The 144,179-nt window shown below is 41.0% G+C and overlaps 1 protein-coding gene and 1 non-coding gene across 3 annotated transcripts; both read right to left on the bottom strand.

Annotated features, from left to right (window-relative positions):
• Window positions 1-15,474: 15,474 nt before the first annotated feature.
• ZNF516 (zinc finger protein 516) lies at window positions 15,475-118,284 on the bottom strand. 2 transcript variants are annotated; one of them, XM_050319065.1, is made up of 6 exons: window positions 118,168-118,284; window positions 73,997-76,019; window positions 30,954-32,423; window positions 25,997-26,101; window positions 25,038-25,105; window positions 18,319-18,514 (listed from the first exon to the last, which is right to left on the bottom strand). In XM_050319065.1, the coding sequence occupies exons 2-6, from the start codon at window positions 75,891-75,893 to the stop codon at window positions 18,455-18,457; spliced, it is 3,600 nt and encodes a 1,199-aa protein (XP_050175022.1). In that variant the 5' UTR covers window positions 75,894-76,019; window positions 118,168-118,284; the 3' UTR covers window positions 18,319-18,454. The 2 variants fall into 2 exon arrangements, with proteins under 2 accessions (XP_050175014.1, XP_050175022.1); XM_050319057.1 differs by lacking the exon at window positions 25,038-25,105 and having other exon boundaries at window positions 15,475-18,514.
• TRNAY-AUA (transfer RNA tyrosine (anticodon AUA)) lies at window positions 59,293-59,365 on the bottom strand. Its single transcript has one exon. It is a non-coding gene; the product is annotated as a tRNA-Tyr (tRNA).
• Window positions 118,285-144,179: the final 25,895 nt, after the last annotated feature.

The following is a 144,179-nucleotide window of genomic DNA, read 5'->3' on the forward strand; positions in this document are numbered from 1 at the left end:
AGGGCTTTTTGTTGTTGTTGTTGTTGTGTTTTGGAGGAGAGAGGTTGTTTTGGTGGGGGCTTTTTTTGCTATTTAAATTTTTTTTTTTTTTTTAATGGTCAAGAATGAAATATTTGTTGAAAATCAATTTCCTTTCGTCAAAGCAATTGCTAGCTGGGGATGATAATTTCTTTGTTCGTTGCAGATACAGAACTATTGTCTTGGCCTTCTAAATTGGTACGCCGCACCCCATGCTGTCTGCAAGTATCAGTATGGAGCCATGCACGGTAGATGCTAAATATACTGTATAACGGAGGTGTCCCTGTCTAACAAAAACTAACTCCTTTTTTTTTTTTTTTTATGGAATAGAAATAATAAGACAACCTCACAGCATTTTAGTCCACATTTCTCTATTTCCTTCCCATAAAAGGTCTCAAAGAAATGCAAAGCACCATTGAAGAGTTCAAAGACATACCTCAGAATGTGACTGCACATTCAAGGCACACTGACATATTCAAGACTGGATAGCTCTATTGGAGGGGGAAAAAAAAAAAAAAGAGAGAGAGAGAAAAGGAAGAAAAAGGCTCAGCATACAAAATACAATACACAATATCTACTTCTACTGTGTGAAACTCACTGCATTCATTTTGCTCACTGAGCAAACTAGGTCCCAGTGTATAACACACACAATAAATCTAGCCTTTTTTTTTTTTTTTTTCCATAGCAGCTGATTTTAGAGAAGGTAAAAATTAGTTGGTGTAAATGATGCAGAGGCTGATGCAGCTGAATTTATAAATTGGGTTGAAAAGTTTGACATGCTGAATTAGATTATACCGTATAATGCATCACTAAGTAATTGATATGTACATTATGTGCAAAGAAAGCCCCGCTAACTCATGTGTAACTTTTTTTTTTTTTTTTTTTGCATTATTGTGTAACTTGGCCATCAGCTCATTGTCAGCTGAACAAATTTTCAAAAAGAGATTTAGTCCTCTATAAGCTGAATAAAGTTTTGGTACATTCTGGTATTCTAAAATTAAAATACAGGATAAAGATGCATTTTTTAAAAAAGTAGAAAATCTGTAGGAATGCATCAGAGCATTTAAAGCTTTTTAGGGCTTTCCCCACCCCCCCATTTTTAAGCAAGTTTTCCTTACATTTGTTCAAGAAATGAAAAAGTACAGAGGAAAGATGTGCACTACCAGCACCAACTGGAGAGGTAATGGGGAATTGAAGGGAATGGGGAATATACAATTTCCTCAGCTAAAAGCAAACAACGTAACGCAGATTTCTGTCTTCTGGGAGTACGCTAGTTTTTTGTTGTGGTTTTTTTTTTTTGTAAATTGTACCAGAAAGAAATTTCAGTTTTATAGTAGCTGTTCAGTATATTTCCAGTCTTCCACTGACGATCTGCATTTATTTCAAGGAGATGAGAGCATTTCCCTCTGCAATTACTGGCATATCTGCTCTGATCCAATGCTGATTACAGCACAGGGTCTTAAATCTCTGTAATCTGTCTGAATGTTATTAAATATTAGATTTCAGTGTGATTTGTTTTCTTATCACTTTATTTGTAACTTTACTGCCATTCACTGCCAAGAGACCTTGAACTGGCAGCTATGACTTTAATCTCAATTTGTTATCCTAAAATGCAAAATTAAAGAAAGATGAAGAAAGTTGAATATTACCAAGGAATGTAATTGATAACATTGTGTCATTTTTGAGTTTTAATATTATAAACTGAATTTTATGATACTCTACCCTAATAGTGACATATTTAACATTTTAAGACTGGATATAATAATTTTATGGGACAAAATGGGTATAGTTAGAAGATTATACAGTAGTACTTTATCAAATCCTTGTATATTAAATACCAAAACACTATGATAAAATAATAGTAAGTTTTGCTTCTCCTTGGAGAAGAAAATCTGCCTTTAATGTCTCCTCTCTGGTTCAAGACCTCCTGGAGGTCTCTGGTTAGTTAGCAGTGTGGTGTGCAGCACATGCCACCATCCCTCTGTGCATATGGGTAATAGACAGACAGCATTTACAGAGTACTGGCAGCTTTAATTTGAAAACGCAAAATAGGGACATTTTTACATCCTGACAAGTTCTGCTTTGCTTCCAGGCAATTGCAATTTGGTAGGTGCCCAAAGGACATATACCAAAGGGAACAGGCATGAGCATGCTTTCAAACAGTACAGGAACAGCCAGGAATGGATAAATTTGACTTCCCTCCTGTGTTTGACCAGTTCCCAAAACAGAGGTTCTCTCTTCTGTATCACCACCCCGACTCAGACTTCCTTACATCCAGATCCCTCTAATGCACCTCTAGCATGCTGCTGGTAATTGTGCTTGTTTATTTGCGTCACATTTTCCAGTCTTCCCTTCCCCTGACCTCCACCTTCCTTTCTCTCAGGCCATCCTTAAACCGTGGAGAACTTGGGATACAAAGAAATAAGAAACGTGCAGAAATCTAAATCCATGTTTCAAGTGAGCTGCCTCACCGGAGTGAGGCAGGATATCACCATTTGTAACGTTGGTACACGTCTGTCATGGTAAAGGATGGTAACCTTCTGGATTGGGAAAAGGGAATCATTCCCTTGTTGCCAGGTGTCTGAAATTCAGATGCTGTCCCAATCCAAAATAAAAACAAATAAAAAAGTATATTGATAGAAATACTAGATGCTAGGAGTGCAGTCCAGCATATAAAAATGGTAGCAACTCTGGAAATGAGATATACTCATATGTGCAAGGTATAGATATTCAAAGAGGGAGGATAGCATAGGACTTGCAGCCATGGAAATCTCCAGAGCAGGATATGAACCCAGCAATTCCACTGTGCTTTTTCTGCCTGAATCACTATACACCATCATCCAAGCAATGTTTCTCCTTAACAGGCTATCCTTAAAGTGCATATAATAAAACGAGGCCACTGAGACTTGTACATGGCTGGCCCTCTCCACTGATTTTAATTTACTAAGTAGAAATGCTGCACAAGGCCCATTTATGTGGAAAAATCTGTATCAGCAGAGGCACGCATTAACCCTTCTTTCATAAGGAAATGATAGGATTTCAAACTGGTTTTTTTTTGTATAGATTGGGAAAGGTGTCTACAGAAAGCAATAGTGGATACTTTAGATATCACTATGAAAAGACAATCTAGCTACATTGGATGCTCATGAAGGGGTATTAACTTTAGAGTTGACTGCTCTAGGAAGTTCTGTCCAACAAGCTCAGGTGCCGCTAATGTGGAGCCCCAAGGACGACACTTTATTGTTTAAATTTGTCATCTCTTACTGGTGAGATTTAGGGACAGAGTTCTATTCCTAAGTCTTAGCCACTAAATACAGGTCAAAAAAGGTCTTGCTACATGGTGTATTTTCCTAGTTTGCCTTCAGATTCATATCCCAGATGAATATCCTAACACTTCCACTGTCTTTGTCCCTCTTCCTCCCTGCTTTTATGCATTTACACACAAAGCAAAATATTCTCCATTTTAGCCTGTGAGAGATACGCTTAATTTTTTAATTGTATTTTTTAATTCTACAGTATCACAGGATTGGGAAGAGTAAAATTTAGGGAAACTCAGGGATGCCTATCTGTAGCAAGAAAAAAACTACTAAAAACCTTCACAAATATAAAGGACAATATTCATCCAAAACAGAATCCAGCTAGATTCTCCCTCCGTCCATGGACAGTCCTGGAAAGAAAGGTCATGGTAATCTCCCTCTTGGAAGAGGATCACAAAATATTTTCTGAGATGTTAGTTTCAAACAGACATCAATCACCCTGCCTGCAACATTATCCCAGGGCTCAGTACAGAAGAGAAACATTTATTTAAACATGCCAGCTGTGTTCAAAGTGAAAGAGAATTTCCCTAAAAATACTTGCAAAATAGAAACAGGCATCCATTTAAAAATAAATAAATAAATAAAAATCAGCCCATATTTATGAAACAAGAAGAGAAATAAAACCTGTCTGATCACACTGCATAAGTAAGTGCACACTTTGTAGTACAAAGAAAGGAAGTGAAGTTAGCTAATTTTCTCTGAATTTTGCTTTTTTTTTCTCCTCAGAAAACAAAGACAAAAAAAAAAAGAAGGCAAAAAACAGGGGTGAAAATGTGAAAGGAGAAGGAAAGACTCGCTCTCAAGAAGGTTCTCTCTAATTCCACCTTTGGAGATCTCAGCAAACATAAAAAGCTGCGCCGGCAGCGGGACAAGTCGTTACAAATATTAGGAGCCACATATTTTGCACCAGGGTGAAGTCCCAGAGGAGCTGTAACCCCAACCAGGAACAGTTGGCAGCACCCCCAAGGCTTTTCTGCCCGGGGCCAGGAGGGCAGAGCGGGCTCTGGAAGGGGCTGGGGCCGGCACCAGGCTGGATTGACCATCTCGGCATCAGGGCACTGCAGCAAAAAGAAGAGGACTCTGTGTACTTGCTCACTGTGGGGTGCTGTTCTAAAAATGACTCTTCCTGACACATGATTGCTGTGATTTGGCTCGCTGCTCTATCAGAATAAAAAATTTTAAAAAAAACCCAACCAAACCACAAACAAAACTGAAACCAGACACACATACATAAAACAAAACAAAACAAAACAAAACCCCAAACAAACAACACAGCAACCCATTAAAGCCCAAACACCCAAGAGGTCCATCCCAGAGCCGTAGCACCCCAGCAATAATTAAAGGGAACATTTTTATAATTTGGCATAATACAGTCATGGTGTTTGTGCTTGTCAAAACAAACAAACCATACTCGGGGAAATCTGTGGCACAAAAGAGCTAAACAAATTATGGGGTAGAGGAAAACGTGGCCACACCATCAGTATTCAAGACCTGAAGAAAAGAGTGGAAACTTTCAGGGTCTGAATGCAGGAGTGGAAAAGCTAATTGAGCACAAATGAAAGGATCTATTACGGCTGAAAGAATAAGTGAGAGTACAGGCAGGACAATACTCTCATTTATGATTCAAATATCCATGGATAGTGCAGTACAGCTTTAAATACAATTTACAGCCTTGATTACAAATGACTATGTGCATCAACTTGGAAGGAATGCAAGGGCTATGAGCAAGAGAAAGAGCCTGCCTTGTCAGAAAGGAAGGAGAAGGGGATAAGTGACGGCAGAGCTGGGCTGGACACTCAGGAGCAATTGGAATGTGCAGAATTATGAAATAGGGCTTTTAAAAACCTGAAGATGAACTGATTAGTGGTCAAGAAGGCTCACATTTAAAATAACCGAATTGCCCAGTGATAAGATTATATGGGGAGATTTATGCTTGATAATCACAGTGAGATCAGGGGGAAGGGAGTATCATTCTGTCCCTGTGTCTTCCAAATGCAAAATATAAATATATGAACGTAGTAAAAATAATAAGTACTGGAAATGAAGAGCAAGGACAGGCTCTTACTTTTATGGAGAGCAGCAGCAGCTTTTTTTCTCAGCCTACAGGAGACCCAAAACTGACCTGAAACCACCCAAGTTGTGAATTACTTTCTACCCAAAACTGCCTGTATCCTCCCTACCTTTTTTTTTCCCCAAGCTGAGTTATGTTTTGTGAACCAAACATTACTTCTGTTAAATTTCCAAGACTTGGAAAATTCTAAAAATCTTATGAAAATCATGAAATGGTTTGGGCTGTATAGAATAAAATTAGCACTAACCTCTCCTGCATGGACACTGGCACAAAGACAGTGTTCCCTGTGGCTCCACAGGCTGTATGTTCTCATGTTTTCTATTCCTCACCCATTCTGTGATCCAGAGGACATTGCTTATCACAGCAGCTAACAATAGTCAGGAAAATGCCATCAATCCTCTACAGGTCTCAATTTCCCAGTTCTCCCAGAGCCTCTCTGAAGCCAGAAACTCAGTTAAAAGCAACTGGTGGAAGCTACACCTCAGTGATAAGGAGACAAGCACAAGCAGAGGCAAATAGCTGGATGAAGTTGTGACCTTCACACCTGAAGGACACCAGTACTTGAGAACTCAGCTCTGCTACACTTTTTACTGGTATTGGCTGAACAACAATACAGATGGGTTTACCTCTTTTTCTCTAGGTGGTGCCTATACATTGTTTCTTCCAAGCAGAAATCACTTACTTGAAGTGACCTGTGCATCCATGACCTTCAGCCTTAATTACTGGCAGTGCACCAGATGTTCAGGAGTGAACCCCAGATTTAAAAAGCCTTCATGCCTCGTGCAATATGCAGCAGTCTCTCAAGTAAATAAAATTAAGGAGCTGTACATAGATATCTGCAACATCCCAACCTGCTCCCACCAAACCCTTGTCAGAACCAGTTTTCAAAACCTGCAAGTAGGGAGAACAACCAAATGTCAGGAACTGCCCCTCTTCATAACCAGAAGCCGCAATCTCCGTGATTACGTTCATGGGAGTCTTTAACTGTATAACAAGGAAGAAGAAAACGAGAGATTTCCAATGGCCAATTCAAAACAATGGAGCCCTCGTCTATGAGCCCAAAGAGTAACTGCACAGAGGACAAACCCAAAGTCTCCTCTGTTTTCCTCATCATAACCATTCACTGCAGAGCACAATAATGCTGGGGCAAGCGTGTATATTTTTATTTCTTTTGTAAGGGTTCAGCTCACATCTTTCTTAAGCAAGGCAGTTAGCGTGAGTAGCCAAACATAGTACCGTTTCTCCACAGTTATTCATTTTTTAAGGTCATTGTTTTTGAAACGAAAGGAGAATGAAACTATATGGCATGTGCTCCCAATTTCAGATTGGGAGTGGAAGAAAATAATGGCCACACACTGCTATACAATTAGGTCTGTCTTGGAAAGGAATTATACTGATGTTTTTCTAAGCAATGCCAGGTGGTTTATTCACCAAATAATGAGACACTAAATAGATCTAAAGTTTCTTGGCAACTGGTAAATGCTTACCTTGGACTCCCTATTCCTCTCTTCAAGAAATGGTTTGATTTTCCCAAGAGTTTTCTTAAGTAGCTCCTCAGCTATGATTAAAAGCAAATAACAGTGGTCTGAAGGTTGGTTAACTTACACTTGCTTAATGATACAGCTCAGGGAACTGCAAGTGTATCTCAGATGCCTTATTGATTTAGTAAACAGCTTCAGCCATCAGAAGACCTTGTTTTCAAAGTCCATAATTCTCTTAAAAACAAACAAAAAACCCAATACAAGTGAGCAAATAAACAAACACAACCAAAAAGACCCTAAACCGTTGTAGTTAACTTCTCTCTACTTCATCGCTGCCCAATATCCTATTAGGAGAAAAAAAATATTAAATCTTAACTTCGTTATTAGCCAGAGCAACAAAAACATGGACTGTTTTTGCTGACGCTGCCGGTGGTGAGAAGCTCAGCAGCAGAGAAGCTCTGGGAGCAGGAGGTGACCACATGTGGGCAGCAGCACGGCGAGGGCAGGCGGTGGCCACAACCTGGAATGGCGGTGGCCACATCAGCCGTGAAGCAAATCTGCTTCACGTGGGTATGAAGAAAGACTTGAGCGAACCTGGCTCCAACATCTGCTCAAGCCCAAGTGCTATTCCTGGTAGGGCAGCCAAGGACCTCAAAGCCAATGTTACTGTCAGTGCAGTAACTCCCACCGTTATCCTGTGCCCCTGGGGCCAGAGAAGTACCAGTTAAATCATCCCACTGATCCCTGGGAAACACGGCATTTCAACAGCAGCTCTGTTCCATGACACATCCCCTTACACCGTGCTGCTCCATCTCTGAGAACTAGAAAGCGAGTGCTCCAGCTCCAAACAAAACTGACCTGGGGACAGTACACCTCCTATATATGTACAAAGCAACATAAATAAACCTGGGGCTGCTGAAGTCAGGCCTGTGTGGGGGCTTCTCACTTTCCCCTGCTGCTGCAGACAAGTACCCTGCACTGGCAGGGGTGGACATGGCCTGGTGGCCTGGGGTGGACAGCAAGATCAGGAGAAGCACTAGCACCTGGCAGGTAACAGCACTGGGATGTCACTCAGAGAAGAGGCTTTGAAGAAACAAAGCCATTTCAGAACTAGCAGCAGACAGCAAATAGAGTAGCCGATGGATTTTGCTTCCCTCTCTTTTTGTCAATTTAGGGAGCAAAGCACATTATAAAAACATTAATGATGAAAAAAAATGCTGTGAATAATTCTTTGCTTATGGTTTCTCCACCAAATATTTGGTATTTAGAATTAGTATTGCTTTGACCATCTCTGTCCTAAGATTGCTTCTATTTCAAAAGATGACTATTCCCAGCCAGTGATTCAAAATTTCATTTATGTGAATACAAATTGATATCTATGTAAAATCTTACATGTCAAGTACATCTGAAAAAAAGTAATTTTCTAGAATATTCCACAAAACTCAAAACATACTGAACACTGCAAGGCTTCCCAAGAAGAACTAATTACAATGTCCAAATTAATATTTGAAGAAAATCTTGAAGCAATGGCTCTGTTCTCATTTAAATATGTGACTACTCTCTTTATAATGTGCAAAGCATTATAACCATTTATATATGTTCCAAGTGATATATTACTGAGTTGAACCTAGTTTCCCCTTCTTTTGTTCTGGGTTCATAACCTTGCTGTATTATCTTCCATAACTCTATAGCTTGCTAATGCATAATTCAAGCCTCTCTTATTGACAAAAGGCGGCAGAAAGAAAGAATATTTCAATGCCACTTTCCCACGTAGATAGTATTGCTTTCACTTCAACTGGTATCATTTCCATACTAAAGCCAAATCTTTTAAAGTATATTAAGTATCATTTTCATTGCTTATTCGCAATTGATTCACTGGGACAACTACATCTGTTTACCTCCATCTTCTGAGACTACTTTATTGCAAGTTTTTTGTTGGGTTTTTTTTTTCCCTTTTTTTTTTTTTTTTTTTGGAACACAGGTTTCTTGCCAAAAGAAGAAACTTCAGTTAAAACATTATGAGCTCGTGCATGACATCAGCTCCACACTAATCTCTTGATTTAACTAGAGCTTGGCTTTAGGAGCAGTGTCACAGTCTCCCCAGGTGTGTGTAAGGAGCAGAACCATTTTGCCATCATCCTGCAAACCCTGTTCTAACCCCTTCCCTGCATAAAGTAACTGTACAAATAGGCATGTATCAAGTTCCCATGCATCACTGACCAGAGGTTAGTGAGCAGCTACTCTTCCTTTGTGTCAGCTCAGTGGAGAGACTGTCACCACACCCTCACTGTCCAGGGCTCAGCATACTGTACTTTGTGAGGAGCTGTGCGAGGTGAGGCTCCTCTGTAGCCTTCCTGCACACCTAGCATTTATCCGAGCTCTGAAACCCTGCTCTCATCTAACTTGTCCTGGTAGGCAGCCTGGGCTCAGTTTGAAGCCAAGTCTGAGTGCCCTCACATTGCATCTGCCCCTGTGGCAGACAACATCCACCGTGCAGCCAGCATTATTTGTTTCATATCTTGGCTGCAGTAAGAGCAGAGGTTCAGGCAGATTGACCAAAACCAGGAGTGCCAGGGCCCATACCCACAGCAGGTTATGCCTTTAGAGCACTGCATGTGTCCCCTTTGCACTGCATCTCACTTCTCAAAGCAGCAACTGGTTTACCTCACAGGCAGCTTAAAGGCATTCAAGCAGGTAAGTGAGGTGGGCAGAGGGTGAATTTGCCCTCGAGGCCAGCTCAGAGTCACTTCTGCATGGCAGCCCACATTCAGCTTTAGCATCAGGAAACGTCTCTTACCATACAGTGCCCAGCACAGACAGACACCTACCTAAGAGGCCCTTTATATAATGAAGGAAACTGCAATCTTACAAATTATTCTGCCAAAAGTGGCATAAAAAAAATTATCAGAGGAGGATCTACAAGGCACCTGGACTCCCTGGAGTCACATTTACCAAACCAGCCTCACTAATAACATGGTCACATTTAGCTAAGTTTACAGTTTTGGTGCTTCTTCCTGTGTCACCTGTTTCTTGCAAGTTCAGGTTCCAGAAGCATTATAATTCCAGCTACAGTCAAAATGATTTCTCTAAACTCATTTTCTGCAAAATACTCAGAAAACACAGCTTGAGAAGCAAAATTCAGGTGGGTTTAATGGGTGCCTCCAGCTGTGCCTCATTTTAAAGTCAACAGAATCAATGCAAAGGAGAATGAACTCAGTTACCAAATCCTTTAATGTCATGGTCTGAAAAAGTAGCAGTTTAGGACAGTACCACCGCTGCCACTTCAGCTATTCCCCTTCTACTTGCCTCACCCTAAAAGCAATGGAATTTCTCATATCATGTGCTGTTGGAAGAGACAAATTGAAAATAACTCACGTAACTTTGCAGGGGATTCCTTAGATGTTTCTACCCCTCAAAACACTAGAACTTTCACAGGCAACGTTGGAAATGGAGTAGCCCACAAACAAGAGTGTTGCGAAGTAAATCATCAGCCTTGCCAGCAGCAAGTGCAAGGCCTATGTCATTTCTGACACTTGCTCACTACGCAGCCTTCTCCCTACCCCCAACACTGTACCTGCCAAATTGCTTTGTCAAACACCACACACAACACTGAGCAAAGAACTAGATCTATAAAATCACCCGACAATTTCTGCAACCACAAAAGGTGAATTCACTGGAATTTCACTTGGTCTGCCTGGATTTAACCCTAGCACTTGCACTCAACCTAGCTCAGGAAGTTCCTGCAGTTCTCATTCTACCCACAGATGACTCTGTGCCAAATGCAAGGAAGCCCTTACTTGCAGAAGATGAACAGAGAGTCGTGGTGTACCTTTCCTGAAGTCCCTGCCCTCTCAGTTGTTCATCACACAGGGTCCCCCAGGGAGGCCTGAACACCTCCCCAGCTACAGAAGCACAGGGCTGCTGGATCCTGGGTTGCTCCCATTGCATGGCTGGTGCAAAACAAAAAACCCCAAAGCACAGCTGTGCCAAAGCAGAGCCACCCTCCTCCATGGCAGGGGTCAGACAAGCCCCAGTTGCCTTCACAGCTCTGTCCTGGTGGATGTGGTTCCCGGTGTGTGAGAGACCAGAGCTTCCCCCTGCTTGCTGGCTGTGAAGGGAAGGCAGGGAAGTGATCAGGTCAGGGAAAGGAGCCCAAGGAAGAGCCATGTACGTGTCACTGCTGCAGAAACAGCAAGTACATGTTCCCCTTCACCATCCCAGTGCCACTTCAGGGCCAGTGGCATCGGCAGGCCTTGTGCTCTCAAGGAACAGGGATGGTGACCAATCAGAGACTGAGCATTTGAGCAGATTTCCACGTAATTCCACCTTCCAGTAAGCAAATTTCCAAATGTCATTCCCTAGAACCTACCAGTAGACCTACCATTCCTGTTGGAATCAAAACTCAGCCATCAGCAGAAAAGGAATTGACAGGATTATGCAGCAAACCATGGGCAGCGGGGGCTGGGAGGAACTCCTTGCTCTGAGAGCCAAAACCTCACCACAGGAGATACCATGATAGACTGTACCTGTTAACATTTAACTATGTTTGATAGTTGTCTCCCTCAGCAAGATATGGAAAGGCTTTATAGCGATGTTGCAAGATGGTGAAGAAATCCTTTTGTTCCTCCCCCCACGTGGCCTCTCGCTATGGAGAAATACTAACCACCTTGCATCCCCTTAGCAGAGAACTGTTTAGTCATCCAGTTAACATAACCCATCCCCTTCATTAACATGTCCTGCCCACCAGACCTTTATATTGCGAAGCGTGTGTTTAATAATAATCTTCCGGTTTGTACCCCCTAAACCGGGATCGCACAGTATTTGACCACTCACACATTCCTACAGATATAAAATGTGCTTCACGTCACATCCGCACTAAGCTTCCTCCTGACTAACAATGCAGTCCAAGGATACTCCTTTACTCTACCAGTATTTGAAAAGAAAAATATTTGAAAAAAAAAAAAAAAACCCACCAAAAACAAAGTAACAAAACCCTTAGGAAAAATCAAGCATTCACATATCCTCAGCAGGCTTTTGCATGTTACCAGAAGCACGGCCGCACAAGTAATGGGACAATCAGGCAGGAAACCCCAGCAGAGGGAATGGGACTAGGCAAGCTCCTGACGGGAACTTCTCGCAGACAGAAAGCTCTTCCAAGCTGCCTGTTTCCACCACTGCTCTGCAAATGTTACCTCCCCTGTGGTGCAAACAACCACCTGCACCTGTGCTGTCTGAAGAAGGAGAGGAACACATGAGGAAGAGAAGTTTGGGAAAGCAGTACCCAGCAAACTAGTTACCATTTTAAGTTCATGGTCTTCTGTGGATGAGCTGACTGAAGTGACCTCCACTGCTGGCTCCCATGTGGAAGAACAGACCCAGTGTCCCTGCAGCATCAGCATGACTCTCATGAAAACTCATCGTAAAAGCAAGAAATGTTTTGCTTTATGACCAACCTTCCCTGAGGGAAATCCCTCACAGAAGCATGTTTATTGGAGCACTGCTCCAGCACCCTCTGGCAACTTGTAGGTCTCAGAAACCAACAGTGGCTTGTTAATTGTCCCAGGCAAAGCATGATGCTACCCTGTCCCAGAACAGTAAGTTGAATTCTGGGAGTGAGATGAACTGGATGGTCAGTGTCCCTTTTATTTTATGTCACACCGTTACAATGAATACTTAGAAGACAGAAAAACCATTTTTCTCTTCTAAAAAAAAAAACCTTCCAAGATTCCTGGGGTACTTGGGTTGGTTGATGATGATGAAAGATGACATGCACAGATTTTCACTTACAGAAAGGGAACATGGGTAACTCACATTTTCTAAACTCTTGACAAGTAACTCACCTGGTGACACAGGAACAAACAAATCAAGCCATTTGTACCAATCTCACATGAACCACAACTTAAATTTGAGATACAAAGGATTTCAAGAAGGAGAGAGCCAAGGGTCTGAAGCCATTTTAACATCAGACGTCTTTTCTTAACAGCTTTAAGCATCTCCAGCTCTTTTGTCCAACATACTACTAGGCATCTTAAAATACTCTGTATTAGTGAATGCTATCTGAATATACCCTCTAGCACCCTCAAAGGATTACTCCAGTTCAGCAACTGCTTAAAACACAATGCCTTCTTGTCTGCCTTGGTTTTTTTTCCTTTTTTTCTCATGCTGCTTGGGGCTAATCAGTCTGCTTGTTTCTCTAAAAGAGCAATATGCTTCTCCAAACCCCTTAGGTATTGAACAGACTCTTCAGTTCGGCCTCAACTACTGATAATTATAGTTCTACCTCTGGTTCACCCATCAGTCAAGAGAGTAAAGATCAAAAAAGGCATTCCCTTGTTTTCTGTCAGAACATCATTTAGGCTAAGAACATTTTTGCAGAGTAAGATCCTTCACTGAGTTTAAATTATGTGCTTATTTTCACAAGTTTCTAATCTGTCTCCCCAGAAGCTACCTGCATATCCCTCCTCCCTTTCAGGGAACAGAAGCTCTCTGCAATGGGCATACACCTCTTCTACCTAGGTTTTGCAGTTTCTGCTCCATTACCAGATCCTTTTGATCTCTCAGACTGTTGACTTTATCCTTTTTGGCAACTTTTTCACTCTCTGGTGGTTCTCCTCTGAACCTCTCGCTCTGCTCCCGGTTTCTTCTTGGTCTCGTCCTCAACTTTGACCTTTCTCAGACACTGCTTCCGATCTACTTCAATTTCAGAGGGCCAAAACTTAGCCCCTTACTGATCTTTCATGTACTTTTCTTCATCTCTCTTACTTATGGTCCTATGAGCAACATCCACCTCAGTATTCAGACCCACAGAAATGGGTCACGTTAATGCTTTCGATACCATTACCCAGGCCACAACAAAACCAACCCCTGGTCTGTGCCAGCCTCCTACTCACTACACATCCTTTTCTAACTACCAAAAGCATCCCTCACTTTGGCTAGTAACTTAGAAATACTTGCTTATATCCAACACATACGGATTTTTTTTCCTCCCATGTACCATCTGTTCTTTGATTACCAGCCTTGAATGAAAGGCAATTTTTTCCTGTGGTTTAGAGTTGGTTTTGGGTTTCTTTCTCCCAAAAGCAATAGTAATGAACCTGAAGGAAAAAATACAAGCAAAAATACCTTTGTAATACTACCATCTACCTTGAGCTAGCTAATGATGTCAACATGCAGTTACAGTCCTTCTCAAAAACGCCATCATCCACAGAGCTCTACAGAAAGCAGTCAATAGGGGAGCATGTCTATGGTTGACAATTATCTTCAACTGCTTTACACCACTCGCTGCTCCAGAAGCAAGTATTTCATAATTTATAATTAAAAAACTAAAGTGGAAGTTTTTATATATATTAATGTACTCCATTTCACTTGTGTTACCCTCTAAATACTGGGACCAAGCAGGTATTCCTTACCTACAAGCTCTCAGTGAATCCATATGAGCTTTGCCTCTAAACATTGGATCGCCCTGAAGCGTGGGGCTGTCCAACACAGTAAAAGAGAAAGGAGAGAGCATTAGTGAAGAAGACTCTGCAATTCAGTGCTTTGCACAGAAATGCTAGCTTAAAACAACTGGCTTGCAGGGACAGTGGGAAATTTGACTTTTCATAAAATGCAACCTTTCCCACTCTTAACCCAAAACATTTTATATAGTAAGAACCCAATAAAGATGTTACACCTCGCTTTGTTTCACATCTTTGTGACAGATCGGTGTTTGAAGGAGAAATCCCCACCTGTGTCAATGAATTCCAGCACTCCTGGTGGAGCTGCTGAGATACACTTGAGGTAACCCAGCACGGGAATACAGCAAGGAAGAACAAAACCAAACACAGGCCAGGTCACAAACCCTTTGGGCATGAAAATGAGTGAACAGCAGGGGGATGCACTACCACTCAAATAACACAATGTTGTAAAATGGCTCAAAACATCACGCACGTTCTGATGCATCGAGTAGGACAGATGAACACGTGCTCCCCACAACACACAGCATCCCAAAGTACAGAAGGCAGCAACATGTTTAGAGGGATTACTATGAAACATGCATGATGCCAACACCTGGAAATCCTTCTAGCAACAGATTTTTATCTTACAGTTAACAGCAGAACACTTTTTGCACCAACAAGCAGCAGCTATTTTCCAAAGGATAAAAACTACTTGCTTTCATTAAAGCCCAGTTTTTGATACGACAGAGGCAGAAACTTTATGCTAAGGTTTTCCACTAAGGAGACTAAGTGGTTTTAAAATGCAAACCTAAAAACCGTCTGGGCTTTCCAATTGGCTTTACGTTTTATAGAATGCACCGATTTATACACAGCATTTGTGACAGAAGGAATTTCAAGAATGCAAGCAGCACAATGTAGTAGCTGATTAGGTCTGTGGAAAAAGTTTCCCCAAGTTCAAGTTTTGGTCAGTGTACAATATTCAGGACGCAAAAATACTCTGGTGAAGGTGGTCTGTCTTTCACTTCAGCTATAATAAAAGAGATCTTCTACACTTTAGCTGTAATAATCCACACACACAAAAAAACCCCCCAAAAACAGAGAAAGGGGAGGGAGGGAAGGAGGAGAGAAAGATGGCAGATACACTGAGAATCTGCAGTGTAGATAATCAAACCCTTTATTGTCTAAGTTACATTAGACTTGCAACACCATAAAAACCTGTTAAGAAGAAGAAACAGTAAATTGGTAGAGGTAGTAGAAAGTCCCTGTAACAGTCATAAAAGGGCTTTACAGGAGTGTGTCATGCCAAAAAAACTTATCACATTGTTTAAAAGAGCTGATGGAAGCCCATTGACTAAATAAATAAGGAACACAACTCATTTTAAATACTATGGCCTAACTAAAATAACAAATCAATACGATGATATAGAAGAAAACAAAAATCATGGGATTCTCTTGAGAAAACAGATGGTCTTTAAGGTTGGTTTTTCCCCCACCCACTCTTGTTTCTTGTTTAATTAAGTGAAAATCTCATGTCTGTGCTATACACAGCATATAATTATTTAAACTGATTTTCCCTACTGTTGTTCTTCATGAAGCTAAATTATGATTGTAAACTTTGCTGATTAGTACCCTGGTAATGGCAGTGACAGCACTAGCTTCTCTGTCATGGATTCTGGAAGAAAAGTTCCAGAAAGAAGGTTTTGGCTCTAAATATTAACTCAGATTTTCTAGCTCAGCTTGCCAAAAAAATACAGTTTAAAAAAAAAGAGAGAGAAATTACAAATGTACACTACACTTTTGTGCCATTTTGGGTGTAGAAGAGTTTTTAATAACTAAACCACAAACAAATAGATTAGGCAACTAGCTTTTGTGCATTCCTGAACTGTCACCCTTACTTTCTTTCATGGAAAATATGACTGAGAAAAGCAACAAAACAAAACAAACAAACAAAACAAAACAAAAAAACCAAACAAAAAACCCCCACCCAAAAAACAAAAACAAACTGACAAACTGAGAAAGCTAGTGCAAACCCAAAATGATAATCATTAAGCAACACAGCAAAATATTCCCATTTTTTCATTTTTTCCTTTTCTTTTTTTCTTTTTTTTTTTGGTGTACAACGGAATGTGTCTATGCAACCTCCCTCAAAATAACTTCACAGAACAGTTAATTACAGTCACTTTTAAGCACTTGCACAGACATTCCTAACTACACCGAGACGTACAGAGGATTCTGGTATACATCTTGTGTAATAGCATAAGGAAATCTAATGTAAAAAAAATACATAAGGAAGTTAATTTGCATTGTTGCAAGTGTTGCAAAGTAACAAAACCTGTCAAGTAATTTAAAACCAGTAACAAGTAGTATCCAGACCAAATTACTCACTAGATTTTTTTAAAAAAGGAACCCCCCCGCCCAACAAAACTGTTAGAGTAGAAAGATCACGCTCTAAGGTTTTTTCTGCCTTTTTTTTTTTTTTTAAACAAATCTTTGTCAGAAGCCCATTTCTAAAAAAACAGCACTATTCCGTTACTGTATTAAGTAAACTGTGGTCTCACCTGTATTAAAGGTTAGCATAATTTCTGTACATGTAAAATTATTGCTTTTTTGAAAAATATATTTAGCATGCTAGGTTTTTTTTTTAACTCCATTTCCTGCCTTTACAAAATGTTACAATTTAAAAAAACAAACTAGTAAAGCTTTTGCAAAAATTTTCACAGAACATTTTCTTTCAAGGCAGCAGTAACTTTTGATAATGCATAAAATTATATGTGCAAAATCTGAAACTCTCAGAAATATTACCATCACACATAGTGTCACAGCAATAAGAAAAGAAAATATTTAAATTGGTGGAATACATTTTTAATTGCTTACACTGCATGGTTTAACAACCTGTTATGTGCCACAACCCCACCTTGAAAACTTGCAGTTAAAGAGTTACTGTAGAAGAGGTATATAAAGCTCTTTTTTTAACTTTTTTTTTCCTAACACCACCAGTGATCACCAAGTACAAGACATGACACATTTATATGAACATTAACCTGCCACCACAAAAGAAGTTTCCTCGTCTTTCCAGAACATCACTGGGCCCAAGGAGGAGCAAGTAGCTGGCCTACTGAACCAAACGAAAGAGCAGAGAGCACCTTACAGCCCCACGGCTGCCTGAATTCGTTCAGTGACACCTCTTCTCTTCTAAACAGAGACATCAGCGGCATTAGACAGCTGAATGTTTTATTATTTCCTTTTTTTTCTCTAAGTGAAGACTTCCTTTGTGATCAAGTTGGAGAAAGTAGCCCTGTTACAAAAAAAAAGGTCCTGAGAGTAAAACACAGAAGCCTGTTTTTTTTCTTAGTGTTCGACCAGCTTTTCTGTTCCAAAGCAGAATAGAAGCTTTTCTCTGGAAGTGTTTCAATTTCCATATTCACATACTATTAATGGTGCGCAGTCAAGAGCAAGAGCACTAGAAATGCAAGTGGTCCCCAAACTGTAATGAAACAAACCATTGCAGAATGACAGTCTTTCTCTTTAGTCCCTTTAATCCTTCATCAAGCGTTGCTTTCTCAGCACCGAATGCCACCTTTCCCCCCCCCGCAACCCCCATTCTTCCTCTCTCTGTTGGTTTTTTTTTTTTTTAATTTGCTTTTCAGCATAACAGGCAGTGGCAGTTTCATTAATTAATACTTCTCCAGCCCTCAAATCCACTGCTGTTTTTCAAATGCATCAAATAGTCATTGTGAGCATCAGGGAGGTTTTTGTTACAGTGCTTAACTTCTTCATGCTGTCCAAATCACATAAAGTTTAATTTTTCCAGTGTCTCAAACTTCTGTTGATTAATATAGATGCCACAGTGCTTGCCAACTCCACTGTTTATTATAAAGGAAATAAGGAACCATGGGACTGATTAGTACGTCAATTTATATATATCTTGTGTAGCATCTTCATTTATTTTAAAATGATTAACAGCGCAGAGGCACCCCCCTCCTGGCAGAGCGCTGGTTTCAGTCTCGCGCAGCAGCTCCGGGCGAGGCGATGGCTGCAGGGGGGCTGCTCTGCTCTGCTCGGTATGGGGGGCTGCCGGCGCTGCCCCTCGGGGCTGGGGGCTGCTGGCCTCAGGGCTCCTCCGCCAAGGCTCTAGGTTCCCTTCCGGAGATGCAGCGTGTGGGTGACCTCCGCACCGACGTGGTCTCTCCCCTGCAAGAAGAAGAAGACAGGGAAAAAGCTCAATCTCGCCTCTGCTCCCAGGCATGACCCTCCAGCAAGTCCTGCTGGTGTTTGTTACCCTTTATTAGCATCACGTACACTCATCTTGACCCACCACACGAGAAGTTTTTTGGTTTGTTTTGGGGTTTTTTTTAAAGCATCTCCACCAAGAGCAAAGTGTGTCAGGCCCATATAAAGTCCCTCCTTCAACTACAGCAGCGAGTCATAGCACCTGATGGAGCAGTTCAGAACAGGCTTCTGAGAACAAGGAGGGAGAGAAGAGGCCTCCAAAAAGTGGAATTTTTGTGCTGGCCAAAAAGGATTCATAACTAGATCAGTGCTTTAAAAAGGCTGAAGTTTGAGGTCACAGAGGCAGCTGAATGAAGTAAAACTGAATTCTTGGGCAGGTCTGTCAAATGCTAAGGCAGCTTTCCACACACCCCCCTTGTCATCTTCCTTTTATTTTCTTAGCCAATTTTCATGAATAATTACCATGTTGGAAAAAATAGCAGGGATATTCTAAAATCAAGTGAAATTAAAGATAACATCATGAATAAGTGGGAGCCTGCAGCTCCCAAGAAAAGCTTTAAAATGACATTTAGAACATCACTGTCGGAACAATGCAGTTTACAATCCTGATCCTAAAACAACATGGCAAGATTAATCTTACATAAATGCATTATCCTTAAGCTAAAGTCTTGATGAAGTGAAACAGACCATTTTAAATTAATGCAACATAAAATACGGCACCCATGTAAAATCCAAGCAAGTTTCAAGCTGTGCCTATGGCAGCCCTCGAAATAGCTAAAGAAAGCCCAGCTCTGGTTGACATAATGTATTAAGTGCATCTCTTTTGTTAATAGATTTAGAAAATTCCTAATTAAACCTGGCCTGAGATTCATGACATTTACCAGTCAAAGTTTGGTTTAAGTCGGAAAGATTTGTAACAAAATTAAAGAAAAAAAAAGCTGCTGTACAGACTGCAGTATATTTGAAATGTAGGAAACAGTAACTGAATGAGAGATGTGATAAAACTTCCTTAGTTGGATGCTGAATTTCCTGCAGTAAACTAAGAAAGATGCTTTACATTTTTGCACGGCTGCATCATGCCTGAGAGACACAGCCACAATTCCAGGAGGAGGCATTCATCATTAAAATGTCTCGTATCGAACCGCCTCTACACACACGGGGGAGCACAGCAGGGCTTCACCAGGATAGGGGAGGAGGGATGGAGAGAGGCGAGGGGATGGCAGGCACCTTGTCCCAGTTTCCCTGGGTAAGAACTGAAAAGAAGGGCTGTAATTTAGGGGTGCTCTCTTGGGATGGATAGCCTGCAGGGTGGTGAAAGCGTGCCATGGACCACATAGTACGGGGGATCTGTGAAAAGCATAATCCATCCTCCCCACATCTGCAAGGAGAGTGCAGAGGGGCTGGAGGTGGTGGGTGGCTGGCTGAAGCATATTTGTGCTGCCAGTTTCACTGAGAAACAGCACCTGAGATTCATGTGTGCCAAAACCCACCCGGCAGCTCAACCCCTTGTACTCCCCACAGGCCCAAGGATACAGTCAGATTTTCAACTGGCTGATACACACAGTTGGATAGAATTCATCCTAAGAGACATGTTTTCCCTTTTTAAAAGTAGCCTTTCTTCACTTTCAGTGAAAACCAGCAGATCTTTATGTGAAACCTAGAGCTTCCATGCCAAAGCTGCTTTCATACCAACTTCTAGGGCTTTTCACTGGTTAGCAGGTAAAGAATAGTTTGTGCACATGTTAATATACTGGAGGGCAGATCATTGCACAGCCCTGAAATAAACTGCAATGACCGGTCTGGAGCACAGATACCACTCCTATTTGCTGGCAATGGGAAAGTGTTGAGGCAAGAACTGCAGCTGCTAATCCTGTCTCTAATGCTCACAAAGTAACAGACATACAGTACATGCATATTACTCAGCTGCCAGTACAGCAGCCTCCATGGTTCCTTGATTGTTTGCATTATAATCTCCATATGTATGAACGAGACAAATTAGGTTGCCATTTATTTGTTCATTATCTATTATTTTGATTAATGGAATTCTTGTTCTCAGAATAACTATTTAAAAATAACATTTGCAATAATGAGGACTGAACTATTAATCATGATCTTTGGAAGAAACTCTGCAAGGAACCAGGGCAAGACATTTCATAAGAACAAATGTCATAAATAGGACTTTTAACAGACAGCACCAAAATTTTGAATGCAAGAGAACCAAAACCAGCCAAATTCAGAAACCAATAGTATACTAACTTTTTCATTTGGGTTGGGTTTTTTTGCCTCGTCCCCTTCTCTCAAAAGTTGCTTTAGGACAAGTACAGCTGTGCTATTTCTGGATTAAAAAAACATTACAGGTAACAGATGTCCCCAGCTTTTCCCCCTAGCTCCTTCACAATACACATACACACATATGCACCGTGTTTTCTTGATGGTTCTTTCCAATCTGTCTGTCCCCCAAATTCTGACTGTTCGCATTCATGCTATTTCAAGTACTGAACACTGCAAGAAATATTTTAAAATACTTCTAGTGGAGAAAATTAAGACTTATGGACCCCTTATGAAGGTGTTTTACCCCGTCACACAGGACCTACCGCACATTGCTCTTTTCAGCAAATGAGGCCCACAAACTGTGGTGCCCACTGCTGTTTCACAGAAAAGGACCATCACTGCCTTCTGGCATGGGGAAAGCTTCAACCAGAAGTATTCATGATTCCAGCAGTTCATTTTTTTTTTTTCCTGGGCTGTAGCTTCTAATAGATTTTCTGTGAATAAAAGGGTGTTTTTCTGTAGAGGACAAAGGTTGGGGTTTTGGGGGTTTTGCTTGTTTCACTTGAAGAGAAAGTGAAGAACTTGGTGTCTCTGGTTTCAGTGCTGCAAATATGCTTCACAGATATATGTAGATATATATTCTCAATTACACAGAACTCTTCCTCACTGATAACTAGTAAATCATGCCTTTTGAACACCCAATTACTTGTTCCTTAAAATTTTTAGAGCATATTGACTGACACTGATAGAGGATAGACTATATTGCTACAGTGGGCCAAGCTTTCATACGGCTTTAAAAATGCAGAAGCAGAAGATAAATGCACAGCATACAATTGAAACTGCTACCACTGCTGTCACCATTTTGCAAAAGCAAGCTCAAGACTGACTCCTGTGCCACTGGGAATTGGGCTTCTGGCTGCAACGCTGCAGCATCAGGCAGTGTCTCTGAAATGACCCCACGCTTTAGGAGAGCTTTGCTTTAAGATACACACAGTTGCTTTGAGACACGCGCTGTTGCAAGGCCCCTTCCGAAGGGTAGCCAGCTTTTGTCTTGCCATGTACATGCAATTGGAGTGTGCTCCCCCAATTCATGCCTACTAAATCATATCTTTAGAGGTTGCTTAGTGTATTCCAAATTAAGATACATATTCATTGTGGATAAGCAAGCCTAATTATGTATATATTGGGATATTTAGCATTTATAAAAATATTCAGAATATTCAGTATGTTTAATATGGCAGCATTTCAACAGAACCTACATGACTTTGCACAGATTGTATTGACTTGGGGTATGTAATGAGCATTTTTTGTCCTTTAGATAAAGAAGAGTAGGAAATATTCCACAGTTCATGGGAAATTCACTTTATGTAAAAATGTCCTTTTTTTTAAAGCATTCAGGTAGAAATAAGAAACCACAGTAAATAACATTATGAATGAACACCTTGTTTCCTACATTTTATTTGTATTTCATTGGTGCTGACAACAAAGCATGAAACACAGCCCAGTGCTCATAGTATTAAAACCATGTGTGTCCCATCTTTTTTACACACTCCAACAGGTGACCTCCTTTTCAGTGACACCGAACACCTGCATGTCCTGTTGGTGGTTCACTACCCTAATGCAGGGTTCTTATTTATACATCTAAATATAGATTTATCTGGATCATTTTTGAAAAAGCCTGGCTGTAGACCCTATTTTTAACATGCAGAATTAGAATTATTCTGTGATAAAACTGCCATATAATGAAGCACTGTTGTAAGCTACCATGCTGGGGGATTTTAAAAGCCCTACTAACATTCTTTCATAAAGGAAACCTTTGGAGATGATCTTCTGGTTGACTACAGAAGGGAATGGGGAACCATGAAATACTAATGTTAATATTTTTACTCTTTAGCAGACTACTCAGGGGAAGATACTTTACCTGTGAGGAGGAAACATTATGTAAAGTGGATCATTTCCACTTGACATTAAATAAAAAAAAAACCTTTCCTTCTGAAGCTACTGTACACGGTAACTATTGTTTCTTGCTCAGAGCATGTGCACGGCACTTCTGTAACTTGAACTGATTTTACACCATAAACTCTCATGAATAGATCTGTCCCCAATTAAGAAATGAAATGAAGACACGGAGTGACAACATTTTAAGTGGGAAATGGTAATGTTAACGGAATGCTGCAGGCACCGTTCTCAGTGCGAGCTCATTTCTGTGCTTCTAAAGGCCCCTACAGCTGCAGGTAGAAATGAGAGCATTCCCTCTGTAATGCCCAGGGACTGTGCAGGTGGAGTCTTCTGGGGGAGCACAATGCCTGCTTGCAGTGAGAACGAGTAAAACAGCAGACAACTGAATAATCCTACCCGACACAGATGCTGACAAACTGAGACAAAGGCTGATACTGAGGAGCAAACAAGACAAAAGAAAGGGAACTATCTCCTGGAGAAGTAATCATACTGCATCTTCTGTGGGAGCACTAGTGACTGGCAAGAGATGAAGTGACTCGTGAAGCTAACCCTACTCAGAACTCTGCTGTATTGAGAGATGCTGTAATTTAATCAAATGCTCTGAAGACAGATTGACAAGGACTGAGACTGTAAGAGCAAGCTACATTTGCCATGGAAGAAGTTAGTCAATAAATTATGGCATGACAGTAGTTTACAAAGACAAGATTACGAGTAAATTTATTGCACAGTAATATAACTCGGATCACAAAAAGAGTCCAGATGTGGTCTGAGCTGCCACATTTCCTTTTGGATAGATATGGCTATTTCAGAATTTTTTGGAAATGTATTTCCAACTTTGACCTTTTATTGTCTTCTAGAAGAAAGAAACTTAGATGCCCTCAGAATCCTGTCTCAACTACACATGAGAGAAAACCACATGCACAAAAAGATGAAAGATCATTTTAAAAGATGCTTAGGTTACTAAATCTACATTTCTAAACTGGTAAAAACCAAAGACTAGCTGAACTAGTTGGCAGAGCTGCAGTGTGTCACTGCCACATTTACCATGTCTGTGTCTCTGCCATTCACTCTGTCTCTGTTATTGAGAGACGCGTCCTTGCACAATTTTATGCTTATCCAGCATCACAGAATAACTTTGCCATTACTGTCCCAGTAACGCAAAGCAAAACAAACACTGCCCACAACAATGAAGTGCTATGCCATCTTGAAAACTTTATGAGAATTGCTGGCCACTCCTATGGCTTGATGTTAACAAGATGCTCCTGTGGCAGAGGCTGTGTTCCCCACACAGCGTTTGGGCCAGAAAGATGCAAGTGCGACTGAGAAGGTCCTAAAAGCCTCCATGAAGGGTGTAGTATAATGAAGCAGGTGATGTGGTGGTGCCCAGTGAGGATGTTTATTGAGCAAGGAGAAACCGCTTCCTAAACTTCATAAAGGAGAATGCAAGGAGGTGCCTTCTCTAAGCATGGCCAAAAACATCTGCAATAGTTTAGTAAGAGACAGGAGGATGGGGGCTGCTGGAATGAAAAGTAAAGCTAAAAACACGGATGAAAGGACAAGTGAGTGATGCTGGAGGCAGTTTCACAGTGAAAGAAAACCGCCCATGAAGGTGTGTCCTGAAACTCACCTGCCAAGCTACAGGATGGAGTGGAAAGGTTCAGGTTATGACACTAGTCTCCAAAGATGTAAGATACATGAAAAAAATTCAGTTTAATGATTTTCTCTGTAACAGCTTTGTCATGTATAATTCAGAGCACTGAGAAGTGTTTGTTAAGACAGGAAATTGTATGGTAGAAACAGGAAAGCACACCAACATACAGAGTCCACAGAAATTGGTGGATGAGAGCCTTTCAAAGGCCAGGTACTGAATATCAGGGTACAAATAATCTGAAAAATACAGACTAAACGTTAATTGCCTTGTGGCAGCAGAAAATGTGTTAGTTGTAAAAGCAAATTTCTGTCTCACCGTTACATGTCACTGCACATTACAGAGTTACCTATCCCACCCAGTCCCCAGTAAGCCAGTAACATGTTTATTTAAACACTAACTACCTGCTTTACAATTAACTGACTCTCTATATAACAGATTCTGTTAAAATGCTTAAAAAATTTAAAAGTTAAAAATTAAGCGATATCATCATTATTATTTATACATGTTATAAAACAGTCAGTACTTTAGTGATGAGTATCACTGTGCAACTTTCTCCCAGCTACCACATTAAAAACCAAACATCCAATTAATTGTAAAACATACTTGTTTTGGGGCATCTGCGGAGGTGGTGTGAACTTCAGTACCTCGGAGTCCATTAGACTCAAATACCACTGTGGGAACAAGGGGGCTTGTTAACAGATGAACATTCAAGCTTCGTTAGTGTGTGTACATTATTTGAGACCATTACAGATTAACCACGTTCAAAAAAAGACACCAGCTACTAGCCTGTGGCCGGAAAATACCAATTTACCGTAACACTTACTGTAAGAGAGTGTGCTAATGGCAGCCTAGGGCCACTGCCCTTTTTAATTCAGACTTCAGTGCTGAAGAAAGCAATCACTGACAACATTAATTATCAGTGTATGTGTAAAGGGACCCTCTTCTTGCATTACTTACCATTTGGCTTCTGTCATTTTGCATCAGACTGGCTTATGTATGCATCATTCACACTTTTGAGAAGGAACCTGCTAATCTCACTGTCTCATGCAATGCTCAGGAGGTCTCAAGGCACTGGTGGCTTTAGCCTCCTCCAGCCTCAACCACAGACTGTGTCAGGCTAAAAATGGCTGCTAGGGCTGACCAGTGTGAGGAAAAATCTTGTTTCCCACAAAAATGTTCCTGTCAACAGCAACGATGAGGCAAAACAAAGCCTTATGTTGTGCTGAGAGGGATACTTTGATTTCAATTTGTGCTGGTGGCAACAGAATTCATTAGCATATTCATTTCTGAGTACCCTACTCTCTAATTAAAATAAAACATTTGCAAACAGAGTTATCTTAAATGCATTGCAATTTTATGGAGTTCGGGCAGGGATCAGGTAGGCAATATCTGGAGAACAAGAGCAACAGTCGTAAAAATAAAAAACCTGTCTATAAGATTTAGGTACTGGAATTACCTAGGTTAACATGGGATGTGAAATGTAATTCTCGGTATTTTGTTAGCAGAATCTGAAAGCAGGCAAGTGGGAAAGGGAGAAAGAAAGAGCAAGTGTGAAAAGGTACCTGCATGGGACCTCTGATGAGTCCTGAGGTGACTGGGTTGGGTAAAGCATTTTCCACATTCTCTGCAGACACAGTCTCCTTGGCGTATTTGTGTCCTGAGCATCCCTGTAGTCAGGAGACAGGGGGAGAGAGGAAGAGGGGGGGCGGGGTGGGGGAGAGGAGAGAGGAAAGTTGAGAAGAAAACATTATGCCAGAAGAAAACATCATTAGTATGTCTAATGTGTCATTATGTGAGGCTACCTTCAGGCCCTGGATGACAACTGTCAGCCTTCATCTAGGCACTGGCTGACAGGCCAGGCACACACAGGACTGCAAGAATGCATAAATTACATTGAATTAAAAAATGCTCCCCATGATGTGCCCGCACCAGGACTGGCATGTCAGGTGTGCGCTTTTCAGAGCAGCTGGATCCACTTCTCAGCCATCACCCAGCTTTGTCAAGCAGTACATCAGGCAAATCAAAGTGACTCCAGCGTGGCGGAGACAAGTCACATGGATAATAGGAAGTGAGTAGGACCAGAGCCCGACTGTCCCCCCCAGGCGGCAATACCTCAGAGACAAATGCAGAGTGAGCGGAGCCATCGCAGACTGATCAAACCTTTCGCCCCTGCCTACCTGCCTGCCGGTGCTGCTTTGACCCTGGACCTCTGAGGCACAGACGAAAGACATCTGTGAATGAAAGTGTCATTCCGGACATTTTGAGCTGGTAGCAGCGCAGCAGCCTTCCCCCAGCCCTGGGTAAACATGTTTTCTAGGCCATTAGCATTTGTGGAAAACCGCTCAAACCTCTCCTTTTTCTCCAAAGGTCAGTTTACAGCATCTGACTTAAAGGGCTGGTCTTTGTCTTTTTGCTGCTGATCAAAAAAGACACATTTGACTTTTATTGGGCTTTTTTACTATTAAAAAAAATTATGTTTGAACATCATCTTTTCTATTTTGGTAAAACGCCCTCTTCAGAAGGAAAGAGTTGATGTTTCCAGTTGCCACTGGAATACTTTGGCTTTTAAAGAAATTCTGAGAGGGTTGTCAAGAGAACTGAAGTTTCAGCTTTTCTTTCATATTCCCCTCCCTATTACAGCACTTAAGAAGAATAAAATTATGAACAAAAAGTGGTAACAAAACCTCTCCACGCAACTGAAAAATCAACTGCAGGATGCCAGAGGATTCATCCAAAATATGGATGCTGTAACTAAAGATGAATGGTAAAGAAGACAGCTGCCATTTACTCTGCTGTTATGACACCAAGTGTCCTGTGATGGTTTTCACCACACCATATATTGGAAAGAAATGTCTGGCTGGAAAAAAGGAAAACAACAACAACAAAACCCCAAACAAATGCCAGCAAATGCCCCACTCACAAATTGTTCTCTCCTTTTATAATAGCACCTCCTGCAGATGGCAGCACAGTCTGTAAAATATACTTGAACACTCTATCTCCCAAAAATTAAGTTTCTGGGAATCAAATAGAAGACTGTGATTTTGGAGAAAATCCAGATCAGTTATACCCACACACAGAAACAAACAAAAACCTTAAAAAAAAAAAATCACATGTCAATGAGAGCCTTAATGTACTATAAGGAGATAGATTTGCCTTGTAAAGCAGCCAAGATCAAAGCAGTTTTCTGATCTGTTACTAGCATTTTCCTCACTGGTCAGAACTATAGCTGAAAACTTGAAAGCAAAAAGCCGAAGGAAGTGTGCTGAGGAACCAGCTGTGACCTTTGCTGGACAGCCCCATGCCAACTATTGGACAGGCAGGGACTCCCAGAGCAGCTCCTGTGAAGGCCAGGAGAGGTGGGTTCCTCAGGTCATCGTTCTGACACCTCTGGAGAGAGATTTAATCCCTCTACCCATGTCTCCCTTTGTGGAAGATGAATACACTTGTCTCAGCAACCATTACAGACCCAATCCAAAAGCCTTCATGGTAGCACTGCTGCCATCTGAGTCATGCATGCATGAGGGAAGGCTGAGGATGCTGTTGTAAGCCAACATACTCTGTATGAATGCCAAAGGTGAGTGGGTTAACACTTTCGGATATCTAACCCCTCCCCAGTTCTCACTTTATGGTAGGTATTCAAAAAGCAGGTGGAAAAAAATGCATCACTTCCAGGTATATTTGCCATTGTTGTATTTCCTAAGTAGCACCATAAGGCTTTTGATAGTTAAGAGCTTTGAGCCATGGGCATCACTGCCACAAGGCAATACCCCCATGAATCATCACTCAGGTTATCCTATACGTGGAAAAAAGAGGGTGGATGACTACAGGTCTTAGCAAATTACAGGTAAACAAATGGGAGTTCCTGAGAAATCGATGCTCAAAGCTGGTCTCAAAGGAGACTCAGAGAAAGAGTGCATCTGCTGCCATAACCCACCCTTTCCTAATATGGTGATTCATGTAAATGTCATTAACAAGATAAATAACCACTATTAAAGATAACAGTAAGATTCTCTCTATAAGCATTTGGGAAGATTGGGCAGTGTGAAACAAACTAACCTAAGTACAGCAAGCTTTGTGTTTGCAGCTGTATCACAACAGTACATACAACAACTCTCTTCCAAGGACACTGGAATAAACGGAAGAGAAACAAAGAATCCCAGAAATAAGAACACTGCACTGCCACACACTAAAGCATTCTAGTGTAATCCAAGATGACATCATATTAAAACAAACAAAAAAAAAAGTAATGTCTATTGGAAATACTCCACTGAGGGAAAAACATGACAAATAGTATACCTAAGTGGGATTTTTGGTTGTCCTTCATGTCATGATTGCCATATTCATATTATGAGATTAAGGCTAAATTTTATGATGCATACTGACTCACAGGGCTCAGCCTATCTAGGGCATATGTTATTTCAGACAAAGTTCAATTACTCTCCTCTGGTTTTTTTGGTAGGATCTCGTTCCTTTTGCCTGAAGCAGCTTTTTATTTGAGTGCTATGAAAAACAGCCATCATGCCAATTGGCTTGGAGAAACAACAACAACCCGGAAGTTGTATATAAAATGAAGACAAGCTACATTAAAAAAAAAGAAGCTTCAAATTCTGAAAACCTGACTGCTGTAAAACACTTGGAATGAAAGAAGAGGTTTCAAAGCAGAGGTGGGCACTAAATAACGTCCAGTTAAAGTGTCTCTGGAAATCACTGCACAGCAAAAACGTTTTGCCAATAAAATCCCTCTTTTAAAAAGCACGTAAATAGAGACCTCTTTGGAAACCCTGCCCCTATTTTACTTTGTTCCAACAGTCATCATGAATTTTCTGATGCCTGCATTCTCTAAGTCAGCTTCTAGTTCCTAGCTTTTACTGTTTTTTCTTTCTCTCTCCAAACACGGCTGGGAGCTCACTGGATCAGTAAGATTTCACTGAGCCGGTTGACACAATGTAATATTAAATAACATCAAGGTGGGCACCCATGTGAAGGTACCCCAAGTTGGTGGTGAATTCACTGGTACTTAGAGCGGGAAGTGAGCAGGGAGAAACTTAAGACAACATTCCTAGACACTGGGAAAAAATAAAAACCCCCAGTTTTAGAAACTGAGCATATCCTCCTCTGCTTCATTAACAAAAACCAGGAGCCTGGGGTAAGTTACAATCATCAGGTAGCCCCTAACCACCTGCAAAATGATCTGCTCAGTAAGTAACAGCTGCCCCTACACAGCATTACTTGTCAAATGATTGAGCAAAGCTGACAATGGAGTGGCTTAAAGGTGCAGCCCATGGACTATGTCAGACAGATCTTGCCTTCCTGTCTTCTCCAAAAGGTCCCTCCACCAAGACCCGGTCAAACATTATGGCTCCTTCCTTGCCTTACAGCTGCCAGAGTAGTCAACTTTCACACACCTTCTGGGCACAAGACCATAGCTGTCCTTAGGCTACCAGCTTCCAAATGTCCTGGATTTTGTGCCACTTGCAAACTAGGGTCACAAGCTCCATTTCACACACACTTTTGACAAAATAGAGGGCATTATGTCCAGTGAGGACACCAGAACACCGGTCTTGAGTATGTGCTGTTTTTATGTGGAGTTTATTTGCACAACTTCTACAAAGAGAAGAAGGGTATAAAAAACTGGGATGGTTTATAAATGGTGAGACCATGGCTCCCATTCTCCTCCCCTTCAGACACACCCCCACCTCATGTGTAGCCTATCAGTGTGATTTTCAGTTTCCACTGAGACAAACTAATTCTGGCAGATCATCAGAAGAGTATGGTTTCAAATGCAAATACATAGGTTTCTTCTTTTTTTTTCCCTTTAACATGGAAGTTGAAATTTTTTAGTCCCTGCACTTTTAAACTGGCTATTTGCACAACTGACTTTTCTGCTTATGTGAATTAGTAGGCATGTATTCAGCCCTACCTCTTTTTAATTACAAACATACAAACAGATCAAAAGACTCATTTAAAAAATACGGTTGCAATCTTTGACATGGACAAGGAAGATCTTAAGACTTTTGTCAAGGAAGACAAAGGACAATGACAAGTGATTATCCCTCTCTGTTGTTGGGAGACTTGTTTGCAGACAAAATTGAACAAAACCTCCAAAATAACATCACAGATAAGCCCCAGAGGATGTTTATTTTGCCTGAAGCAAAAAGACGATGATGTGTGCCAGCACCAGCGTATCAGGGAGATCTTCCTGTGACAGCACATCTGTGTAACTCTAGCCTGCTTGAAGCAAGAGGACAAAGGAACAGCAGTACTCCAGGTGGAACCAGATACATTTAACCTGTGACAGAAATGTCACACAGTGCACAAGGGGGGATGCTGCAGTGTTAAGAGAGCAGTAAACAAACCTATTCAAGCCTATCCAGCAATGATAAAAACAATGAACTTGTAATCCCAACTGTTAAAGGCAGAGAAGGGAAAAACTGGTGAAACAGTGTATCGTGGCTCTGAATGAAGCAGGAACAAGCAAGCCTATGTCCTCAGCTATAGAAGGGCCTATGAAAATCTTACCTGTGTGATCCAGGACAGGGCTGTTGGCACCACAGGTTTGGTACAATGAAGCAAGGTCCTTTGGAATGTATGTTTTAAAGATATTTAAAATGTCCAAATGTTTCTCGTGCACATCTGATCCCACATCCTGTTTGCTGGAGTGTAAAGCTGGAGAGACTCCCACGTTACTAGGCTGGGGCTGCAGTACCGGACTTGTTCGTGCTACCGCTGTGCAGTTTGCCAATGTCCTCATCTCATTCCCAGCCTTCATGTGAGACTCCCTCTGAGGCACTGGTGGCTCTTCGTGTTTAGTGTACTGCTCGCTTTTACACACAGGATGGTACTGCAGCGGTGGGTTGTATTTGGCCTTCATGGAGTCGGACGCACAGTGCTTACCTGGAGGGGAAAAACCGGTACTTCCTTGGGGCACCACGTACTTTTCCACTTGCTTACTGTTTGTGGGCTGTGTGCTAGGCCTGGATATGACTGTTTGTGTAGGCGTTATGCTTCTACTATAGGTTCCCATTTGCATAAGTTTGGAATTTGCTTCATATTTACTTTTCTGCTGTGCTGCTATGCTGTACTGCTCCTGGGAATGGTTTAACTTGGGCTGTCTGTACCCATCCAGACCCGATAAGCGTGGACCACAGTGGCTGAAGGCATGACTGTCCTTTGACTGATGCGTACTACCAGACTTCGCAGTCATCCCGACAGAAAGAGAGCTGGTTTTGGAACCTGGCAATGCACTTGGCACTTGAGTACGCGTAAATCTGGCAATGGGCAAAGGCTGGCATTCCTTACCACCGAGAACAGGAGGGGGGCCAGTGCGCCCATTCCTTGCCAGAAAGACCAGGTTGTTTTTAATGCTCTTGAATCCGTTCTGTTGAACCCAAGGGGGTACCATCGAGTTACAGCTGATTTTGTGCAAAATTCTTTTGTGCATCCACAGGACTTCAGGGTAGTAGGTCTTGTGACTGCAGAAAGGACATGGGTAGACAATTAAAGCAGTCTGGAAGGATGTATTCAGATATTTATTGCATGAATTATCCCTTGTTGATTTTTCACTCAAATCGAGTGGAGCTACCTCAAGAGCTTCAGCACCTTTTTCTATCAGAGGATGCCCCCTGTGCAAGTCTAGCAAAGTTTCTCTAGCACGACTAGCCTGCACTTCAAGTGATGTTTTCAAGTCCATTACCATGTCTGAAGATGTCTGGCCCACACCCGAAGCAAAGCTAGCAATGCGACTGGAGCAAAGAAGCCCTTGGCTGTGATGAAATGCTGGCATCTTCATGTCTGCAGAACCTTGGTATTTTGAAAAGGGTTCCTTGATGACACTCTCCAGTGCTGACATCAGGACAGGAATCTCTGGTTTAGATTCCCTGGCCTCATTTTCTCTGGCATTGCGGCTTCCCAGCTTTGGGAGTTCATCCAACTGAGATGTTATCATTGGGGTTTCTTCTTCAGGAAAGCTGCAGTGGTATGGCTTTTCATCTGAATGGGACAAAGAAAAAAACACCATTGTCATTTTACATAGAAAGGAACTCAAAAGACAGAGCAGAATTCAAGACTAGAATAAGACAGCAGGAGAAGAAGGAAATTTTGGTATTAGTTTTGTAATGACATGTTACAGACTAAATGTACTTTATAAGCAAGAAAGTCTTGAAATAAGACACAACAGTTCAATTTACTTTTAAAGATGACTGCAGAGTCTGGATAAACTCTCTAATGCTGCCCGTTCATGACATTTTGAAGAAAAAACAATTCAATAACATACCCATGTTAAAATTCTGGGGCTGCGAGAAAAATAAACAAATCTGCAACCATTTAATGCTTTAACAAAAGCAAAGATAATGGAGCCAGATAAAACTGACCTAGTTAAAGGTCTGTCAGCGCTTCCATTACAAGCCCCTATTTTCAAAGGGTTTATAACTCAGCAATAAGAATTGGCTCCACACAGAAACCAAGCACATAAGCAGGTACAGCATACAGAATAAACTCCTAACTTAAGAGGGACTTCTGCAGTGGCCAAGTGTAAAAGATGAGTTATGAAGGATGTAAATTTTGAATTTTCAGTCCTTCAGTTTAAAGCAAATATTTTTTTTCCTTGGTTTTTGGGGGTTTTTTTTGTAACTTATGTTTGAAACAAACGTTAGGAAAATCTTGTGACTGCTTGATCTACTGAAAGATAAGGAATTCAACATTTCAGCCATTTAGATTACAGAATTCAAAACAGACTTTCAATTCTTTTCATTTTCTTCTTCACTTCTCAGTTCTCCAGAGTAAATTTATCTAGCACATGTCCTGGAAAGGGAACATACTGGACAGTAATTAAAACTCTTTAGGGTGAAAGAGAAGAGCAGAATTTGGTTTTGCTGGGAGCATGACTATGTCTGCTTGCTTTCCTCATGCCGATCTCTCAGAGCCGCTGATGAAGCCAACGAATCCCTCCAAATCAGTTCACAAATCAATTCCACAGAGATTTTCATCACAGCAGTAATGCTTACTGCACTGAATCCATTTAACATGTAACTGAATTGAATCATCTGACAAACTTTCAGTTTCAATTAACATGCAGTTAATAAGCCACTACCAGGCAAGTGTAGGGAGACCGTGCTCCATCTAAAGCGTCACCAGTCCAAAGTGATCACTGCATCCGTAGGAGGGGTGAGAAGGGGAAAGGAGTGAACTGCTCCAGAGCTGCATATCCTCTCACATCAACTCATAAAAGCCAAGACTTCAGAAAATCAAGCGCCATTCGTTAGCACAGAGCACTGCCACAGGCATTATTCTGCACAGTGCAATGGAAGTAGCATGTTGTTGGCTAGAGCTGCTCTGCAAATAAAGCCTACTTAGCCCTCATCTTCAACTCAAGCAAAAAAATCTTTAAGCTTTTGTTTAATTCGAGGTAATTAGGTTAAAAATAACCCATAGGTTATTTTACCCATTCAGCCTTTCAGGGCTGAATGCTCACTCCGCAAAGATCATTTTCCTTTCAAACTCTCTAAGGGATGGTATGTTCAGGGGGGAAAAACCCTGACAACCCAGAAAGTTTTTTTTCCTGGGTTGCAGGGGACAAGGTTTTGGGAAAGCACATGCCCAGCACTATTAACCAAATTTACCAAAATTACAGTTTGAAACAAAGACACTGCATGCAGTGGTGAAATCTGACACTGCACATCTGTGTTGTTTTCAAACTGTATCTGTCAAAACCCCAAATATTTGTGCTCTTAAATAAGATTTTAAGGCTTCTCTTTATGATCACAAGGAGTGGCTCCTTTTATCACTGTACTAAATAATAAAGCAAAGCAAAACCCAATCCTTTGGTTATAGCAGTACTCAGCAGGGAGTGAACCGACCTGTTGGCTACACTGAGCAGAGCAGGCAGAGGAGGTAAGTGGGGAGGCCACTGCTAGAGCCCTGTTCCAGGGACTGCAGAGCTGGGAGGCTCCACCTACTCCTTGGTCCACCCGTGCAGCCAGGATGAAGGGGGGAATCAGTAGACACCTGCAACTCCCAGGTTGCTCTGCATACCTCAGACACTCCTTGATACTTTCTGACTCGGTCAAAATCTATGTGACTGCGCTGTTTCCACAAAGAGAGCAAAGAGGTCAAACAGATGGCGAGAGGTGGCATGTGTTAGGTCTGGGCTTGGTCTTTAAGTCTGGACTGTGAGGAGGGAGAAGGAGACAGCACAGAGAGAGACCACAGTCCTATGTGCCCAATTAAAGCTGGGATTGCGAATCTGAGGTGGCTACTATCCTTTTGGTCCTATTTGTTTAGTGCAGCCAACAGAGAAAAAGGGATTTTCCAAGTGGAAAAATGTAACAAAAAGCAGGAAAACAATAAAGGTATTTCTGAGGTGTATCTAGGCCTGCAGTTGCCACAATACTGAAGGCAGCTGTCAGTATATTATATGAAAATTTGTAAGGTTATTAAAAAACATAGCTTCTAACATCTCTTCATAATGTCTTGCTAGATTCAATTCCTCTGATGGCTCACAAGAGCAGTACTAAACATACTAGGAATAATTTTGAAACCTTAGATCAGGAGCCTCAATAGAAGTATTTGTGCTAATTGCTCAAGCTGCATTTCTTGCAAAAAAACCCAAAACCAAAACAGAAACAATTTTCACCTGCAGGCCAACTCAGACTTCTTCATCAGTGCAAAGCACAGCCTATGCTTTTCCCCTAACCCCATCCTGCTATCCACCAGGGACCTGATGCTACAGATACCAAAAACCAGACTGCCACATGCCATCCTTCCCATCATGGCAGGTAGTCCAGGCTGGGCAGTGAGCAGGTAGCAAAAGCCAGGTGGAAGAGGGGATGCAGGTAAGAGAAGAGAAGACAGTATGCAACCCAATAATATAGGTAAAGCCTTTTTAGAAAAATAGATTTCTGCCTGCTTCCAGCCAGTTGCCCCACTTGAAAAGGGGTATTAATGATCCTTTTAAATCACTGGTAAAAAGTACTGTTCTAACCAACGCAGTGCAGGCATTACTATCACCAGAAACTGTTGACATTTTATTATGGCCAGGTCAAAGCAAAAAGCCATGAATGAGATGCCTTCTGCTTGATCTCCACAGGCTATAACTCCCATTCCCCACTGAAAGAGTTCCTGGCTAAGCATGCTCTCACTTTTTAATCCTACAGTCCCGGTCATTTCCTCGTATTTGCCTCAATTCCTTTGTTTCTTACCCAGAACAGCTATTTATTATCTGTTGTACTTATGAGAGAGAAAGGTCCTTTTACCACAAGCCTGAAGTGTTATGGCCTTTCTGTGTCAGAGATACCTGGATAACAGCTAAAGCGGGGAACACTCCAAAGTGCCCAGCCAGGAGGTGGTGGCTGCTGATGTTATCTCACGTCTTGGCCACAGTTTCAAATATCAACAGCACTGCAGGCCATGGGAAAGAAAAGCAGGATAGTGCAAAGCACTTAACTATGTGAAAGCTGTGGTCTAGAAACACAGGAGCATTCAGGGATTTGAGAAGTTCTTCAGAAATATACGCAACTTTCATCACTTAGTGACTTTACCTAACACAGGCAGATGAAAGTTCCTCGCACACACATATCCCTCTTCTTTCTCCCCCTTACACTCATAAACTCTCCTTGTTTTCTTCCCAGCACTGTTTCTCCACAAAACCGAATTTCAGAATGGACTGCACAGCTGTTTTAATTCATGAGGCTTCCTATAAAGTAAACCAGGCTACAAGCCTGAAGACAATGAAACCGTGATTTCTATTCAGAAGAGTAGAACCGGCTAGAAATTGGCCCCTTTTCTGGCTAGTGTTACAGCACTAAGAATCTAAGGAAAAGGAGCAGATGTGATGTGTTTGAAATTTAGTAAACATTTGATAGTGATTTGCACTTCGAGATGAATGCTGTGGCTTGATTTGAAAACCGGCTGCAAATAAATCATGATAAAAGCAAAGGATAACACTGGAAGAAGGTGCAATATTGCTAAGACCTGTCTTGGGTTCTGTTTCACTTAGTACTTTAATGATCCAGAAGAGACTCTAATCAGCACGCTAACTTGAATCTCCAGGAAATATCACATTTGGAGAAGATGCAAAAATGGGGACAAGGAAATAATGCACAGGGACTCAGAAAGAATAGAAATGCAGTCTCAAAATAATCAAATGAGATTCACTCCAGGAAAAAAAGCAGGCTAAGACAAGTGAAGGGAAATGATCCAAAAAACCCCATGCAGTGGGAGGGAAAAATCTGGGAAACAGCAATGTTGAAGAAAACAGATGTTACGATAGATGGCAAGTTAAATATGGGTGTAGTAGACAAAGTTCTTCAACTTGGCTTTCACAAATAAAAGTATGCACTATAAAAATAAAAATAAAACTAGCCCTCTGAAGCAGACACGACAGCCTTGCCAGTCATGTTGTGTGTGTATATATACATACAAAAAATATCTATACAAAAAATATCTATATAAATATATGCACACCATAGCAATGGGTACTATGTAAAAGCGACAGTAAGCACAATACAATGGGAAACAGCAGAGGAAAAAAGGCAAAAAGCAGTTTCGCAGCAGAAAATCAGGTCTTTTATCCTGTGAAAGGAAGGTCCAACAAAAACAGTCTATGCCTCTAGAATATCTATGCAGATCTGCAATTACAGGTAAGTCAGAAGGAGTTTGGAGAACTGCCACAAAATAGTAACCCACCAGGAAACAAAGAAAAGGAGTTAAGTGTCCCTCACATGGCTGAGGGAAGATGGAAGAGTGACAGGCCAACGCCTGCAGCCTCCCCAGGAGTGCCAAGCTCCAGAAGAATTATGTCATCCTGAGCACTGGAGACTATCAACAACAATCAAATATACTTGCATTCAGAAAAACCCACGATGAACAGAAAAAAAAACCCAAACAAACAAAACCAACAGTCTGATTATATGTATTTGCTGCTTGCAGAATAAACGTCAAGGGAAGAGGTGAAACACCACTTAGACTGTAAAACCTATATGGACAAAACATGGATTACCAATGCATAAAAATCCCTCCTTTTCACAGGGAAGCACAAAACATGACTTACTCCTTCCCTTTGCTCTATCAGCACAGCAAAGCAAAACCCCTTATAGCCATAAGACATATGCCAAAACCAGCCTTCCTTTCATACTAATTTCCTAAGCGGTTAGCTTAGGAAAGGACTCCTGGAGCATTCAACAGTGAGCCCATGACTCTCCTTAGCAGTAGGTTTATCATCTTAGCACAGGTCAGGCTGTTCAAAGAGACCTGCTATCTGTTTTGCAGAGGATGTGTCTTACACAAGCCATGCCCCCTGTTCTAGCTGCCTGTGTGTCTAGTTTTTATACTCCACATGCTATCTGTCACCTCCCCTGCTTTCCGCTCCAGTTGCACCACTCAGCAGATCCCCAACGAGATGGCAAAGTGGGTGTGAGGTGAGAGACAACTCCTAAAAACCCTCTTAGGTTTTCTTACAGCACAAAGCCATGTGCCCCAGGGAGATACTGGGAAGAAAATGTTATGCTGTTTTGTTAGGAGATGCAGCTTCTCATCTGCAAAGCTCATCTTGCTTTACATGTTATTAGATGTCTTCAGAGGCTCCTACATCGGTTCCCCAGTAATTCAGAAAAAAACAGATGACCAAGGATTATACTGGAATACTCAGTACTGCAGGATGGTATAACTTAGCAGGTAGGAGGGTGATGTGGAAGGGTAGAAAGCACACAGTCAACTAATATTCCTGCTTTCTCTCAGACTAATTTTAGAATTGACAGTGAGTGGTTTTGGCTGAGGTTTGAGGTTTTTAACAGGGCAGAAACCCAACAGCGCTCTTGATGCTGGCTGATACAGACGGTTTATCAGTCAGCCAGCACACCCCACCCCACAGAGGTTTCCTTTCGGCTATGTGAGGGGGAAAGGGGAGTAACTCCATTCCACGCAGCACCCCTTTGGTACCGTTTGCATTCACGGTCTCTGTTCTCCATTCTTATATGTTCATATTCATAGTTCCTAAAATAACTTCTCATTGACTTTTGAATTTCATAGCCCATAATTTCAGGCCAAGGATGCATGATGGGAACGGTCTACTTTCAACTGTGTATTTCTTGGGAAAGGATACTGACTACGAAAAAGCACGATCTCACAAGATAAGAACTGCAGTTTTGTATCTATTTTTTGGGAGTGGGCCCAGGGTGAGAGAACTATTATCTGACCAAAAAAATTTCAATTGTTTGAGGCACTGTCCTGGTTTTGGTCTGGACAGGGTTAATTTTTTGCAATAGCCAGGAGGAGGCATGGACAGGACTCTAATGTTAATCATACCACCTCAAGTCATTGCCAGGGGTGGGGAAGGAGACTCTCTAGCTTGCCTTCCTTCTGGTGGAGAAACGTGGCAGGGTGGAACAGTCCAGTATTTGTTAACTGTCCAGTATTTGTTTACTGTCAGAGGTTTTCTGTGTAAATCATTTGTCTTATACCTGTTGTTATTAATATTGCCACTGTTACTGTTCCTTTTCTTATCCCATTGCTGTTTCCAGTAAATTGCTCTTATCTCAATCTGTGATCTTTGTCTTTTGCGCTTCTAACTGGAGGGGGGAAGGAGAGGCTGCAAGGTTTTAGTGGGAGTACTAAATTGGAGAATATCATTCCTAAACTCCAACAGGCACCTCAGAGTAACAAAATTTAGGTTTTTTACAATATTTTCTTCCCAAACAGTACTAGCACTGTTGGCACAATGATTACATAACTAATGCCTGGTGCCTTTAATTCAATTTCTTTTTACAACCATGCTATTTTTCAGCTTTTTTTCTTGCACCTTTTGTGTTTTTTTCCCCAGACTTCCCTTTATTCCTGGAACAACAATATACTGATTTATTCCAAAGTCCCATTTCCTTAATTTCACTAACTTACCCTCTGCAATTTCTAACTTTACCTGGAAGTTATTTTTTACCCTTGCTGTCAAATGCACCATACTGGCCATGCCTGGAGCATGTGAACAGCTGAAGGGCCCCATCTCCTTTCCTCTGCAGAACTGGGGGACACTGCAGGGGATGAAAGACGGACAGGCCAGCCGATGCTTCTAATGTGCCCCGGTCTCCATTTGACTAATCTCTGCAGCATTGTCCAGGAGGACACCTGCTGCTTATGAAAACAAAACCCACAGAGCTCTTACAATCCAGACAGCAAAAAAACATGAATAGACAACCATCAAACTAATTTAATAAAGTTTTTTCAGTTCTGGACTGCATATATTGGGGGTTTTTGACTTATTTTAGAATATTATTGTTATTATCATTAAAGATACTGCATTAGTTTTGCATTTCAGAAAGAATCTGAAATGTCACCAAAGTGACTGAACAAAGCACAAAATTTATAGTTGATTAAATTTGAAACTTAACCTTTTAAGATGAGTGAAATCTGAGTCTGAGAACAGTAATAGTATAGCATATAAAAGACCCCTTTCTACAAGGTATTCCTAGCTCAGTAAAATTACAAATTCCTTTGCACAGCAGAAATGCTTCAGAGTTATGTCACACTTAAAAGATTTTTTTTCCCCAAAAAGAAAAGGGAGGTCTGAAACCATCCCCCATCCACACAGCCACAGATGCAAATACCAGCAATGTTATTGGAATTTCAAGCACAATCAAGAGAATAGACACCAACAAAGTAACTAAGGAGCTAAGTTGGAAAGAGTGTCAGGTCCAAAATCTGTCAGACTGAAGTGCATGTTGTCAGGTACTGAAGAACCAGCCTGAAAGTTCACAGTGAACTTTTTCTCTTCGGCTACTTGCATACAATGTTTTCTTAAAAGAATATTTAGCTTTGTTGTTATCCAGGGTACTGATGCTACAAGCCTCCCAGTGACCAACCAGCTGAAAGAGCAGCTCTATGTACAAATTATTCCAATATCCCCTTGCATAGGATCTTTTCATCACCCTCAGCTTCACACCAGTGCACATCAAGTCCAAAAAGCTTTGTGCTGAAGCTGAAACACAAACCCTCTTCTAAGGCAGGTGCTTTGTGATCTGTCTCCCAGGTATCAGCCCTTCCAGAGTTAACAGACTTTCAGGTGACGGAAGGAAAGCATCCACAGCACAGCACGTAATGAAGTGAAAGTGCAAATGTGAGTAAAATGGCTACTGCTGGCAGCGTGCCACAGACATTTCAGTCAGTGGAGTGTTCACCATATCTCTCTGCACCTCCTCAGTGGTATTTTTTTTGGTAAGTCATTCTATACCTATGGTATACAGGAATTCTCGGCAGCGGCAGGGCTTGTAATGACTTAGCAATCCTTTCTCCTGTGTATTTCTCACAGAGGTCCATGAGGGTATTCTCTGCCCAGTAGCAGGAGAAAAGCCCCATGAAATAACATGTACTTACCTGCAGGTGAAGCTGTAGCTTCTATTATCACAGCATTTCCAAGTGCCATTTTTACCCTTCATCCATACTACACTGACCCAAGGGTAATGAAGAACTCAGTGGGGCTTTTTCTGTTTGAGAAGGTTTGAATTTTATCTAAAGAGCTGAAGGCAGGTGACCAGTCTGACAAGTCTCACAAAGCATGGCTGCAACCAACACATCTGATCCCCATGCTGATGCCACATGATGCTGGAGCTCACATCTCCAGCACAGACCCCTCTGGGACTTGGGACTGGACTTCCAAGACAGGCCCCACAGCCCCTCTTTGCCCTCTGAGCTTCAAGAGCATCCTGATGCCTTCCCGTCTCACATAGGGCTGCTCCACCTACAGCCTAGCAAACCACAGCAGCGAGACAATGGCACTTTTAGAAATAAAAGCAACTTTGCAACTTTGTCTCACAAAACTTCAAACCAGCTTTTCTTCCTTTAGGAAATGTAAAGCCCAAGCGTGTAAGGTGATGGACAAGAAAGGGTCTGTCACTCCCACTCATGGACTGAACCGGAGCAAAGGCACTACACTGGCTTAAAATGTACAGGTACCTTCACAATTCCACATCACTGGGTGCAGAAAAGTCTGGCTCTTGGAAAGCAGTGAGGGAATGGTAACTACTTATCTAAAAACTGTGGGTAAAACAAAGGGAGAGAGGAGTACATACACAGAACCAATACAAAACCACATTGCAGGGAGACGGCTTGCCAAAATGAAAACCATACAATTTGGCACTGCCTTAAATGCTGCTGCTTATAATATACTTGAAAAAAATTATGGGATATAAAACCCCTGGAATGCTCTACAAAATTAGGAAGCGATTAGGCCAGATGACACCAATTTGACCCAGCTTTGTTGTAATTCCACAGTTAATACAATATGAACTGGTCCAAAAGCTACGCAGAGTACCTCCAGTATGCTCTGTAGCTGCTAGACATTTCTCCATGTGTGGCCCTGCCTGTGAAGTTTGGTGCAGGTAGAAGGAGGAAAAAGAAAGGGTATAAGATCATTAACACAGTAGGATACATAATTAAATTTGAGAGGGTTGGATTTGGGTAGGGGCTGTTGTGTTTTTTTGGATATTGTTTTTTTTGTTGTTGTTGTTTAAGGCATAGAACGAGAAGTGCAATTGGTTTTGATGCATCAAAAATACTTGCAGAGAAGATGCAAAATTATGACTCAGGTTTTTTTAAGCAAGTGGCAGCCTGCCTGTATAGCCCCTCCAAACATATACCCAAATAGTTGTAAATCTTCCTGGAGATTTTCCCTTTCATTCCAACAGTCATATTTGCCACGATGTCTGCTCCACAGCGTCTTCTTGACCACCACCTGTTCCTCCTCCTTCAAGTGCACTAAGGAAAAAGGCTTTCCAGGCCAAGACTGTGGACTGGCAGCCGTCCCATACAGCTTAACATTCCTCATCCAATATTTCATTTCTCGTATCATTTGTTAAGCATGGGTAGCGTATTGCCATTCATCATAAAGTCCTTTACAACAGCTACTCGGTCTAAAAACAGAGGGTACAGCTGTGCTGTCAGCTAGCATTCCACAGAAATACCTAAGCTACAGCCGGCAAGCCCAGCGTGGTAACAGAGGGAACAGTTACGGAAATAAGGAGCTCTGCATGACCTAATTTACCTTGTTTCTCCTGCTGAAGGCCACGCTACCATGGCTGGTGGCTCTGTTAACAGAGTTAAGGCAGTCAAGAATCAATACTGTGCATGTCCGTCACATAAAATACAGAAGCACATGACAGAAAGGGAAACTTGGACTGTAAGTATTACACAAATTTTAAAATTCATTAGTTATACAGTACTCGGACAGAAAATCTGCTTTGTTGTGCAAATGTTTTTTCAGTCTTTCATTGGAAAGAGGACTTTGAATAGAGAACAGAAGAAAATAGGGTTGGAATAGGAAAAGAAGCAAATTATATCAAATCCAGGGCATAGGCTAGACAGACTGAACTATGATTACACGACCATCATCGGAAACTGGATACCCTTGGTAAGGGGGTGACACTGCTGCTATCATCATTAGCACTGTTAGATGGTGCTGCAAGGAAGCAGCAGGACAGATGAGGGGCTGAGCCCTGTAGGGTTTCCTCAAGGTAGCAGAAGGCTCTAAGCTACTGACAGATCAAAAGTTGATGTGAACAGCTCTGCTCTAGATGGACCAAAGGGAAGCGGAGCTCCTGAGAAAGATGTGACTGCAGGTACAAGGACAGCCTCTGGCCACTCGGCCAAGAACACCAAAGGCCCTGTACATGTGACACACAACCTGCAGTCCTGAGCCAAAGGCCCCAAAAGAAGAGGCTGGAGGTCCTTCCTGCCAGACATAGCTCCCCTGCAATCACCCTCTGGCTCATGACTGGCAGCATTTGCTCCTAATGACTGTGCAGGACAGGGGTATTGGCAAGTGGGTTAATTGCTAGGTAAGTAGCCTTTCCTTTCCCCTTCCTTTTCTTTCCAGTGTCCTCCCTTGAGGTAACAATAACTACAGAAGGCACTTCCAGCAAAGTAAACAGCCTTTCAGACCTGGCTTGAAACGACTCTGTGACAGCCTTATGCAGATCACTAAAGACATCAGCCATTTACCGGCAACTTCCATAATCCCCTTGAAGAGCTAATAGACAAAGCAAGCTGGAACACACTGCCACCAGCACAGCAGCAGAAAGGGCAGCTGTCTGCGGGCAAAATGCGCTCTAAAAGGGATCTGAAGCTTTAGCATTTTTCCTTACACTTTTCCTTTTATACCGAGAGGTAAATTTGAGAGCTTGAGAAACACCAAAATTCTGGGCTCGCTTAAATTCTTACTTTTTAAAGTCCTACTAATCTGAAAAATTAGTGTGTGTGGGGGGGAAGTAACTTTCAAGATGTCATTTAAAAGATAAAATAAATAAATATAGGTATCTATTAATCTCTGGTGAGACAGAGGAAGTCTTCTGTTTGGGAAGGAAGTCAGATGAGAATCATCCCAGGGTGCATGATGTAACTCAGAAAGGTCAGGAAACAAGGAGATGTCTCAAAGATGGTATGAAAAAGGAAAAACCAGTTGTAAATATGTTTTAATGAATCTTTCAAATAATAGAAACTTTGTTATGCTAAAGGAGGATGGGGAAGAGAAACCAAATCTATTTGAAAAATGGCAACAGAAACATGTCACGTTTAAAATAAGCTTCATAGACAATGAAACAGTAATTCTGCACCTGTCAGCCATGATTATTTATATCACCCACTCATTTTAATAACAGCTGTGTGAAAATGCTAAAACATTATTAAATCTGAAACTAACTACTGCATGTACTGCATAGGAAGCTTCTCCACTTTTCCAATTAGCACTGAGGCTTAAGATTTAAACGCAGCAGAAGCAAAAGAAATGCTGAAAAACACTGCCACAGGCTGGTTTAATTTGGAATTTCTCCTTTTCAAAAGGATTAAAAATAGAAAACCAAACAACCAAATACATACATCCAGAAAGGCTGGAAAGTACTTCTATTTCTTTTCCCTGGTACTCATTTTATTACATTCTTTACAAGTGAATAGGAAAGTAAATTAAGGGCAACCCAAACAAACTTCTACACATGTACCTGCAGCATCTTGCGAACACCACTTTGTACGAGAGGCTCTGTTAAACTCATGGATGTCTCTTGTCTCCATATTGAGAGCAAGCCCCTAGAAAGCAGCATGAAGGAACCCTGCAACTGCCACAGGATTAACGAGGGAAGGCTTTAAAATGTCAGTGATCAGTTATTTATGAGGTGTCCTTAAACAGAAAGGTGTCTGCCACTTCAGTGCAAAGCCTGTCTCCTCATATATGCAAACCTGACAGGATGGAAGAGCATCTCACTAGGAACAAGGAACAAGCTGCACTGGTTCTTGGGCAAGGGCTGTGGCTTGGTGTAATTTTGCAAGAAGCAGTACTGACACTTCTCCTCCTGAGGAGTTTAAGTGTTAATTATTCCCCAGTGTTCAGGACTTACAGGGGCCTGATTTTTTTGGAAACTCAGGAAGGCCATCTGCTTTCCCAGCAGTGCACGATGCTTCTGCTCAGAGCAACTCTACTGGGGAGTGGACACACTGGGGAGGGATGAGGGGAACTGAGGTAACCAAGTCACCCCCCACCCCACTGCCTGAGCCATGTATCAGTTGCTGGGGTCTGTTTTTACCCATATAAGACTCCACAGAGTGAGAGGAGAAAAAAAAAAAATCTTACATCACTTACTTGCCATTTATTCACACCCTCCTGTTACAAGGTAGGATACCCACCCCCCTATTCTAAGCACAGTTGGCTCCTTAAGGCTGCTTCCAGACAGAAATAAAACTTTCCTAAAAAAGAATGGGCTTGAGAAATTAATCTTGTTAATTCAGATTCTTAAAAAGTAAAAAACCAGATGTCTGCACAGATATTTAGAGAAAGACTGTGTGCGTGTGTGCATGTGTGCAACCCCAGTAGTGCCACACAAAGAACTACTTACTAATACAACTACTCTGACAAAGATACAGAGTAGGCCCACGTCATGAAAATAAAAGTGTTTTGAAAATCCTCCTCAAAGTCAGAGTCACTTTAAATCTATTCACTAAGAGGCATTTAATCCTTGACTTAATCCACTCGCACACCTGACTACACACAAGGTCCAGGTGATAACTAGTCCTTACGGCACAGACATCGCATCGAGCAGATTTCAGCTTTAGTTCTTTAATCAGAAGAAACACAGAGCTTCCAAAGGGACTTTAAGCCATTGCCAGGGAGGTTACGCAGCCAACAGAGCTACCCATCCCCGGGAATTCAGTCATGCGCTCTCAGCACTGCTGAGCTGCTCTGAGTTGCTCTTCACCTTGGCACCTTCACCTGCGCTCAGCTGAAGTCCCACCCCACGGGCTTATCATCACGGGCAGTACATTCGACCACTCCCCGCCACCAACACCTCACCGCAAGCCCCCAAAGAGCCCAGGTAAATCGGATTTGTACAGGACGTCGCCTACAAGCAAGCTCTGGTATTTTCACTGTCACTAAAGGCGCAGTTATTTTCCCTGGACGCCGATGTCAGGCTCTGGCTCCGCAGCAAGCTGGCACCGGGCAGCCGCGGAATGCTGAGCCGGGGAGCAGGCCGGGCAGTAGTAGTAGTAGGAGGAGGAGGAGGAGGAGAAGGAAGGGAAAGAGGAAGGGGAGGGGGGATGTCTCGGCGCCCGCCGCTCCTCCCATTGCCGCCAGGTGGCGCCGCCGCTCAGCGGATGAGCCCTGGAGCCGCTTCCCAACCCAGCGCCGCCGCCGGGGTGTGCTGGAGTTGGGCTAGTCCGGATGTCGCCCGGGTCTCACCGCCCCCAAACAAACAATAATAATAATAATAATAATAATAATAATAATAATAATAATAATAATAATAATAATAATAATAATAAAACAACCCCAACCCGAAAACAAACAAACAAAACCGAAACAAAAGAGCAAAAAAAATCCCCACTAAAAAAAAGCCCAGAGGTGACAGTGCCCCCCCACAGCTGCTGTTCAGGACCACCGGCTCCAAGCATCACTGACCCAGCACAGGCAGAAACCTCCCCTCCATGTCCATGCACTCCCCCTCGCCATCAGCACCTGTGGCCTCAGCTGAGTCCTCTGCTCTGGGGAACACCATCAAGTTGGGGAAAAAAACACAACAAAATATGCAAAAACCCAAAACATCACCAAACACGCACAAGATAAGAGGCTTTAATAAGAGGCTTTACCCCACAGAAGCGCTCCCAGGTGACAACAGTGCTACAGGGAACACAGTTCCCCATAAAGGCAACCTTCAGAGGGACTCCTCTCTGCTTCACCAACCCACTCAGGGCAGCCCCATCCCTGCACTGAATGCGAGCTCATTACACAGATTGTGCAGATGGAGTCACTGCCACAGGTGTGAGCCCCTACCATCACACTTCTGAGGGACGGAGGCAGAACCACCCTGCAGCTCCACAAGAGCCACGGGACTGGGAAAGGGCAGCCAGTATCCCACAGCTCTTACCGCTACCTCTTGCACCAGCTGTAAATTTGGGAAACGTGGTCCTCACTCTGAGTTCATCTCTCCCGACATGCATAACCAAATCCCTACATGCTGTTACAATTCTGTGTGATGGGGACACAGAAGTGATTTGGTGACCAAGCACAGGGCACCTGTCAGTATGCTCTGGGCAAAGAGAGGCTCCATCTTCTGCATTTAAAATGTTCCCTGCAGGACTGAGGTGTGCCGACACGTTTGATCTTGACACCCTAGGTCAAAATGTTTGCCGCAATGATGAAAATAAAGCTGTGTCTGGTCCAGTAATTTGAGGTGTAATTACAGAAAGACTAGGGGTTTTCTCCATAACGAACTGCATTATAGCATTTTTCTTTTCTTCTTCTTTTAAAACCAAAACTTCCTTGCAATAAACCCAAGAGGTTTATACAGGTTACTTTACAGTAAGCACCATGTTTGTAGATAATGAAAAATGTTTCCCCATTTTAGGGGAAACAAAACCTCTAACAGAGAGGTTTTGACTTTTGTTCACTAACCCTACTACGTAGAAAAATCTCTGTCAAAACAGGACAAAGTTTGGGCGGTCAGCAGTAGGATGAGGTAATGCCAATCTCTTTCTTTTCAGAATGTCCTCCTTAAATGCATGGTAATCAGTTAGCCCACATGCTCCTCTCGGCAGGAAAGGATCGCTTGAACTTTACTAGTGCAGCCACTGGGGAAAAATACAGAAACATGGGAGAAGAAAATACAAAGACCTCACAAAGGCAAAAACCTTTGCCTGCCAAGTGCTAATTGAGAGAACATTCTTGCCAATTAAAAAAATATTCTACGAGTGAGAGAATCTTCACTTACAGACAGCTATCAGGAAAGTAAATCAATGAGCAGTAACTTGCACAAGAAAACAGGTATCTGTGGAGATGGTAGCCAAACATTTGCAACCAGGTCACTACTCCAGACTGATGGTTTATGGTCATAGGAGAACAAACTAAGATGATGTAACAACACATGATTAAATTCAAAATGTGTGGAGAGGGAACGTGAATAAAAAACTTCAGATTTTGCCAGATGTAGCAAGGAAAAAAGTACATTTTTATGTTCTGAATTCAACTTCAAGACAAAGACTAGAAGAAAGATAAACAGAGCCAACTTTGTTCTACAGAGGGGGAAAAAAATCACATACTTAGGGGAGGAAGTCCTGATGCAAAGGCCTAGGTCTTTTGAAGTAATGAAAGATTTTGGGTACTCCTATTTTATGGCATTAATACATATTTCATATGTTTTCATTCACAAAGTACAGTTTTCAGAAAACAAGCACATTTCATCATGTTCTTCCTCATATGGAAATTCTACTTGTCACTGGGCAGCTAAGTGCACTTCGTTGGTTCTCTGGCACCTGTTTTCACTTCCAGTCTATCAAGAGCAAACCAACCGACTCTTCCCTGATGCTGCACTTTTCCATTTGACTGTTTAGGAATGGAAAGCAACAGTAGCAAAGTCAGAACTTGCAGTTTAAGGACTTTTAGTAAAGTTTAATAAAAAGCGACACTTTCAAAGTAAATTAAAAAAAAAAAAATTGGCTGGTTCAAAGATTTAGACTTAGTTCACATAATTTCTTTATTATTTCAGAATGAAAGTTCCCAGTAAAATAAATGAGCACAGTTTTACCAGGGACTTTCCAAGGTTCTGTCTTAATTTTGTGTATTTGTTGATGAAATACTGGCTTTCCCAAGCTCACTGTTGACAACTACCTCACCCTCCCCCTTCTTTTCTTTTTAAACAGCCTTTAAAGTTTTCTTTTGTCTATAATTAATGAATTCTAAGTTATTAGATACCCCTTTTCATCTTGTTTGGGGTTTGCAAGAAGGCTTCCCATGAGAAGGGAATCCTTAGCATGGTGTCTGGATTGCCCTGGTCTGTGTTTAAGGTCACAGGTGCAAAAGCATCCCTCCAGAGTAGCACGCTGATTTCAGCAGTAAGCATTTTCCACCAACTACAAAGCCGAATCAACCCTTCAATCTCCTCCAAGTTCCCATTAAAGGACTTTACCCCAACACTTTTCTTCTTTCCCTTTCCTATTTGAATCTTCCTGTCTACCTTTCTGTATTACCCAGCCTGTGGAAAAGCTCATTGCACAGGTGTAATACCTTTTACCTTCATCAAAACTATGAAAATGCCTTCTGGACTTCTTTCTACCACACCCTTCAAGTATCTTGTGAACTCATCCTTCTTGCTAGGCATCAGTACTCATTCTCTGTTCTTTTGTCTTGCTCTATTCTCTGCTTCACCAGAAAAAAAAAAAGTATCTCAAAGGGTGGATGGTTTTGTAGTTAAAGGCAACCAAAGACATTCCAAGTTACAGCTTTTGGGTTTACTACATACTTTAGTCCCATAAACAACCATGAGAAAGTTGTTCAATCCCCCTGAGATTAAAGTTCTCCATCCTCTGGAGGAGGAGCACTGCTAACTCAGACATGAGAGTGTCTCTCAGCTCCAACTAACTGAGAAGATTTGCCCTCCACCTGACCCAACTCTCCACATCAAAGTCTGCCTTAATTTCAGTTCTGGTTCCTTGACCACCTGCCTTGGCCAGGACAGGAAACTTAATAAGCTGGTACACTGCCAGTTTTTGAAGATGTAACACACAGAAAACAGTCATACCGATTGTAACTTCTCACCATATCTAGTCTTCGTCATTTACTAACACTGAGTATTTAGATCAGAGCTTGTAGCCTGGTTACTCCTTCTTTTGACTCTAGTCAACTACTGGCAGTGAAGCTCTGAGTAACTGTGTAAGGCAAAAAAAAGTACCAGTCATTATGAAAAAAGGTAAATTTAAAATAAACAAGCAGCACTTTATATTCTCCTTGCCTTTCTCCATCCCCCAACAACTCTGAATCCCACTCTTTGGTTCTTCTCAATTTTTATATTTTTCAGTGCATTATATTTGTGCTTATGGAAAGTCGAAACATGTCCTTTAGGCAGTAATTCTTGCCCAAAAAATTCATGCTCCCTCAACTTAAACTACAAGAATTTCATAGAGCTGAATATTACTGGCATTGTGCTAAGTGTTCTTGATGTTAAGTACTGGACTTCAAAGTGAAGTACAGTTTTACCCTGGAAATCCTCTCAACAGAAACAACTTTAAACTTTTAAGATTATGGAGTACTTTTAATATTGTGGCAAAATACAATCCTCGTTTTCGAACAAATCAAAAGTGCAAGTACATAGCTGCTCTTCTAAAAATCTCTTCATCTGGTTTACCTAAAAATTCATTGTTACTGAAGTGTTTTACTCCTGTATTTACAATGAGAAGTGCCTTTTAAAATAAAGCTGAAGTTTCTATGCACATCCTATTTTAGTTCAAAATTGATCCACTGCTACTGGTAGCAAATTTAAGCTTTAATGTTAAGAACATAAACCTATATTCTTAATAGAAATTGTTTCTATGTAACCTAATTATCCAGGTTACTGAGTCATCTTGTTACTAGGCTGAAAAAATAACAGAGAAACAAGGCAATACTTCGTCTAACAACACTACTGAATCGCAATAAATTAATTCTTTTCTGTGGAAAGCAGTGGCTTAAACATTATAGTATCACACTGCTACAAACAGTACTTTCAAAATAAGCATATTTAGATCTTAGACTCATTTTAAGTAGCTTTCGTGAAATTTTTCTAACCTTTATTTTTAAAATTAAGTATGAGAAATTTAAAGTATCATAATAAGCTCAGTTAAATTGCCTTCAAATTCTAGGCTGATGGGCTCTATAATCCAAGTTGAAAGACACCGGGAAGGGTTGTAAGGAGTTTCTCTATCCCACTGCCAGTCTCCTCAAACTTAAAACCTTGCCAATTTAGTTTTCTCCATTCCACAGACTCTCTCTGCAGCCTCAAAATGGAGATCCACAACTGAAGAAGTCTCACGTCTCTTTGAAATTCCCTCTGAGGAGGTTTTCCATTCACCCAGAGCCAGAAACAGATTAACAGCCCCTTTTACCACGGTTGTCTTGCTGCAGGTGGGTGCCAACACACCTCTTCTAACCAAGCTGCTTCTTGCATCTAAGAGGATCTAAGAAATCCCTTACTTGGTGTGGCCTGTCCTCTAAGACATGAAGACTCAGGGTGATAATGGGTCAATATAGTCTAAAGATAGATCAGCCTGCTCTAACAGCTTATAGCTCGTTACAGGGAGCTGCAGCACTTAATGAGGCAAAGAACAACAACTCAGCTCCTGTGAGGTTCTGCTCCCAACTCCTGGGAGTGGCATTTCCCAAGACTGGCCAAAAAATAAATTAAAAAGAAAAACAAAACACAAACCAGAAAGAAAGAGAGAGACACACAACTTGTGATCATCATCATTTTACTACTTATCACTAAGTCCATCTCAGAGCTAATGACAGTATCTGCATAATCCAGATGCAAAGACCGTATCTATCAGGTGATGCTGCCCAGAAATAGCATAAAACAAGTCTGCCTACTCACTCACTGAACTGGTAGTAGGACAGGCTCCCCAGCAAACTGCTGGAAATGGATGCTACCTCCACCACGTTTGATCATCAGCTAAAGAGAAAAGGAAAGCTGTTGGACTGGCAGCTCTTTCCTCTTCCCTTTCCGAACTCCAGCATCAGATTAGAATCCGAATCACATTTTGAATTGGAAGCGACCCACAAGGATCACCAGCTTGGCAGACAGTTACAGGTCTTGACCCATTCTCAACCTACGTGTTCTATCAAGCACTGCCAAGGAAGAGCCCTGACACCACAGTGCAGCCTCGGGATACATGGTATGGAAGAACGCAGAAGCTCGACCTTCTTAATTAGTTAATTCCCCAGAAGGAGTTCATTCCATGAACATCTGCTCTTTCAGGGAATGTCAAGCTTTGTTGGAAGAAGCAAAACCAGTCACAAATCCACAGTGTTCACAGGACTGGCATTTTTAAATAAAACTTGCATGACAGTTACTTTAAGGACCCTTTTCTTTAAGCAATCTTGTCACAACCCATCAGTTTGGGACCCCAGAGGAGGACCACCTACACTGCTGCTACATCTGCACTCTTGATATATGCTATTTTCAGATTTGAAAAATCTGCAGGTTTCTATTTTGCAGGGGAAAAGTAGTAAAAGACAGGTTATTGGAGTCATATCAAAAAAAAAAAAAAAAGAAAAAAAAAAGAAAAATGCTAGTACTGCTGGATCACTGCAAACGCTGGGTTCAAACTTTTTTCTGCATTAAAAAGTATGGTGATATTTTGGACCTGATAGGAAATAACCAAAATTGCTACAGTGCTTCCCCTGTGAGCAAAACGAGTCAGAAATAGAAATGTATAAGCCACTGCCCCAAGTGCTCCAACAGTACTTTGAGGCGCATCAGACCGTGCTGAGCAGCGAAGCATCCCTGAAGCGCTATAACTTCGGTTAGAACTTGTAATTCAGAAATCTCCCAGTGACCCCATTATCAGCGTAGCATAGAGAAAACAGAGCTGGTCTCGGTATATGAAGGCAATGACTATTAAGGGAGTTTTAATCAGAAGGAATTTAACTGAACAAACAGCCGTGGCTCCCAGAGAAGGGCCGAGTACTTTTAAAAACTGAAAGTAGCTGAGCGTATGCTCTAGAACAATAAGATAGAATTATTACGCTAAAACCCTTTAATTAATGCATGCGACAGAAGCTGTGATTTTTAAACCCTAATCTCCCTGTCATTTCAGTTTTTAAGAAATAGTAAGAAGCACCCATCTGCTCAAGCTGCCACACTAGACCCAAAGTTCTGTTCTCACACCAGTTTTGCACCGGATGTCTCAATAAATTTACTGCTTATTTACATCAGCCAAAATGGAGAAGAAAGATACTGATCTCCTAAGTTTGCCCTCCTGCAAAAACGGTCAAAATATATTTTGTTGTCACAGCAATCTTCCCCCTAAAAGCAGGGGCTTGTTTCCCCCCTCCCCCAAAAAAGAAAACCCACAGGGCATTTCTAAAACCCTGACAGATGTTTAATTACAGAGGCACTAGCAGGCATTATTTTGAGAAGCTCAAACACAGAACGACTGTATCTGACGACCAAATGGCTAAAGTGTCTGCTGTACCACTAACGAAGCAAAAACTCTGCTAATCCACATTTCGCTAATTCAAACACCCAATAATTCATATGCAAGCAAAAAGCTGCTGGTAGCACAACACATCTGAATAACTATTTAACAGCAGGAATCTGTGGTGCGATCTCATGTTACCAGGGATGTATTACAAAATGTAGCAAACAGCAGTCAGCGCTATGTTATGAAATACCAAACCGAACTCTTACTCTAGACATATAAGAACAAAGTACCTTTTGTAATGCAGGTTTCTTCCCCGTCCCGCATTTATTAATTCATTAACTTCATTCATTTAAATAGGTCCTTTAGTCACTGATGTAAATGAACAGGGAACTACAGTACATCTGTGGGCTGTGTGGCAGGAAGAGAATAGAGATGGCACTGCCTTCTCCACTTTATTTCCAGCTGTTTACCACAAATTTCTCACTGATTCTCTGGAAGTTCTCACACTAGGTTCAAATTTTAAAACTTTGTTTTATTCAGAAAGTTAGCAAATCCTCTTCTGACCTATCAAAAAAATAAAACAAACAAACCTCACAAATCTAGTCACCTGGACCTCTGATTAAAATTCATTGGCTATGCCTCTGAATGGAATGGGACTTTCTTTGCTGAGTCAAATTCAGTCGTGAATAATCTTCATCCTTTATCCACCCTCACAGCTGAGTGAGGCGTATGCGCCCTTGCTGTGCTGTAGAACTGTGTACTGAGCATGCAGCAACACGAAATATTGTCCTAACAGATTTAAGCATGCCTCAAAGCACATTGTTCTGACAGCGCCTGGGTCTCCGTCATCACTCTCGTAACTATCAATGATTCTGGTTAATTTTACAATCACAAGAGGTACAAGCCTCCATCTGGTTAGTCTACATACTGCTGCAGAGTTGGAATCACACTGATCAACAAAATATGTTGGCTAGTAATGCTCTGTTAAGGTGGACTGGTGAGCGGAGAACAGCCCTGCTTTCAGCTACACTAAAGACCCAAGGCAAATACAAGGGAGCAGAGCACGAGCACTAGTGTTCCTGGGGGAGAGGTGCCTGGCACTCTGGGGCTGCCAGGGGAGGCAATGCACACAGATCAGGACTCAGATGTGCCGGCAGGACCACTTGGTAATCTAACACATCGGGTACGTTCTCCTGAACTCCTGCAGTGTATAAGGCAAAAGCCTGCCACAGCCCTTTCCCTGGGACAAAGTTGAAGGGAAGAGATTTCCTGCTTTAATGCCTATGACTGAAGTGCCTGTGTGAGCACAGGTGGCAGGGTTTCCAAAATCTTTTTGTTTCCTGCTTACACAAACCCCAAGTACAGCAGCTCCCTCATCCACAAAGGAGTCATGGTGTAGCTGCTGTCACAGTGCAAGCCACCACCATCCCTGTCATCCCTCACCAAGAAGCCCTGCCTCACAAGTCTGATGGGGAGAGCAGCTGCAGTGTCAATGCATGGATCCTCACACCAAGAGTACCACGGTTACATCCATGCCAGGAGACAAAACCATACACCCACGGAATTGTCAGCATAAATGCAGACATCATGGCAAGGCTGCTATTTGTGTTGTTACAGCCCTTCCTCTAACCCCTTCTCTACACAAAGCCCAGCTAAAATTGCCACTTGGCTGACATGGTTGCACCTGCACCAGGGTCCCTTCCACCAGACCTATGTGGGTCAGGGGGGTAACGCTGCTGTAAGCCTAACACAGACAATTCTGCTGGCAGAGCCTGCAACACAAGGTGCATCTAGGTTGTCCTGTGAAAGAGATACTTCTTGCTTGTCTTCCAGTTTTGGGTTACTTTTGGATGTTGTCAAAAGCTAGGACTCCCCTCCACCCCTTTAGGTCTTCCAGCACAGGGGTCAGTGTTGATTTCTCCCAAGTCTGGTTCAATTTTACTCTGACTTTCTAAACAGGCCCTGTCTATGAACTCCTAGTAAGCAGCACATTTAAATGCAGAAAGAACTACGTTTCTGTAGATCTGTACCTATAGCACTTCTGAAGTGAATTAGCAAAAACCCAATTACTGTGCTTATGTACTCCACTTTTCTCTCTTTGGACTTCAGAAAACACTTCTCCAGCAGGACCCTGAGTAAACTGATTTAAATGCTCTTAAAACTTCAGCTTATTCTGTAACGTTAAATATGCATCTTCACAGCACAGGATATGTAAAGTATGATTATACAATGGAACTCCCTTATGCATGCAGATGGGAAGCAAAGCATCTCAATCCCTGTATTGTTTCTACCTGATTTTTTGAATTAATCTATCAGACAAACAGAAACAGTCGCTGAGCCAAGGGCAAGCAACACTCCTCCTTCTCTGCTTTTTTTTGAGAATTCACCTACCTATAGCTCTACTCTCACCTACTCACCATCAGCCATAGCACAGAATACCCCACCCACATTTTATTTCAGTCACCTAATACTATTCTAAATATGTACAGGAAGCCTGTTGTGATCCCACTGAAATCCCTGATGATACAACTACTAACCTCAAAACAAGCAGAACTAGACCAAAGAATATAAATGGTGAAAAAGCCAGTAAATTCAGAGCCTCTCCCAGCTCTGGACAGCTGGAGTTTTTAAAAACCCAGTGGCTCCATAGCATAAGCAATGAAAAACAGGTTACAGAACCCAGCAACAGGAATTAATAAAAATGACCAAAGGTCATCTGTAGTCTATCAATCACTATATCGTTTACAGTTCATATTACAGTAGAAAGGTATGAATGTTGTCAGTGTTGTACACTGGCTACTCAGATCTATCATGAATAATTGATAGAGGTTATCCATTTGAGTCCAAGCCTATTAGTCAAAACTCTAAACCTGCTGTTCACCAAGAGCAGAGTACTGCAGATGAAGGATGGAGGAGCACTAGAGGGAACTATTTTCAATGATGCAAGCAGTTATGAGGGAATGCAGATTATCTGAAAACAAACACTCAATTTTTCTGAGACACAGGACATTACCCTTTGTGAACAGCATTTCATGTATACCTATTTTGCACAATTTATTGTCAAGAATAAAATACATCAACCAAGTCTGAACTTGAGGTTTCAGTCTTAAATCTGTTAAAAGCTTGGTGTTTGAGCTGAAGGCTGGGAAGAGCATTTGCCTCACATTCCCTTATGTATTTCGCACTGAGCATCTACTAGGCATCTTCCTGATAAAGTGACTTTGAACTAAAATCAAAGAATAAAATCCCTTTCTGTTATGGACCAAAGTTTTGATGTTACTTTTAAAATACGTAAATAACAAACCAGGAATAGCTATATTTACAAATACACTGGAGGCCTGAGGAACTAAGACCTGCAACATGACCTATACTGTATCAATCCTGATACAGACTTTACCCAAATAACTTACTCCATGATGGCATTAATTCCAGCAAATGGCAGCACACCTTTGAAATCTGGAGCAAGGTTAATGCACCAAATAAGAATCTACTAACTAAAAACAGTCCTACTAACTAGTGCCTTGTTTATCTATTTACAATTCACCATGACTGAACTGAAGACTCACCATTTTGATTCTCTCAGTCCCTACTGGAGGGTGCAAAACAGATCATAATTTCATCTTAGATTTAAGGTCAGGCTCACTGAGCTGCCTTTGTATGGTTCATAATGTCAGAATAATCCTTTACTACAATGATGCCGGAGACATGGAATAGGATTGTCTACGAACAGCAGCCCCACTTTTTAATCTTTACAGCAGCAGTGCAGCAGTGGCAGTTGAACAACTCATGATATAGTTATATCCTTTGAGAAGCAACACCTGCAATGCCTTCCTTATCTTTGCACATCCCAGGAACCAATAAAAATGTAGTATTTTTTCCAATACATATGAGAGGCAGGTAGACAAAATACAGCTTTCTCTACAAATTTAGGGATATCAGAGCCTGCTTTTAATTCCCTTTGCTGAAACACAAGGCTCTGTCTAGACACCAGCCTTAAGGCACTCTCTTTGCATATAAGGCAGGTCAGAGTACACTGGAAGCATAAGGATTGTCAAAAAACCTGTTTGGGCTTTGGCAAATTAGTAGTACACATTCTGTAGACAGCACAGTTCTTAGGCTTCTGTCCGACAGAAGCAAAAAAATGCTACAGTCTTTCTGACAAACTCAAACTTTCCCTGCCAAAAGCCATCCTCTCTCCAACTGTTAGGAAACCAGCCTGAAGAAGGATTTGTTCAAATCTCCACCTCTTCCTACCAGGACATAAATTTTATTTATTTTGACTCAGTTTTGGATGATGTGTACTTTGGACTTTTAGACTCCAAGAACAGAAATACTGGTTTTGTATTTGACTTCTTACAACTTACAACTCATCTTTTCCACCAACTCACTGGTGCCACTTTTCGACCAGAAGCTAATTAACATCCTGCCTGAACACTACAGTAGAGCCTCTTCTCTCAAGCTTCCTGTAAACAGCAAAACTCAATCTCACTCCCACCTTCCCTTTAAAGTATTTTTCTCACACCAAGCTCTTGTGTAACAGCCTGTGTGTAGTGGTCAGGCTGCAGACACCTTGCAAATGTATAGACAATCGTTGCTTTTGATGGGTCAGACTCTCAGCTATTCCACTCCTGAGGTTTACGGATACAGACTTCCATGCAAATGGGTGAGTTGGGTTTGAAACATCATTTTGGTAACAGGGAAGTTGCACAGTTTTCACTAAGAAATTTACGGCTGAATTGGTATGGCCTTTGGTATGGTGGCAGGGTGAGGTGAAAAGACGACAAAGAGGGAAGCAGATTTGATTGCACACAAGTAATCTATCACTAATCTAACTCTGTTGCTTTCACATAATTTCTCAGCTAATTAAAAAGTCAAAAAGCCCATACAACATTTGACATGGACAGGCAAATACAAACAGCAACATTCAGCAAATCAGTTATGAAGATTAGCTTTGCCTTACAACATCTGAGCAAAATACAAGATCTGAGGCTCAAATGAACTTCATAATGTAGGAAAATAACTAATTGCACTTTAAAGAATGCCTAATAAAATCACTGCACAATCAGAAGGGAGTAATTTATTAATATGTGATGATCATGTATTTCTGCTCTTTTTTATTTAGGCTTGGATCTGAAATATGAACCTTATATGGAAAGAAGCTTTGATGACAGTCACTTATTTGGGAAAGCTTTTCCAGCCTTTTTGTTTCACACAAATGATTTGAATGTTTAAAGCATTGGAATAATTTCATATCAAGGTATTAATAAAGAGATGTTGTCTTTTTCATCTTTCATACTTCTATTAAGCTTCTAGTGAAAATGCAGCTGCTACCTTATAAGCAATTCGAGAGTAATATATATACAAGCAGGCAGCCATTTTCACAGTCTGGCAAGTAACACATTTCCATAAATAACAAAGAATACAGGGTCATGATATCAGCTGTTCAAAAATTTTAAAAAGTCAGATTGCATCTATTTTTGCAGTAACTATTTGCCGGATTATTTTTATTTATGGCTTGAAACTGAATTTAGAAATGTTTTCCCTGAACTTTAAAACACTATGCTCCTGACTAACTGGCTTTCTCTCTGCTGTTTTCTCACTTGGCTTCCACGTATCTGTGTCCACACTGAGGGCAGGGGATGACACCGGCCCACAAGCTGGGCCTACAAAGGTTTGCAAACATCTGAATCTACTCTTTATGCATTTGCATGCACAGATTGCACACACTTTGGTTTATTTGTTCACATATGTGGTCAGCTGCCCTGTTACCTGGCTCTTCAGATGCACAGGATTAATTGCACTGTACACCAGCTTCAGGTAATCAGATGCAGCTGTATGTTTGAAAATGGTAACACGCAGTGGGAAATCCTGCTGGAAGATTTTGGTCATTAACACTTTCATAGTTCTCAAGATATACTACTATCTACTCCTTAATTCTCTATTTTGACCCCTGTTTAAAGTTTTCTTTCCCTTGGGAACTTTGCCAAGCTTTCCACTTGAAAATGACTCTGTGACATTGTCACTCTGCCTCCTTCTAATAGAAGAAAATAACATATATAATTCTGCAAAAATGGAAGCAGCATCCTTAAAAAGAACAATGAAAAAGAAAAAAAATAGTATTTTTGACCAACAGAGCTGATGTACAAGATGAGGTTGCTATTTTCTTTTCTTTTAAATGACATTAAAAAAATAAATAAATAAATAAATAAATAAATAAATAAAATAATAATAGCCAGTCTTCGCGAGCGAAGATCCGGGGAAGGTCTTTCCACCTTCCAGCCTGCGCATTGGATTTTTTAGGTGAGACACAGTGTGCGCGGAACTGAGCCCACCCTTTAATCCTAAGGTTCATCTGCCGGGGCCAAGCGAGCTTGGACAGTGGCAGCGAGGTCCTCAGGACGTAGGTGGGTTGCCTTTAAGGGCTAACGAGCCCCACCTGCCCGGGAGTGGCCCTGACCGGGAATCGAACCCGGGTCTCCGCGGTTATAGCGCGGCGCCTTTACCACTGGACCACCAGGGGCTGCCGCAAGAGAGGAGCCCCGAAGAGGAGATACAAGGACTCCCTGAAACAATCCCTCATCCTTGGCCATATTGATCATCACCACTGGTCTACCCTGGCCTCCAATCGGGAGGCCTGGAGACACACCATCTATAACGCTGCTGCTGCTTTTGAGAACACACGCAGGATCACTCTCGAGGAGAAAAGACAACACAGAAAGAATCGCGTCTCGTCTGTATCACCTGGGGAGTCTTTCTGCTGTGCCTTCTGCAACCGGACTTGTCTATCTCGCATTGGCCTTTTTAGCCATCAGCGCGCTTGTAGCAAGCGTGGGTAGAGCCCTTTCAAATCTTCGTTCGCGAAGCCTAGCCATGATGATGATGAAATGACATACGAAATAATGCATTTCACATACTTCTCCCTCCCAAGGAAAGCTGGCAATTTTTCTAGAAAGAGACAGGAAGCTCCCCTTCTGGGAAAAAAAAAAACCTAAAAACAACAAACACCAAAATTGTCTCAGATCTGCTCAATTAGTTTTCTTCCACAAATGTAAGTTACAAACCAAGTTAGCTTGGAAGCTGATTTTGACAATCCCATTCCCTCATGATTCAGGTAACTTAAAAAAAAAATAAATCCATGCTACATTTATTCACAAAAACTATGAGACTATTCTTATTATTTCTCATCTAAAAATATAAAAAAGCTGGGTCTCTGACATCTTGAAAGGATGGTTTGTTTCATTTTGTTGTACTGGGGGGGGGGGTCACAAAGAGGGAAAAGATTACACTGGTGATTGTGAAAGCATGAAAACCCAACAGGCACAAAGGCATACACAGAAATAAATACAGCAAAATAAAAATAGACGGGTTCATCCAGTCTGACTGCATATCTGGCATCCCAGAATCAGAGTACAGTATTAGTTTAAGAGAACAATCAAGTGATTTCTTCACTGGTTTTAGGAGTTTAGATACAGAAGACTCTGTGAGAAGAGCAGCGATAACATGGTAACCCCAGAAATTACATAAGTGTTTATCCCTTTAATTTTGATTCATGTGCAAATTTTTCTTTTCTTCCTTTTTTTTCCTAACTGCCACTAACTGTATTTCTGGCCTTCTGCTTCAAGTGAGCACCAAGCTACCAGGGGATTTCCTAAGTGGGATTACCAGTGTTTCTTCAGTTCCTGCTAGCTGCTTACAGTTGCACCTGTGACAACTTAACTGAGTTGGCTGTCAACGACCTTCAACCAAACATGAGGATATAAGCTCCCTCAGAAGCCAAGTTCGTGGATGAAATGTAACCTCAGGATGGGAATCCTTCTTTTGGCTGGAATTGGTAAGGACTTCTACATTCTAAGAAAGAACAGAAAATTTAAGCTAGCCTAAAAACTTCTGCCTTTTTGTCAAGAGTTTTGTTTGCTCATTCAGCTTTTGCTGAGGTACAGTCACAGTTCAGAATATAATTAACCCCTGAGTAAGGAAAGAATGGGAAAATGGTTTCCCTTCTCTTCTCAGGAAAAGCCTTTTGGGGTGAGAGGGTGGGGGTCAAAACAGAACGGCAACAGAGCTTAAAGTAAAGAGAGGCATAATTAAGCTTTCATACAACATCTGTATCACATTTACACATGCACTCAACTTCCAGGGAAGCGACAGACATCAAAACTAATGGAGAACATCCCGACTCTCCAAATGTAGGAAGAATGCTGCAGCTTTCCCAGCTGTGCTCTTGGGACTGTAAAACAAGAGATCGGCAAAGGAGCCTATTTTTTATTGCTTTTACTGTTGTTTTTGGCCAGGCAGCGTTACAAAGTTCTTAAACAGAGTTATCCCACTATACTATGAGAATTACGTACACCAAGACTACTGAAAAACAATGGCTGCAGAATAAGCTTCATCATCTTCTGGTTGTTATGCACAGTAATTGGTTCCAGGGTCAACACTGTGATGCTAAAACAAAGGGTTGTAGCTTAAGGGTAAAGAATAAACAGCAGGAGTTAATGGATGTTCTGTTAATATAAATGCACCCCCAAAATGAAAGAAAGGCAGAAAATAAAATATTCTGTATAAGCAAAACTGATTATGAATCCAATGTGCAACCTTAGCTCTCAACAAGCTGTTAATTTCATTTAAAAAAATATAACAAGTACTTTCAAGAAAACAACACATTAAGAATTTGAAGCTAGTTTGACAAACATTGTGCTTCCCATGGGTGCCAATTTATTTGTGTGAAAAATATAGTCAAGGAAAGGTGTCTGAAGTTACACTATTATTCACAAAATACCACTACCAGGGTATAGGCAACTAGGCAACTTTGTTCAAAACACCATGTGCGATTGCTCCTCTGAATCTAAACATCTGGGGCAAGTTATCTGTCTGGCTTTAGTGCCTTTGAAATGACATCCTACATTTAAGCTAAGAGGTCTAGTCGCACCACTTTTAACAGTCATGTTTTCAAAGTCCAGGACTTTACCATTCTGACTCTTCCCATTCAATTAAACTTTTTCCCCACACATAAGGAAAGTGAAAGAGATGTAGAGTTACAGTGTTTTCTTTCAAAGCATTTCTCCAAATATAACAATTATCTCCTGACACTTAAGCACTCAGATAGAGAGATACAAGAGATATGTAGTCATTCTTGCGATTTGCCAGGTGAAACACTAGAACATGCAAGGTATCAAAATGAAATCCCTCATTTGTACGTTTTGTTGCTATCACTTCTCCTTCTCTTTTCAGTTTCCACTGTTCTCTAGGAAGAAATTTGTACCTGTTTTTCTTTTACTTGCTCTGCCACCGTACATGGCTTCGGGCGCTGAGACTTGCAGGACTGTGGTGGGGGCACTGTGTGACCTCCTTCCCAAATGCACACACCCTGATGTGAACAGGATGGCACTGAGCTACAGCACCTCCTTCCTTGGTGCTCCACTTTCTCTCCATGGTCACTCATTTCCTCCCTTTAAACAATACTCTGTTTTCAAGTGCCAACTGTGCCCACATAGGAGGACTCCCCGCAGTGTGCCAACCTCCCTGGCACGTGCTGCTCCAGGCCTTGGCTATCCTCATGGCCCTTCTGCCATTAGTAGGCTAACACCATGACACCACTTGCGCAAACACAGCATGCTCTGTCCTCCAGCTTACTTCCTTGTGCTGCTGATTCAGCTTTTTTCCAAGGCTGCTCCTGAGGCTCCCATTTGCTGCCACTCCTACATAAACCACCTACGGTTTGCAGCTGACAAGAGTCTGAATCCCCACCAGTCCCTTCAAGACAAAATCTTCTATCAGTTCTTTCAGTTCACAACCACATGGTGGTCACAATGAGCGGGATCAAAGAGAAATACCCCCAGCCAGGTTACTTCCATCACCCCACAGAATCAGCTCTCAGCAGCACCAGCCTGAGTGCCCCATTCACCCACAGCAACACTGATGCATCATGAAATGGCACTCTGACTCAGTCTAAATTCAGACCTTCTACAAAAGAAACAGAGATTGCTTGTCTTACAATGTATATGCTGTGAGACACTTTTAATACTGTGCATCAAATCAAACTTGCTCATGTTAGAAGGCAAATTCACAGATAGGGCAGTTACTGCAGAAAACCACCTTTTCGACTTGTGCTTTTGCATGACCCTCACTGCAGGGATCTCTGGAGGGCTGTCAGCAGCAGTAATCTGCTTGAACTATGAATGAGCTTTCAGAAGAAGTTGTTTCCATCATTGGAATGTGCCTCTAGTAGTAACACATCAGCCCTTTCCCATTTAAATCTATTAAGCTATAGTTGTTACATGAACTCACATGCTTTCTAAATTTTTGCCTTTCCTTTCTCAAGCCCTTTTCGGCTTGATGGACTTTTTAATTACATTATGGTTTTGGCCCATTCCAACTTTCACCTTTCTATGTATCATGTTTCTTTCCTTTTAGTTTCTAAAGGCCTCAAAGAAAGTTGCAAAACTGGAATTTGAGTAAATACTTTACAAAGAGTACTTTCCATGATGCCTTGGTTGAGTGAAATCAGTATTTCAACTTACCAAATATATTCTAAGATCTTTTTTTCTTTTTTTTTTCTTTCTTTTTTTTAACAAAATCTTTCTATAATATAACTGACCTGGAAAGGCCAGTATAGCAGAAAATCTTACTGCACAAAAAAACTACATCGTCAATTAATAACACTTCATTTCCATTATGAGCCTTAGTATTAGGCACTTGCATGCTGATAACACTGAAGATAAAAAACCCTAATAACTTCATTTGCAAAATAAAGTGATTGTTTTTATGTTTGAATTATAACTAATGTGTTATGTCTGTGTATAAACTACTAAAAGAACAATACTCTCTATTTCCATACAAATTAACAGCAATGAGGCTTCCCTGTCAAAAACACATTTAGCACTACAGTAGCAAGCAAGCAATCCTCAACTTACGTGCACCCATTTTGTTGTCCCAGAACAATCCAAGTAAAGATTAAGTTTTTCCTGTTACAACTTTACTTGTCATTCTGTGTTTGAGTATTTTTTAGGGCTTCTCCAGGCTTCAACAGTACAGGTTAAAACATTTCTGGGAAACTGCTGTGCCTGTGGATACAGGCATGTGCAAGGAAAAGAAACTTCTGCAAAGTATTATAAGAGGTTTAGGATTAATATGTTCCATGTGCAGTGTAAGCTGTACTTCCTGAATTCTCTTTTAAGGGAAGACACAGATCTGTTTGTTTCATTATCTAGTAAAAAAAGGCTTTAGTACCTACCAAATAAAGGCTAAGTCACAGAAAACTGCAAGTACCTTTGGTTCAGTGGTGCTAGATACCTAGCAGAGCATGGGAACGGCAACAACGAAATACAGCATCTGCTCCGCTATCTTGGGGTACAGCGGGCACGGGAGGGGATGAAGCCTTTTACGTCCCATTATCATCCCAAGTCATTGCACTCAGTCTTTCACCGTCATGACACTGGTGTGTAACCTCTACTGTTGAAACACCCAGAAAATGTTTCACAGAGAAACAGGGAAGTCTTTCAGACCTGAGGTTCACACTTCCAAAAGAACCCATATATTTCCCTTTGGTTATGCTTTCCTCCTCCCCCCAAATATTTAGGTTTTGCTGACAACAGCTAGCCTCAAATGCTATTTAAGCAAAAAGACATCACAAGACATATGCTATCCTAAGATAACACACACCTCTGAAGTGCTGTAGGTGTAACTGATGCCTTCAGCTGCCTGATGAATTTGTTATCTCAAAGAAACACAAGGTTTGGGAGTGCCTTATATTACAAACTAACCCCAAATTTAGTCTTTAAATAAATAAATAAAATCTGTGATTTTGCATCCTTTGGGGGGAAAAAAAAAAAAGAAAAAAGAAGATCTGACTCGGAGTAAACCCTAACTTCTGACTCCCACACAAGACTACAATTTCAGCTTTATATCTGTGATATGACAAAAACAATCACTTTAATGGCAATTTTTCTGTTGTTTGAAGTAACAGAGATAATGAAGTAATACCTGAGGTTTGAGATTACCAACCTGGAAAATAAAGTTCTAAACGTAGGAGAGCAAATCTTCCCCCACGGGTCCTGCAAAAGGAAGAGTATCTCATGCTCTAAATCCATGTTAAGTAAGCAGCCGTATCCAAGTTACAATAATCATCAATCGAGAGAGCACTTTTGTCTTTCACATGGACACTTTCTCAGTTGAGATTCTGCACTTTAAAAGGATGAAGGGTTGGATTTTTGCCCTCACCACCACTAAAGTGTAACCAAATCCATTAAAAGAGTATCCACAAAAGACAATTCTGAGACTTGCTCCTCCCCTAGTCTTAGCCCCTGTAAAGTTTGCATGCTACAATACATTTCAGGATATGTAATTTATACTGGCATTGATTACAGAAAAAAAAGATTTCTCTATTCTTCTCTAACCTCAAGCCATTAGTGGCCAAGTGGTTCAACAAAGCAAATAACAGTGATTCCAATCTGACTGCTTGTATGCTTAAAATCAAGCCAGCAGTTATAAGTTTTGCTGGATCAGGGCCAAAGTATTCTCTAACTTACCAGTTCAAACCCATGCTGTCTATAAACAAGGAAAACAAATTCACCATGAAAGTAAGTTCCCTACACATTTACAAATCTGTTCAGGGTATTGGAAATAATGTGTAGATATCAGTCACAAAATAGGGCACAGCAGTCACACACCAAGTACAAGGATCCAAAAGTCTCATTCAAGAGACTCACTGAAAATTATAATGAAAAACTCAAAAGTTTTTCTCCACAGTTTCAATAAAATTCACTATATGTTTTTCACCTCTCTAAAAAAAATACAGACTTGGTGCTGATAAATCTTGCAAGCAATCAAAAGAAAACTTAGAAAAGAAAAAAGTTATTGATGTTCCCATTATAAAGGGTTCCCTTAACTGCAGCTAAGCTGCTCTTGACTTCTACAGTCTTGCCCATTCACAGCAAAGCAATCCAGTGCCTGAAAGAGACTACTGGGTTAAAAAGTAATAAAGTGAAGTCAAGTGAGACCTAGTAAAACTTGTATTTGTAAAATGCACCTGCAGAAAACACATTATCTACCAATGCTAGGCCAAACCATGCATTATTTTTATACCCTGTACAGTACTGGAACTCCCTCACGTTTCAGCTCCCACAGAATTTAGCCCACCACATCCACCAAGAGCATCTATTGCCAAACCTAATGCATTAACACAGAAAACCTGACTCTCACTTTAAGACTGATGAAGGGCAAACTGTGAACCATAATGTTAAGAACAGGAAAAAGATTTAACATTAAAGGCATTTAAACAAGCCCCTAGTTAGCAGCCATTTACAGATCAGTAGAATCCCACTGAATACAGTCATGGCACTACTGAAATATTTGGAAATCAGATTAAAAACACTTCCACTGCAATTTTCATTCCTGAATCTTGCTTTACTAGCCAGGGGGAAGGGAGTCCTTGCTCTCTGATCAGAAACTGCTTGAAAATAAAAGCACTACACAACGTGATCTTATGACCATAAATGTCACAAAGCAGTATTTCACATGTAACAGAAACATCCAGTACTAAGAATTATCAGAGATGCTAAACTGACTTTTACAAGGCAGCAAGGCCAGGGTAGGTGTCAAGAAGCAAGGGTTTTGTCAAAGCTGAGTTTCTATGCAGCCGGATTTCCAACTGCACATCCCTATATGCAGACATTTACAGTATTTGCTGAAGAAGAGTTAAAAGCCTACTATGAAAAATGGAACCCCTGTGCAACTGCCTTAAACATAAAGGGGCATTTTTGTATGCACAGACTGAAACCAAGATGGCTAATAGCTTTCCACATTCTTGGAAATATTTTTTTTTTAATGCTAGTGTACGGTAAGCATGGAATGGAGACTGATGACTCAGGAAAGACTTTTAAATGAAGACACAAGCAATCCTTTGAAGCAGCTCTTTGGACAACATTTCCAAAAACCGTGGAAGTAGTAGCATGAAAAAGTAATCTTGGACATCTTACATATGCTTCAGAAGGGCAAAGCTTATCCTGCTATCACCTACCTTTAAGAAACCACATTTGCTTCCTTGTTTCGTAACAGATGAAATAAACGCTGGGTAAACCTATCTTTCCCTTCGCATCTGGTACAAATTTTCTTCCAAGCTGAGCTATGTTTTTGGTTGCTCTTATCACAGAACTACAGCTACGATAAACTGCCTAAACAACACACCTGTCTGTGTTTCTTGTTACTGTATATGGTAACCTGCAAAAAAGGAACACTAACAATTAAAGCTAAATACAGTAAAAGTATCTTTGACATGCACGAAGTTCTTCAGTACTTAAACAAGACCCCCACTGAAATGTTTGCAAGGAATAAAAGCACTGCAACAGCTGGACTAGGAACTTCAAAATACTGCAAAAGAAGTTGTCTCTGAGCAACATTAAAGGCAATCTCTCTTGTGAGAAGTCATTAATCTACTGAAGTATCTCAAGCTCAGCCAGCAATCCTTAGTTCTGACTTGAGCTGTGTGTTATCTGTTCCTCATCACTCTGCCCCATTGCGAGAACTTGAATTACTGTTTAACACTCTTGCTGGCCACCCACATTATATGTGACTGAGTAAAACAGGACCTAGTACACACAGAACAAAGCGTGGTGATCAGGAACACAGCAGAATTTACCAAAGATGTCTACAGGGCAATTGTTAAACCTTCCTTACTTGGTATGATGTCAGGGTAATGTACAGCATTAAAGAGTACAGACTACATTAACCCAAAGCACTGATGCCCCATTCCAGTAAAAAACTTCTTGTGTTGAGTTTCTTGAAGCACAGCTCCCATCATCAGCCCAAAATACAGAAGGGGCAAGCAACTTCATGTGTGTGAGGTACACCTGCCAAGGAAGGTTTTAACCAGTACCTCTAGATGTCCTGTGGCTTTTCTCTATTCCTTTCCTCTTGATACACTCTGGAGCGATTCCCTCTGCCAGAATTTTTCTTGTTATCCATTTCCTTGGGGCAATCAGCTTAATTTCTATTTTGTTCTGATTCCTCAGTAGTTCTTCCCATGCACATCAACCCACAGTTAAAGAGAAATAAAAGCAAAAACTATTGCTGATGGCAGCACCACAGGTAAATATATATAAAATACACAGGAGATTATCTCTGCAATCCTGAAGAGTGTACAAGAGTCCAAAGGGGAGGAAAGAGGTAAGTGCTGCTGTGGAGATACACACAGCCCTGGTGAAAAATGGTGCTTCAACCTGTAGTGCTTTGCAGAGAAGCTTCAAATCATGAGAAAGTACCACACTACATGTGGCTTTGCTAATGGGCCATCAGGATTGGACTATGTGCATTACAGCAAGGCAGATAAAAAAAGAGAAATTTCTGAATGGTATTATTAGATGTGTTCAGACTGGTAGCTGATGGTAGTCCCGATCCACCAAATTTGCTTTAAGGAACAGCTGGAACCTTGCAAAGTCCCAAACAACATCTAATGGATCTTACTGCCAGCACAGGGTCCTTGCCTCTGCCCAGCTTCCCCTATGATGTGAATCATCAATTTGCTGCAGTTTGAAGTCCCAGAGTTTCATTGATCTCACTGGCATTAACAATCAAAACAATCAGTTTGGATTGTAAAGTTGATGGGGTTTTATATTCCAACAACCACTCCTCAACAATGACAACATTAACTGGTGAATGTGTAATCACCGCATAACACTCTTATCTTCACATTTCTGAGACACCGTTCCTTCTTGAAACTAACTCATTTCTTGGAAGCCTGGGGCAATAGTTACCAATAGTCCAGCACCAAAACATTTTCTAATTCATTATATGCTCCTTCAGCAAACCAAATATGCTAAATAAATTCAACATACATAAGACTGTACATATAGAACAAGATATCATTTGGCATAAAATGTCCAAAGAGTACTGCCTTCAGCAGCACAACACTGTGGGATTTACACAGTCTGGCATGAGAAGTATCCAAAGTGTGATTATTCAAGAAATATAGTAAAAATGTTTGATTTTCAAACTTGCCTTGCACACAGAGAAACATTTTTTTCACGTAAGAACAATGAAGTCCTGGTACTGGATACTGGCAGCTGTTTTGTGCACTCATGTTAGCAACAGAAAACATCTCCTAGGACTATCTTCCTCTGTTCTCTGGAATTATTGTACATTTTTATTTTTCTGGTTTGTTTATAATGTTTCTTACTGTTCCCTTCCTCCTCAAAATTACAACCTTGCCACTTTACTAAAAACTTAAAGCAAATCCATGCAATTTTTACTTTTAAATTATTTTAATTTAAAAGACTTCTGAAATTATGCACTTTCCATTAAAGTTCCAGGTCTTGGATTTGTTACAATTTATATCTCAGCAAAACAAAGTCCAAATTTATGCTTCATAAATCTCTCCTACTCTTCTTCCTGACCCACCCAGATGCTGGCACTGCCCTAGAGGGTTTGAACCTCAATGCCATTCCACACCTATCTTCAGCCCCCATCCTCTTTGAAACCTCATTGCACAGCACAGTTCCTGTCAGCAAGGTCCTGCTTATCTCTACCTTCCCACTGTCCTTTCTCTATCCCCTGCACCTTATTCCCACCTCTTGTCTTGCCCCTTCATGGCACTCAAATTCCTGAGCAAGTCCCACCATACCACCAGTAATTCCTGACATAAACCAAGTACAGCCATGCACCACTGTTTTGTGTTCATTGTTTGGGGTTTTATTTTGTGCAGTCTAGCAACTTGTGTCCACCCACAAGCTTCTTGGGCTGAAAGCCCTGATGGTACAGGGCCCAGCACAACAGTCCTCGCTCACAATCAGCCCCTTCCTGCATTAGCCAGGGTAATAAAAACAGCATGTGTGCAGTTATGAGTGAATCAGTCTCTCCTTGAAGCATTTCAAAAACTCGGAGGAGTCTGACAGAAGGAGAAAGAAAGGCAATGAGAACGGACAGAAAAGGCAGGAAATAACAAAAAGAAAATGGACAAGATGGTTTTCTCTGAAGCGAGCATTCTGAGGTGCAACACCCTTCCCTTTCCCTGATGTCCTTCCCTGACAAGGTCAGGCTAAGAGCAGCATTTCTCTCCTTCCTTCCTATGTTACGCTCTTTCTTTTTTTCCCTTCCTAGATTACTTCTAACATTTACTTCCACCCCAGTCTGACACTTCGATGCAAGAAGCAGTACCACCTTTATGGCACTCCCTTACTGACTGGGCTAACACAGATCTGTGCTTTTACTATGTCTGCTGAGCACCAAGAGGTATTAAAATTGTTTTCACTTCTTTTCTTCATCTTCCCACCTGCCAACAGCAGTAACAGCCTCAAAAATTATACTTCCTTCTTCACTGCAGGACGGAAATAGTTCATAGAGCCTAATGTAACAAACTGTAACACATCATAGCAATGAAGGGGCTCGCCTTAAAAATACTAACCATCAAATTCACTGACATATCTAAAACTACATTTCATCTGAGGAGCTGAAAAATTATAAAAACAGTGTTTTCCCTTCACTTTTATCAACAAATGCATAATCCCTCTCTACTCTCTCAGCTCTGGGGCTCTTTTTAGGGAAAAATAAAAATCACAAAAAAGCCCAATCAACAATCTCAAGCTGGGGAAAACAACTTTGGATGGTTTGGACAGCTTTGGATGCAACTCAGTGAAAATTCAGATACAGTTTGGTAGTGGCTTGAATGATAAATAAAAACAAAGACTCGGCTGGGACAGGAAGATCTCAAAAATATTCAGAGTCTGCTGTCAACAAAGCAAGTGTGCTTTGGGTCACCTCTTCCCACATGGCTGTCACGCAAGGTACACATACTCCTTGCATGATCTTTGTATGACAGGTATCACACAGTGAACTACATCTAATTCTAGAAAACTCTAGAAAACACATTTTTACTCTCCTTCCAGTCAGACTTTGTAGTCAGCTAGCTTATCCCCTGGCAGTTGATAAACTGGGTTTGCAAATACTACGTTGCCTCCATACCCCTCTCTGTGCCTGAGAAATCATGATGGTGCTCCCCAAAGGCTGCAGAGACAAATTACCGACATGTTAGGAAAAAAGAAGTGCCTACCCTGGGGGCTCTAAACCCCATTTCATATGCAAGGTGCAATTCTTGCTCTTCTCCCAGTAAGCCCTATCAGGACCTCACAGCCCCTGTCATCCTCAGCCCCAACACCTGTTGGCCCTAAGTACCACACAGGTCCACTGCCAGCTTCCCTGTTGCAAGACATGGTGTGTCAACAGGACTACTCAGATTATTAAGAATTAAAGGCACAAAGAAGTACTTTCAGCTGTGTCAAGGCCACAGCATTCAATACTTGGCAGTCTCAAGGCCTTTTTCTGACACAGGATAACATAGTAATGCGTCAAAGGGGGAGAAAACAGTAAAGATAGGAAAGTGAAAAAAAACCAACGGATACTATATAACCTTATGAATAGAACAAGATTTTCCTGACCACAGCCTGAGCAAAAATAATACTGCAGAAATAATTTCAGGAACAGGAACCAAGAGCGTTGCTTGCCTGCCTCCATTGGGGAGGGAGGCTGTCCGTGGGGCTGGAGCGCTGCTCTTGATGGAAAAGCTTCACCTGGAAGAATAACTAAAAAAAGCTGCAGCAAAAGATAGCAAACTACAGCACTTCTAAGACAAAATGTGCTTCAAGGCCATATCAGAACACCTGATTTTAGCAGGCACATATATGGGGGTAGAATTTGGCCTGTATTCCTTACACTTTAAGTTACTGTTAACAGTGGAGGGCAAGAAAGCCTCTTGAGTATAAAATCTTGAGATTAAAACTAATTCAACAGCTTGCTGGACAGAAGGACCCCAGTTCCATAGAACACAGTATAAGGGCAGTGACAGTAAATCTGCATACCAAAGAGACAACAGAGAAGCTTAAGTCCTGACCATTGACCTATGAAACCTTCTCTAAACAAAATAAAAAACAACCAAACAAACAAAAAACACCCTCCCCAACTTTCTTTCCAATTAAAAAATAAATTTTGTCACTTGTAAAAAAAAAAAATCACTTCATTGAGGCAGTGATTCGAGTTAAATAAACTCTAACGATTAAGGGTAACATTCTTCTTGGATTAAAACATTTCTTATGAGCCAATTAAACACTGATAGTTCTTCAGCAGTGATGTCAGTAAACATAAAATGAAGCTGCCGCCCTCCTCACCCATCACTGCAAACAAATCCCATTTCCAAGATGCACCTTTATTTAGGCCCATCAGTTTGTTGCTTCTTTACAGTTAAAGAAGATGAGGACCAATTTGGTATCCAAAGAAACAAGTTTTTAGGTGTTGGCTAGCAACATCAGTTAAGCCAGTAGCTTTAATTCCTGAGAGGAAACTGTTGTGTGACTCTAACTCGCCCCTTCCACTCCTGCCACAAGGGCTCAAAGCTTGAGCTGAGAAGAGAATCAGGACAAGCAAAGATAAGAGACAACTCCTCTTGTCAGAAATAAAGTGCTTAATATGGAAAGTGTTTAAAAACAGTCTTCCTATTTGAACATCATGTGAAAAAGTGTTATGGTGTTCTCAGCCTATCTCCAAAGAGATGGTTTTTCATCATAGCTGTTTTGATAAGGGAACTGTACATTTCAGTGGTAAAACATGGCACCCCACTTAACTCTAGACAAAGCTGCAGCTTTATTGCCGCATCTTGTATCAACTGTTCTGAAGTGTTTCAGGTGGCAGCTGATGGATTTTCACAAAATAAGTATGCATGCTCCAATAACGAACTTTGTTTAAGTGTTCAAGAATCCAACAGCAGATGGAAAAGCCAAAGTTTGAGTCTTTTAAATGAGCAAGTAATCATACTGAAAGTATTTGTCAGCTTGTCACCAGGAATTTTTGGAGTTGTTTACAGAAAGGGTAAGAAAGCATAAAAAAAAAGTGGAGCTCTTGGATTAATTTACTTTTCTGTTCTAGTGTGCACTCAATTTGTCCACTGGGGACTTGATCCAAAAGCAAAATCAAGTTTAGGACCGTCCCTGTAAGTTTAAGGACAAAAAGATGGATTTAATTTTTTTAGAATTTCAACTCTTTCCTCTGCACCTTATATCTGGAAGTTATATTGCCAAGCAGCATCAGTCACAATTTTAGTTGTCCTACAATCATGAAACTTGCATGAAAGAAACTTAATGACAAAATAAGTGTATTCCACGTTGCTTAAAAAATGTATAAAAAACATGTAACAATACACAATTCTGGAAAAAGTCGTTTTGTTGCTGCAGGGTCTGACGCCAGGAAAAAGGGCAACATACATAATATCCTGAAAGAACAAGGTAATTGAATAAACCCACCCTCTTTTACAATGGTGCAGATTACTTCATCCACGATGGTCTTGAAAATGAGTTTAACTCTATAGATAACTACGTTCTTCACAACAAAAGGAATGAAAATGAGAGGAAAGCATTATTGTTCACCAAACAGAAACCAAACAAAAACCAGCAGAAGGGCTAGCACGGAAAGAATGGTTAATCTCACATTTCTAAAAGGGTATTACAAACAAAGCATGGTGAACAACAAAAATAAAGGATTAAAAAAAAAAGAAGATATAAAAGTGCTTAATGGTGTTCTTTTAAATATTTACTTTGCTGCTATTTGGAGAATAATTTGTTCCATTTAGTAGCATTGGGCTCAAAGGACCGCTTTAATCCAGAGAGATTAATTATAGCCTTTGGAGTTATAAACACAATTTGGGAAGTGAAGCAGAGAAGAGGAGAGAGACTCCTCTCATGCTGGCGATTAACAAGTTTATGTGCTTTGGGGTTACATTACACAGGCTGTGATCCTGCTACACCTGTACACTGCAGGCAGAACACTGCACAGGGCACCCATGAATTGAGGAAAAAAAGCCCCCAAGATATCCAGGGAAGACACTACCCTACCCTACCCTACCGTGTCGTTATAGGCAACTAAGATACTTCTCAGGTGTCCTTCACCGAAACACAAGTTCACTTGCACATTATGAAGACATCACCTGATCTCATTTTATTACCTCCATCAGAAACGAGTCACCATGCTGAGACAAGCAAGAGGCACGAGACCCCATCCACACTGCCTTTAAACCTCTCAACGTGCTTTCACATAATTCTCCATCTGCTCATTGCTCTGTCCCACACCAGGAGACACAGGGACCAGCAACATCAGCAAGGAAAGGCTGGAAGCGATCTTACCTAGCAAGGGGTTGGCTGCTCCCTCCTCTGAGCTCTCCTCAGCCCCCTCCTCCCCCAAGCCAGAGGTGGCGGAGTCCTCTGGGGCGGATGCGGAGCCGGGGGTGCTGGGCCCGCTGACGGACCCCAAGTCACCTTCCTCGCTGCTGGAGCCGTAGCGGTCAGGCTGGGCAGCCGTCCCGCCCTCACTGCAGCTCCTCCGCTCCTTGCGGTGCACCCGCGAGTGCAGCACCATTTGGTGGTAGGTGCGGAAGATCTTCCCACACTCAAAGCACTCGGTGGACTTGTTCTGGGCAGCCCGCCGGCTCTGCCGCGAGGCAGGGCGGTAGTCCAGATCCCCCTGGGCGAGCAGGCAGCTCTCCCCCGGCGGGGCAGTGCTGGTTTTCTCTGGGCGCCCACTGGTGCAGCTCTTCTTCTTGGGGTTGCTGGGCGAGTCCTGGTCTCGCTTGCGCTTCTCCTGGTTGACAAGGATATACTCCCTCTTATCCTTGTCGTAAGTCACGTCCGCATCTGCCAGGGCCTCGTCCCATCCCACATACTTCACATACTCTGAGGGCTCCACTACTTTTCCTTTGGTGGCCAGCTGCCAAGCTTGGTAGCTACTGACCGGATCCAGCTCGGCTACTCTTTTCCCAGGCTGTCCTCTCGTAACTCTATCCAGCGCTACAGATGGCCGTAGATTGAGACACTGCAAGAAAAACTGCTTCGTTACCGAGGAGCTCAGGCTCCCATCAGCCAAGCCCTCAGCTTTATCCCCGGTGCCGCCCGGCTGCACCCGGTAGTGAACAACGTTATGCGCCTTCAGGCTTTCCATATTTGTAAACAGATTTCCACACTTGGTGCAAACTTCATACAGAGACAGGCCTGTAACAATTGTCTCCTCTTGTATCACATCATTGATAGTGGCTATTAGCTCCAAATCATTTTTTGGTTTGTTTTTGCTCCCAGACCTGGGGCCATGCGACTTCATGTGGTTTTTGAGAAACCAGGGCTCTTTGAATCTCCTGCCACAAATATGGCACCCGTGATCAAATGAGCCCCTGTGCTTTTTCATGTGAGCTTTCAGGAACCAGGTTTGACTAAAGGCCTGACCGCAGACTTCACATGGAAACTCGCCCGCACTCAGCTCGCTCTTGCAGTTCTCGGTGTAGGCCTCCCCATTGGGGACCTGAGCTGTTATATGGTCCTTCTCTATGTGGTTTAACAGCGTCTCCTCCCTCAGGGTCATATAGCTGCACAACCTGCACTTGAACGGTTTGTGGACCTGGTGCAGGTGCTGCTCCAGGTCCTTCTTCCTTTCAAATTTGTTTTTGCAGAAGGTGCACTGGTAAGAGGTCAGCCTGCCATCCTCCTCGGCTGGCGCCGTCTCTGTGACCTCCTTCTTGCTGCTTCTCAACAAGATCTTGCTGCTATCAACCTGAGCAGTACCATTCAAGATCTTGTTGCAGGCAGACGTACTTTTAGTGGGGCTGGTGCACCCGCCAAGGCCCTCTGAAACGCCCATCTCCCCCAGCTGCGCCTCTCCCATCTCCACCTCATGTCCCTGACTTAAAGTGCCTGTCCTGTGACTACGGATGTGAATCTTCAGGTTGCCCTTTTGGGAAGCTCTGTGATCGCAGTAAGGGCATTTGTAGGGCTTCTCACCCGTGTGCTTCCTCATGTGCTGTGACAGGGAGCTCTGAAAAGGGAAACTTTTACCGCAGATACAACAGCTGTGGCACATGGTCTTGTCAGCATCCATGTCGTTCTTGCTTAGCTTGCCAGGGCTGGAGGACCTCCGTAACTCCATTTCTGCCGCTCTGCTACGATCCATCTGTATTACTGCAACAACGGGTAAGCGGGGCAGGAGCCCGAAAGCATGTCTGGCAGCAGAGGAGGGCTGGACCACGTTTTCAATCATACGGTTCTGCAGAGAAGTGTTTTTACTGCTTCATTCTCAGGGTAATGTTTCTCCCTTCAGGTGCTCAAGAGAGTCCAAAGTGACAATTTCCCTCCCTGTGCTCTGCAAGAAGATGGCATGGATCACCTGAAACAAGAACAAAATCATACAAATGTACAGATTCTTAAATATATTCAAATATATTCATGTTTTTAATTCAACAGTTCCGTCACTCGCCCTGCACTCAGAAGCACACCATACGATAATTTACTGCACCAAAAAGCAGCAGCTTCTCCTTCTGCTGATATCCTAGACTTCAATGACAAGCGTAATTACTAAGTAAGTAAAATCCATAAAACAGGAAACATTCATTTCCATACACTGACATCACAGTGTCTTAAATGAAGTGCAACCTTCAAATATATTTTTTTGTTTTAAAACCAGGCAGAAGTGGCTAAAAATACATCTTATATGAGGAAAACATTTCTTGAAGGGGTTATTACCCTTTAAATCTGTGGCTTTACCATCATGTGTAATTTCATGTAAAATACTCACTTGCCAAAGATAAAAGGCTTTCCTAGAGACTTTAGCAAGTATCATATTCCTACTGGCAACTACATTACTTTGCGTCTAAGACGGCCCTGTTGTGCTTGATGTGGCATGCACAGAGCAGGCGCAGAGGCTGAGGATGCTCGGTACTTTGATTAGAGAGCAAACAAGAACTCAGAGCCTGACAAAGCACTCATGAAAACTAAAAGTTACTCCCTGAGGGACAATGAATGGGAAAAAAAACCCTTCAAGGGTAAAATTTAGCCTCAAATAATATGATAATGTGTGTAGGTATCAAATTACCTTAAAAGTCAGTGTTTTATGTCAACAGGACATACAGGAAATCACAGCGCCACCCACCTCAGTGAAACAGAATCTTAACCATAAACAAACAAACAAAACAAGAAACAACTGATTAACAGATTAATAGAAATGTAAATGTTCTTGTATCCTGTCATGATTAAATGGAAGAGTCAGTATCTGCCTCAGTGGAAGATGAAACACATTTGCAATTCTCCACCTTACATACGGCAAAAACCAATGGTCAAGATCCCCATAGATTGTTTCTTTTCCAATTATGGCAGTGTAAAACAATCTTCCCACCCCCAACCCCCCCTCATTAAGGGCTACAAACACCATATGACTAAGATCAAACACCACAGCACTCTCTAATGAAGAGAACTGATCTACTGCCACATTAAGAAAACATCAGCTTCTTAAAATGTAGATAAAAATACGAAGAGCATTAACAAGACCATCACTTAACATCTATGAGTCAACAAAGAGCTACAGATCTAAAACTGCAGATTTTAAGACTTGTCACTGTATTCACCTCTGAGTTTCTTCATTACGTAAATAGTCTAACTACATCACCAGCATGAGCTTAATAAAAAGCAAGGTAAGACTGTCACAATTATCATCTCGGTTACACACTAGAGAACAACTTCATTACATTTAAGTTAATTTAGCCTTCTTATTTGCTACAAGACCATTCGTTTCTGGGTTTGATTTTCTGCATATCTAGTATCCATTCAGCATGTTAAGAGTTATCAAACAACATCAACACAAACTACCTTTTCCTCAGAGAGCACTCAATAATATTTAAGGGATGATTTACAAAAGCAATTTCATTTCTTGAATTAAGCAATTTTTTATTATTGCTAAAAAAAAAAAGAATTTCACAAATTCAGAAGTCCATATGAGCAGGAAGTTTACAAACTAGAATACCTAAATTAATTTCTAAAATTACCTATTTAAAATCAAATTGAGGGACAGCCTCAGAAGAAATTTCCTGGCTCTATAAAGGATGTCAGCCATGAAGCTTGTACCAGGAGGTACAAACATGCCAAACAGCAAATACAAGTGAGGTTTACACTGCATATTGATGGATGAAACAAAGAAAAGGCATCTTATTTATCTGACCCATAATCTAACTCTGCCAAGTAACAACCCGTGTTGCCTTATAATCAAAGACTTAACCTAGAAATCATTAAATCATACAGCAGGTAACTTATGTTCATGTATACTATCATGTTAAATGCAAGCAACAGCTTCTTCCAAAATGATCCATATCATTTCAGGAAAAAAAAATAGAAAGCTTTGGGAACAGATTTTTTCAGATGTTTTATACAATGTTTTCTCCATTCTTAATATTCTACAGTTTACAACAGTGAGAATGCTGCTTTTATTAGCAGGCCAACTTTAAGACTAATGACATTTTTTTTATTTATTTTTAAATGTAGGTCCCATTTTAACTCAACTTTCTACAGCATTTCCTGTCTGAAAGTTCAAAAGAGCTCTAAGAGCCAAACTTAGACAAGAATGCTGTATGCAGCAGTTCAAGCACATATGAATCCAAAGCTTCAGTCCCTTTGTTTACTTGGCCACAGATTCCCTGGGCTTAGTCTTGACATATTTCACTTTAATTATTTATAGCACTTTCATTAATGAAACTTAGTTATGAAAATGAGGCTATGAAGAAAGCATTACTTATAAGAAGGGTATTAGCCACTCACAGGAGATCCCCCTAGTCCTATATTAAATTAGGCCTGAGGGGGGAAAAAAAAAAAGCTAAAAAATTAATGAATTGTTTTATTAGTCTAAAATGCTTAATGGAAGTGTTACTGTCTTCACCAAAATATTCTGAGAAAAATTGTTTTGTCTTTATTATTTATCTTGGCCAATGCACTGCAATTTATAACTCTGGAAGTTGAAATAAAGTGTTCCTAGATTTGAATTGTTTTAATTCATACACATTCAACACTCACAAAATTTCAAGTCTGATCTTCCATGGACAAAAATTCCACTGGGAATAAGGGTGTTCAACCAACCTGAGTCTGCTTTATGTAGTCTGTGGAGGTCTACCTTAGGCTTTGGTAAATCAACTGACAAACATACATGAACAAAACTCACAATTCCCCACTCATACCATTTGAGAGCCACTTGAAAGTAATTCTTCTAGAGGGACTTTTTGCAGAAGAGCAAAGCCATTGTTCATTGGAAAGCAGCAAATACAATAACAACTTTCCCAAAAGCTTCAATTCAGGAGACTGAACATAAAAATGAGGGAAAAAAACACTTGTAAAAAATCCTACCAATAGAAAATAACATTCTGGCTTAATAATTTTTATCTCAGTATTAATTACTAAACATCAAAGATGGCACAAGGGATGGAAGATGTCAACTGGTAAAAATCAAATTACACCAATTACTCTTCCACTGCGAGTAGAATCTTGCCACAGCTATTTTTGTTTCTTTCTGGCTGACCGTGATGATAAAAATAGTTGTATTTTGAAATTATTCCAAATTTGAAAGTATTCTGAAATAATTCTCTTTCAGCACACATGGAATGCAGCCACCTCCAGCTACTCTCAGCCTACCAAAAGAGTTTCACCTCTCAGCAGTTTCAGGTGTTAACCAGTGACCTTCCACTGCTTTGGTCCAAGCTCACCCTGCAGTTCCACAGCACTGGTTTGTCACACAGAATCCACAGTGGAGTTACATCCAGCCTGCAGACTTCTCACAGGCTGTCACAGCACAGAAATCCCCACTAGCAGAGAGGCAAGGCTTAAGAAAACTCAAGTGAATGTAAACTGTAAATTAATACGTAGTCTTTAAAAATACTATGTGTGTTTTAATGGCACTGCAGTCTACACCAAATGCCATACAACTTCTTGGGGGTGGGAGGTGTGATATTCTGTTGTAAGGGGTATATAAACTAGATTAAGTTTATTTTTTGAATCAAGAATCAGCAGTTCATGTAAGAAGCAGCTGGCCAGTATCCATGAGACATTTTCAGCCCCTTTAAAATACACTAAGGCACTTATCTTCACTGTTTACATGCAAGTTTGGAATATAAAGCAAGGCAGAAGAGAAACATGAACAAAGACCCAAAAACAGGAGGGGTCGTGTGCTGCGAAATGCCTTTGCACAGCCAAATATTTTAGTTATAATGCTTGTATATGCACCATTGCCTCACAGAGATTCTTTGCTTTGACCCACATGGGAATAAATACAAACTTTTTTTTATTCCCCCAGTTCCCCCAAAAGGGAAAACAAGATCTCCTACGTGCTTAAACCAAGCATTTGTCAGAACCTACTCTAATTTAAACATTTAGGCATCCAAACTTCTCTGGTTTCTAAAACTAATTTGGATAGAGCTCTTGGTTTGAGAGAAAACACATTTTTCCCAAGATCAGCCCTGGCTTCCCTGGTGAGATCTTGGTAGCCTGTCCCTCCTAGCAGCTCGGCAGGTATGCTGGTGCATGGCTGCATCGTCCTCCCAACTTTTCTAAGACCCTCACTTAGTCTTGACATGAAGTATGCGTAAAAGTAGAGCGAAACAGCACTTTATGTAACACAGGAGCACCCTGAAATACCTACTACTCTTCACGGCACCCTCACATTCTGAAAGAGGACTAGGTATGTGAGGACTGCCCACAGGGTGAGACAGACCCTCTTAAGGACCTTTTGTGCCTCTTGGAAAACAACTAATAAAAAGAGAAATTGAAAATAAACAACACAGGGAAATTGGGGGAAAGCAGAAAAAAATTATGTCAAAGACACCACACTGGAAAAATAATTTCAAATTCATTTCTTACATAAAAATATCCTGTGCAGTGAAGACAGAGGAAAACATACAAGAAAATTATTCCTGTTCCAACATACAGCAGACTATATTTTTTTTTTAATTTCTCTTCAATTAAACATGACTTTAAAAATCATGTTGCATAAGCTGTGTAAGTAATAAAGAAGAACACACACTCTGGGAAGCTACATAAACCTATTCAAAAAGCACAATGTATCTTTTAAAACAAACTGCTTTCAGTCTGAGTGTATTTCAAGTCCCATCTGAAAGATAAATGCACTGGAGAGATATTGCTCTTCTAATCTCCAAGAGGTTTGAACATACACTGCAACCACTCCACTGTGTTCCTCTGCAAAAAACAACAAGGACTTAAAAAAAAAAAAAAACAAACCACCACATCAAAAATGTGAGGCGTGATCTTTTGGAAAAATACCTTACTGAAAATTCCTTCTAGCTGATGAAATGATAGGACATAGCATGCAAATATCTAGCTGAATTTGAGGAAGTTGTATATTTTGAGAACAGCAACCTAGAGAGAGGATCTCCTGATCTGAGAAGGCTCAGGTTGCCCCAGAGCCAAACAGGCTTTGCCATTCAGAGTAAAGAGACCAACAGAGAGCAAAGTGCAGGAAGAGAAGGGACAAAAGACAGAGAACTGCCCCACCAGCCTTCAAGCTCACTGAACCGCAGAGACCTTTCTCCCCTTCCTTGTCTTCTCCCCAGGCTACAGACTCCATCCTCCACACACATCAGCCTCACCCTACCTGCATGCCCTCCTCCTCACTTTGTGAGGGGACATGGCTTCTTCTGGACATCTGGATCCCATGGGGGTCATCAGTCCATCACCCTGACTAAAGGCTCGATCCCACCATCCTTATTTAGGCACCAGTCCTACTGAAATGCCTCTTCTAGACCATGTCACTAGACCATTTATGCCTTGAGCTGATAGCATCTTTCAGACTATACCAGAGCACAGAAGAGAGAGCTTATCCTTAAACAGTAAGCCTATAGCTCAATTTGCAGAAAATTCTGGCATTCTGCAACCTATAAAGGTAAAGGCATCATAACTCTGAACTGATTTTCTTAGAGTAATCCACACTAACCCAGTAAAAACCTATCCAAAAATCCCAAGGCAGCTGTAGAAGACTGTCAAATTTTCAAACGTATTCAGTTATTAAAAGCGGCAATCTTGACAACAGACCTCCTAAAGTCTGTTTAAGCCTGCCAAAACTGACACAAGACTGAAAGAGAAAAATAAAAAGCTCCTGGAAAAACAAACAAGAAATTTCTATTAGTCTATTTCCACTCAGGCTTTATAAAATCCTTCGGCAGCATTTTGCAATAGTTTTTTGTTTCACTATTTTCTACCAGCCTTCTTCCCATTTGCAAAGTTTGCTGTCTGAACCCTGAGATATTGTTTTGAGCTTCTCCCAATACATCATGTGTTTTTGTGTCTTTCTCCCTCCATGAGCTAATGACATTTTGCAGCAGGCTTCCGAGCAGCAGCCAGGGCTGGGAAAGCAGAGTCAGGCCTTTCTCAACCAAAGCCGCACCCTTCGCAAGGCAGAGAATACGCTGAAATAAAGGTAAAAACACGAATGCTGAAGAAGCTGGAGGTAGGCATTTGCAGCGAGGTGATCGCTCTCAAAACAGAAATCAACAAAACCTCTGTAACCCAGATTTTTTCGTGGCTCCTCAAAGAAGCAGTTCGGGAACAAGGCAGGGTGGGAGGGAGTTTGCTTTCACACTGCTACGGGATATGTTGAGAAACACAAAGCTGTCACCCACTCAGTACATATTTTGTGTTTTAGTATACTGTGCGTGTTTGTCTTCTGAGAGACAAAGAAATGTACTTTACTAGTTACACTGTAGTATTCTAAGCAATGAATTGAAATGTATCATTAACATCCAGGACAAGCTTTATCTTGCTACCAAAACAAAGGGACTATTCTTTGAACAAATTGAGGGGGAAAATCCCATAATGACAATGAAGAGTTCCTCTCCCTAAAAACTGTGCTGCACAAGAGTAACAATTACAGGCTTATATTCTACAGACTGAGGTTGCGAATGGCTGCATGAAGCAACGCATTCACTATTGGGAGAGTAAGTACCATTGATGACAAGGCCTTGGGGCTTCTGCTGTTCACAGACCAATCAATAATCCATTATGAACAAACTACATTTCCCCTCTAATATGAAGAAATGAATAAAAGGGAACCAGTAACACTAGTACTTTCATGGAAAAAAAAAAAAACCACAACAAAACCAACAACAATGCAGAAATCACAGAATGCCATCACAAGACTTAAAACTAGACAGAACTACCCACAATAATCCTTTATTTTACAGTAGTCACTGGAGACCACTACATTATATTAAAAACAAAAAAAAAAAGCTTATTTTAAAGGCAAGATTTTTTTCAAGGCTACTTATTTTGGCTGCAGGACAAAACAAAAAGCAAAAAGCAACATTAATCTTTCAAGGCAAGGAGGAGAAAATGAACTAACTTCACCCAAACATCTACCAGCTTGCTTCAAACTATTTTCTAATGCAACATAAATAAGAACTTCTAATTAGAAATAACTGTCCAAATGTGACTGGTCAACCATAACAAGACTTTATTGCAGCAGCTGCATTACCATCCAGACATGAGGCCCCGAAACTGTTGTTCTCCCATTGTCATTGTCACATGCTACAATACAATCAAGAGAGGATCCATTTAAGCAGCACAACCATAGCAAAGCTCAGCATCCTCAGTTCAATTCCTATCTACACCTCTCAACGCAGCACTAGAAGGCAATAGAGGAGAAAAGTTCTCCTGAAAAATTACAGATAAAGTCCTTAAACTAAAAAAAAAAAAAAAAAAAAAGAGAGAGAAAGAAAAAAGTTCCTGTGTTTGTTTGGTTTTTTTTTTTAATGGGTAACAGTAAATTAGACCCAAAGGAAACACTGAGACTGATATTACTAATGCATAAGGCAGTCTATGTCCTTTTTCTGAAATGTAAAGACTAGTAGTTAAAGTTGACCTTGCGGGGTGGGGGGCTAGTGGGAATGAATGCACAATGTGATTATTGATCAGCCCTAGAAAAGCCAAGAACTGCACTAGTGCAGATGTGATTTTTCTTTTCCTAGGGTCATTAATGATATATATTGGCAAGTCAAAAGCTCTTATTTTAACACGCTGTAACAGTATCATTAATTCTGAAAATAAGCTTCATCTTAGGTTAAAAAAAAAAAAAACCTCTTAAAATAAAAAAAAAAAAGAAAGAAAATAAAATTAAAGAAAACCACCAAACAATCAAAAACAAAAAACACAACCAATAAAAAAAAAGAAGCCTCCATTTTACTTCATGTAACAGTAATCTTTTCCTATTTGGCCACACCCACCACAGGAGTTACTTTAGTGGCTTACTATTCCCCAAGACTACCAATTAAAAATTGAAGAAAAGCTTACAGTTCTGATAGTTTCCAACCAAACAGCCAGTTACAAGCAAAGTCACCTCAATACTGTGTATTACCTCCTTATTCAAATCGATGGCATTGATGCTGTCTATTCATGCATGTCTATGGAATTGCATATATATATCTATATGGGCAGCACAGTATTTTCCCCACACCCAACAGTGCTTTTATATTTAATGATCTTGTTAGAGTTTCCACTGCAGACCAATTTACACTGAGTTGTAAAATCAGTGTGGGAGCTGATTTCAAACTGTATGGGCAGGGTATTTTCCTCCCAGTATGCTCTGTTATGGGCTCAGTTTGTATCTTCAAACGGTAACATGCAGGAGTGCAGTGCATCGCACACCCAGACACTCACACACCCCTTCTTGCTGCCTCTTTCATCTGCCCCATCAATGCAACCTACACACAAACCACATCCTCACAGCTGCCATAAGTGCACACAGTGCCATGAAATCAATTTGTATCAATTCAGAAGCTAAAACTGGAATGCCTTTGTGCTGTGTAAATCAAGACCTGAATGCAAGAAAAACACAAGCATAATTAAAAGTAAACATTCTGAATTGTTGATTTCCTACCCCAGCGAAAGTTACGCAGCAGCCTTGTCGTAAGTGCCCAAATTCCACTCTTGACACAACTAACAATTTCACCATTAAGGAACAAACTTCAGTGCTTTAATAGATTCATACAGCGCTGTAACAACTTGTCCGTGGCAGACCTCAAATGCAAAAAGCTGTATGTTTAATACCAAACAAGTTTACTAGCTACAGCTATGTGTTCACCAGGTCAATGGAAGGTAAATATTATTTCTGTGGGACACTGCTACAAAATAACCTATGTGGAGAATTAAGAAATTCAAGGTAATAAATTAATTTCACTCATACCTAATTTATCCTGCTGCTCAAATTGCTACAGTAAAATCATTACCTTATAAATGTAAGTGTTGCCAAGCGTTAACCTGTTAACAGACTTAGAATTACAGCACTGTGTTTTGATTAACTACTAACATCTTACTGTAACAAAAAATTATTTTTGAAGTAACACCAGCAAATTGTTTACTTACTTTTCCCCCCTCCACACTATTATAAAGGAATTGTAAAGCAGTGAGAGAACAAAAAAGACTGCATTTAAAAAAAAGGGGGGGGGAGGTGGGGGAGGAGTGGGACAGAAGGAGAAAGAGAAGAGGGAAAATGTAGAGGAACTGTGCCCTGAAATACAGGAAGGTCTAATCATATGTAATAAGCCATAAAAGCATTCTGTTAAACATTACCTTCTGAGATAGCACTGCTTAACTCTGAGAAGCAACACAAAACTCACAAAACACACACCACCAAAACCTCATTTGCAGATGTTGGGTTACTTTTTTGTGTGCGTATATATATGTATAGACATCAATACATAAATATATTTCACTGTAAAGCAGAAAACAGCATGGTCGAGCTCTATTTTAGGAAGCTTTCTTAAACATTTAAGAACTTAAGTAGGTAATTCATTAAGACTTTCAATCACACTTTTTCCACTCTCTGCAACATTTCTGAATGTCAAGTATTCAGACTATGCCCAGGCCCAAGCAAAGACACTGCACTTCAGAGATCTCAAACCAGCCAAGCTGAAGCTTGCTCTACACCACCTGAGACTCAGGAGATACTGTGTTGGTTGAACTGCACACAGCTTTGGCTCTGTGCCACCAGTCCCAAACTGGCAGAAGACAATGCTGAAGGTTAATCTCTGGATAGACAATGTCTTAGATATACCTTCATTTCACTTTCTTTACGCTAAGGTACACAGTACCTCTCAAGATCGATTCATCCACAAGCATAATTTGTGACAACGATCACGTAATAAGACACCTAACTCCTAGCAGTTTAAAAAAGGGATCACAAGTCTCTAAGTTCACCAGCAATTTTAAAGATGAGATGATGTCAGTTGTTGCTTCATTACTTCAACAATTCATTTTGGAGTTTTCTGCAGCCGTGATCATTAAAAGCTATTTCCAGTACAAATCCAACTTTGAAATATACTGAATCGTGTACTGGCCTGTCACTGTCAGCATAGAAAAGCAAATAGATATTGCCTGTACAATAAAAGTGACATTACCATAAAGCATGAGTTGACTTGTACACTAAAGTAACTACTTTTCTCCTCTTTTTATTTATCTACTTTTTTAAACACAAAAGGAAGAAGGCAATAGTCATGTATGTCAAATAAATACAAAGCACAAGATGACTTTTTCTGGATTTCAAAGCTTCCAGGCAGGAGAAAAGAAACTAAACCTAAAATCAAATCTTTCTGCTGTCAGTTGGTCTGGCTTATTTTGGTATGAAGTGCTGAACTATCTCTGTGGAACATCACTGCAATGTATCATGCAAAGACAGAAACATTCCATCCAATCCTTATAAACAAAATTTCAAGTCATATTTTACCAATCCTGTTAACCTTGCTCTCACTATGGCACAGTGTAAAGCATGCTTCAGAATCTCACAGGTCAGGACATTGTGGAATCACAAGATAAACCCCAATAACTTGGTTCTGAACTACTCTGAACATGTACTTCCCCTCTCCTTGACATTTAATCAAAGACTTTGAGTCTTTGGGCCCCTCCCTCACCTACAGTGTATAAGTCATTTTCCCAGAACTACAGAGACAGAAATTTACCAAAGTGCAGAAAATCATTCTGTTGTTACATTCTCTGTGAAAAAGAAAGGCCTGGATGAACATCTATCCCCAAAACCATTCACGAACTCATTGCTGTCTTTGGGAACAGGAAGGCAGAATTTAGAGCAGAAAGAAAGCGATGGAACAAAACCCACCCCTACTTAGATACTCTTGTTAACAGCCTCAACACACAAATGCTGAGCAACTACTTCAAAACAAAACAAAACCTCTGAAATTATCACTCATAGGATAGCAAGCAAGCAAGCCTGCAAGGAAGAAAGGTCTGTCGCACAGGCTGTTGCCAGTTTATTTATTTTTCCATACAACTACAACTTGCAAGACAAATCTATCAACTGGTAGGAAAAACATGAATTACATACAGTGAGAACACAAATCTGTTTGCATCACAAAATACTATAGTTAAACTTTATTACCCCTTTCAAAGAAATGAGTCCATGTACCACATGTACGCACCAAGACCCTCTCCTCTCACACACTCTTCATAACAGAGAACTCAACACGCCCTCATTACTATCCATGTGCCACTTCATTTCCACCGCAGCTCATGTCCCTGTGCACCCCACTCCCACCCACTTCAGTGGCACTGACCTCCTTACTGCTACTCTCCTACCTGGCTCCACCCCACCTTCGTCACCACCATGCCTCCAAGCCCAGGCTACCCATGCACACTGCCTGCCTGTCAGATCCCCTCTGGATCACCTGCAGCCAGCTGCCAAGCGCACAATCCCTTCCTCAGCCATTGTTATTCCACTGATGTAGTTTAAAAGCCACTTCTTTTCCCCACTCTTCCCTTTCTGTCTGCCTCCTCTTCAGCCCTGCTTTCTCAGTTTTCCCCAGTACTTCTACTTCTTCCATAAGCACCTTCGCCTTCTCTCTCTCCCAAACCTGTTTGGGCCCTTCATGACTAATTCTTCCATTTGGGCCCTCCCTCGTTAGCATGGCTTCAGTCCCTGCTCACTGGCTCCTTCCTTGCCAGGACATTTCAGCACAATCTCAAGTGCCTCCTCCTTCCTCTTTCTGTCCTCTTCCCTAGAAGATGCCCACTCTTCAGGCTTTTATATCATCAGTTACAATAGAGGCATTTGCAGTCACCGAGCTTGGAACTTCTTCCCCTCTGTCTATTCAGTTAACTGCCGCTCTCCCGAAAATCAAAGGATGCCAACAACTGTGTCAAATCCCTCACACGTTCATGCGCCATTCCTCTTCTTCAAGGACCCACACAGTTCCACCTGCTGCCCACCTCTTTTGTTTAGGCAGTGATTCACTCTCCCTAAGACATCTTTTATATAGGTTTCCCACTTTCCCACTTTCAACCTCGTCTCCTGACACCACATTTAGAACTGTTTTTTCATTGTATTTTGTTATATTTCATTATATTTCTCATTCATTCTTAAAAGCATATTTTCCACAAGTGACTCAAAATTATTTTCCAAAATTAAATCCATCGCTCAGTTTTGTTGGGTTTTTCCCCCTAATGCATAATATGTGTACTACGTATTGCTATGTTCTAATTGGTATGTATATTCCTCAAGGCAGGGACTTGGGATCCTTTATATGTACTCTTTTATGTACTTTTATACAGTGCCAAATGCTCCAACTTCAAATAATTTCTAAGAGCAAATTATCATTATAAAGTCAAGATTCACCTTCTCAAAGAGTCTAAGTCCCTCTTTTCATCAGAAGCACAGAGAGAAGTTGAGAAATAGCTTCTTTCCCATAAGCCCCAAAAGTAAACTAATCCCCTCTTCTGCCTAGCCAGAGTTCACATCTTGGTTAACCAAAAGGACCATCAGATAGTAGAGAAGCTAACAAGGCATAAATCACACATAACTAACCTCTAGCCTCTCTGAAACCCAGATTTCCAGCCAGTGTTATGCATTTACAGGATATACAACAAGCAAGAAGCATAATGACAAATAAAATTCAAGTGCCACACTTCTCTCCATTTCTTCACAAGGAACTGGAAAAAAATGTGAGTTACGCAGAAAATCAAATTAAAGTGTAAAATCCTTAATGGTGAGGTAGTCTTCTTACAGGGGTTAGTCTCTTTCTACACTGGGGACTGTAAGTATGATTTGAAAGCTTTCCAAACTCACTTTCCTCCAGAACACACATGCTGTTTTATATCACTCATTCTACCATTCTGCAAATAGAAATTTACTCCTTTACCCCTCAGGGTAATGCTGAAGCAAGTGGATTTTCCAACAGAGAAGCACAACATAACTGTGACTCTTTAACTCCGAGAGCAGAATTTGAGCCACACTGCTAAATCCTTAAACCTGTTACACAACAAATAAGCATGGATTACAGCATGGCTGGTTCATTATGGGATGTTTTGTGATGCTATTCCTAACACACAAACACCATTTGTCTTGGCCACACACATAAAGATCATTCTCTTATTTTTTTGTTACACATCTTTATCATCACTTTCACTTCTCTGCATCTCACCCATTTATTACTCACCTACTCCCTATTTAATATACTTTTATATTCTAGACAGTGCTAAATAATCCTGATACAACACCACAGTATTATACTTGCTCCATATATAAACAGCTCACACTACAGTTACTTGACACTTCTTACTACCAAAACAAACCAATTATATCTATATATTATCTTTAGTACTCCATGGCAACTCCACTTGCAGCATTAAACAGAGAACACACAAATAAAAAGAAGCAATCTATGCTAAGGAGGTTCATATTTCAGTAGAAATATCAAGCAAAAGTTATAGAAAATGTCTGACTAAAAGCACATTTTTAGGTAGATGTAATCTAATTTTGGCAGGTTTACAATAGTCAGCTACAATGTTTGCTAATACTTTAGAGGATTTGGGATTTTTTTTTTTTAACAGGTTTAGATAAGCACACCCGTTTACTTCCTTAGGTAATGGGTATGTTTCTCAAAGCCACTGTTTATAATCTGAATTTTTCTCACTAGAAAAAACTTGCCATATACATAAAATAAAAAAAAAAACCAGCCTCACAACCTGACTAGCAGTAAAAAACACAATCTTGGAGGAAAACCACACACAGCATTATTACTACTGGGTATGGGGTCAAAAGCACACCACCTTATCTATAATCAAGCATTTTCTAAACATAAGGAAACTTTTTTCGTTAAATCCTTGTATCGGGTTTGTAATAAAGCATGACAACTCCTTTCAGCATCACTCTGAAAATACAGCTCTACAATCAAATGTATCGTTCCTCATTCTGTCACACTTCTCTACTGATGGGCTTTCAAATGTCTCCTAAACTTCCCACGTGTGACTGATTCAATTAAAAAGTCAAGGTGTTAATTAAAAACAATATCCAAAACCAGTTTTGGATAAAACTTGCATAGAAAGCACAATAAAAATTATTATTTTAGTACTGCCAACTCAGAACACTAAATCTCATGGGTCAGCACTAAAATATCATGATATATCCATAAACTTCAGAGAGGTTTTTGAACATAACTTCTTATTTGTCTTTTGAGTTTTTACAGTATACTCAGTCATATCTCAAGCTTCTTCCAACGATGACAAAATCAAGGAAATTTTTGTTTTCCGAGGCTTACATCTTCTGTTTGGGAACCACTGGACTGCAGAAAAAGAGGCTTTGATCACTATGGAAATGTTCCCTACCATCTCCACTGCCAAAACTGTTACATGGGAACACCATAACTGAAGCAAACAGATGTGGCATTCCTTTGGTCTGCTGCTTCACTCAGAAAATACTCCTCAGAAGGCTACAACAGCTTACCTATAAACATGCAATACAGGGGGACAGAAAAACACCTCCAAGCATGCATTCAGTGTATGGCCCGTCAGATGTACAGACAGTACATAGTCTCCACTAACTTCACAGCATTTACAGGTAATCAAAAAACTAGGCAAAAGAAAGCAAAGTACTTTATTTTGTTTTGAAAAAAGTAACATTTTATTAGGTATATAACATTTGATATCTAGGTTCATAAGTATTTTCTGTAGTGCTCTTGACTAGATGTAACAAAATTAAGAACCCTAAAGATAAAATACAGTGTTAAAAAAACATTATTTTGTTGAGCCTGTATGAAAATCTAGATACCTACTGACAGACACCTAATGCAATATACTGCTTGGGCCAGCTACTTCTTTCCTGCAGGATTCAAGTTCTTTGCTAAATCTGCCAGGTGCCTTCTGGTGCAAATGTGGCACAAATATTGCAAAACCTTTTAATGTCATTAAAATACCTCGATCTTCTGCCAGAATGTTTCTAGTATAACCCTGCATATAGGTAGAATAAATGGTGACACTACCATTTTAAGACAAGACAGCTCTGAGGGAGCAGACAAAACCCACTGTGTCTCACTAGGTTTGTCATATGCAAAACTGTGCCTGTCGTGGGTACAGCTAAAGGCAGCTGCAGCATCTGCTAACACCGAAACCAGTAAGAGGAAAAGATTAGGTTTTTTCAACACAAACTATTACATATCCCATAAAAGAGAAGTCAACAGACCAGCCCTCTGAGACACAGCAACAATACTGGAAAATAAGGTCTGGAATATCATCTGTTTGACCACTTATTATATTGACCAGTATATTATCAACTTGAACCTTGTGAAGACAACATTCCTCCATACGCTTCAGAAAACAAACCAAAGGTCCAAAGGATGGTCTCACCCTGCTATCTACATGCTTCCTCATACTGCCTTCTAAATGACTGGACCAGAGGCTGATCCAGACTCTGAAGTGGTGTTTTGCCACCATGGGGCCCCATCACTGGTCAACATGGTACCTCTTGCATGAGAAAACTGCTCTTTGGAAACCCTGTTATGGCAGTTTGATACAGCTCATTTAATCAACAAATTTGTCTCATCTCAGGGCTTGCAGAAAGACTGCTATCTTACAAGAAGTTTAGAAGACTCAAGACTTTGATTACAAATTGTGAGTCAAATTCTGAGTCAGACAGGTGTCTCTCCTGACTTACCTCCATGACTTTAGTGGAGTCACTGCACACCTACGCCCACACAAGAAGGGAGACACCAGGCCTTCAGTTTTTGTTAAGTGCAAGGCTAACATTTATCTTCCTTATGCATGTGGAATTATTTCCTTTTGCACCAGAATTCTTTTTAAGCCCTGCCTGAGCCTACAAGGTGCAGATCAGCTGGAAACCAAGGCATTCAAAATTTCAAGAAAGAACCTCATCACCATCTAACCAATTCAAATGAGGATCAGTATTTGCAAATGGACAGACTTCTGAATGAAAAGCCCATGCAGGGCTAAGAAACCAAAAAGACACAGACATGACCTTAGCTTAGTCACTGAACTGCAAACTGGTCAAACTGGGAGAGTTCCCCAGGAAGAGTTACCACCAAAGGCTTGTCCTACTTCTCATGCTCCTTCCCCAAGCAGCTGCCACCAAGCACTGTCAGAGGTTAAGATACAGGATGGAGCACATGATCCTTCAACCTGATCCAGTTCAGACCCTCTTATGTTCCCACAACTATTAACAACAAGTCTCAACCCCTACCGTACAAGAAAAAGGTGAAGGCCTCCCTGCATTCAGATCTTACAGCTCAGCCACCTCCCGTTGAAGGGTGGGGAATCACTTTTATGTGGCCGCAGAATTTCAGAGCAAGTCTTATCTGTCACGTCAAGTTGCAAAACAGCTGGCGCTGCAGCCACCCAGCACAGAGCCACCATCTCTGGCAGAGTGGCAGGAACACGCCTTGCCAAGGTAAAGACGACTCCCTTCCGTGCCTTTTTATGAACATATGCGAGAGGTCAACAGCATCCAAAAAAGCTGACAACACAACTTTCAAGTTGGGAATAGTGCTGATTCCTCAGAATATTAAAAAAAAAAAAAAAAAAAAAAAAATGCTCTAAAACCACACATATCTCCCACTCTGTTACCTGCTCAGTTTCTGTGTCACAACTTCCCACCACACAGGCTGTCAGGAACACAGACATCTTCCTTACTACAAACCAGATACTGCCATGGCTGCCTATAAGAGACTTCAGAGACATGCTCCTTGTGACTCCATAGAACTCAAGTGACAAACTCACACCAATCACCTTGCAGCCAATGGGAAGGAACAAAAATCAAGTTAAAAAACTTAACTAATGACAGGGTTTTTTTTTTTTTATTTAGGCAATAACATATAAAAAGATGCCAGTAAGATTTGAAAGCCATTCAGTACACACATTTCTTGCATAAATGGAATGCTACTATGAAGAGTGGACATGATCAGTGTACTTGCACAGACACACTAGGCTTCACAGCTTTCACTGTAAAACCAACAGTTTCTCTATTTGAAACAGCCAAGCTCATGTGTAGAGATTTTGCGGCTAACAAGCATTTGATTTCACTTTCTAGCAACAATACAGCCATCGTATTACAAACACCATCAAATGAAATTTTAATTATTTTCTAAGAGTCACTTGGTAGCTGTTAATGAAGGCAAACTGTTCAGGAAATCCTGCCAAAAGAAAGTAATGACCAGAAGTGTACCAGTGCAGCAAGGTCTAACTTAAATGAATAACAACTTTAAATCATTAAAAAGAATTGGACTCATCTACTATCAACATTCATCCCAACAGTGATTTTAAAGCATTTCTCCTAACCCAGAATCTATATAAGCCCTTGAAAAAGGTATTTCAGAAATCATTAAATATACATAAATATCTAAATAAGAGAAACAGCTATACTATTACAGGCTTTCCCATTTAAATCTCAAATTGTTTTCAGTAACTTCTGTTAACCTCTCTTTACAGCTTTCTCAGAGTTCATAATGCTTCCTGCAGCCTAAAATAAAACAAACTGCAGAGATGTCAGAAAGCTATAGATGCGCACTTTAATTACCCTACATTAACAATGTCTGTCATCTGCATTAACATTGTAAACCAAAACAACACATGCAGATCCAGGGATGCATTTGCAAAGTTTGCACCCTTGGCCGCCACACCTGTGCGGTAGCAGCTAATTACGGGGGTGAGCTATGCCAATATGGAGCTCATGCATGTACTGCAAAAAAAAAAGAGCAATTCATAGTCCAGCTTGGAGAAAAGGCGCATATTTTGTACTGATATTATTAGATTGGTATTTTTCACAGAGCTGAAGCGAACTAAGTTTCCGTATACATCAAACAACTGGAGAGTGCAACTGAACCACCACTTTGTATTACTTTACATTTCCTTATAAGGGATCTGCAACACAAAAATATTTAAACTACTCTGATAACCCTTTGACATAAACATACTAATCTCCAAGGCACAAAAAACCAGCACATCTTTAGCACAGCACAGAAATACCGAATTTAAGAGCTATTTCATTTGTAAATGCTTCTTTATTAGAAGAATGCTTATTACTTCACCAGTTCATATTCCCATGTCTCTGGTCTATTGAGCAAGTAAGCTAAACAACATCTATGCACTTTTATTAAGTTATCTCCACATTATTGTTCTTGATCTCCACTGGTGAAAGCTCTAAATGAAGAAACACAGTTGTTGAGCACTGGAGGCACTCCTCATTTAAAGTACCTCACAAGAACAAAGGGTGAAGTCAAAAGTTAGTCTCATTCATTCAGCACAGGGATCAACACTAATCTTTCCAGGGAGAGTCTCCATAATGATCAAAAATCAATCATCAAAAGTGTGCAAAACCACAGTTCTTCACCCATCAATTCTAGCACTCACAGTACTTCTGCTAGTGTTACAAGTCTTTTTATTTATAAATATTTGAATCACTTCTCTAAAGAAACAAAACCAACAACTGAAAAACTACATGCAGGGTTTTAATTATTCTCTTAAGAGTGTCTTGCCATGAAGTTTGTTCTAACATTTCTCCAGCTGGCCAAGAAAAGCAAGTATGTGTCAAGGTCAGAGAGAAATAGTTGGTTCTTGCTTCATCTGAATTCCAGTACTAGGGCAATAAAAAAAATCCAGCAATTTAAACAGGAAACTGGCTTGACAGTTCCGAATTCATCTTTTCCATGAATGGAGAAGCAACATGCAGCAAGTCTGTCTGCTTCTGCTTGTTTCATCATTGAGGGGAGGAAAAAATTTTTTTATAAAGCCTTAGATTTGGTCTTGCTGAAAATCATCTACAAGCAGTGGTTGGTTTAATAAACCTATTCTTTAAGGGAGCACGTGATATGCAAATTGCGGACCGGAGCAGTGTTTTGCTTTCCTAATACTACGGAGTTGGTTTCTAATATGAACTGAAGTCTCTTGTACAAAAATTTTGAGGATAATCAAGTGCAAGTGCTGCCAGGTCACCTTTCATTGTCATACAATTTAGTGTAGTTTCGGTGACATTGCAAGCACACTGTGGTTTTACTACGGCTGATTTAGAGCTTAACTACTGCACTGTTTTTTAAAAAAAATCAATTTTATTGGAATAAATTCCCTTTTGGGACAGACACCGTTCATATTTGGTGCTGAAATAACAGAGCATACATAATCATGAGGACATTTCCTTAAAATCTGAGCCACCTCTTCTAAAACAAGAGCCATACCTCATCTAAGAAAAGCAGTAAGATATGAGACCAGAACCCCAACTTCAGAAGGTGCAAAATAATTCAAAAGTACTCAGCAGCATACTCCTTCGAAGAGGTGTCTTCTTGACCTCTTGTTTTGAGTAGCCCTCTTATGCCAGAAGTCATATGCCATAACCTTCCTAGTTAGCTGAGCTGTAATGTTTTACTCTGATAATATCTTGGTATGGTAAGTTCCACAGGTCAAATGTCTTTGAGAGGTCAGCTCATTCTTGCACTCAGCCACATGAAGACATTTTTTTTCACTCAAGCATCTCTCCAACTCCACAGACTGCTAGCAGGCAATGCTGGGTTTGAATATAAGTTCAACATAGAATATTGGTAAAACAACCTGAGCCTAAAGCAATCTTTCCTCAATGACTACATATTAATTTGAAAGAGACGTTAAGCCAGTTTTACTACACAGTACATTTTTCATCTTTGACCATGCCCAGACTCACAATACAGGCAGACAATGAGAGAGGTATAAACTAAAATTTTCGAAGTAGCCAACAAGTCTTAGAAATGGTATTATAGAGGTTCCTTTGAAAACTTCAGCTATGCTTTTTGCAAGGCAAGGCTCCTCATTTGCTTTTTTGTATAAGAGTTAATCATGTAATTTAGTGATAAGTACTCAAATAATGCATACCTAGAAAGGAAAAAAAATCTCTTGCATTTAGAAGGAAGTGGGGAAAGGCAGAGGGAGGCAGGTTATAGTGTGAGTTTTTGAGGGAAGTACTTTTTTTGGTCTACCCTTAGTGTATGGGAGTTCAGTATGCTTTAACTGCTACTTTGAAAACACCCTACTTTGTCTGCAGAGTAAACCAAAAGGCATCTGAAATCATTAAACTTCCAGGTATTACCCAGAACAACTATTTAAAAGGACACATAGTGAATTCTGCTTAAAATTTAATAACAAGAAGTATTTTATATTGTCTGAGGAAATCTAGGAAATCTAGAATGTCCTGAGCCTCACAGCTTGTCCATACTGTATGGAACTATTTCAGGATGTATTTAAAACTGCTCATTCATGAATACACTTTCCTAAAACATGAAGGCTTAGCACTTCCATGTTTTGGTGTGTACTTCTTTAACCAAACTATCTGATGCACATTATTCACAGTGTTCTAAAGTGGCCTGCATTAGAGAAAGCCTCATCCACCTCCTCATTTCACATAAAACCATTAAACTGCTCTGAATGGTAGTCTTTTTGTAATTATAACTCTAAATTAAGGCTTTTGTGGTGTTAATTCTCCAGGAAAACTTGCACCTATGTTTTACAATTAAAGGAAAAACACCAAAATACATCTTACTAAAAGTTTATGAATGAATCCATTGTATCACTGATGAAACATGTATAAAGCCAAAATCCATTCTATTTCCACATTACTTTTTTTCCTTCTACAGGAACAGAAGCTGACCTAAAATGATTTTCCTTTCTGAAACCAAATGCAGAGAGTGGGCGGTGCCATAAATGCAGGCTTTTCAGACATCTTAAAAAAAAGAAGTTATTAAGAATGGAACAAAAAGAAATTTAAGTCATTAATGGAAACTTTACAAAGACCCAATTCTGCAAACACTTATGCAACTGAGTAACTTCACACACACAAATAATCTGCTTAAGTCCAGTGGGGCTACTCTTATTTTCAAAAGTACTCATACTTATTAAGTGTGAGTAGAATCATGACGTGATAGATTTAACAAAAAATGAAATCAGGAGATTTCACTGTGAAGGTGGAAAACTTCTTCCAGAAAGGCAGTACTCAAAACACTTTATCAAATTCTACTCATTTGCTCTAAGCAAAAATACTTACAATATTTAGAATTATTTGAGACCAAACCTGAAATTTCCCAAAAGATGTTCAAGTATTTTTAAAACAGTTAATTGGCTCTGGAGATACTAACTAGGTTACTAATTTTGGCAAACACTTTTCACAGCTCAGGTATCTCTACAAGCCATCATGTTTAAGTGCTTAACAAGGAAAGCTTGCTTTTCAAAGTGCTTATTACTGCATTTCCCATTGACTGCCATGGGATTTCCAAGTACTCAGCTCTTCTGAGTAAGGGAATACTTAATACCAGGACACAGGAGAGCAAGTAAAGAAATCTCTAATTAGGTCATCCAGAGTTTACAGTTCTTACCTGAATAACTCATTTTTGTATTGTTCTAGAGATGATAAACTATCACACACCAAAAACAACCAAACAAAACCAAACCCCTAGAAATTATGACACAAAGCACACACCCTTTTTAAGAGGTTGCTAATAAAAGACTGGAGCTTTGATCTTCTTTTGAATATTCATACAGTGGCAGAAATGCCTTAACCCTCCAAAATATATTCAATCATTTCTCAATGAGCATTAAATAGAGGATGACTTCACATGAGAAGTCCTTTAATCCTTTGTGCATTACTTTGTTGTCTAAGCACACAGCAAAAACCTTCCTGTTGTACCTCTCCCTGGATCTGTGGATAGCATTCTCTACAACTTCCATGCAATAAGCTGCAGTTCATTTTTCAAGTGTAGAATCAATATTCTGAAGTGGTAATCTGGGTGGGTTTTCTTCCCCTTGTATGAATGCTTGTAACCATTACTGAATCATTTCTCATCTGCTATCTTGCACAACGTCAGCGTTTGCTCTTTCAACTTTTGCCTTTGTTTCTGCTGCATCTTCATTTTCAGAACCTGCTTCCAAACTCATTTTGGAGGCATTTAGTCATAGTAGAGTAGTAAAGTGACTTCCTTGGAATGCTCAATTTGTGCTATGTCAAACAAACAAACAAAAGCACACTGAACATACATTTAAAAAAAAAAAGTCACTTCCTGATAATGTCAATGATTTTTTTCTCCTAAATTTTAGGGTGTTAGTGACTCAGCTCCCAAATGAAACTGATGCTGAAAAGCTGTCAGGAAACTATTTATATCTTGCAATTTATTAAGTGTTGCAAATGTTTATGTTGTAATTTAGAGAAATTATCTGTTACCAATACTTCGACTGTCTCAATCACGGATTTCCTAACGCAACACACCCATAACCAAAAGACAGATCAATACACGTCTGATAATCACCAAACATAAATTGCCCATTTATAGTATTGATCAGCAGCTTTTTTTACACGTGCAATAGTTCGAGGGAATAACAGGCACTTGGCAGTATCAACACTGCGCTGACAGAAAGAGAAACTGGCTGGCACTCGTGCAACATCATGTCAGTAGATACCACGTCCATCAAACACTGACAGTTTGGCAGATCAGACGCTCTCTGCCATAATGTCATAATGACTTCAGTTTACTTCTCCACAGCACCCAAGGGCTGCGATTTCATCAGCTATCCAAGTCTCTTCTCTTCAAGAACAAGACTCTTGCTTTTACATCCTTGACAGCTTCATATATTCCTTTAAGGGTTCCTAGTGGGCATAACCAGAACAGTAAGAAACACAAAGCTGTTAACTGGTTTCCTCATAATTTATACGGATCATTTAAGTTTTATTTAGCACCTAAAATTTCATGCTCAAAAATTCAAACAGTAGCAAGTTTCAAGTACTGTAAAACAAACACAAGAAATAAATCCCATAAAACCCACAGGGGTAGCAATTTTCACAAGCCCAAGGCTGACAGGGCTGCCCACACTTCTAACTGAAGTCTAATACGCTAGCATTTAACATCCAGAAATGGGCTACCATTCACCAAGAGGAGGCAAAACCAGCTTTAATTGAGGATAGGCTGCAGTACATAGATGAAGCCTGATGTTCGCTCCTCTCTACCCATGAGTGGAGAAAAGCACAGGCAGCAACATGCTTCCCAGTGGCAGTAGTGGGAAAAAACACACATCACTGCATTAGGTCACCATCAGCAACCAGGAGGAACTCAGGTATTTCCTCACAGTTAAGTCAGATGCTGCAACAGGAGGAATGACTATGTCAATCAACAGTTGGAATGAAACTGCTGTTTGAGTTTTGTCATAAAAATGTTACAGGTTCCTTAACTTCACTAAGCCAATATTTTTAATAGACAGGTACTTTTTTTCCTTTCCACCTTCCAACTCCCTCAGGCCTTCTCTGATGGCCAAGATGACTTAAACACTTTACATGGTCTTGAATAGAACAGCTAGAATCTTTTTCTTTAAAACTTAATGAGTGGAACAAAAATGTGCCTTCAAACCTAATGTGCCAATCAAACCTATTCTTCTGAAAGAACAGAGAGACTCAGAGGTGAGAACTCAAACATGGGTTTCTGTACACGATTTCTGTTTGCCACAGGAAACATTTTGTTCATGTAGAGCACAGGCAGCTAGACCTGCACTTCTGGTAAACTGTAGGTAGAAAAACCTACCCATCTGAAAGTGAAGACAGGGGTGAGGAGGCAGGCTTTCCACCAGAGGACTTCAAAGCACTCCCCAGAACAAAATGTCTCAACTCAAACAAAAATGTCTCAACGATTCCAGTGGAGGTGAGCCACCACCTCCAGGCTATATCCCTGGCCTCATGCATCCACCTCTTCCACCCCATCCCTCCATCAGGGCTCTACCCTCCACTACATGGCCACTACAACAGACACCATGCCATGAGGGACAGGACCTCTTTCTTATGGGATTTGGTCGCTTAAGAAGCCTAGCCCATTGGGCTTGAAAGGATAAGAGACCCATACAGCATGAGGCAGAACTTCTATGTTGTTGCGTCAGCATAAAGCAAACTACTCTTTCATTGTAGTTTGTACCCCTGCAATGGTTGCATCCTATGCACGGGGAAAAAAAAAAGCTTGATTTTATCTTCAAATTTTATTTAAAAAAATAAAACACCTTCTCATTCTCCTAACAGCTTTTAAAAATAAAGTAATAAAAAACAATCCTGAAGAAAAGTTTATATAGGCTACCTAGCTTACACCACAGTAAGTGACTGCTATATAAATACAAAGTACTTACATCTTAACTCCTTTACTTCATGAGACAGATCTTGTTAATCTCAAGTAGTACGCAAACTCTGTTTGTTATGCTGCAAAACCTCTCCAGATTATTAAATTCGTAAGATCAGGTACTGTATGACCTAGCTCAAACACGCCGACGCCTGCTACACTGCTGGATGCCTCACCTGCCAGTAACCACAGGACGAGTAACCAAGCACAGGACAATCAAATCTGACTGCACCCTGGTGACTGCACCAACTTGGTCTTACCACATTTTAGCATACTTGCCCATTGCTACATCCCAACCAAATCCCTTCCTCCTCACTCTTCAAGAGTTTGATAGCACATCGAGCGTCTTAATGATGTCTCTCAGCTGACCTAATTTTCACATTTATCAGTGTCACAACCACCAAAAAAAAAAAAACCACAAAACCACACAAACAATGCATATGGATTAAAACCAAACAAAACTGAAAAATCACATTTCTCAATATTAACTCAGCCATTCCATACCAAACTTTTCCTGAAAGGAGAGGTACAGCAGGGTGAGAACCCACCTAGCCCAGGATCTCTTGTTAAGGTCACCTCTTCACCAACAGACATAATGAAGGGCCATCTCTATGCCCAAGTGCACCTCTGCTTTTGGCTGGGCAAGAAGGTATATTTTTTGCTCTCTGAAAATGACCTTGGATTTCGAACTTTGTTTTCGAAGTCTTTTAAAGTTTTTCTCGTTTTACACAGTGGGGAAGATTCCACGTCCAATTGTGTCTCCAGATACTGATAACAGGATCCAGTAAATACACCAGTCTTGCTTACAAGCTTAATATTTGCACATTCCTAATGAGACCACGCAACTAAGTAAAACTGCTCAAAATAGAAAGTTTCAGATAAAACAGGTATACTCGACATTGCAGTGTCCAACATTTTCCTTGAGAATGTTAAAATACCATTTTGGTTTACCCCAAACATTTTAAACTTGCATTATGTCCTTGACCAGGAACATTCTAACCCCAACGTTTCATATTAAACTTAATCACCTCCCCCCAGATAAACCCAATGTTGATATACAGTTTGTAAAATTTATGCAGTTTTTAATGAGGAAGAGTTAGTTTGGGGTGGTTTTTTTCAAGGGGAGTAAATAATTCTCACCGATTTCATTGCCTTGGAACCTCATAGTCACACACCAGAGAAGAGTCATCTTTGCAGTGACACCTGCAGTAACTACCTCCAAGCACATATGCAAGCAGGCAGTGTCAAAACATGCTTCCTGAAGTGATGCCTGAGAGAAGTTTTTGGCCAGAAGACATCCATACAGGATTGCAAAATGAAAACTTGTGGAGGGGAGTGGCAACGTGCTACCCTGCTCAACCGCTCCAGCTGTCACAATGGGGCATGTGGAACAACCAGGCAAGAATATCTCACCTATGCTATGTCAGCACTGTATTTATTAGGTTGTTTTTCGTTTATGCAAGTCAGTATTTTAGCTTTCCTAAACCTTCTTTCATGTTCTCCTCTCTCTCTCTTTTGAGAAAAACCCACAGGAACAAATGGTCCCACCTGCTCCTTCAGTTCCTGACTTTGCACCTGCAGCTTTGCCGTCCTTCAGGCACCTGGGTGGAAGCATCAGCAGGGACTTGAGCCCCCGACCTGCAGCACTTTGCAGCAGGGCTATCCTGCACACTGGGATTGCGTTATATACCCAACGTGGCTTTTAAATCATCCTGATGGTGACAGCCTCCCTTAGGATAACCTCAGTGCTGTCATTTGAGCTACCTCAGACCTCTCTGACTGAGCATAATAAATCACAGCTGACTTGGGAAGAGTATCAAGCGCCTCAAGGTCTTGAAAAACACAGCCTGTGGGGAGCTGTAAGGATCCTGACACCTTATAGATATGAAAACTACATCTGAGCATCAAGTGCTAAATCCAGTGCTCAGGGGTACTGTGGATCCAGGACACTTCCAGGAGGACTCTAAATCCATAAACTTATGGATGGACGACACACATTATGACAATACATAAATACAGCCGTTTCAAGCAGTGGACAAACTATTTCTCCTGCCACTTACCATAAACTACCTGCTTTTAACACCCTAGTTAGAAACATTTCAAACAGAAGTACTGATTGCAAAGCAATTATCTGAGCTCCAAAATTAGGCAACAGTGAATCATTAATTGCCTCTGAAACCAAACCCCCAGTTGTATAGACTGACCCACATGAGTGAATCTTTGCAGTCAGTTCAACAGACTTCCAAGGAGCCATTAGGATCTGCCTACATGGATCGGTTTGCCAGATCAAGGATGAGTGTTAAATTACAACCTTAGTACTCATGGCAAGTATGTTGATAAAATAAATAAAGAAAGAAAGATCAGTTTTGTTACTGGCAGCATGGCAACCCCATGCAAAAACTTCAAAACCTATTTTCATTTTGAACTCACTCTAATATTAGTTAAAAATATCAAATCAATAGCATCCTTTAATGTTTAACCAAACATTTGTCCCTGGTTAAACTGTGCCAACACTGGAAAAGAACCAGAGATTAATTTGGTTGAATGAATTTGGCTTTTAACCGAGACAATAAAATTTACTAGTATAAGACCTTAAATCCCAACTGGCAATGTAAGGATGCCTTAGGGTACACTCTGGTTCTTGCCAACACCACATATCCACCTTTGTAGCTTTAAAACAAATCTCTGACTTTTGTTTCAACACGTATAGGCATATACCATGTTTATACTACACACACACACCAAAAAAAAAAAAAAAAAAAAACACAAAAAAACCCAAACAAACAAAAAAACCAACCAAACAAAAAAACCCCACCCCAACAGTTACTTGCAAGGGTTAATAATATGATGCTTGCTAATGCATAACCTCAAAACTATAGAAGACTACAAATAATCAACTTCTGCAAAACTAGAAGTAGGAGAGGGAAAAAAAAAGGAAAAAAACCCCTGAAATCTGTTCTTTATCAAGATAAAAGAAGCAGAAATACTGAACAACTACAGGATTCTGAATTCACTCCATTAAATTGCATTCTTATGTTTGGCATTAAGTTCATCTACACTTACTGCTATTACAGCTAGCAAGAACTTTTTTTTAACAGTACTTAGCTAGGTGTCTTCTATCATATTTGAGGAACTACAGAAAACAATCTGTTTCTAAAGCCATCATCGTGACAATTCCGCCTTCATTCTCCCTCTACCCAACAACATCATGCACCATTTTCTGTTAACAACTGACCTCTTGTTTAAACAAATATATTCAAAGCATGCAGGTCTATCTCCTGTATGCACAGAGGACCAAACTGGCCTGACCTACACCCCTGAATTCTCCACACTGGTGGGTAGAAATGACAAAGAGTTGAGGAGAATTCAAGCCCACAATGTCCTGAAGGAGGCAAGAGGACAAAAGTGCACTTTCATAAATACAAAACATTCTACATCATTATGAGGGGCCAAAGAGGCACTTGCACCTACAAGACTGCAGGTATTCTGTTTGCATGAGTTTAAACAGATGGCCAGCATAAATAACAGACATGAAACCAACAATTTCATATTTTTCAAGTCCTGGCCTGATAACACCAACCTTTTTTTTTTTTTATTATTTTTGTATCTGTGTGTGCCCAGGCAATGCCAAACTTAGGATGACTAAGTCATAACATCACCCTATTTGGCCAGGCTGGGCTACCACTGCAAACACTGGCAAACTCCTACTCACAAGAAAGTGCCTCTCAAGTCAGCGAGATTCCTCAGATGAGTAAGAAGTGCTCACTGATGTCAGTAGAGATTATCCAGTGAGGGCTTTGAAGGTGATATTTTGTACTGGTGTGTGCGTGTGCACACGTACACGAGCAGACATGACTCCCCAAAAGCCATGAATTCATCATCAACCTACAAGGCAGTATGGGTTACAAAAAAAGTTGTCAGAAAGTGAGATAAATGATCCTATGCCAAGACCTCAAGGTAGGAATAACCTTAGTGTAGGCTGTACCTACCGATACCAGGATTAACATGACTCAGGGAGTACAGGGCTGAAGTAAAGTACACAGAGGCACGAGACAAATGTCATGAGTATATCTCCTTCTGCTAGCCCAGTTCCCTGCCATCCTGCTACACTTTCTATGCCTGCCAAACTTTTTCCTTGTTGGTCACTCTCATCTCCTGTGTGACTCTTCACTGTCATCTTTTCACTACTACCTCTCGATAACAGACACAAAGAGGGAGGGATAAAGAACCACCCTCATTTTCCAGGTAGCTGGTAGGTTAATTTCTGGGATGACCCAAGGACGTTGGCATTGACCATATTTCTAGGCACCCCCAGAGTGATGCAGACCCAGAGCCCTATGGTGCTGTTTTCCTGCAAGCCTGGGGCAAGACCAACTCCTGCACAGAAACCAGCTGAGTTTGAAGGAGAGCAGAAAACATTTCCACAGCATCACCACACAGGCAGCTGACAGTATCAGGAAGACTTTGGCCAATTTTTTGCCTTGTATTGTGTATACCCATTCAAACACCAGATGAGGATCAAACGCTAAGGTTGGCTTCCCCCCACTCTAGTAAAAGGCACAGTAAATTCAATTCTAATAGCTTATTATTGCAAAGAGGGCTGTGATAATTAACAGACATTTATTAGCATTTAATTTGACAGTAGATATGCTTTAGAGAACTTTAATGATCCATTAATGGATCCATACAACCACATGTACACAGAGAAGATAAAATCAAGTCCTAGGACTTGTTCTTACAGTGTGTTTGTACATATCCCAGGACAGCAGCAACAGATCATCATTACTACTGGGTGCCACCATATGACAACAGCTTATAATTATACTCTCTTGATAAATCGTAATCTTCTGTAAGCCTAAACCACTGACTTTGTGTCAGATAAAAACAGATGCCTACTGTGTTCCCACACGCCTTTACCTGACCATCATGTGGTTAGATTTAGAGGATGACTGTTAGCAAAAGGAAGTTATCAAAACCAAAGAAGCCTGGAAAAGGGAACTGCTGCAAGTCCTCATTTTATCCCCTTTATAATGCTAAAAACATAAAGTCATTACTTCTTTTTAAGAGATCAGAAATGTTATTTCCAGCACATTCTTTGTAAAAGTAATCTGAGTTAAGGTTATAGCAGTAAAAGTCACATCTAGAAAATGTGCTTTCAGGGCAGATTCATCACAGTATTCACAGAAAAGACAGAGGACGAATAACAGACTTCCCAAGTACTTATTTTTTAGTGGCTGGTTTTGCTGACACACATCTTTCACAAACCTAGCTAGTCCTAACAAATTCCATTCATTCACAGCAATTTCTTTGTTTCCTTTTTTAAGGAAGTTTGTTACCACTGCTAAAAATTAATAAGCCTTAGGTGCCTGTTAGCAGCCCGCCTGATATCCTCCCAACCCTTCTGTGACAACAGCCTGGTTTCTCAGCATAGCTTCGTCCTTCTCACAGGCCCCTTGCAACACTCAAGACTGCTCCCATTTTCATCCTGAATGCAAACCTGCTCCACTTCATATTCCTCCTCCAAAAACTCTCATGCTCAGCATGCCACATCCACCCACTCATCCCAAGTCTCTGCCACCTTCAGGCTTTGAATGTTGACACCAGCTCAAGTTCAGAAGTGTGCAGCAGTTGATAAAACCAGACTGCAGAGCCAAGCACGTCTGAGGGACAGGAGACAGGAAAAGGGTCTTCAATAAACCGTGATTCGTGCAGTACAAACCAAGTCTTAACTCTATTACAAGTAACTACACAGAAGAAAAGTTCATTTATCTCATGCACATGCAAACACATGCTCAGCCAACCTCCTCTGCTTAACATCTCTCCACAACCTACTACCACCCTAATATTTCCCAGGCCCCCTGGTGACGAAGCAGGACATGCTAGACACCAGACAAAACACCAGGTATCTTCCATACCCTGGTCCTACGCTGCTCTGCACACTCACATCTCGTTCTCATGCTGCTGTGGAATGGCAGAGACCACGCAGCAGACCAATGCCACGGGAAATAAAACAAGATCTCAGTTAGACCACGTTAATCCATCCCTGACATCCATCAATGCTGTACAGGGACATGATGACTGGGGGAGCTTCAGCCAACACCTCAGCCTCACTGGTCACAAAGAAAAGCATCCCCAAGAGGAAATGATTCTTTTAATACCTTAACACAGGTAACTACAGATTCGTCCCATGGTAATTTCTGATGAAACAAAATACAAAGACACCTACCTAAAGAAACTCAGTGTCTCTAGGTATAGGGGAAACTGGTTCTCTGCCTTCAACAGTCTTCCTGGACATCCACAGCTTCCCCAAACACCCATTTTCTCTCCCTTATTTCTGTATGATCTTGTTACATTCTATTTTCCTTTAAGGCTGTGTTCAGCTCCTCATTCCCTGTCTTCCTCTCCTCCCTCTTTTACTGCAGCTTCTGCCTGTACCAGCTCTTCGCTGCCTCTAAGCAAAGAGACCGATGCTCACGCCAGCCACGAAATGACTGAGAGACCTTTACAAGTGAACCACCTCATACTGGCATAGCTCCGCTATCCCAAACACAAAAGGTGTAATTACCTTACTCGTGGGTGGAATTACACAAGGAGTAATTCTGGTTATCTGGTCTTCAATAAACTTCACAGAGCTGCTGTAAGACTCCACAAGAAAACTTGAGTCATCCTAGTCAAAATCCATTAGACTCTAATGGCGTGGAAGGAAGGTAGGGAAGATGATGTGTGAAGAGCATCTTTATTACTTCTCCACAGAATTATTTTTCTTTCTCCTGAGCAATGGGGTTTTTTTCCTGTGCAGAGGAAGCACCAACTCATAGAGCAGCTGGCACCTACTGAGCCAGCAGGACTGCTGAAGGCTCCCAACACTGCAGAGTAACCTGCACTGGGTCTGCACAATGAACTGCAAGAGAGTTGAAATCAACTTCACACAAACTTTCTGACCCTGCCTCTGCCCTAGGTTGCTCATCCTTTGCCTTATGCTCTCTCTCCCATCCTCCAGGACCACAAAACTCACAGAAGAGCCACATTAAGCAGGTAAACATCTGTCTTACTCTCCAGTCCGGGTAATACAAGTCTTGATCCTTGGACACCATTCCCAGAGCCTGCAGGAGGCTTGAGACAAGCTTTTTATAAGGGCAGAAGAGGACCTAGTCTTTAGAAGGTATGGAACTGGCCTGATCTCTTCTATCTCAGGGACCCATTTTCTTCCCTTTCACCAGCCTGCCAAACTGGTCAGTCCCTAGTGGATTCCTCTTTAGTTAGTATCTTCCACTCCACTATCAAACCAGGTAAGCATTTCTCTTCCTGAAGTTCTTGTTCTTCCCCTTATTTTCTCTCAGAGCCAAGGACCCCAAAACAGTTATGTGTTTCTCCATCAATTTGTAAAATTGTACAAATCTACCTAAAAAGTTGCAGAAATTTTCACCTGCCATTTCACTGCATTTCACTTGGCAAGTACTGAAAAGCCAAATAAATATCACTAGGTTAGCTCAAGCTGTACACCAGTACAAGGTAGCAAAGAGTGTGAAAGTCACGGCATCTCCTAAGCTAGACAACAGAAAATAAGAGTGACATCTAAAGGGTTCCATCACGGTTCTCATCTTTTTATGAGAACTCAGCGGGGATGCCCCAGTCTGCAAGTCTATCCCTAATGCAGAGACGAACACGTGACCTGCAACACACAGGTATCAGTTAAAAAGATTTTGTTATGCAGGGGTACACACAGTTTGTTTGCAAGTTAGAACAGGACACACAGAAGCCATCAGTCTACTGTATACACTGCACATCATATACATTGTCATGACTAAAAAATGCCCTAGGTTCTGCACTGGAACAGAAGACAGAACAGCAGGCAACTCAGCAACAAGCATTTAAAATTTTGTGTTTAGTGGCCTGCATGAATTTCACAGATAACTTTACTGATTTCACTCAGTTTTTCCGACTTTTAACAAGCCAACCCATCCTTTTACAATACCTAGGCTCCTTAGACATCTATTCCAGAGTATAAAAACGTGGGGGGGAAAAGGCTGCCCACAGCCTAGAAACAACTTCTGAGCTCTAGACATGCTCCTTTTAAGTGCATGAAACTTTGAAGTGAAATATTAGCAATCCTCGCCTTTTGCACTGCTTACTTTTGTGATGGCAACCTATAATCCCTAATCAACCTAGAAAATAAATGACCGATAAACCAATCTGCTTGTAACCCCATTAACAGATTCTGGCTTCAGTATCAACAGGGTAATTTGCTGAGACTATTTTTAATCCCGACTGCTAAACCATTAATCCCACAATTTCCACATAGTATTTCCACCACCACCCCAAATTTACCAACAATTTTGCAACTTATTATAAAGCAGATAAATAAATAACATTTGCAAATATACACCTCCTGGCACTGGAGAACTGAGAGACTCCGATTACTCGGCTGATCCCGTTAAAGCCATTACTTTCTAATTGGAAGGAGTCATTCAGAAGCAAAGCTGTGTGTCTGGCATGTCACTTGACACCTGGTATGTACCACTCATGATAAGACGAACTCTCCAATATGCTTGCCACAACAAGAAGTAGTGGGTTATTTCATCATACCACCAATAGTCACAGGTCTCTACTAAAATCTGTTCCAATTTAATGGGACCAAGGTTATCAACAGAAATTGTCATGTTTTCTCAAACTGGCATTAAAAGATTCTCCAACCATCATTATTAATGTCAATATAAATTATGCATTGAAGATAACAGCATTCATTACAGAGGTAAAATTTACCTGGAGGGAAAGAAAAAAAGAGACAAGCAGAGCAAATCTAATTAAAGTAAGTATTTATAGATTTTGTACAGCTTTTTTCTATAGTTATGAACACACTTCTCTAAAAGAGGTCTTAAAGTAAGCATTCAAAGAGCCATCAAAAAAAGTACCAAGAAAGCATTGTGTTAATCAGCCAAAGGTACAGTTACACACAGAATGTTGCAAAGGGACTGACGTGATAATACACAAGACTGTAGTTTATCCAAGGAAGTATCAATGTGCTAGCACAACAATCTGGAAGACAGACCCTTGGATTCACGTAAGCAGTTACACACAGGAGGAAAGGCTGTATTTAGTGTCGGAAGGGTGGTGTTTAATGCTCCTTTCAACTTCTATAAATTACAACGTCAGCCATTCCTAATTGGTATACATTAGCATTCAAACACCACGTTGAAATTAGAAGCTTAGCAGTTTTTCGGTACACTTATAGACACTTCACACAAACACATGAATAACCTTGTTGAAATATTTTAGAATTTCAAGGTTAAAAGAAACGACTTCAAGAGACAGATGGTGAGCAACTGGTACCTCACTGAGGAGCGCCACCGACTTTTGAAAGTTCTCATGCGACACACCGTATGGGGCTAACTCCTATTTACTGTGCACCTCGGGACCTCAGAGTAGAGCCTCACCTCCTAAAACCCTGAAGATATGCATAGCTAGGATGGCACAGGGGAAAAAGAGCCTAAAAATACAACTCCCAGGGGCTCCAAATCCAAAGGGAAAATAAGATATCTTATTTCCCTAATTGCATAGTTTAAGTCAATCCTTAAGCCGCCTGATTCATGGTTTTATCATACTTGTGGCTGCCAATAATGGTACCAGCTCACCAATACAGGTGCCTCCCAGTCTACCGCAAAGGAAGCCAGAAAGCATCCATTAAAATAGACAACTAAGCAGCCTCTGTGTGAAGGGAGTGGGGGGGGGGGAGAGCAAGTGGGGGGGGGAGAAAGTCTTTGCAAGCACACACTCAACCATCAAAGGAGCAGCTCTAGTTTCAGCCAGCAGAGAGACTGTAACACCTCGCCCCGCAATCCTTTACAACACACTGTGTCACTGCCTATTGTTCATAACTCTTCCCGCAAATCATTTCAACATTCAGAGACCAACTATGTCTTAAGGAAATTATTTCAGAAGGGAAAAATATTGCTTACTCATGAACCTGGTATCACTGTAACAATGAGGCAAAACAGCTAAAGAGAATCACATTGCACAATCCCAAATGCATCATTTATTGTACTAGATTTCAGAAAAAGAACATTCTAAAACACTGAAATAAATCAGAGTATAAATGTGACTTGTTGTCGGTTCATACAATATGGGTTAAATGCTACCATATGGTGAGTGCACACACGTTATCCTTTTAAAAACAAAGAAAAAAAACAAAGAACATGGCTAATCTCATTCCCAAATCTATTTTTAAATAAATAAATGCGATTATTTTAAAATTAAGCTACAATTGTGACTAAAACACCTCAATTTCCACCAGCCCCTCTCCCTCTTTCTTTACTAAAAACTAACACCACTTCATTGCTCACCATCTTTTTTTAAAAGACAAGGAAAAATTACTATTCAGTCAGCTTCATCCCCGTAATAAGCCAACACAAGCATTTCTATGCAGTGTAAAAATAGTGACAAGCCAACTCACCGTTCTTCCTTTATTATACCTGCCAGAAAAGCAAAGCATGCGTGCATGTGTGTGTGTGTGTGTGTGCCTGTGCAATACGTTAAAACTCACTGACATACGATCCGGTTTTCAGCACACACTCCCAACAGGACCTGCCCGATAGACAGAGCTCTCGTTTTCTCTGCACCCCCAGCATGTACTGAGGCACACAGTTTCGGTATACTCCCAGCCAAAAAAGAACAACAACAAAAAAAAAAGGACCAAAGGAAACACGTATGAAATACACACAGTGTAGCTGGAACGGATGCTGTTGGTTTGAAAATTGTCTGTCTAGCCTCTGTGCTGAGTATTTGTTTTTATCATTATACTACAAATGAAACATGTCAGGAGTCTAAAAATAGCTACAAATTGTAATTACATATGCTTTGTAGTTTCTGTTATACTTTGAAAAGAAGATTAAAAGCTAGATCATTTTAGAAACCGGCCTTAAAGATTTAGGGAGCCACAAAATTCTTCTACTTTGCAATTTGGAGCACACTGCTGGAAAACATTTCCTTTGGGACATAAATATGACAGCCCCAACATGGAGAAGCCAGCTCCCAACACCATACAGTGAGATGGCAGGAAAGAAAAGGGAGAAGAGTAGACAAAGAAAAAAGTAATTTCTTAGAGATTCTAAGAGTGCCCTGATTACAGATGTAATACTATAAGCTTTAATTAGGAGCTAAGTGCTGTGTGCTAAATTCATCCCCACACACAGCACTGTATATTCAGAGTCACCCTACTAAGTAAGTTACCTTGGGTTTACGATGACTGTACAACAGCAATGCCCGGCCTACAGCTTCTGCAACAGCCCTTAATGAAACGTGGATTTTGTTGAACAAGCGTTAAGCTATGCAATATCCTGCTGATACAAATTAAGTTCTTTCCCATAAGCAATGAATTAAATGAAAGGTTAGCAAAAATTAATTTTAACTAGTCATCAGAAGGTAAGCACTCTTGAATCTTCAGTAAAGAGCCTTTGTTCCTCCATGACATAAAACTTAAAACAGTTTAGACCAGAGTCTTCAGCAGCCCTTGCCCCAGTGTCCCTGCAACGGGCACTACGTGCAACGTTAGCTCACAACTCGGGAGCAGTAACCAAACAACTTATTTTACAGCAGCTGTGTGCTACTCCTATTATACCTGCTAGAATTTATTAGGCAATAAATAGTTTGGTAGCAACTGAAGAGATGCAAGTATTGTTCATCCACATGCTAATTTAATCTCAGAACACACGCTTAATGCCCCAAGTCCGTTTGCATAAGCGCTGTTGCAGTAATACAGTTTCAGGAACACAAGGAGAAACTGCTAACACAAAGTGTGTAACAACGCTGATGCGCCGCTATAGATAACCAAGATGTAAACAACATCAAAAAACGAACAACCAGCATTGAGTAATCATCACATTAAAAAAAAAAAAAAGGAAAAAAAAAACTCAACAGAGCTCACTAGCTCACTAGCTTCAAATGGCTAAGCAGGTTCAGCAGATCAAGAGACCGAACATTTGCTGACTAACAGTTAGGTAATGAAAGTAAACATTTGCAATGAAGTCATCATCCTAATGAAAGCCATGGCAGTGTTAACTACCTGGACCATAATCCACTAGCAGGTTTCAATGCAGGCTCACTAACATAATATTTACTAGAATCACTCCAGTTAGAAAAGGAAAGGAAGTTTCATTTACTTCTAATGTTGAAGTAACAATCAAGAAATACTACTATCTGTTAAGCTGTTCTAACTCCCAAGTACTGTACTGGGGACACCCAGAGAGTTTCTGTGCAGTTACAATGGGTAACTGAACAACAGAACTCTGCCTTCAGTGTCTTGAGTCAGAACAGCTTTATCCTAGCACTGAAGTGTATAAATATTTGCAGCATGTAAGATGTCTGCTTTGAAAAAACAATGTTGCTCCAAGTTTCAAATATTTGTATTGCAAATAACTAATCAAATAAATGGGACTCTTTTTTTTTTCCAGGTTTTTTTTCTTTTTTTTGCCACACTCTGATGAGGTATCTGAATTAAGTTTATGGTTACAGGAAAAAAACAAATGACCATAGTAAGTTTTAGCAGATTAACTGCTGATATAACTAAGGATTTCAGATTCGCATACAGAAACTGTAATTCCACCCAGAATCACCCTCATGCAACTCTCAGTAGGCAATGGGAGTGGCAAGTGTGCTTATAAGGGGGCAGCACTAAGTTCACAAGCAACAAGTCAATTTACAGGATGGTTGTACATGCTTTTACCCAATTGAAGAACACTACACTTTTATGAAAAACAGTACTAAATCCATTTCCCTCTTCTGTGCAGAAATCAAATGCTCATTTAGGCTTAAAAGATATGTATCTACAAATTCATGCTTGTGACTCAAAAACTTAAACAGGCGCATTTTCTTGCAAAATTTGCAAGCCTGGACAAGCTGCTTCCTGCAAATTGCAAGCACTCTGCATTTCAGCTTTCTATTTTGATGATTTTAAAAAACATTACAATCAAATCCAGATTTCCAATTTAAGTACACATGTACAGACTTCATCACTAGTCTCACAAAATCTTAGGCACTGGTTCATTTTGCATATGACATGTAATCCCAGAGAAATCCTGGAAGTTCTTGGCACAAATTTAAGTCTTCACAGAAGTGAGGCCTTCCAAGCTGACAGGTTTTAGATCATACCAAATATAGATGCCCTTCATTAGATGGGACCTCAGTATAAAACTCACCAGTTAGGATCACAGATAACTAGAGATAACTGTTGACGTCACCTGCACACAAAGGCTGTAACAAGAAAATCCAAATAAACAGGCTGCCCAAAGTTTTCAAGAGTTGGTGACTACATAATTTCTATAAGAATACTCTTCCAGGCCCCCTCTTGTGCAAGCACCCACAGTAGGGTGCATTTTAAAGATAACTCATTTTTCAGTCAACTGATGCCAAGGACACAGCTTCTTAAGGGGATTTGTAAAGTGTTAAGACATAAACACCCTCCTTTGCTAAAATGAGGGATCAATTCAATAGGCAGAGATTCAGAATGGTGGCACAATCGTTTTGAACCCCTTCAGTGAATACTTCTGTACTGCTAATTGCTATTGTTAAATCTTGGTGACAGCACAATACTATGACCAACCATAAAATCTTATGATGAACCTAATTTTTAAAGCAAAGACATTAGTCACTGTCACAGCGAAACTTTAATCAACAAAAGTCACTCCTGTTGTTCCATTCCAGGAAGACACAGTTACTCAGGTCACTTGCAAACAACAGTAGGTAGATTTCACCCTAGTGATGTAAACTGTTTTCTTTTCTATGATGCACAGAGAAGTAGTAGTTCAAGAAGGGACTGTATGCAGCTCTTGATGCACACCTTCTCGCACAGCAATTTAGAAGGTTGTGCTGAGCTTAGACAGGGGCTATGCTAACAAAGACCACTCCTCTCTTTAAACATGTTTTAGACCATTCTTTAGGACAATTGTTATTCTCACTGATGCTTTATTTTTTCCTTTCTTTTTTTTCCCCTCCTGTAGGCATTACCTTTGCATACTAAACTGAACACTTTAGGGGGAGGGTATAATGCCCTATTGTTCACACAGATCACATAGCACTTATCACTAAGTAGATGTCATTTCAACACCACTCAGTTTTATAGGAACTAAAGGCTTGAAAACAAACCCCAGGCAAGAATTTTTAGAGATAGCTAAGAAAGAGTTTACACCAGGAGCCAGTAAAGGTGTGCATGCACCAGCAACACAGAGCCCCACAAAAATGACTTTATTGTACAGAGCTCATTCAAGATGGCTATGGCAGCTACCCTTGTAGAGCTAAAGATGTCAGCTACCCTTGTAGAGCTAAAGCTGTCTCCTGGAATAACCGCACCATGATACTAATTACACCACCAGCGCTCCTATACAACTTAAACTTCCAGTTTCACCAGGGAGGAAGCTCTGAAAACCACTGAAGGTTGACAGGTGAGACAAAATGGGGTGCACAAAGCAGCAAGCACATGACCAAGCCGACAGTGGGTTTGTGTGACTGAGGTGGAGGACATGGTGGTGGGAAACAAAGCAGCAGCGTCCACTGAGAGACAACACATCCTGGCCAGCTGCAGCAGACAAAACTACCTGAGCAAAAGTACCAAAATACTCCCTACCTCGATGAAACTTCTGCTCCCATCACCACCACCCTCCCACCACTGCTCCCCCCAAAATACCAAACACCTCTTACAATACAGTTATTTTTGGCCCACTAGCAGCAGCCAGCCTGGCAGGCAAGCACAGGAGGGTTGTCGCTGCACCCAAGGCGCATTATCACCCACACCTGCCTGTGGGACACAGATCCAGCGCCACAAACACGGGTGCTTGAGCACACACGTGCACCTGCCTCAGTGAAGCAATCTCACATCTGGCAGGACCTACGGGCACACACGTCTGGCTCGTGTGCAGCAATGCAATGTACCCCATCCTTGCCCTGCATGTGTGCATACACACCCCTATCCTGCCCACCACAACAGCCTTCCCTGCCCCGTGTGCACCTGTCCCGCATGCAACAACGTGCTCCCCAGTATGTACATACACACTTTTTCCCCCATCCCATCTACTTGCGAGGCTGCCGGGTAGGGCAGCTGCCGGTCACTGCCCTCCCTCAGGGTCAGCATCCTCCTGCTCGGTCTTGGACACACAGGGCCTTAACACACCCACATGACAGCTATGGTCAAAAATCAGGATGCACGCATCCTCCAAAATAAAACTCTGGGCTATCAACCTACCCACACGTCACGAATGGGGATGAGGACACAAGGGAAATCTGACAGATCTTGAGAAAAACTCCCCCTCTCAAATCAACTCATATTATGCCATTCAGCTTTTGCTTAAAATTACACGTTTCTCTTTTTTTTTTTTTTTTTTTTTTTTTTTTTGGGGGGGGGGGGGAGAAGCCAACGAAATACACGGTTGCCAAGTCGAGTTAATGAAAAACCCTTTGGCTGTTAACTCATTTAGTGCAGCAAGCATGAAATAAAGTCCGTGGCACGGGGCCAAAGCGCAGCGGCCCTTTGCCGGGCAGGCTTCTGGGACCTCTCCCCGGCCGCCGAGGAGCCAGCCCCGAGCACAGCGGCCAGCCCACGGTTTTGAGCAGAAAAATCTCTAGAAATTTGTGAATCCTCCTCGGGGAAAAAAATAAATAAATAAATAAAAAATTTACACACAAAAATCAAAATATCGATGGTTCTGCCAGGCCCGAGGAGATTTTTCATCACGGCAGTTTTGCACCCACTTCCAAAATAAGCCCGACCCCGCCGCTGTGGGGGGCGAATCGGCGAGGGGGCATCCATACCGCGGCTGGGCGGGGGGTGCGCGCAGCGCCGGGCAGGGGGTAAGGCGGGGGCACAGCGGCTCCCCGCCCCACCTCGCCGCGCCCCGACACCCCGGGGCCGAGCGGAGCGGAGCCGAGCGGGGCCGGGCCGGGCCGGGCGGTGGCGGGGGGCGGGCCCGCGGGCTGGGGCCGCCCCGGCGGGGCGGGAACGCCGGCAGGCGGGGGCTCGGCTCGGCGTCCGTCCGGCCCCAATCCCCAACCTCCTCCACCGCCCCCCCCACCATCACCCCCCCCGCGTCCCTCCCCGCCGAGGAAACTTCTGCGCTCGCAGGGAAAGAGTTCGGCTCCGCAGCCGGGGAGACGCTGGGTGCGAGCGGGGGGGCGGCGGGGAGCGCCCGGCGATGGGGAGCGAGGGGAGGAGGAAGAGGCGGCGAGAGAGTTGCGCCTCTCCCCAAAAAAGAGACTTTGACCCCGCATCGCTCTCCGGCGGACCTCGAATTACATATTTTTGTCACAGGTCGGATCCTAACGCACGTCGACACAGCGTCTAATTTATGAACTCATCAGCCTAATTTCATTATTTAATCATGCGCCCAGCAATCGTGTTTCCTTAAGAAAGGACTGACCTATTTTTGGCTGGAGATAAACGATCATGTTAACAGATGTTAATCTTGTAATCTGTTTTTCCTGTAAGCACTTCGCATACCCACGTTTCAGACATTAAAAAAAAATAATAAAAAAATCTTGCCCAAACGACTTGACGTCACGATTCAGTTCTTATTAAAAAAAAAAAAATCTAGCAGTGGTTTCAAAGACATTAAATCTTTTTCACTTTATAAATGCTGATTTGTTCTGCCTCAACTCCCACAGGCTTTTATTTGCATTTCAAATTCCACAGGTTACACCAGTCGCCTTTTCAGAAAATGTAAACCAACAATAAGGCAGCAAATGGGGGGGGGGGAGGGGAACCCTGCATCTGGATTAAATAAAGAACAGAATTAATGTTTCGCAAATAGTCCGAGCAAAATGATATTTGCACGTCCAATGCCCGAGCGCCTCCCCATCTATAGGGGTAATGTAAAGGATAAGATGTGGGCACACACAATACGCATTCCCCAGAAGATCCCTGTCTGCTGCTGGGAGCTTATTAACGCTCCTAATAAATGGTGCTGACTCCAAACCGACACCTTTCGGCTTAAAACACTGGGTTTGTCTCCAGCAGTTAATTGCAGAGGTTAGCTGGTTTGAGGGGAAAAACAACGGCCGGCTGTCATGTTCCACACGCCTCCCCACACGTACTGCCAGTTTTAGCACCCCACCTTCTTCCCTCATAGCAAAGTTTACCCATCCAAACTTTCCTCAACTTGCCCAAGTGCTTAATTCGCATTAGGATCGCGACTCGGCGCTATGCTAATGATCACCGAAGATAGTAGCGGGGGGAGGGAGGGAGGGACGAGGAGGAGGAAAGCTTTTAAAGCACAAAATGTCTGGAACTGCATTATTTCTATTCTTCTTTTCTCTCCCTCTCTCTCTCCTTCCTTTCCTCCTCTCGACACCCCCCACACACACCCTTTTTTTTAACACGTACATTAGACTCCCTGCTTCCCTCCCCACCCGCATCAAACGAGCGATTTTTCCTCTTCTGGAAATAATCGCTACGGAGACATTGTCCTCCGAGCCCTCCTCGCTGTCTATATGTGAATAATTGTTTTCTCTGCCCGCCCACCCCCAACTTCCTTTGATAAACTGTGTACTTCTCTAACGGGGATCAAGCAGCGACCGACTCGCCACGGAACCGAGAGCGACTCAAAAACAAGGGGGGGGACACACATGGACACAGCCCCGCATCGGGCATTTCACGCACACGCTGAATCAATACTATCGGGGAGGGGCGGGGGGGAAACAACCCACTCTTATTAATTGAAGTGGCTACTTGGGGTTCGAAGACCCATCACCCATCTTCTTTAGCCGAAGCATTTTACTTTAAAGTGAGGCAATTTGTTCTTTGTCTCTTAATGGATTAATATCGCAGTCCGCCACCCCCACCGCCCCTAACGGAGCGTACAAAGCCAAAAGGCTCCCGAAGCCCGCAGGGCTCCCCACCCCCGGCACCACCACTGCAGTAAAATCGTCCTCCTCCTCCTCGCCGAACAGCGCAAAGTTACCATTTTGGAGCCGCTCCGATAACCGGGGGGACAGTCCTCCGGTACTCGGGGGGGAGGCGCGAAGTTTTTGGGGTTTTTCTTTTTTTTTTTTTTCCCCCATAGGGACGCATCCCGAGGACGTCCCCGGACCATTCCCCCTACTCCCCCATCCCCCGCCGCCCCTCACCTCCTGCGCGGCCGGCGGCGTTCGGGAAGGGCGCGCCGAGCAGCCCTGAAGGTGAAACCACGCGCCGCATGCGAGCGGCGCCGCGCTGCACATGATCCGCCGAGCGGCTCCTCTGGCGGGGCGGCCCCGCCGGCCCCCGCCGCGCCCCGCGCCCGCGCACCGCCCCCGCCGCGCCCCGCCCGCCCCCAGCCCCAGCCCCAGCGCCGCCGCCGCGCGTCCCCCGGCGGCCGCCGCGGTGTGGCCGGTGCGGGGCCCGCACGCACACGCCGGCCACTATTGTCTCCGCGGAGCAAAGTTGGGGCGCGGGGCGCCGGTCGCCCTCGGGCGCTGCGGGAGCGCGGGGCGGAGGGCGGTGGGGAAGGGCGGGCTCTCTCCGCGTTTGTGCGGGCGCGGCGTGGCGCTTGTGCCGACCGCCGCCCCGGTTCCCACGTACCTCCTCCGCTGCGAAAGGTGCGGGCTGGAGTTGCCCCAGATGCATTTCTATGAGAAACTTTATTTTTCCTTTTTTTTTTTTCTTTCCTTTTTTTTTTTTTTTTGGCGAATTCCACTGGTAAAATATTTATGGATCTATTGAAATGCGCAGAAACAACAACATTAAAGTCCTCAATCAAGATCAAAGAGGAATACTGTTCAACAGCCACGCTGGGGAAGTTGAAAGACCTCCGAACAAATCAATCTGCCATATGGCTTTAGAAAAAAAAAAAACAAGCAACAAAAAGCTTCCCCCGCCCGCCCCTCCACTCCTATGGCTGAAAAGTTCAATTCTTGTTTTCCTGTCTGTTTGCGAAGCTCGGTTTAATCACGCCAAATCTGTGTGTGCCATAGGCGAGGGGAGTGTGTTTAGTCTATGGCTGGGAAGCCTAATTTAACGCTTGGTACTAGACATCAAGGGTGTGGATGGAGCCTCTTTTTTTTTTTTTTTTTTTCCCTTTTTGTCTCTCTTTGTCTCGTAACGTGCGATGACGTACAATTGACACGGAGGACTTTTGACGGAGGGTCGGTGTTACCTCGGCGCCTCGGGCCGGTAGAATACCACCACCACCCCCGGGCACCCCGGCTCCTCGCTCCTCGCCGGAGTTGCCTCCCCCCACCCCTGGCCCGACCCTTCCTGGGCGCACCGGCCCCGTGCCGCCCTCCCTCTGTCTTGCACTTGGGACGCGAACTGCTTCGGCAATGAGAAAAAACCAAAATTGGGGCGGGCGAGGCTTTAAATCCTGCCCTTTCCAGTGCTTATTCCCTCGGAATAAAGGGAAAGGGTGGGGGTGGGAGGCAGCGAGCGGGAGGGGAAAGTTGGTAATGAAGGATACACGAATCATAAAATGTAAGCTATGTGTGATTAATGATCTGCACTAATTTGAATAGCAGGCGTGCTAAAGGTCATTGACAATTGTTGCTGCTTTCAGCATGAATGCCTGAGTGGGATGTATTTGGGACAATCAAATTTAATTCTAATTCACAGAAAAAAAATAATCAGACGTGCATTGCAGCTGGTCAAAATATAGAGAGGACGCACATTTAAAAAATGCACGTTGCCTATTCTTCAAAGGCAACTTCCTTGCATTAAGGTGGTGTCTTTAAATGCCTCAACAGTAAATAACGTATCTGGAATGTCTGGATTTTGTTCCTTATGCATCAGCATCTTTCCTGCACACTTTTTCAATTGCAGGCTAAATTGGGTTCCCAGTTACTCCGGACCTGCAGCATTTCGTGGAAATTCCGAGTTCACTGATGCTGGATTTACCTGCAAGTGGACCAGAGCAGATGTCACCTCTAAGCTTGAAGAATTCACGCCAGGCACACACCTATAACACAAGCATGTAGATTCTCTAATCATGGTTTATATAGTAGTTTAGCATTTCTTTACACAAAGAGTAGGAAATCCATTATAAATCAGCATTCCTGGGCACTATTTAGAACTACAGTATTAAGCTAACAATTTCCATATGGCGAAAATTGACAAGTCAGAGCAATGAAAGGTGCATGAGACTTCCCAACTCCTCTACCTAAAAATGTGATTTTTATGACCCACTCCTTTTCTCTCTGAGTCTGTACAGATTCTTTCCCTTAGTCAGTAAAACATGAGAATACACAATGCAGTGCTTGCTCTTTTACTTGATAGAGTAATGCCTAAAATGCTTAATATTTTCCGTATTTTCTTCCATAGGGCCCAGTCTTGCACTCCTTGTTCCTGTAAGAAAATAGGAGGCTACAGGGGTGAAAGGACTGGAGAACCCATCTCAGGCTTAGTAAGCGAGGGGTATTCCACTTTAATGGAAAGGCAATTAAAAATTCAGAAGATGCAGAGACCTTAAAAACAATCAAGCGGTATATTAATTTCACGGAAAGTCACCAGCAGAGTTCCTCTGTCCATGTAATTTTAAATAGGAGATTTTCTCACATTTCTTCTGCTGAGTCCAGCACTTCTGGGTTTTAAAAGCAAAACTGGAATGGTGTAAGAATTTATAGACTTAAAAGAGATGCAAAACGTATTTACATAATATAGTCAATGTCATTAGAAATTTTAGGTAGAGAGAATGTTCTTAATTTTCAATTTGTTAGTAACGTATCATTTCCATGGATGATTAATCTGTTTTCAGACACTGTTTACCCATTTTTATCTTTGCCAGAAATCTTCCAGGAGATGTCCTCCAGTTTCAAATTCTTTAAATTACAGTATTTTGTATGAGAATGTCAGCGATATTAATGGCTCAATACGTGTTTTGCTATTTATAGACTTGTATGTACAATAATTCTGGCTAATGAAATACTTGGAGCAGGAAAGCATTTATTTACTTTTGCTATAGTCTAATAAATTATTTGTTCAGCATTTGGGACCAGGCTTTCTCAAGTTTGGGAAAATGGCAGTTTGATGAAATTCTGTGCGATGACTTGTCTGCATAACTTAGCCTTAGGAGTGATTGGTGGAAGTTTAGATAAGAAAAGGTTCCCGAGAAACACCATGGTAGAATAGCAAGGAGAAAAGGCCGTCTCTCTAAAAGCAAAGCTGAAAGCACAGATAAATCCTTCAAGGCAGGCAAACAAGCCAAGTTTGGATTATATTTCATGTGTGTGTGTGTGTGTGTGTGTGTGTGTGTGTGTGTGTGTGTGTGTGTGTGTGTGTGCATGTCACATACACGGATACAGTCAGTGAAATGTAATCTAGAGGATCCAGTCACTTTAACTTTTGACATATGCTTGCTCAGTTACTCAGGTTTTGTGCTGATGAATACTTTTTGTTGTTGCAAATCTATCTGAAGATCAGAAAACATATCTAAATAATGCTACTCTGGGACAGTTTACAGCTCTTGATTTTTTTAAGGAATCTTCCTCCCATCACAAGATTCAGACTAGCTTTTTCCTCAGTCACCCATCATATCCGTCTCTCAATGACCCTTTCTAAACACAGCCCTTGGCTTTACAGTTAGTTATCCAGTTCTGCCAATAAACCAATATGTATCTATTTAAATCTAAGCCAGAGATTTTGCTTTCAAACTGTGCTTGGGTCAGGAAAAAAGAGCACACAAACTAACGACAAATAATCTTGTATTACTCTTCACATTCTAAATCAGACCTTTTCTTGGTGTATATGGAAATACAAAGAGCCTGTGCAGAAGTTAGTTACAAACCGGAAGGCACAGGCAACTCTAATACTCGTGTACATCTGCAGATAACCACATAGAAACATTCCCAGTGATGCTTTTTTACAAGAAACTAACATTTCTGACTCCAATTAAAATGGGCCATACTAACATTGGTGTGCTTTCAGAGTTTCTGTGGGTGGCACAAATTTCACTGCGAAACAAAAATGGTTTCAATCAATAACAAGCATATACTCTTGGATTAAATACATTGACTTCTCATGTGCGCTGCAAAAATCTTTTTCTCCTCCCTCTCTAATCATGCCTCAGTAGCTGTGTGGTATCAGGCTGCTTCCAGAGTTTGGACTATGAAAACACACACCCTGACCCATCAAAGTTTTTCACACCAGCATACTCTGGGTCTGCAGAGATTGAGGTCAAGCTCTTGCACCCTGTTCATTTAGTAAGGCATACATCTATCAAATGGATTTGAAAATATTTTTCCATTTTGAGACATGCACATATTTTGTGATCTGATATATCTATTAATGTGTAACAATAAGCGATTTTATTTCATCTGTTGACAAATTGTGGCAGGTTTCAGAATGTGGTCATACCCTCTTTACTTTCTATTCTACAAGTTGTCCCCTTGCTATCAATGCAATTGCATTAATGCTAAAAGATGATCGGTGTTTGTCTCCATCATCTCATTTATGGTATGTAAGGAGCTTTTCCTCATGGCAGAAATAATCTGGAGACCTTTCTTAAAGAATCACCATTTTTAACTCTAATGTCTTTCATATTTGCCCCTACTGTCAACACGGTTGCTAGGATATAGCCTGATTTTGATTTTTGTGCTTTGATCCTATCAAACCCACATTTTTTTACATTGAATTATTCAATATTGCTTTTACAATGACACCGAGGAAGAGAGCTGAAAAAGTTAATATTGCAAAGTAAGTATAGCCTCAGTGTACATGGTTATTTTAGGTTCCTGCTAAATGTACCAACTTTTCCAGCCCTGGCAGTCAGATTTTCTCACCCATATGTAATTTTATAAACTACATCACGGCTTCACAGCAGGTAGGGAGCCCACAAACCTGTTCTTAATTTCAGCTTAACTGAAAGAATCTCAGCAGCAGCTGGTTTCAGAATAGTTGATACAGACTTCCACAGATGTGGCCCATAATAGGTTTAGAAATAAAAAAGAAGTAGGCCACAATGTAGAATCAATTTCAAGGAAGACAAATTCAATAAGGATGCCACTTTTAAGGTTTTTTTCTTTTCTTTGAGACACAGATCATTGGGAGGGCATATATCTGTGGACTGGGTTTTTCCATGCTGTCTACTGATAGTAATACTGCAGTACACCGATTTTCTGGAACGCTGGACCTGGCTGTTAGCAGGCTGTGCTCTCTCAAAGCAAAAAAAACGGGCTATTTCTGAGTTTGTGTCGCCTTCCCTCCCCTCCCCCTTGCCCTTCTTATGTTCCTCCAAGCATAACTGATAGTACTGGAGTGCTTGTGCGCTTTTCTAACTGGACCAGACAAAGAGGTACAACAACTAAAAATGACCTCTGATGTTACAGCGAATGCGTCGCTTGATAAAACTGGGGAAACTGGTTGTTAGCTCTAAACAACACGTTATTTGGTGCTTTTCCACAAACTTGAAATAAAGGACTATAGAAAAAAATAGTTTCACAAATGTTCATTTCTGGAGTTTAGTAAGGAGAAGAATTTAAATGATTTCTGGAACGGCATGGCAAATACATCGTTGTACTAACTTCTGCTAAGTAAAAAATACCTCAAAAGTAAAAGTGGAACAAAACAGTCACTTGTTCTCGCTAACAAAATTTCCCTTGACATTCTGTGCAGTAGTCTAAAGTGGTTGAATAATCTTAGTTTATATGGTCTTTCAGCTCAGGCATGCGAGGAAAAAGGAACTTCAAAAAGAGAATATTTTACCTGACGTGTACTATTTTAAGGCTTCAGTAATTAGAGAACTGCAGAGGTCAAAATAGCCATCAATATCACGAGCAACAGAGTAGAAGTAACATGTTTGAGAGGAAGTTAGTTGGTTGGTTGTAATATAATACGCTGTAAGCACTAGGATGTGGATCTGCAATGATCAGCAGCAGAAAAAACAGTAGAAGTTAACCAGCACCAGATATTTGCTTTGCTGAAAGCACAAGAGAACTTTTAGATAAGAAATACAGACACTTTAGAGTCTAAATTGCCTCACTGCAGAGATGATCCAACCTATACTGAGGTCCATCCACACAGATCCATTCACAGGCTGGAGGAAAAGTTTGCCAGTGCCTTCTAACCTTTCAGTGAGCCAGACAAAAACTCAGCATTCAGAAGTTCCCAAACATTTTTTCCACCTTCTGGATCTCATTCAAATCAGAAATGTGTGTCATTAGCCTAGTTATAGCATACTAGTACCTGCATCCTAAAGTCAAATCAGGAAATACTAGATCAGGGTGTGTAGGTAAGATGTTGCTGTGTATCTGCTACTACTAAAACTATGTACGCCAGCCTGTATTTCTGAACTGGCGTAAATTAAAGATGAATAAAAGTACAATGATTACATCTGAAACTGCAGTAGTTTGCAACAGTATAATTCATAATAAATATGCAAAATTTTGGGGAAAATTTTTTTGAGAACAAGAACTCTTCCAAAAACTTCCTACTATTTCTTTCATTGCTGATAGACCATTTTTCTTCCCTGAAAAATTTTACGCCAAATTGGCTACTTTTCTCATTCCTCCATAAATCACACAAAATTCATGATTCCGTTTTTCACATTTGGATCCACAAATCAACCAAGTGAATTCGTTGTACTGAGAGAAAGAAGCTGAAACAAACACCCAAGATCATTAGCATAAAATTATCAGCATAAAATTATTCCAACTTTTAACAAAAAGTTGCAGGAGGCTTCTAGTTTATTGCTTTCATTGGGTTTGAAAGAGAGAAGTGAATTAGAGAAGTTGGTCCGCTACAGACTTTATGAGGCATTTGCCTTTTTCCCCGTTAAACTGCAAAGCTAATAAACCCGGAGCATTCAGTAACAAGCAAGGCACTCATGTCAACAAAGACCTTACTTAGAGAGGGAGAGGTTTTGAGAAACTTCTGTGGCAAGGATTTGAAGATATTTTAGTCATATGCAGTACACTTTTACTTCTCTGTTTCCTACAGTATAATCCCCTTTGCTTTTCCCCCCTCGGTGTTTTAAAACGAGCACAGAAAAGGCCGAGTGTTAAACTACACTATTCAATTGTCCGGTAAGTACACAAATTCTGTTCAAATCAGAACAAACTTTCAAGTAGACAGAAAGGGGTATTTGGATTTCTATTTGGATTTCTATTTTATCCTGGAAACCCTGCTGAACACCAGTGTGACAGGGAATATAGCCATATCAGACCAACAAAAGGTTCCTAATGTAGTGAAGACCTCCTCCCCCCTCCTCTCCAAGGAAGCCGGCTGGCAGAGCTTTTGCTATCGGAATTGTTTGCAGAATAACCAAACTAAAGCAGCTCCCTATGTGGGTGCCTCATTCAGGAATAAGCAGCACTTTTATTCTAAAACACTTATCTAGCTTCCTGAAGAGAACAGGCTATTTGGAAGATATTTCTTCATTTTGAATGTTCTTGTGGAGCAACACCTTATCTGGGTTTTTTTCTTTATATTTACATTTTCATTTGCCTCTCTGACAAAAGGAGAGATGTATTCACTCAATAAAACAGTTATCACATATGCCAGCAACTCTTAGATTCCTTCTGCTGTGAAAAAGATTCCAAGTACTGTTTTTATTGCAAAGGATCACATTAATATCAATGGTGCAAGCACCCTGTTTGCTCCTAGGTGCCTCACATAATAAAATGGTTATGCTTTATAAAGTCAAATGCAGCAGATCTGCATTTCACATCAGTAGTATGACAATGTTCTTGCAATACAAGTTGCACCACTAGTCATACTTTTATTGATATGAAGTATGTTGCTGTGTAATACTCCACATATTTTTCCCTAAGACATGAGAACATTTCATGCCAAATCCCTCTATCATCTAACAACTCCAGGATCCTATTTATTTAGATAGGACTTTGGGTAATAAAAAATAATAGATTGCAAAATAAGTAAGTGTGGAAACAACGCTGCCAAAAATGCTCGCAGAATGACGCTGTCAGTATTGTCCAAGCCAATGTTTTGTCTCTCCAGAGAACAAGGATGCATATGAGTGTGTACTGTCAACTGCATTTGCTGTCACTAAGCCTAAAGTGTGTGTTTGGGTTTTTTGTTAGATTGCATCACAGAACTGAAGAGAGTTGGGTTAACCATTTGGTTAACTCCCTGAAGGCTCCACTAGGTAGAACTGACACCACACAAGCATCTCTATGTCTGCAGTCCACAGGAGAGACAGCATAAGGCATAAATTGGAAGAAGGGGTCAGTGGACTGAGAAGAGAGGCCAGGAGCATTCTGGCAGTGCTCACTTACTTTGTAACCCCAACGAATGTTATGGTAGTCCCAGTGCCAAGTCCGTGTGAGGCCAGCGACTGGAAGCTGCTGTGAACAGCTGAACATGAACCGCTGCCCTAAGCTGTAGGAACCAAAGTTGAGTGGCTGGTGAGAGCACAGCCAGGAGCTCTGCTGTGGGACCCGAGACAAAGCTGGCTGGTTTTGCAGACCCCTAGCCACCACTTACATCTGCTCCTGAAGCCTACCGTGTTCCCACCTCTGATTTTTGGAAGAAGCAACTTGGCAGAGCACTAACAGTACCTCTGTACACTCCTTATTTCATTCACAAGGGCTTCTGCAAGGAGTATATAACTACATTAACTATATGTTCAAGCATTTTCTACTGAGTCCACACCGTTCTGCTGTAGGGCAGGCATAGTAGCCATAATCTGGTTATAAAAAAGTGCTGGTTAATGTGATATTTGCATGAATGACCTCATTTTTCACTTGCTCACTAAAACATTTTTAAAAGGAAGTATTTGCTTGGTTGGTAGCCAAGTGTTTTCTCCTTGACTACCAAATGTGTTTAGTCCATATTAAGGGTAAAATTCTCTCCAAAGTTCACTGGTAATTTCCAGACCCTGCAAGATTTGCACGCAAGAGACTGACAGCAACATTCTTATTTAATCATTTCCCACTATATTTCAAAAAAATGTGGTTTTCCAGATGCTCTTGACTTCCAAATGCAAAGTGGAAAATGTCCAAAAAAGGCATTACTTCATCTAATGTCATTTATTTAGCACACATACAATCCTTCTGTCCTTCTTCTGCTTTATCAAAAGCAAGGCAATGTGTGACTAGTTTGTATAACTTAAATTTCTTATCTGAACTTGCATAAGTGCATTCAGCAGCTTCCTCAGATGTACAGTTAATGGGAAATTCCATGAGTTTTACACTTAAACTTAATCAGAGATATGAATGGAAGAATGTAACCATCAAAGCCGTTGCAGAGTCCTCCACTCCCTGACCTTTGGGCTCATAAACCCATGAATAAGTTACATTCATCCATGTACTAATGCATTTTTTTTCAACACTAATCCAAAACGGGTTTAGAACTCCTACTATTAATCTAAGTTGAATTTCACTCGAGCTGCTCACAAGTGGATACTCAGTCTTTACCAAAGGTTTGCGAGACTTGTCTTCTTTCCACCCCATGCAGCTTGGGTCCCAGCACAGGGGCAGATCCAGTCAAAGAGCCCAGTACCACACAGGTAAGTGAGGAGAGAGGAAGGACTGCACCACCCAAGCAATTACTGGCTGACTGCAGCTGCATCTGCACCTACCTGCTGGCAGGACAATGTGTGCCATGGTCCCCTCTCCCCAGGTATCATCTGCAGAGTGCCTCAGCAGGGGAAGCAGCAATTGTATCACAGAATATTCTCATTTGGAAGGGACACAGAATTATCGTTGAGTCCAACTCTTAAGTGAATGGCTTATACAGGGATCAAATCCACAGCCTTGGTGTTATTAGCACCATGCTCCAACCAACTCAGCTAATTTAACACGTCTCCCATACTTACAAAGCATTGTGCTGGGTCTGATCCCCATTGCAGGTGTATATACTGGGTTTGGGGGGGACACTCTACTTGCTGCATAAGCCACTTTTTTTCTCTGAGCCTCGTTTTCTCGTTGCTGCAAAATGGGTCGGTACTTGTAGAGAGCTACACTCACTGCTGCTGTAATGAAATACCCTGAGACCTTTGCTGACCCTGGCAGAGCAAACCATGGCACAAGTCATGCTTGATACCCATGCTTGGAACTGTGTTTTCACTGGCCTCAGAATCCAGTGCAAAGAATTCAGCAAAAACAGCATGGAGCTGTGTCAGAGAAGGTTTAGGCTGGACATTAGGAAAAGGTTCTTCTCCCAGAGGGTGGTCAGACACTGGAAGAGGCTCCCCGAGGCAGTGGTCACAGCCCCAACCCTGCCAGAGCTCAAGGAGTGTTTGGACAACGCTCTCAGGCAGCTGGTGGGATTGCTGGGGCTGTGCTGTGCAGGGCCAGGGAACAGACTCAATGATCCTTGTGGGTCCCTTCCTGCTCAGGAGTTTCTGTGATTTGGTGATCTGTACCTAACATAGAGCTTAGCAAGGGTTGTATCAATTTATCAATCTCTGCCAAAAGTGATTTTGCACCTTCCTTGAGTTGACTGTGCAATCGGAGTGAGTCAGTCACACAGCTAAAAGAGAATAAGTACACTTTGAATAGAACAGATAGTCTGTCCCAAAGACAAACTAGAGAAAAAAACAAGGTCTGATGCAGTCCAGTATGGGTTAATTCATTTTCTTCCAGTAGTCCAAGGTGGTAGATGAGAAAAGCATAAGACAAGGAGGGCCCACTCAGATAGAAATCTCTAAGATAAAAATAGCTACATCAACACAATCTGAATACAAACCAAAAGATTGAATGGGCCAATTGAATTATATTTAGGAGATTTTTCAGTAAAAAATTGAACTTTTGTTTGTATTCAGATTTGGTAAGTGAATAAACAGTACCTGAAAGGAAAAACTAAAATTAAAAAAAAAGAAGTTATTCCTCAGCTCTGATTGATATAATTTAACTTTGTTGTTTAAAAAAAAAAAAAAAAAGTACTATCCAGTATCCAGACACACCTGTGTGCCAAGTTTTGACCTGATGCAATTTGATACAGGTGAGATATTAAACCCTGAAGACCAAGTTAACAATGGAAACAGTGACAGACTGTTAACAGTAGTAAAGGGTAGTGGCTGCCATTATACTTGTAAGTTATACGTTTTTCACAGCATAGTGGGACAGCTGATAAACTCTGAACTTGCCTGCTTGCTGCCTTTAATTTGTCTGCAGTTTGTTAGGCAGTGCGACTCCAGGAGTGGCCTTGTGTTTACTCATTAATTCTGCGAGTCACTTCATGAGGAATTACAACAACTAGAACATTTTTAATATCAAGAGCATTTTGCCTCATTTCTTCATTGTCTTTGTGATTTAAATATCCTGTTGTGTAAGCCTAAAGGCAGGAAGTGCGCTATACAAACCCTTACAATAACAGTATTAGGTTGCAGATAAGCCCGTGTGCTCAGTGGTGTTGGGTAATTTTTTTTTCCCAAGGTAATATAAGTTTTGCCAAGACTAGAAGAAATGTTAGAATGCTTTAGTGCACCTAAATTTTTCAAAATGAGCTTTGTCTGTTAAGCACCAAAAAAAAAAAAAAAGTACTCTCCCGATAACTAGAAATTACTTTGGCCAATAATGCCAGGCTTTAATTATTTAGCTTCATTGTGTATTTGTGCTTCTACCATGAAACCCAAACCTTTTCAGCAGGCAGAGAGGTGGTGGTGGTGTAGGTGCCTGCCTATCCTCTCTCTCATTCTTTTCCCTCCAACTCAACACTGTTTTAATGCAAATCAAACCTTTGGTGCGTACATAGCTAGCACAGATATCCTTACACTTCATGCACCTGGCAGTCAGCTTTCCTGCTGAGGCTGCTGCTGAACTGGATTGTTTCCTCTTGGGGCGATTACATGTGTAATAGAAGACAACAAGAACTTCTTACGGATGATAAACACAAGCTTGTTTTTTTTAATATATACCTGGATTTATGGGCCTAACCTAGAAAATTCTGTTAATGGTAATATTTAGAATTTCTCAAACAAAGCAAATAATTTTTGTGAGCCGGACGTGTAACTAGCACTTCAAACCGTGAGCAAGCCATGTAACCTACCAGTGCTGCGTTTAACAAAAGTAGGACATGATTTCTGAATCTATTCTCCTTTAATAAGATTATAATCCCGACTGTCCTGTTCTGACTGCAGTCGGAGGTAGTGTTGTTGCTGAGTGGCTCACGAGCAGCAGGATTGTGTGCTTGCATAACTGATCCTGAATTACACGCAGTGACTATCTATAGGTGGTGATCTTGAACATGACAAAATATTTGATCTTTGCATGTATTTGCACAAGCACGTTTGCACCCACGTGGCACATACACGTTCATATTGCACGCACGGCATTATGTGTAATGAGATTATTATATTTGTGTAGATGCAGTGTGAAAATGAAAAATTGCCTGACACTTTACTTTTATAAGCCTTTCACAGACAGCTAAATTTTATCAGTGTTTAGCCATTTCTGCTGTAATTTCATGCAGCATCTAATTTAGGCTCAAATTCTAATGAAAATTTCAGCCAAAACTGTGTAGCTTTTTGTGAAACAGAAACCAGGTTGTTTTGCCCATCAATAAACATTCTGGATACTCTCTGGGGATTGTTCTAGCCCTCCACAATTTGAAGCCAGAGTCTGAAAAATTTGAAGAGTCTATGATAGGGCTCTGCCTTTTGCTATTCTCGTTATGCATTTGGCTGTGTTATAAGTCTGTGAAAAAATCACAGTTTGCACATGCTCCATCACTACCTCTTCAATTGGAGTCGCTAAATTCTAAGAAGATTCTGCTGTAACTGGGAATGCTCAGGTTTCTCACAGCTGGTAGTGCCGACTGAACCACATATGCCACGTCCTCAGTTATAGACTAGTGTCCTCACTATTCCATACTTGAATATATTATTCTAGGATACATTACAGGGGCAAAGCCAAAATTTCACTATACTAAGAACTCAGAGCAGTAACGTTGGGATGAGTTCCAACAGCAACTGCCAAGAGGGAGATAAATTAATTTATGCTCATGAAGCGTTCAAATATTGCAGAACTGGTCACCACAGAAAATCTCACAAGAAATTTAATTATTCCTTTTTGAGAGAAGCATTTGAATAAAATTATTATGTGGCTGTGCAATTAAAGATGATACCATAAAACACACACATAAGGGGCTGAGTGAACAGACATCCTCAGTATTGGCACTTTCTACATTATTTTGTCTACACAACTTAAGAATACAGTAAAGAACCTAGTTCCTTTAATTTATTCATTCACACATCTATGTGTCTATAGGCAGCTTGCCTCCAATTCAAAATAATAAAATAATGGTGGATCTTGCAGTGGTTAATAGTTAATGGCATTTAATATAAAAAAGGCAGGAATAGCTAATCTGAATTTATCAGAGACAATGATTTACTAGACATTATGGTCAACCCACAGCATAGAGCTTTCAGCTATTCCCTCTGGAAAATTAAAATCTGTGATAACCAGTGAAGTATGAACTGAGGGGCTTTCTGGAGTTTCCTTCATGTCTCAGCAGGCTTTTAAGAGAACAACCAAGGGGAACTGTCTACAATAAACTTCTCTTTGTCTTCACTTCTTCCAGCTTCAGTATGCGAGGAGCTCCATTTTCAGCTATGGAAATGAACCACTTCATTTTTATGAGATCTAGTTTCAGTAGCCTACTTTGAATAATAAATAACTATTAACTTTCAGAGCGCAGCTGAAGACATATAATTTTTAAGGCACATCCTGTTTTGAAGGCTTCAGGATAAAAACTACCTAAGAGCAAGAAATTGTAGAAATAAATGAGAGATAAAGTTGTTCCCAGTACAGTGAGGCTGTGAGTCTTTCTGCACTCTTGCCCTTGTAACTGTATATTTGGGCCTGATTCCCTGACTTCATTTGAGACCCCCTTAGGGGAAACCAGAAGTAACATACTGGGGAATCATATTCTTCTCCCAGCATTTATTTTTTGGAGGGCCAATCTAGCATGGTGCTTAAAAGCCTCACAAGAATTGCGCAGAGCTTACCTGATTTCTTTTGGCTTGCTGAAAGGGTGAGTATGGCACAGCTTTTGCAGCGTTATTTCCTGAGCGCCTATTTAAGCAGGTTTTAGTGTTAACTTCAACTTCTTAACAAGCTTAAGTACAGCATCACATTTGATTTGGTTTTGCAAATGTCTGGAACTTTTCATGTGGAATTAGCAGATCTCAGACTTCAAGCCTAATGAACTCAGATAAAACTCAGCAGGATGTCCTGTTGGAAACTAATTTTTTTTGTACAAAGACAGCTCTTTGGTCCTCTTTTCTTGCATTGCGTTTGTTGACTTGTCTCACAGGCTCATAAGCTATCAGCTCTCTTATTGATCGACTCTAGAGTCACTTGAAAACATAATTTTGAAAGCAGCGTTTCAGCACCTCTCCTTGTTTGATCTCATTGCTGTGGCACAGTTTTTCAAGCGCTAGGCTGAAAATCAATGCTGGGGGTTATTTTATGCTTTATAATACATATTTTTTTAAAATCTTTGCATCTATCTAATTGTATTTTAAATGCCTCTCTATATGTTAAATTTTCTGCTTTATTAAAATCTGTCCTAGGATTCACATCCCTTCATTTTAATTTAGCTACAAATTGATTCTTAAAGTATCACATTTAATAGCCTTTGGGGTTTGATGCGCAAACTATTCTGACGTCTATTCATAGACCTTTATAATGGGACCCACTCCAGTTTATCCCTTGAACTGTCAGGCTCTTTGGGAAATAATAGCTTCTGACAGTTGTAGAGTTAAAATATAGGATTAATGATCAGCTTTTAATGTGCAAATGGGGTATTCAGCTTTCCTCTTACCCATCTTATTTAATGCAAATTCACTGTTGAAACAGGTAGCATGAGTTTCTTCTCTCACTAAACATAGATTAATATATCAGGGTAAATCCCTGACTCAAAATAGGAATTTAGATACACAGCATGAAGTAAATACAGGGCACTACATTCATGCCGATTTATAAGCAAGTATTTTTCCTGTACCAAGTCCATAATTTATTTTTAAGGTTTCAAAATCTCACTTTAACACAAAAATAAAAGTAGCTGTGCATCACAGCAACCAATTTAACTAGCAGGAAGGAGTCTGCCCTTGTCTATTAAATACAGCTGTAGAAAACCCCATTTAATTGTTTCCAATAGGTCAAAACAATCTGCTACCTGCACTTAGTAAAAAGTAAAAAAGACAGGGATTTCCACAGTGAAGCATGGAGCAGATCAGATGTTTTCATTAGGAGATTAATAACATGCTTGTGATACTTGGCCTTAGGAATTGTATGGTCATTTTTTGAATTGCCACATTCTATTAAAAAGCTGCCTATCTATACAAAACTAGACTATTTGTTTAGAAAATGTTATATACTCATGTAAATGGAAAGTGCATTTTAAACATGTTATAATGAGAAGCATTTGTCCATTCTGTTCTGCAGTGATAGGCAGCACTGTGTCCAAGGAGTGGAGCATGGGGAGGAGACCTTCAATTAAGGTGACACTTGGAGAACATTGCACTTTCTTAGAGTACCTGGGAGGAAAAGGTTTTGATGGTAACTTAAGTGAAAATCAAAGCATATAACAATAAAATAAGTACTGAGTCATTCAGAAAAATCTGTCATATTTAAGGCAGTCACACACCTGCCCATACTTCTCTAATAACCACTAACTTCCCAAGCACATGAAATAGAAAGATGTCCCTCAAGATATAAGACTTAATCCTTGCAGTGCTTGAGTGCCTTAAGCTGCCAATAAAGCAAAGAGTGAAGTCTGTTTTCTGCAATTATTCCTTTGAAAGGACTCACATCAGAGCAGGACACATATATAAGTACTCCGAGCAGCAGAGGAAGAAGAACAAGAATACACAGCACATCACACACAAGCGACTTTTGTGTCTTCTGTTTTATTGCTTCTGTCTTTGCATACATGCTGTAACACACCAACAGGGAAGAGTGTGATTAACGTTATTTGGGAAACCTGGTTCCAAGAGCTTGTAAATGGCCTCCAGGGATTTCTTTTGTTGTTTTGGTAACAGTGTCTATTTACTTGGATAATGTTCCCCCCCCCTTCCCATTTCAAAGAATGCAAAGCAATCTATCATTAATGACTCTTGACAAACATAAGCTAAATTTAAATTAACTTCACAGACACTGTTAATAACATCTTTAGCTATTCTCTTCCTAATTTTTCACTGCCTTCTACCTTGTATTCACAGCTGTGCAACACAAGTCAAAAGAGCAGTCAGACAGCAGCATTCCATTGGGCAAACATGCTGCATTTGCATTGCTTTAGTATAAATTAGGGACAGAGAATTGTCAGCAGAGGATTGGTGATTGCAGATATGATGATATATATATATAAAAAGTTGTTAACTGGCACTTGATGGGCCGAAGGATGCTTTAGCTACCATATATGCCATTTCTGACCCTTGCCAGCAACTTGTTTTTCCTATGTCCCTCCTGCACTACTGTCTTGGTTGAGAAGGAGGCTGGATGATCCCCTGGACACAAAAAACACACAGAAAAGGTAAAGTGGACAAAACTATAGGAAATACAAAAATAAATTATGATTTTCCCAGGGATTTAGCTTTCTCACTCATTTCACTAAACGGCAGGACAAACCAGTAAGAGACCAAGGCCAAAACAAAGTAGTGGCAGGGGAAATGGGAAAGAACATTGCTGGCAGCCTTCTTGAAAAGTTTTTCGTCAAGTTACACCAGGAGTAATGAGCATATTCCAAATCCTGGCCAGGGAGTTACCTTCCATAAGAAGAAGGGAGATAAAAATAGGGCTACAGCCATACTTCACTCTTTTCATGCCATACTGCAGCTATGTCTTCCAGGCTTCCCTGGACAGAGGGGGAGTGATGTTTTCCCAACACAAGCTATTGTTTGTGCTGCAATAGGTACACAAGGAGGCAGTTTGTACCTGGGCTTGGAGCCTTAATTTTCAACATCTTGGTATTTTTGGTTTACAGTGGCTCCAAAATACCTTCAGGTTGCAAAATGGTTGTCATGCCTTGGAAATTAAAACCACAGTTTCTAAATGATGTGGCTGTTTTCTGTAGTTTGAGAGAATTTTCCCTGGAGACATGTTTTTTAGATAGAGAGATGGGGGATTTTTAAACTTTCTGCGAAACGTTTTCATAATTCACTTAAATGAAAAAAATTAAATGAAAAATTAGGCCTTGTGTTTATCAAGTTTTGTCAATAAAGCTTTGTCCTTGTGATTGCTTTGATTTCACAGTCATAGCCAAGAAATGTTAATCTTTCTTTTCCAACTTGCTTGTTGGGCACTTAAAATTACAGATCAGAAAAAGTCCAGCTCACAACAAGACAAAAAAATTTTTACTAATCCAGTGAGCAGAGATAAACTGATCTTAGAATTCAACTAGCGAAGGGGGAAACCACTGAAAACCAGGAGCTTCCATATATGTCAGAGGGCTGGTTTGGGGTCTGCAGTGAGGAAAGCAGGGCTACAAGGAGGGAGAAACTGCTGATGGCTCTGGAGATATATGCATTTGAAGTATCCCAGAAAACAGATCCAGTAAAGGTAGGAATCACAACCCTCTCCCAGCCAACCCCATAATTCATTAGTGCATGAAACTTCAAAAAACCATGTATTAATTGGAGGATGCTCAATATTTCACTTTGTCCTCAACACAGTTTTTGTGGCATCCCTTTTGCAGAACAAAAGGGATGGCCTTTGATATTGGGACACTTGTCTGCTAGTGCAGGCAGCAGCAGAGGCTAATGTAAGCACTGAATCCCAGCCAGTCATGGCTTTGAACCCCCACCTGTCCCCCAGCTTTTCCCCAGAGTGGCAGGAAAAAAAAGAACTATTCCACCTACCCACCTAGTTCAATGAAGCATTTTATTTTAATCCCAGCTATTAACCTAAAATGACGTCATGATTGAAAACACTTAGAAAACCGGAATCTAAACTTCTGTGGTTCGGGGGGTGAACCCCATCTCAGTCCTGTGCAACTCAACACTGCCCTGATTTCATGTGGCTAAGTGGGCATAACTGAAGGGAGTGGTCTCTCCTAGCTCACGGTTTTGTCCTGCGGCCGTTCGATTGTCTCGCTTTCGTTTTGTTTTGTTTTGTTTGTATTTTCTGACCTTGCATAACTTTAAAATGGCCATGCATAATTTTTTGGACAGTTTCCATTTGGGGCAGAAACCCTTCTTGACAGGTTCAGCAAAGGCTGCAATTTAACGGATGCATTTCAAATTCTCTAAACCAGGGTTCAGACACCACTTCTGGGATCACAGCACAGCAGAGGATGTGCGAGCATGGGCTACTGATGTTTGGATGTAAACAGGGGGTCAGACGCAATCCCAGTCGGTACTACCTTATGAAGATACAGATCCCCAAAGGGATCCCTCTGTGGTGGGAAATCTCTTGGTAGAGGAATTTGCCACAACCAAAAAGAACCATAGTCCCTCTGTGGCTGAGTGGGACCTCCTGGGGATGGCAGCAGCCTCCGAAATAGGCTCTGCTTGCTGGAGGAGTTACAGGACGTGCTGACCCAGCATGTCCCCCACAGTCTCTGTTAGCACAGTCATAAACTAAAGCAAATGCCTGCACTCACGTCAGTGCAAAGTCTGATGGGGGAGGAGGACCCAGTGGGAACTTTATCTCTTTAGGGAGTGAATCCCACTGTGGCGCAGAGGGCTTGGTAATAGAGTAGGAGACATTGCGTGCCGGGTGCTGCCCAATCCTGCTCCCCTGCATGTGGCTCACAGGCTAATAAAAGCCTGTTTGTTGCTCTAGCTGACAGCGAAAATAAAACATGAGGAAAAATATGTATAAAAATTACGATAAGCAATAGCACAGGGGGAAAATATAATAAAATCAGATGGGAGAGTTCACAGGGCAATTGGATGTTTGCTTTGTCCCAGGAAAGTGCAGTCCTGTGGAGCTGAAGGGAATCAATTGGCTTGTATTCACATTTTTCCTAAAAAGTCACGGTATATCACTGGCAACCTACAGGGAGACTGGGAAACAAACAAACAAACAAACAAACCCTTGTGAGGCTTCTCTCTTCTCCCATCCCCTCTCTTGCTATTTTTTAAATCAGGGAATGGGGCAAAGGGGCAAAATAGCAATCCTTGTATTTGCCCGTCAGTAAATCTAACTTCAATCCTAAGTGAAACAATGGGACAACTAGTAAACAGGGAGAGGAAAGGGAGACAGAAAATAAAGGGGTCATGAGCAATTAAAAGGTTTGGGCAAATCTGACCTTTGTTTTAATGTAATTTTGAATCAGCAAAGTGTTATCTGCCTGGATTTCTGAACTTTCTTAAAAAGAAATAATGCCAAAGAAACTCAGTTCATCTGGTGGAATCAAAAGATGTAGTGGGAAAAATATGTTTTCTTCTTGCTTGCAACAGCTGTTAAACTTCAGCATGCAAAATCATATAGGAGGGAAAAAAACCTTCCTTAAAATTCCAGTATCACCCTCAGTTCATCTAAACTGTGAAAAAGCTTGTAAGAAAATCCCATTCCCTCCCTCAAAAGCTTCCAACCTCCTCATCCACAAGATGGGGAAAACCAGCCTTGGCATTCTTGATATGGTCAAGACTAAACGAGGTTATTTAGATTTCCTCTTCCCTCTGTTCCCTCCACTTATAAATCAACACATTTTCCAGATTAATTTATACTTCGTGTGTGCATACATATTTATAAAAGAAAGGGTCACAAAGCCTATATTTTTAAAGAAAGGAAGCCTTTTTACATTACGTTTTAAAATTAGCCAGGACTAAACATTGTGACGCAGAAATGCTCCTCTTGCTATTACACAGCCCCTGGGAAAATATCCAGGGAGCAGTTTCAAGACAGTTTAAATCGGTCGAGCTAGTCAGAGTCCTCCCTGTTCCCTGGGCCATGCCACATGTTGCCGATGCACAGACGTACATTAGCGCTGCTGCGTATCCGACCTGTTATTGAGTCAATTTAAACAAATTACCTTTTTCTTCCAACCCCCCTACCCCCACCCCCACCCCCATGTTACTTTTCAGCTGGCTTGAGACTTTAAATTAAGTCACTGAGAGGTCAGGGGAGCACCAGGGCCAGCAAAAGGACGAGGTCTGGAAATACGTCATGAAGTCCAAGGTGAGGATGGCGTGGCAGCACTCACAGAGAAAGGGGCATCACTCCCCATCAGCGAGCAGTGTTTCTTATACCAGCCAGCTTCAGTTTTCCCACTCTCATGGTTTATTTCAAAAAATTTCACCTGGATCAAGAAATGAATCCAGCTAAAGATTATCCCAAATGGTTTATTTTTCAGCCAGTTCTCTTCCCCAGTCCAGCTTGCTTGACATCTGTGCTCGCATAGGAGAGGCTTTTGAAGAGCGGGCAACCATGGAAAGGGATGTGTTGCCCTAAAAAATACATTGCTTGAGAACGAGGGCTGTTTTTTGAGGAAGTAGTATCACTGATTTAGAATCTACTTTTGAAAATTGTATGCACTGAAAAAACAAGTCAATTTAAAAATCTGGTCTGTTGGTTACAGATATGTCTGCTAATGAACTTCTAACCAAAGAGCTTGGTTTCAGCTCACTCCGCTCTGCCACCATTCACTGATGTGTGTTCTCAGCAGACAGCAATTATCAGCCCTAAAGCCAACAAGAATGATGTCATTTTTAATTCATCAAATACCAGGTATCCCAAGGGTATCCTTCACCAGAAATGCAGCAGTTCTGAAACCAATTTGGGATTTTGGTTTTGATGGAGGAGTGGTAACTTTGGGACTAAAAGCTTTTGAAAAACTCAAAAGTCATCACAGAATAATGACTTTCTGATTGTCTCTGCAATAATAGGCTATCACCACAAGTAACAGCTGACATTTCAGACTCTGGGTGATCCCTGGGTATCTTCTGGGTCTTTTTTTCCCCCTAACCAGTAAGTTTGAATAACTGTGAGATACAAGGAAAAGTATGATGAAAACGTAGGGTTACCTATATGCCCAATGCTGTGATTTTAACCGAACCGTTTTGCATAAAGACTACTTTTGTATGAGGATGCTTGTTGAACAATGTTGTTTTTAACTCAGTCAGCAAAATAGATGAGCTTGCAATATGATACAGAGAACATGTGTTATTTCTTGCATAGTCTTACTGGATTTATTCTGAGAAGTTATTGGGGCTTCCTGAAAAGATTGTTTAATATCTATAGTGGAAGTAGTCCAGCTTTTATAATAGTACTGATGAAAAAATAATGACTTTCCATATCCAACCAAAGCCTGATTACACTCATTGAAATACTAATGTCAATATTTATTAGCTAATATTAAAATTACTGCTGTCTCATTTTTGCAGTTACCCGGAAAATCATTATGTATCCCTTTTCAAAAATCATTGACTTTTCCTTAGCACAGAAAACTCTATTATCAGTCTTTATAAAATATTTATAGCTTTCCTTGACATTCTTATAATATCCCTAGGAGAACGATCAGCATTCCTTTTGCTGAAAATAAGACAAACCTTTTCTCCCTAAAAAATAATTAATAAACTAAATGTAAATGAAACCAAACCAAAAAAGGTAAGAAGCTATGGCTTGTTCATCTAATTTTGCCTCTTACTTTAGGAAAAATCAAAACCATCTCTGTTTTAACTACTTTATTACTATTATTGGGAAAAAAAGTGGTCTTGATTTGTCACTGAAGGACAAATTATTCTTCATTCCACATATAAGCATATGGAGAGAATTATTAGGCTAAATGGAGGGGCTTTTCACTGATTCATTGATTTTTCTGTACCCTTGATTGTTTGTGCCACTGTTTCTTCATTAACAATATGCCCTCTCTCTAAGGTCCAGGGCAGGGTTATTTTCAGTGAAGAAGTTCTAAATCACCCATATTTCCATTAGAGGCTGCCGGAGATCCTTATGATCTGAATGAAACGTCACACTTCCATGCTACTGTAGTCTTATTTGATGCTGATTTTCCCTCCTGTAACTGTTGTGGCAATCCTGATATGTCTCATTTCTCCCCACTTGTATTTTCACTTTGATTGGTAATGAGGGAAGATAAAAAGGGATTCTCTCCCCCCACTAATATCCCTGCAAGAACCATGTATCAGCAATGCCTCTTGTTTAGTTAGCAATTCTGTCTTTGTGCAAACTTTTTTACATGCAGTTGGCTTGTTGCATTTCTCCGCTGTATTGCCATGGCAATAGGAAAAACATGTTGATGCAGATTTGGAGAGAAAGGAAGGAAAAAAGAGATAAACCACCACTGTCACCTCATGGTTAGATGAGGTCAGAACTGGCTAATTTATGAAGTTAAAAGACATGTAATTTGAAAGATCAGAGAGGTTAAAAGTAGTCCTGAAATTTTCCAAGTGGAAATTTTCCGATTCATAAACATGTCAGAATGGGGATCTGGATTTCCCTAAATTGGGTCAAATAAGTCAGCCTGCACTCAGATAGAACACAGGATAAAAATCCTTGAGTAAGGAGTGGGGGATTTGATAAGAGCCTTTTAAAGCAGGTATGCCATAGAAATTGAGTTTCAGATTTTGTCTTTGTATTTAAAGAATGTAAAATTATATATTTATAGACATAGATACAAATTTTACATTTTTAAACATTATTTTAATATGAATTAGTTAAGTAACCTATTGCAATAAAAATGTTAATAATTTTTTTTCCAAATTTCCAACTATTTCTATGTTTCATGTTTAAAATTCTTTTGTCCTAAGTGAAATTTCCCCCACTATATTTACCATTTCAGCATCCCAACATGTTTCTATTTCAACTCGGGCATCTAGAGACATGGTGAACCACCTCAAATAAGCAGAACAGTACAAGAGTTTCAACAGAGAGCTCTAAGTCTAATCTTGCAGTCGTTTGCTCATATGAATACTTTGAAGCTCAGTAACACTACTCTGGCGACAATGATACTCTTACAGAAATTGAATCTTTCAAATGATTGCACATGTGAATAATTCTATGCATCTGAGTAGTTGTCTTCTGTGACACTACTGCCTTGCATCAAGTTAATCATATGTGGATATATTTCCAAGCATGAGGGGGTTCCCAGGGTGATGATCCTGGGGGTTTATCGGAATATTGACCACTGCATGAATAAAGCGTCGTACATGTGACCGTGCCATTAGCAACGTGCAAAAATTCCACAAGCAATATTGATGAAATGTAAACCCAAATTTTGAAGAAAATGCAGATTTGATTTTTAACAGGGGATCTAAACATTAAAACGTCTCTTTAAAAATTCACTGGAGCAAGATCAGTAAATATAAATAAAACATGTGAAGAATATTAATCTTAGTAAAATTGAAGAAGCAAGCTGTCAATGGCTGTCAGACACAATATGAACTGACAGTTGCATGGCTTGCAGTCTGACATCGGGATCGTTACCTGTCTGTTTCTCTATCAAAATACCTACAGGGAATAAGAGTTTGCAGATTGCAGGCATGGGTGGGAGTGGGGAAAGGGGAAGAGTAGTTAAAATGGAAGCTTAATGACAGCTGTGAAACATACGTATGCAACATATTCATTAGGATTAATCATCAGTCCGAAGGAATGGCTTACATCATTCATTATCATCATTACTGGAGAAAAGCTTTAAAACAGCATCTATAGTTTTCAGATCCCACTCCTCCCTCAAATCAAACTCAAATCTGACAGTCAACCCTTTCCTGGCTGCCACATATACAAAACCTATAGATGAAGCTTTAACTGTGTTCACATACTAAGAAAATTTACAGGAATGGGTCAGATATTAGCAGCAGATCCTCCCACAAGAAAATGCTGCAGGCTTTTCCACCCTCCTCTCTCAGTCAGACTCCCCTGGCCAGCCGCCCACCCTCCCAGGACAGCACAGAAAGCCCCTGGGTCCAGCCAGCATAACAGGCAGGAGAAATGACTCATGGGCAGCTATTTCTATGGCTGCAGTCTGCACTCTCAGAATTCCATCCTGGGAACAGCCATCGTAGTGTAAGTTGATTTTTCATGGAAACCACAGTGTGAAAGGGTGACTGGGGTCATGGTCATATTCCCTCTGGGCTCTCAGGATGGTTAAAGTTTGCATGACCATCTACATGACCAGGGAAGAATGACTGGGGAGCTTTCTTTTCTCAGTAGTCCCTTTATAAAAGTTTTACCACCAAACACCTTAATCTGCACCTGCAAATTCTTGCTGAGGGTTGAGCACAGTGACTTAAGGTTGATTACAGCGAATCACTAGAAAAGCTTGAAGAAATGTAATGTTCAGAGGAACCAGCAGAGAGGACGGGTCAGGCCCATATTCATAGAATCACTGACCACCTTTCTACATTCATTTTAGACACCTGAGTGCACAAGCATCTGTGTGCAAGCATCTCCCATAACAGCATTTGGCTGGAGGGCCTGGCACACATGGAGCCTGCACAATGCCACCATACTGACTTCTTGATGTTTTAAAGAAAGCAAACAGCACTGCATGCAAGAAATGCACTGGGGTTCATATAACCCCTAAAGAACACCTGTAACCAGTATTACAAGCACATTGGGAGCCTGTTAGCTTAAGACTTGGGAAAACATGCCAGAGAAAAATTGGAAAAATTAATCTTTTTCCCCTTCAGATTTAAAACTGTGCCTTCATATGCTCTGAGGAGAAGTGTCCCAGAGCCCCCAGCATTCCCATCTTCCCACTGTGAGTCACAGGAGCCTTGTCTGTGGGCTTTTCTAAGCCTCCTGAGTAGCTTTTCCTAGATAAATGCTGACTGAAACAGAACACAATTGGATGAACAACACAAACTTTTTCTATTAAATTTTGCTCAGTATTAAAATATGTATCCATTTTACTCATGCTGAAAGTCTTGGCATCCCCTTGTCAAAAACATTCATGCAAGAAAATAGTACTAGTATATCTTTATGGAAAATTTTATGCACATACATACTGATGACTTTCATTTTGAAATGTATTTCTTGAGAGGCTTCAGACAAGGAACCTGGTGAAGGTTGCATTCATTTGCTCTAGGAGCAGAAATAATACCATGTGACAAATCACCATCAAAAATGCAGCTCCGGTGGCAAATATTTAATATCACCTCGAAAGTGAAAAACAGCTCACAGGTAGAATCTTTGCAACATTTACCAAGAATTTTAATAACAAATACATAAAAAATAATACAATCTCCTAGCCGTAGCTTGTTAAAACTTGACTGAATCTCAGAATTTCAGCAGAACACTACATTAAAATTTCAACTGCCAAACAAAAATAAACCACATTGTTAATGATAATTTATGCAGCAGAATTTCATGCTTTTTAACTAGTTCCACGAACTTAACTATTAGAAAAATGTTCCACTTACAAAGTACATTCCTACAAACTCATATTGTTATACCACTGAAAGTGAAGAAAATGGATGGAGCAACAGAAAGAATCCTCACTGCTCCCATGTGGCTTGTTTGTTTGTTGAGGTGTTTGTTTGTTTTTTAAGTAAGAAATACAAAATTAAAGTCTCTCACACTTGATTCTTTCCCTAAAAATTCACTGAAAAGTGAAGATGAAGATACATGTATTTGATTTGTCTGGTGACAAAACTATTATCAACATATTCATATTCTAATCTATAACCTTAGCATTAATATAGTCTAGATCATAAACTACTCGTTTTCAGACTTTCCTTGAGTACAATTCCCATTAATAATTACGTTTAGTTGTTTCTATTATGGAAGTATCTGCAATCTGCAACTACAATCTCTATTCTCTTTATAGAAGATGCTTTACAAAATACAGAAGGAAATCTAGTCCCTAAGAGCTATAGTGCAAAACTTCAGTGGGAGGAAACTAGATCTTCTTATTTCATATTTGCTGAGGAAACAAAAGAGTCAGCATTATGATTGGTATATTGTGTAACAAAGGTGATTTCCAAAGACATACTAGTCACACAAAAACAAGAAATAGTAGAAATTACGCAATCCATTATGCAGACACCTCCTCAGATGGTGGAGAAGTCGTTTAAAGTGTGACTTAGCAGAGACTGAGTATCCATCATGATTCATAACGTCATCACTCCATCCTGAGCAGATGTTAGAGGATATGGACTTGCTATTGTTCTGTGTGCAGGTGGAATTCTAGCCCCAAAAAAAAAAAACATTACCAATATTCCCACTTTCATGTCATTACAACATATGTACTGAATTCTTAGGATATTAAAAAATGCATGTGCTTAACTCCTATTTGTTTAACAAAATACCTAGCCCTTTGGGACAACAGAAGCAAAACTTTCCCAAGGTTATGGCCATAATTTTTA

Source organism: Myiozetetes cayanensis, unplaced genomic scaffold, assembly GCF_022539395.1.
Source record: "Myiozetetes cayanensis isolate MyiCay16 unplaced genomic scaffold, myiCay2020 scf1, whole genome shotgun sequence".
NCBI lineage: Eukaryota > Metazoa > Chordata > Aves > Passeriformes > Tyrannidae > Myiozetetes > Myiozetetes cayanensis.

Coding starts and splice junctions, on each gene's coding strand:
- ZNF516 (XM_050319057.1), bottom strand. CDS start 75,893: ATGATTGAAAACGTGGTCCAGCCCTCCTCTGCTGCCAGACATGCTTTC. Junction 32,424..73,996: donor AGCAGCCAACCCCTTGCTAG/GTAAGATCGCTT, acceptor TGTCCCATTCAG/ATGAAAAGCCATACCACTGC. Junction 26,102..30,953: donor CCCTGTCCTGGATCACACAG/GTAAGATTTTCA, acceptor TCCTGACTACAG/GGATGCTCAGGACACAAATA.